This window comes from Phoca vitulina, unplaced genomic scaffold (genome assembly GCF_004348235.1).
Source record: "Phoca vitulina isolate PV1807 unplaced genomic scaffold, GSC_HSeal_1.0 scaffold2, whole genome shotgun sequence".
Classification (NCBI taxonomy): domain Eukaryota; kingdom Metazoa; phylum Chordata; class Mammalia; order Carnivora; family Phocidae; genus Phoca; species Phoca vitulina.
In genome coordinates this window covers 29,564,165-29,708,343 of record NW_022589705.1, presented here as the reverse complement: position 1 = coordinate 29,708,343, position 144,179 = coordinate 29,564,165, and the positions used below count along the sequence as shown (strand labels likewise).

General features: G+C 42.9%; 1 pseudogene; it reads right to left on the bottom strand.

Moving 5' to 3' along the window:
- Window positions 1-96,591: 96,591 nt before the first annotated feature.
- On the bottom strand, window positions 96,592-97,511 carry LOC116624032 (annotated as a pseudogene).
- Between the last annotated feature and the right edge of the window lie 46,668 nt (window positions 97,512-144,179).

Below are 144,179 nucleotides of genomic sequence, written 5' to 3'. Positions count from 1 at the left end.
CAGACCCTTTGTCTTTAACCCACAGGTGGTGACCGATGTGCCTGATAGATCGAATTTGTGTAACACGGCCATTCTCTATGCCCATTAGCCAGCCATGGAATGGCAAGTCAGGGAACGGAGTTAAGGATCTCTGCTTGCTTTTCTTTTCTGGACTTCTGTCAGTGGTGCAAACTGAACTCCAGACCTCTTAACTCCAGACCCTCGCCAAAGGGTCTCCTTTAGCTCCTCCACCTCAGAGACACCAGGCTGGGTGGCCACTGGCCACACCGTTCCTTTGGGTGTGCCAGCCAAGACGAGTGGCAGTTGGATGGCGGGTGTGTTTGTGTGTCAGCCTCCAACTCTTTCTGTGTCTCTGACTAGGGGTAACCGCAGCAGTGTTCCGGCCGTGGCCCTGACGACGCCCAGCAGAAGGGAACCCACAAGGAGTCTTCGAACTGCTAGCGAACGGCCCTGAGGCCCATACAGCTGAGCTGTAACAAATGAGGTGACAGAAGCACAAGGAGAGGAAAGCGTGGTTATACTGCTGCCCACTCCCCTCGGCCCGGGCTGGTCCTCAGCGAGCCGCCGCCCTGGACCGATGAGACCACGCCAGTGATAAACCACAACTGTGGGAAACACTGGGTGGGGGCATAAATATCATCTGTAAACAATTAGGCAGCCACTGTTCATTCAGTGCCGTTTTGAGAAGCTAAGGAAGTCTGCAATCAGTTATATCTCCAATTACCATAAAAATATATTAGCCATTCATTCATTTATTAATGATTCATCAGTTAACCACACATAATGAGCAAATAATTAGCAGTGCTGTACGGTTGCCAAAATTGAAGAAGTGTTGGCATTTTAAAGATGAAAGGTTGCATTTATGCAAAAGTCTGGTGATGATAAAGTTAATATGGAAGATAATTATAAAGGTGGCTGGTCCTATATTACAGACTGAGGTACCACAAAACTTGCCTAATTGAACTGAAATTAATATTCTTCCAAAGTCTGCGTGTTGCCACACACAAACTGCTGAATTTCTCCCGAAGATCTCCCTTCAGTAAGGTGCACTGCACAATACAAGTTAATAAAATGCCAGACAGCTAGACTGTGTTCTTTGTTTGCTTGGTTCAGGGCCTCGTGGAAAACAATAAATTGCATTCATGTCAGCTGAGGCCCATCCCTTTGCTAATTACCGTTTGGTGCTGAAATGACTTCTGTGAAATTGGGAGCATGAGGAAACATACAGCCATACAAGGGAGGCTTTTCAGAGTTTTGCAGTAAATGTGAGATAGGCCTCAGGCACACAGATGTTAAAACAGTGAATTCCCCCACAGATTACACTAATGGAAACCCTGTCAGGGTAAGTCAAATCCGGGTCTGTGGTCAAAATCTAATTAAGGTTTCTGTACTTAAAAAGAATATGAATGCCTGGGGGTGGCGATGAATGTATAAGAAACTCACTTGTTTGTAAAACTGTTAGCATGAATAGTAAGTACCGTGGGGCTGTTACCTGCCATGTAACACCTGTTTTCCGAGGCGCTCTCTGCGTCGCTGCCTGTTATCAGGGCCGGTTATTTCGGAGGTCAGCGAACTCGGCTCAGGCCGCCGCGGCCTCCAGTCTTCGGGGCCTGGTACGGGCCATGATTTGAGGTCACGGATGAAAATGGATCCTTAGAAGTCTCTCTGGAATCCCAGAGGATGCTTTGCTTTGCCACATGAAAACCACCCCAGATGATTCTGCCCAACTGCCTGGCGCCACGGAGGAAATAGTTCTTGCTGAGGGTGTGGGGCCGGCCAAATCGTCCCCTCGTGGGGAAACAAAGGGTCGCCTGCCTCCCCGGACAGCTGCAGCGTGCAGGCGCGGCCCGGCTTCTGAGAGAGGAAATGAATTTATAAGGCTGCAGTCTCTTCATTTTCACCACGCACAAATTTCCCCTTAAATACTTAAAAACAACACCCAGAGCTGGCTATAACTTAAATTTCGAATCAGTGAAATCTTAATCCAGTCTGTTGCTGAGTCTGAGTTGTTATTAAAGAAATAAATTTGAAACAGCAAGTGGTTTGAGAATTTTTGAATTTAATTATTTAAATCTACTTAGCGTAACTCTCACGCGCTATTTCAGTTTCCCATTGAGAACATGAATTCTGGGAAAGGTATCCCATGCAGGGCCCTGGAAATATTAGCTTGCATGTATGACTGTGGGCTCAGCCGTCGACAGACTGTGCCCCCCTCCTCCCCCCGGCGAGCAGAAGAAAGGAGCTCGGAGATTCTTTTTTTCTCTGTAAATTTCAGCCAAGCCGTACAGGACAGATTTTTTTCAAAGAACGAGGGAAGCAAGTCCTCTTCTTTCTGTCGACTTCTCTGGCCCTCTTCGGATGCGCTCTGTTTACGTGCAATCATCTGACCCGCTTTAGAGAGTAGCAGTGGGGTATATATAGTCATTCACTGAGCAGAGTCAGGAGGCTAAAGGTAAAGAGAAGTGATAACCTGGATCATTGAAACCACCAGTGACTTATTTCGGGTGTATTTTGGCCTAGGGTGTGTCTGGGGCCTGATTTTTGACATTCTCGAAAATGCATCTTTTGCCGTGACTGTGTCCGGAGCAAGAGCTTCAGGCTTGGGGTGGGACACCTGGACCTTTGGGTGCCACTTGGATCCTCAGGCTTGGAGAGATTCTGCTTCATGATTAGGCCCCGTGGCGCTGTTACCTTCGTTCTGAGAGCGAAGGCTACCTTCCTGCTCTGAGCAGTCCAGCTTTTTAAGGGCGTCCACGTTGAAATGTGGGAGCGGGGGGAAGGGCAAGATTTGGGCACAAACTTGTGACTTTACCTTTCTCTCCATTTCACCAAGATTTGGGTATGGCGCACCATAGGTTTGTTTTGGACCCTGTGAGCAGGGGTTAAGTTTACCAGACACCTTGTGAAGAATTGCTGGAGATTCAGACTTGAGTCAGAAGCCCAGTGTCCAAATTATTCCTGTTTTCTGCTGGCCATTTGATAGTTGTCGGGACTTCGTTATTAGTCAGAACTGCCAAATGGAACTTTCCCACACCCAACCTGAACTAAGAAGAGGATATTGACTTGGAGTGATTTCTAGATCCAGAGTTCTATTTTTCCACTCAGTATAAAAAATCTTCAGAGAAGCCAAAATCTTTCAGAAAAAAGCAAATCTCAGTGTGGGGCCGCCTTAGCCTCAACCTCTTCCCCAGTAAATGCAAAGGGTTACAGAAATTGCATGTTTCACAGCATTCAGAGGATGAGCGAGTGTTTTACCACGTGAAAGAGCAGAAGAGCACTAGACGAGGGGTTTCTACAGGAAGTAAGGTCCAGTGGCTAGTAATGGCTCAGAGGTCAAAAGTTTCTGGGTTTATGTTTTTAATAACAGTAGCATAGACTTATAGCTAATTTCGGGTATTTAATTTTTAAAAAATCTACCCACATTTATGAAATGACTCTCCTTTTCCAGGTGCAGTGCTGGGCCCTAGGACTGCAGAGAGGAAACGTCATGGTTCCTGCTCTTGGGAGGCTCTAATTTCTGCTCCAGGAGCAGGCACTCAAACTTCATGTAGCCAAATTTCTGCATCATTACAATGCCTAGCATGTAGGAGCCCAATAAATGTTTGTTGAATGAATCGATCTCTTAAAAGGGGAGTGTCATGTTTCCTGTCTTTCTAAGGAGTTATTGTGTGAGCTAGAGAGTTAACATTTATAACTCATTTTATGCCCCGACATGCTTTATAAGTACAAATTATTAAATATCATCATAATAAACTAGGATCCTAAACAGCCAGTTACATTTTCTTATGAAGTTAGTGACATTTAGATTCTTTGTTGGGCAGATGGTGTCATATTGCACCTGTTGGAAAAGTAGGCATTTTGGGAAGGGACATTAATTTAGGACTCTTTATAATATAGCCAAAACTCTGGGCCCCTTAATAAGTGTATTTGTATTGTTTCCGAAGGAAGTAACATGGCTGACCTAGCTCTAAATTTTTATTGTTATTATTTTTTTTTTTCTCAACACCAATTCTTTGTATTGGAGCTTCTGAAATTAAAAGACCATCATTTCTTAAAGCGCTAGTCCACATTTCTTCATTTCTGGTTTTTCTCTTTCCCTTTCTGGGTTGACTTTTAATCCCAATTTGTTCTCGGCCTTCTCTCTCCTTGGCATGTTTCTCTATTTTGTGTCTGTCTCTCCTCACCCTTTTCTCTTCCCTGTCTGCGTCCTCCTCCCTCTCCCTCTCCTGCCCAAGACATGTCATTCCTCAGGGATGGATGCCCCTCAACCCGCCTCTGAGCCCAACTGCACTATGGTCTGGTGGGGTCTCGGGAGCAGCTGCTTCTGCCTGGATTTCTAAGCTTCCATGACCCACCCCTGTCTCAGCCGGCGTCTGGCCAGGAAGCACTGTGGCACCCAGGACGACTTCCTCACCGCTCTGCAAAGGCCATGTTTGCTTCTTGGCCCTTTGCTCTTGTTAATATGTTGCCAGGAAGCTGCCCCCTTCTAAATTCCGCGTATCTGTTGACCGTGTCCTCTTTGAAAGTGTTCTTTGTTCCCCTGATCTTCACCTCTCCTAAGGTCCCACTGACCACTGTATAGCACCTCTTTCTCTTGTAGCCTATAGTTTGGTCTTCGCTTTCCCATATAAACCCTAAGCTTTTTATAGCTACAAAAAGACACAGTGCTGATTATGTACCAGGCTGTGTGTGAAGGTGCGTCACATTTCATTTCATCTTCATGATAACCCTATGATGTAGGCATTATAGTTATTTCTACTTTACACATCAGGAGACTAAGACCCAGAGGGCATGGCTAACTTACCCAAGGTCATATGGTTCATAAGAGATAGAACTGCTGTACCCCCACGTCTCCCTCCGCAGAGAAGGACTTACTCGTCCAGCTGCTAGGGGTGCTGCTGCCTGAGAGCCCTCAGCTGTCGGCTCTCTCTCTGCTAATTGCCTCTGCTTAAGTGAGCTCTTCACCCAAGTCATGCCTCTTCACTGGGGCAGCCTGTATCCATGGATCGGCTTTTGGGGGAACAAAGGTCTATCTATCTCACCCCAACTCGGGACAACTTCCACGTGCAAACCAGCTTCAGAGCACTCTATGAGGTTGGCTGAGGCCTTTGTTGTGACTGTATCATAGCCCAGCTTCTCCCTTGGCCCAACCCTCTTTCCTTCCCTTTGCTTTCCCTTCCACAATGGTGATCTCCTAGAGCGTGCACTAATACATTTCCTGTAAATAATTTTTTGATTCAAAGTCTAATTCTCAGAGAACCCAACCTAAACCGTTCATACCAGTAGTGGTCTGAGGAAGGAAATACTAAGATGGGATTCTGGAACTTGATCACCTGATAGCCACCGGTGATGAGGAGTCCCATCTCTAGGGGTAGGTGGAGCAGTGCTGGATCCTGGCACAAGGTAGCAGTGGTGGACTCAGATGGTGGAAGGGAATGTGCTAGTGGGTGAAGGTATCGAGCATTTGAGAAATATGGGGAACTAGTCATTATAAGAACAGTGGTACTAGATGGCTATATTGCTGGGGGCAATTGATGCTTCGGAATAAGAGAGTAATTAGCTAGCAATTAAAGGCTCAGTGTGAAAAACACAAGGCTTCACTGATTGGATATAAAGTGAGCCTCATCTCTTGTAGTTAGAGGGCAGAAAAAGTTGAAGATCGGGGCTAGAACTTAATCATAAGAGTAGAGGAGTTCCAGGGGAGGTTGAATGTTCAACCTAGGTAGGTGTGCTATGCCAGGCCAGGGTTCTGATGGGGAAAGAGGAGGACCTGAGATAAGAGTTGATACATTTGAACATCTGGAGTCTCCAGATTCCCCTAAACCCTCTGGGCCTAAGAAGTGGCCTACTTCTCTCTGTTAAAGACTAGGACTACACTCCTCTCTTGCTTGACAAAGATGCAGAGGCCTCAGTCTTGCAAAGCAAATGTGTCCCCTTCTCTTCAAGATCTGTCCCCATATCCCCTCTCCTGGCAGCCAGACCAATAAGTAGGATTAAATCACAACATTGCCCAGCTGGGGAAGTGCTGGTTCTGCTAGGGGAGGAAAGGTACTATGCCTTGAAGGAACTGTAGGATCTAGCCAACAAGTACGGGCAGATCTGGGATGTTATTTGAGGGACTAGATTCTGGGAGTACTGGATCTAGGTGGGTGGAATATAAAATTATATAAGGAAGAATTTATTGATATGGGAGCATTCTCCTAGGATATAGGATGTCTCGTAAGGATCCTAGCATGCTGCCAATATTCTGCTAGGTTGGCTCTCAGAAACTTGGAGAAAGTAGTAGTCCACATAAGATGAAGTAGAAATGAATTACCATGACAGTTGGTGGGAGAAAGGATGAAAAGGCTCAAAGAAATGGGCACAACAGGGTGGAAATCCCACCTAAGGTCAGAAATCCCACCAAATGACCAAGTTCAGTGGGAGAGCCCGGAGATCAGACTGGACACATTATGAAATGCAGCTCCTGGTCTGCTTTGGGATTCTGCCTATTAGTCATCAAAGGGTTATAAGGCTAGAATTGTCCATCATAAACTGTTTTTTGTCAGACCCAACAGGTCATAACGTTAAGTGGGTGAACCCAGAAGTAATCCATTGCAAGACAGAAGGGGTGCACTTGGGATTGGACGTAAGCAGGGCCAGAGGGCACAAGTAGATTGTGTGCTCAGACCGCATGTCATCATCCACCACCATTGCACTGCCTCTCCCTCAGTGCACACCAGTGGCCGCATAGGGGTCCCTTATGACTAGTTGATGGAGAATATAAAGGGCCTGGTTTGGTTTATGAATGTGTTGGCTTGGTATGTGGCTGCAAATCAAAAGTGGATTGCCATGCACTGAAGCCTACTCAAGGGTGACCTTGAAGTCACCAATTAGTGGAAATCCTCCCTATGAGCGTAGCTTCAAATGGTGTACCTGCTCATCTACATTGTGGGAAAAGAGAATATATATAAACTCATGGGCAATGGCAAATGACTTGACTGAACGGTCAGGAGCCAGAAGGAAGAAGATTGGAAGACAAGGAGGTCTGGGGGAGAGCCATGCTTGTGGGGATGGGCATGAAGTGTGAAGATCTTGGTATCACAGGTTAACATCCACCGGAGAGCATCCAACACCAGAAGAGGCATTAAACAAACAAGAAAATAGATTGACTAGGCCGGTTGACATCAACTAGCCACTGCCATTGATCAGCATAATGCTGGCCCAATGGGTGCATAGACTCAGTAGCCACGGTGGAGGTTGGAGGCTAGACCTGGGTCTCACTCACCAAACTAATATAGCTATTGCTGCTACCAAATGTCCAGTCTGTCAGCAACAGAAAACAACCCCGTATATGGTATTATCCTTTGAGATCGCCAACCATCCACTTGGTTGCAAGTTAGCTACTTTGTTAGGAGGGGCAAAAATTCATTTTAACTCTGAAAAAATTATATTCCAGGGTTTGCCTTTTCTGCCTACAGAGCCTCAGCTGGCGCCACCATTTGCATCTGAGGGCTTGGAGTATTTGATCTTCAACAGGGATGCTGCATCACATCATGTCACACAGGGGACCTACTTTATGGCAAGGGAGGTACACCAGAGGAGACATGGCAGTGGGATAGCACTACCTAGGTGAAGCTGGTCTGCCAGAGTGATGGAATGGCCTGTTGAAGGCGACACTGAGGTATAGGCTGGGGGATGGTACCTCTGCTTATCATGACCCCCAGTAACCCACTGGAGCACTTTGTACCTCCCTTCCCCACAGCTCTGGGCTCTGCAGGCTTAGAGGTCTTGATTTCCAAACGCAGAAAGCTTCCATCAGGGGACATAGCCAATGTCTCATTGAACTCTAAATTATGGTTACTGGCAGGACACTCGGGATTCCATGTGTTCAGGGATCACCATCTTAGCAGCAGGATTTGACCCTGACAAAGAAGAGGTAGGGCTCCTTTTCCACAGCAGAGGCAGGGAGGCCTATGTTTACCACTTAGGCATCTTTAGGTATTCTCTTACCCAGTGTTGATGGTAAATGGAAAACACATCAACCTAAGTGGCCTAAGAAGAGGCTCAGGGGCTCAGACCCCTCAAGGATGAGAATCTGGAACATTCCACAAGGTAAGCCACCCAGACCAGAACAGGAGCTAGCTGAGGACGAAGGGAGTCTAAAATGGTCATTAGAAGAGGGAGATAAGGGTATCAGTTGTAACTGAAACCAATTGCAGATGTAGTTGGCCTCAGATACAGCAGTACGGGCTGTGTCTGCAGGGCTGGCGCTGGTGGGAATAGATACTGCTGCTCCTATGGGCTCAGCTTCTTTGTCTTTCAGGCTGCCTGACCATTTGGCTCAAAGTTAGTGCTTCCATTTCTGATACACCAGGTTAGGCTTCTGCATGGCCTTTATCATCTCTCCATAGCCTTTTCCTCTTATCTGAAGCCTATTATTCATCCATTGAACATTTATTACCCTTCTACTATGTCTTAGGCTTTGTTCTTGGTACAGAGAATGAGAAAATGAATAAGAGAAATAAGACATGGCTCTTGCCTTTGAGAAAATCATAGTCAGATGGAGGAAAAAGATACTTAACTATTATTATAAGTACTATGGTAAGTGGAGTGGTAGAGATGAGTGTAGAGGAAGGATGCCTTATCCCATCTGCTGGTCAGAAAGAAAAGTCAGTAATGCAGTTTCCAGGAGGAGTTGATGCCTGAGCTTAGTCTTATCGAGTAAGGGGGGGAAAAAAAAAAAGACCAGGGTGCAGTGGAAAAATATTCCAGGCAGATCAAAGGTACAGGACAAGGTCAGGGAAAGCAGGGTCAAAAAATGAAGTCTCTCTCTTTTTTTTTTTTTTTTTAAAGATTTTATTTATTTGACAGAGAGAGAGACAGCAAGAGAGGGAACACAAGCAGGGGGAGTGGGAGAGGGAGAAGCAGGCTTCCCGCGGAGCAGGGAGCCTGATGTGGGGCTCGATCCCAGGACCCTGGGATCATGACCTGAGCTGAAGGCAGACGCTTAACCGACTGAGCCACCCAGGCGCCCCCCAAAAATGAAGTCTCTTATATTCTACGTGGAGGAGTATCAAGTTCATCCTGTGGATGATGTGGGGCCCACGGACAGGTTTCAGTGGGGAACGGGGTTCTAATGCATCTTTCTGTCTTCTCTCTTTGGTCTCCTGCTGGTAGCTGCCTCTCAGTTCCCTGGAATGCAGCTGCTGAGTGTCTTTGGGTCACCGTACATGACACCTTACAAAAGCATCTTACACCAACAGATGGTTCAGTTCTGGCAGATACTAGTGAAGTTGGCTGCTAAAAAGACATCTTTGAGGTCACTACCTGTTGGTAGGGTCTGTAGCACTGAAGTGGGTGGTGCCTTTTCAGCCTTTCCTTATTGCAGAAAATTGCCTCATTCCCCCCGCCCCCCCCCCCCCCCCACCGCGGCCTCCAGCTATTTAAGACAGCAATAGCCAAAGGCATGGCAGGGAAAGTCAGTGATTGATAATGGGCCAGAGTTCCAGGAGAACATTGGTTCTTTGAGATAGCCATCCAGAAGCTCCTGCATTTTATTGGTGCTTGGAGAGTCCACACTGGTGTGGGCTACTTTGCTGAGTCATTTAAACTCACTGGTGATCATTCTGAAGACAGAGAATCCACATGAGACTACCACTCAATTCGAGTTCCTGAACCCAAGATTTCAGCATCCCAAGGGAGCTTACAGAAGGGCAATGAACTTTCATGATCAGACAAGATTGTATCCAGTGATGAACTGATAGGCAAAGAAGGAAAAATGTCAAGACAGATCACCTTGTATTAGGAAACAAGAAGACATGTGAACTACTTTGCCAAAAAGCTCCTGACCAAGTTAAAAGTCAACACCGAACTCCAGGTAGAATTCATTGTTCTGTGTCCATGAACTCATTGTGGGGTAGAGGTCATCTTTGGCTTCTTGGTTGTTTTATTCACTAATAACTATACAGAACACAAAATGATGGATCGACAATGAGATTAAGAGCTAAGGCCAGTCTACCCAGCAGGAAAATGCTGCTTGTTTGCAGAAGTGTGGTATTATTGAAAAATTATGTCACCAAGATGTCCCACATGAGCCAGCGGTTCCAAATTAGGGATCCATAAAAACCTCTAAGAACTGAACAGTTTGTATCCTGGGTCAGCACTTGGTCTTTCCTGATTTCCCATCTAGTCTACATAAATCAAATGCCAAATGTATCCCAACATAGCCCAAGGTATCGCCTACACACTACACACACACACTCAGGGCCGAGTGGCTGAGATGGTCTGCTAGTGAAAATCAAGTTTGAAATCAAGCATCATAATTGAGAGACACAGGGCACCCTTGAGAAACTGGACAAACGCTTAATACAGCTAAGACTGTATATAAGACAAGAAAAAGCGAGTGCTATAATCAACAGTGTGAGACCATCTTTTTGTGAGCAGCTTTTTTGTAAGCAAAACACCTGGTAGAGATTGAATGTAGGAGAAGCTTTAGAAAATGGTCTCTTTTTAACCGATTCAAACTCCTATTAAATTTCCTTCAAATGTAGATCTGCATAGAAATGGTCAGATTTCCAAATGGCTGGAGGAACTGAGAGTCGAAAGTCCTCTGGTTTCCTAATCTCGTTTCTGTCCCCTCCTTCACCCAGTTGCTGCTCTCTTCCCTGCAAAAGCTTCTTTCAGTCCCTAGTAAATTGGACCTTTTAAGCCCAGAATAATTGCCATCCTGTTTCCATTAGAAGCTGGGTGGTTCCCACAGTGATTCACTGGCTCGCCCTGCCCAGAAGGGACTGAAGTACAGACATCAGCTGCCATTGACTCTTGTTGACCTGGGCTCAGAGATGGACCCAAGAGGGAACGGAGTGCTGCTTGGTTCCCAGAAGATGTTAGAAGGAAAGAAGCCCGCCTGCCTTCTTGGGGGCAAGAAGGGCACTTGAAACAAAGTGATCACATTGGACACACAGGAACTTTTAGGCCCCATATCTGATGGATCCGTTTTATCTATTTTGAGTTATGGAAAAAGGAGAGAGGTGGAGTTTCCAGACCCAGTTCTGCTACCAACTTTAGGACCTGAGTTTCCTTACCTCAAGTGTGGTGGGATGAGGTCATGATCTCTGAGTTTCTTTTTACCTTGAAAATTTCATGAAAAGGAATCACATATGGCCACTCTGGGTGGTAATATTGCTACTGTATGTTTTCTTTAAACTGAGTCTCAAATCCATTCAATATGAAGTAGATTAGTAACAGGAACTAGAAACTCTGAAGAGGCCACCCTCATATACAGGGAATTTACTGTCTTGCCCTGAGTATTTGTGTTTATTTCTGTTGACTTCCAGGTGGCGGTTGATTCTAGGGAAGTAACATTTATATGAGTCCAAGTGGAGGCAGAACTTTTCTCCCTCACCTCCCCTTCCCAAACAATCCAGCTTAGTTCATCGTCTTGTGTTGACATTACATATGAGTGCTAATGAGCTCATAAATGCTAATTAATAACTCCATGTGCTTCTATTTACTGGCAAATATAGGGATCCAGGTGCGGTGTAGACCTGGCCCCGAACACAGTACATCTCTCCATCTCTGAGCCGAGAACATGGGTGGGATGTCTCTTGTAGTCCTGCCAAAGTCGGGGGCCTTACACTCCTTTTAATATACACAGGAGCTATAATTAAACTCTTACAAAGCACCCTCTTCTGATTTCCCACTGAGAAGAGCAACCAGGGTCAAATCCGGCAAGTAGCAAGGTTAGGTTCAACAACTTGCAGTCTTTGGTGGGGGAGGGCAGTGATGGGCAGGGAAGAGTCCCCGGCCTGGCCTGGAGATGTCGTCCCCTTGGCCCAGAGTGGGGCATGCCTCTCAAAGAGGCAGCCTAGAGAACTCTGCAAGGCTGGATGGAAAGGTCAGTGGGGCCCGGGGAGCACGGCACCCCAGCGCCTCTATTCTCTGACAGGTGTAGCTGCCTCTGCCTCCTCCAGCTGGTGGTGAGCTCCAACCAGCCAGGAGCTCAGGCTGCCGGAAGCCAGGCCTCTCAAGAGGTGTGCTGCGTTGGCACTGTTAGGTTGTACTTGTGCTTGTCTTTGGGAGACCCTGAACTTTCCTCAGCAAACAAGATGAAGCCTGGCCTTGGTTCTCATGATACTATTGCTTGGAACCTTATCAAACACTATGCAGCAGGCTTTCACACCGAATTCCTCACAACAACGCTACTGTGTAGTTACTATTTTTTACTGCCCCCATTTGAGCAATTTGGTAAACCGAGGCAGAAGGGTTCTACCACTTGGCCACGGTCATACAGCTAGGAATGTAGCAAAGCTGGGATCTGCACGTGGCTGTCACCCCAAATGACACCCCTCTCTGGACTGCTGCCTTGGGTGCCCCTCCCAGGGCTCCCGCAGACCCCCGCCCGGGCGGTCCTGCTCACGTGGCTACATGATGTCAGCAGCTCCGCTCCCTAGGGCTCCTCCATCCCCTACCTTTTTAGGACCAGTTTTCCTCCCGGCCTAGAGAGCTGGGGCTTGGATCCAATTCCTCTTCCCAGCTGCAATTACCTCTGAGCCCCCAGAGTCCTTCCTGACTTGGAAATCCACCTTTCGCCCCATCAGGGCTCTCCATTCTTCTCCCGGGCTCCTCTCAGAGGCCCAACTCCATCCCTTAGAAGCACCAGCCTGGCCCTGTTTTGAAAGTCACTGTTAAATCAACTTAGGATTGCTCCCCTCGGCAAGAAAGCTGTGGTTCCTGGGGAGCGGAGATGAAGGTGAGCACTCACATCCTGTGTTAGACCCAGGCTGGGGAGCAGTGCAAGCTGGTGGTTTTGGACGAGCTTCCTGGGAGCGGAGGAAATTTTCTTTGTAAAGAAAGAGGAGCTTTATTAAGGCTGTGCTCTTTTCAAAGAGGCTTTAGGGGTGGCGAGGCGCAGGATAAAACTGGAGAGGCAGAAAAGTAGTTACTAACCCTCTGTCAGTGCAACATGCTTTGTAAGGGTGGGTGTGGGAGGCGGGAGGGGAGCTCCCCCTCAGTCCCCATCTCCTGGGGTGCGAGGAACACATGGGCCTTTGACACCTCTGCTGCTACTCTCTTGGGCAGCCTGACTCCCCCCGTCCCGCTCCTTGCGGGGGCGGGGGGGGGGGGGGGATGGGGGGCGCAAGGGTTGCTGGAGGGAGAAGGGGCCCAGGGCCGTGTTTGGCCGCCCCGTGCTAGCAGCCGCACAGTCCCGGGCTAATTGCTTCTATCCGTTTCTTCTCTTTTCCAGGCCTGGGAGAGTGTTCCAGGAATGGACTTTCCACAGTGTGATAACCTGCAAAGGCGGGCCTTCCATTTCCATTTCAGACTCCAAGTCAGCTGTGTCAAAGTTTGAACCAGGGCCGTGGAGGATAATGGGTCAAAGGCAATTAGCAGCCCAGAGAGCTGCACGTTGCAGTCTGATTTATTTTTTTGCCCATCAGATTCCAAGAATCCTAGTGCTTAAAAGCAACTAAACAATCGCTCTATTGTACTGAAATAAAGCTCAGTTAATTCAAAAATCAATTGCACCACCAGGTGGGGCACACTCTGGCCCCAAACAGATGGGGTTGAAAACTCCCCCAAAATGCAGTCTTGTTAAATTAAAAACTTGATCCAGGAGTGGAACAAATAGGGAGCCATGAATGGAATGGAGTCAGGTCCACTCAGACAAAGTCTTTCTTCTCCCACTCCTTTTCCTTCCTTTAAAAAGAAAAATTCACCATGCCACTTTCATCCGCGTTGGAGTCTACGCAGAGAGGCAGCCGTGCACCCTTCGAAGTTCAGTGTGTTACTTTAGTTAGTTTGAAAATTAAAGGGCAACTCCGGCCACTGTGAGTGATTTTGAAAATACATGTGCATCCCATGCAATCCTCTCATGTAATTAATAATCTTATAAACTATATGGCTCACTTTAAGGCGGTCTCAAGGTATAACAAGTCCATTTAAATATCCACTTAATACTTAACAGGATGTGAGGGACACACTGCAGCATACGGGCCCCTCTCAAGTTTCACTGTCTGAAATTTTTCAAAGCTGACCCAAGTCAACCCGAAAAATGTTTAACACCCTGGGCTTGAACACAAGAAACTCTGTGATGAACAGACATTCAATTACATTTTTTAAAAGTGAGAAGCATTTTTGTAAAATAGCGACTCTGGAAACTAATTGGCAGCCGCGAAACTTGTGAGCCAAGGCCAAATCTTGTGGGGAACTTTTACTACAGTAACACGACTCAAAGAGAATGTGAATAAAAGGCATCTTTGTTTCCCAGTCAAATTAGCTGATTAAGAAATAAAACATCTTAACGTGTTTTTAAATGTAGAATTAATTATTTATATGAAAAAAAAATTAAAGCCAGGCTGTGTGAATTCTGCTCTGTGTGTGAATCGAATGGGGCAGAAATAGGGATCCTTGTGGATCCATGGCTTAGGTCATTAAGCAAAACTAACTATTAAGAGCTCCAGTTATTGGGGGAAAAAAAATTGCATTCAGATCACATGTTATGCTTCCCGTTTTGATTTGCAAAGTCCAGATTAGTTATGGTACACATGAAAAATGTCATTCAGGACAAGAAAACTGCTTTGTCCAAGCCGAGTACTGACAGTTTAGGGGAAGAAGGAAACACGGCCCGTACAAAGAGCAAAGCCAACCCCTGGGAGAGCACAGGCCTTCTGCTCCTTAAGGGACCCAGGAAAGATTCACAGAAAGAATCTGAACAGACTGCTCTTGATTTTGCTAATGGGTTAGTCTGGAACTCAGGAAAACAAGAAAAGCGAAGTTACTCCTCAGACTCACCAGGGAAGTGGGCCAGTGACCTTTGACATCTCGGACCCCCTGTGTCAGCCCAGGCCCTTTGGCCCTGACCTCTTAACATTCCAGTGTCCCGGAGCCAGGCCCTGCCTGAGCCAAGGCTGTAAATTATCTTCGAGATGTGGATAAACATGCACCGGATCAGTGTTTTTCAAGGTGGGGCCCAGGGACCACCTGCATGAGGATTACTTGGAGAGCTTTCAAAAATACAGATTCCTGGGCTCAGGGATTACTGGGCTGGATAGGGACGGGGCCCGGGATTCTGTAAGGATCCTGAAATTCAAGGGTCACCTGTATGTACAGTGTCTGCGGAACGGACCGCTGGAGTAGATTTCCTAAACGTCTTTAATGGGTTCCCCTCAGCGAAAGGCATTTACTAAAATGTGGAAAGCCCGTCCACAAATCCTTCCTGAAACAAAAGAAATCCTCCAGTCATTTTCTTCATTTCTCATGGCACCTCTTCACAGAGGGAGTATAGGAATGTTTTGTCCTTTAAAATAAGTTCAGTGAGTACTTGAAAAGTCATTTGGCAAGCGATGAGGGATGAGACAAAGGGGGAAGATTAATGACGAACAGAATCAGAGTCCTTGCTAAAATAAAAATGGATTCACACCCAACTTCTTATGAAGGGTAAGACATATGGCAGCTCATGTGGGAAGCGAGCGTGTTTAGTAGAAAGAGGTCCTGCTGCAGAGCTGTGTGATATAGGGTACAGCTTTCTCCGCCAAAAACAGAACATCACATGCTCTGGGAGATGTACCATCTCTCCGAGGTGACGAGAGGCTGACTTTCCAAAACTTGAGCAAACTCTGCCTGAATGGCTTTCATCAGTTCAATAAGTTTCTCAGAGTTAAGATGATCAGGTTTGGGGGTTTAGATCTTGGCTTTGCTGTTATCTCTGGGTGTGGCCTGACAGCCCATCATTTTCTGTGACTGTTTATGGAAGCTACTGATAGTTTCAGGTTCCTCATTTGTGAGATGGAAGCCACAGCCCTCCATCATTTCTCAGAACCGAGGGGAGGACAGTGCCGGACGTGGGAAATTATGTCTGTGTGTTAGCTACAAACTACGAATGGATGCATTATTCTTCTAAGTCCTCTTTTGGGCTTTTTAGAATTTTCACCAGGAAAATGCCAAGACACACCTGGAAGCTGGTTTTGTCTTGTTTTGTTGAGGGAAGAAGGGCAATCAGTTTTACTTTGTCAAGTTGTGCATCAACCTTAAAGTAGCAAGTGCCCAGTAGACGTCAGGATTCCATTCTAGGACTCATTCAAAATTACAGATGCATAGATACGCAGAGGATATTTCCAAATGTGGCTCTTATTATGCTTACGGTAGCAGCGACAGGAGTTCAGTGCTAGTCCGCGGAAAATTGCTGCTTAATAAGAACTTTCCCAAACCCATGTCCCTTTGAGATAAAAATTTCCACCCGAAGTTTCATTGCCCTACTAGAATTTCCTTTGGAATGTTTGTGCTAAATTCCTTTCTCCCTGATTGAGGTATACAGCACAAAATCTAGCTTCAAAACTGAAAGAGTAATGCACTGAAATGCACAGATATGTAGGGTAACTTTGGGAGAGGAAGCAGGCAGGGGGAGGCAGAGGAGAGTTGGGGAAATGAATTAAACTCCCCAATAATTAAGAACTGATTTACTTGGCACATTCAGAATTTGGACTGCTTGAATAGTAGGGCAGTGTATAACTTCATTATATGCCATGGGCAACACCAGCAACTCAGTTTTGTTGCAAGAAGCCTTTGTCTTTCTTCCTTCCTCTCTCTCTTTCTTTCTCTTCTTCCTCTCTCTCTTTCTCTTTCTTTCTTTCTTTCTTTCTTTCTTTCTTTCTTTCTTTCTTTCTTCTTCTTTTCTTTCTTTCTTCTTTCTTCTTTTTCTTTCTTTCTTTCTTCTTTCTTTCTTCTCTCCTCTCTCCTCCTCCTCGTCCTCCTTTTCCTCCTTCTTCTTTGGGTATTTCCTGACTTGGTATGTATAGTTGTGAATTTAATTAACACACTAGTGATTCTGTACCCTCAGGAAAAAATGGTCAGTTTTATAAAATGTAAATAGAGGGAAAAAAATAAAGTTCCTTTCCTTCCTGTTCATAGCAGTCTTTATTTCCTCTCTTGTGTAATGTATCAGGAAGACATAAAAACCACATGAAGCTTTATAAAGCCCAACCCTCAGAACCCACTAAGGCACAATACACAGGGACTCCTCTAAATCACTCTTGTATCTTATAGACCATCCTAACTGATTTTATGTGAGAGAGAGCAAGGTTAATAGGTAGCAAAAGTTAGCCCTTTAGATGATAGCCTTACATCTTATGTGCCTTTTTAAAAATGATATTGCTCTCATTTGGAAGTAGCTTGAACAATTCCCTTTTGAATCAAGCCCTATAAATTTGATCAATATCATTATTTTCATGAGGCAAGTTTAAACCAATAAAGTTGTCTTGCTTCGTCCTTCTTCTCTCTCACCCACCCTCTTAAAAAAAACCAAGGAGAGTCACAACTTTGGCGTGTAGCTTGAGCGTGAAGCTCTGGTATGGAAAAGTCTATGAAAAGATGACATTTATAGATGGGTACATATATATTTAATTTCTTGTGTGTCAGTGTGCATGTATATATATTTCTGCTTCTGTTCGTCGAGGATACAACATCAGAACTAAGGACATTTTACTTTATCCAATGAAGAGTTTTTTCAGTTCTCTTTAATTGGTAATTTAATTACAGAGCTAATTAGGAACAGAGTGGGAGTTGGGATTACAATGATTGTCTTTAACTGGAAATTCTTACCACTTTCCAAGCAAGGAAGTTTTTAAATTATGGAACACTTAAATAATGGATTAATAAGTCAGTGACTACAACTATGTAAAGGTGGATCATTCACCCACATGCCTTTCCGTGGGCAGAATGGAGTCATCTGATCTGACCCACCAAGTAATTCTCACTCTGCATTTCTAGCCTCCTGGGGGGTCTCCGCCGTGGAATTCCTCGGGGAATTTATGTGGTCAACTCCGGGGCTGGAATTCCTGGGCCAGAGCTTCAGCAGACGGTGGAGCAGCTAAAAGCTGTCTGGGACGGAGTATGGTCCAATACTTAGAGCAAAGGAGAATTCTATTCCTAGCCTCAGCCGCTCACTGATACATGGAGGAGGCAGAGGTAGTTTCTGTCTCTGCCTCGTTTCTGTACACCCCTGCCCACTGCAGCTGACACCCGTGCTCCGGGGTGACAGAGTAGCCATCGCAGGTGGTGGAAGGATGGCCTTGGGTTCACTAGACAAGGACGGCTGCAGCTGTGCGAGCAAATCCATCCCCTGTGTGTCCACCCATGGAAAGAGGGCCCCCTGGGGCTAAGCTTGGTCTGGGTGCAGGGGGTGGAAAGTAATCACTGAACTGGAACCCAGCCCCGGTGTTTTGAGAAGCCTTGCAACTGACCTCTTTAGGGAGCCAGTTATTTTTTTTCATTCACCAAACATTGAGGAGGAGGTGTGTGTGTGTGTGTGTGTGGGGGGGACAACATGGGTAACACGCTCACAAAAGACCAAAAACACCCAATGAAAATATGCTGTCTCTTTGAATACAAACTACAGAGAATTCCCTAGAGATGGAGTTTCATAAGGGCCTGAGGAAGGCCTAGAGCAGAATCCCATCTCCTGGGCCTCTTTCTCAGGAAGGATCTGCCTGGAAAGGTGGGACCCCAGAAAGGCCAGCAGTCTGTAATGGGAAATGCTTAAGGCCATCCAGTCCCAAAGGATACATTTGGGGAAGTATAAATTCTCAGTTCTCCATGGTGACTGCAGGGGGAGGTGGGGGGGGGGCAGAATAAGTAACTGGGGTGAAATGAAATCCACAGGTAGTTCCTCAAGCCTAGTTTTAGCTAGAAGCCTTACTCAAGCCCATTCTCCCTCAAACTTAGCACCATAATCACCGTCCATGAACTGAACTGACTTAAGCTTCGCTGGTTTCCTTCGCTGCTCCTAGTATGGCCAAAAAAGGCCTCAGTGGGCTGGGCTGGGGAGAGGCACACACACCAAACTAAGGGTTCTGACCAGTTTACAAATGAGGGGTGAGCCCAGCTCTGTCCCCCAAAAAGAGCAGCTTAAAATGAAGGCAAAAAGGAATAGTTAGCCTTCTCTCTCAACAGAGAGTTACTCATTGAAGGAGTCCTTTTATAAGCCCAAGGGCTTAGAATCAGTTTCTCCTCACTCACCAAAAGAAAGAATTTTCTGGTTTTATTTTTATGTTCCCACCCTAAATAACTCATTTTTTCCCTAAATAACTCATTTTGTGGTAATGCTTCCACATCTTGAGAATGATAGATCCCTTATATATATATATTTTTTAAAGATTTTATTTATTTATTTGACAGAGAGAGACACAGCGAAAGAGGGAACACAAGCAGGGGGAGTGGGAGAGGGAGAAGCAGGCTTCCCGTGGAGCAGGGAGCCCGATGCGGGACTCGATCCCAGGATCCTGGGATCATGACCTGAGCTGAAGGCAGACACTTAACCATCTGAGCCACCCAGGCGCCCCGATCCCTTATATTTTATTTTATTTATTTGTTTGTTCTCTGCCTTGCTTCAAAAATGATTTGAGCTGAGATCCCTCATGCTATCCACATCAAAGGAAAGGAGACTGTGACCACCCCAATGGGTGGGGCTTGAAAGAAATCAATGAAAAAAAAAAGTTCTGCCCATAGATACTGTCTTTTCATTATAGAAGTCACAGTTCCATCAGAACATTCTTTCATTTATTTATAAATCCACAGATATCTGTTGAGGGCTTATGATGGATAAGGAGCATATAATTCGAATCTATACCCTGCCCTCTATGAGCTTCTAGTTAGATTGGAGAGATGGTGTGTGCGTAAATACTATGTCACCTGTGTGAATATGGAGTCAGGAGAGAGAAAGCCCTCTTGCCGCTGGGCTAATCAGGAAGGGCTTCATGGAAGGGGAGGATGGGGCTCCAGCTGGGGCTCTGGTTGGGGAGCTGTTTCTCAAGCACGCTAGGGCAGAGCTGTCCCCGGCGGGGGGGTGGGGGGGCTTACATTCACTGAATACTTTTTGCCAAGAACTGTTGCAAACACTTTATATGCATCCAACTCATTTAATTTTCACCAGGCCCCAACGAGGAGTGATTATTTTCCCCAAAGTACAAACCATAACAATATTTAACAATAATTAACCCTTATTAAGCATTTACTGTGTGCCAGGTACTGTCCTAAGTACCCGGCACACAGTAAATGGATTAAGTCTCTTTAATTGTCAAAGCAACTCTGAAGAAGGTACTATTATTATTGTTATCATTCCCGTTTTACAGATGAGGAAACCAAGGCATGGAGAAGCATGTAACTTTCTCAAGTTTACCCAGAAAGTCAGAGGCAGAGCTGGGATTAGACCCTAGAATTATTGCTCCAGAACACTCCTTCGCTTTTAAATCTGTTCTCCTGCCTCCCATGACAAAAGCTGCAGAAGCCGGAAGGGCCAGTGAACATGTCTACAAACACACTATTGACATTCCTTTGGAATGTATTTGCAAAAGTCACGCAAATTGGAACACTTTTAATAATGACCAACCTAAGAAAATGTGTAAATCTGATGTTTAATAAGCGGTGTTATGACAGAGGTGAAAAGATCCTTTTTAACTCATGCCTTCTCATCCCCTTTCAGAGCTGTGGAGAGGGATGGGGGGGTTCTGGGGGAGGTGAGAAGGGTTTCGTGTGGGGGAAGTGTTCGAGCAGCGCCTCCCTAGCAATGGCCCACGTAACTTTCCCCAGAGAACAAACCTCTTTCAGGCGAGGAGGGTGGGAGTGGATTATTTAAGGAAGTCATTTTGTTGAACTCAGTGATGCAGAAGGAGTGGAACTAGATATTCTGCTGAGTGTGTCTGGGCTTGGCTTCTCCGGCAGGCAGCCTGTGGTGTCTAAGGCCATTCGGGTGCAGGCGCCCAGGCAGTGGGCCTAAGGAGAAGTGCCAGGCTCCGGTAATGAGAAACTGTCCGTCTGCCGCTCAGTTTTCAGTCGTTTAAGAATGACCTTGATAGATGATTTGGTCTAAGAGTCACTTGAGCAGTGAAGGGTTCAAACAGCACCCGGAAAGGGTAAGTGTAATTTGGTCTTCAAATCCTCGTCTAGTTCTCCACGGTTTTTACGGTAGTTTTCCTGGTGTTCTGTCCCTGGATCCCAGAGATTCAGCAGGGAGAGCGGGGCGTTTTACAGATCAGGAAATGAGGCTGGAAGGGTTTAAGGCACGGGACTAAAGACACGAGTCTCAGGATTAGGCCTGGCGCTCTGCTTGCTGGGACGTGCTCCGTTAGCGACGCTGCACCGCGTTTACAGACGCCCTTCCCTTGCTTGCAACAAGCAGGGCCTGGGTGAGCGAGACGGGGGTGCGCGGGGAGTTTAAACTTCACAGGGTCTGAACCTCTAGAGGAGACAGATGACTCGCCTCCTCCAGGTGGAGCTGGAGAGGGCGAATAGAACGAGGGAGGAAAGAATTCACAACAATTTTATTTTATTATTTATTTGAGAGAGAGAGAGCACACAAGCAGGGGGAGGGGCAGAGGGAGAGAGAAGCAGGCTTCCTGCTGAGCAAGGAGCCTGATGCGGCGCTCAGTCAATCCCAGGACCCTGGGATCATGATCTGAGCAGAAGGCAGTCGCTTAACCGACTGAACCACCCAGGCGCCCCCAGGTTCATTTTTAAATTAGGAAATATCATACTCAAATCCTGGAAATAAAACCCCGAAGACAGAATCCCTGAAGAGAAGATCTAAACCACCCGTGAGGGAAGGATGCTAAGAGGGAAACAACAAATCTTTACCAAGCACATGTTCTGCCCCTGGCACTGGGGACACCAAGAGCAACTGAGGTCTCAGACTTTCTCGAATTGGTGGTAAGTGTGGGCGTGGGTAGAGAGACAAGTCAATGAGTGCTAACACAGGCTGAACTGGAGGAATGCTGTGAGTGTGCTCTGGGAGCCCAGAGGAAGGGCACCACATACTCAAGTGGACCAACTCTGTGCCAGAACTTTCTAGAGGCCTTCATGTATGATGCTTCAGAGTAATCTCACTTGACGCGATGTAGACATCATCGTCCAATTTTCAGAAGGGAAACTGAGGCTCCGTGGGGTCAAGAAACTTGCTCAGGTGACATGGTATTAGGAGGTAGGAGAAAGATTGGAACACACGTGTGCTGGGCTCCGAAGCTGATGCTGTTTGAGGGGTCCGAGTTCTGAGTGACCAAGGGCCATGTCGCTTTTCCTGTTCCACCTGTCAGGACCATACCCTGTTTTCTCCCTTGGATGGGGGAGAGCCAAAAGGGGAGAGAGTGGTGGGCTCTGGGTGAAAGATGAGCAGACGCCATGCAGAATGGGGTTTACCTTGCATTCTGACAACTAGTAAACTTGGCTGATCCTTGACCCCGCATTGCTGAGGGGCAAGCGAAGGGCCCCAGAGAGGAAAGCTTACCGGCTGGACCAGCTGCTGTGTGCTGACTTGTGGCGTTGATTGCACGATCTGAGGTTTTACATGCATTCCCCGTGACCTTAGGCTTAGGAAGAAACAGAGAATTGAAGGCACGGATTCCGAAGGTCATTAGGTCTGTCCCACCTGCCCCTATTTCACCTCTTAACAACTCCTTGAAGGGGGTCTGTTGGCCTGAATATATTAAGAAAAAAAAAGAGCTCGTTGATTCAGCAACCTTCATGGACAAGACGTGAGCGGTTGTAGCCCAGCTGTGTTCTGGGGAGGAGGCCTGTTTTGGACAAGCTGCACGTTTTCTTGACGTAGCCTTGCCCCCAGCATCTTGGGGCCCACGGCTGGGGTGGGAGTGTGCAGAGTCCCGGCTAACAGACACCTGGCCACCTGAGCAGGGGCACTCTGGGGGTTAACTCCAAAATAGTTTCCCACCCTTGGATCATTATTTTGTCGGAAATGAAACCTCTGGTGTTCCCTGGCCTCATTTTGATACCTGCCATCCTTCCTTTCCCTCTTTGGAGTCCTATAGTAATGTCATTAAAGTCCCTAGAAAATGTCAGCCGAAACCAAGGTTTCTGTCGGTTATAACCTATGAAAAATGTATTGGATTTAATATGTTTGGTTTGGGAAATCAGTTTTTGTCCACTATAACCAATTGTCCATAATAACCATGTCTGTTGTAAGTGGTGTGCACTGTAATAACCCTCATATAAAGGGTAAAATGAAAGACAAACCATTTCAGATGGTAGCTGGAGCCGTATCAATATAGATCACTGGCTACGTATATCAAATGATTGATGGCCATTTTTAAGGCTTTTTCAATTCAATGTCGTGCCGTCTAACGGCAGTAAAGCACACAGCATTTGCTGATACCCTTCCTGATAAACCGTCTGGTTGCAAGTGAGAACAGCTTAAGGAATGAAAAGGCACCAGGAGCCATTTCTTTCAAATGATCCATCCCCAGTGTCCTGGTGAGAGGACAGTCCTCGTTACAGGAGAGGGGAACACGCTAAAAGCAGGCCGTGGATCTACGGCAGGATAGGCCCCCTGGATGGGGAACGGGGGCGACTCGGCGCAGCTGCCGACCCCGCCGGGCTAACCACCACTGGCTGGTGGACTTGGAGAGAGAGATACTTCTGGTGTCCCTCTCATACTGACAGCAAATGCTCGTACTTGTTAATTCATGTAATCCTCAGAGAAACCCCGTGAGGTCTGTATTCCTCTTGGTCCCATTTTTCCATTTGGGGAAGTGGAGGCACACAGAGGCTAAGGAACTTGCACAAGATCACAGTTCATGAGGGCTCAGGCTAGGGATTGCACCAGATACTCTGGCTCTAGAGTCTGAGCCTCGAGCTTCTAGGTTTTCCTATCCCGCCGGTCAGGGAAGTGTGTTTGATCTCACTTATAGGTGGAATCTCCAATAGTCCAGCTCACAGAAGCAGGAAGTAGAATGGCAGTTACCAGGGGCTGCGTGGTGGTGAAAACCAGAAGCTGATGGTCAGAGGGTACTGAGTTTCAGTTATGCGAAATGAGTAAGTTCTGGACACCAACTTCATGGCATAGTGCCCACAGCGAACACCACCATACTGTACACTGAAGATTTGCTGGGAGGGGAGATCTTACATTAGGTGTTCTTGCCGCGCACACACAAAGTAATAATAATAATGATAATAATAAAAGGGAGGGGAAGAAGCTTTGGGAGCTAATGGGTGTGTCTGTGGTCTTGTTGGTGGTGATGGTTTCACAGGCGAAATCCTTTCCTGAAACTCATCGTGTTGTATTCATTAAATACGTATGGCTCTTTACATGTCAATAAAGTGTTCTTTATTTTTTAAGTATGTGGATATTTAACTGTGATTTCTGGCTGTTTCTTGCTGACATCCACACCCACAAGCACCTGCTAATAGCTTTGGCTTGGTGAGGATGCCTTCATTTTTCTTCCACGCCCTAACTCATCACCATGATGCTAACCAACCATCTCGCCCTTCCCCCAGGAACATACGCCAAAATGTGGCCATTCGGACCAGGTTGGTTCTCCTCACACGCGTTCACACAGGTACCTCTCCCTCTCCTGCACAGTGCATTCACCTTTTACTTTAAGCAATTATTTGCATAATTATTTTTGGATATAATTTCCTCAGAGTAGACTATAAGCTCCTAGGGGCAGAGGTCATTTGTCTTAGTCATTGCTGCTTACCCCTCCTCCTGTCCCCCACCCCATGACAGCCCAACAAGGAGGCTGGAACACAGTAGGGTCCAAGAACTGTTAAAGAATAAGTAAAATGAATGCAATTCTTCAATACTGAAAGGAAAGAAGGTGTTTTATCTGTCCTTCCTGGACTTTATCCAGGATGAGAAATGTGATAAATCCTTTTCAAAAGGATTACTTTCCTTAAAATATCCATGTCACTGTTAAGGAAATGAAATTTCGCAAAAGCCAGGACCCTCCAATACGAAACCAGTGTAACTTCCAAATTGCACTCGATTCCAGACACACTTGCACACACATGTACACACACACACACACACACCAGACCCCCAGTGTGCACCCCATTAAGCCCACACTGCTGTTCTCGCACCCTCTGAGAGGCTTCCTTCCGCCCGGGGAGCATGAATCAAAGGGGTGAGCTCACTGTCTCGGTGGAACCCTCCTGATGCTCACTTGCTCTGGGAACACATGCAGATACTCACAGTTTAGCACATGGGCCCTGCCTTTTCAGCTGTCTTTTAATCTTGGGTAAATTGAACAAGCGTGGAGAACTTGCAGGTGACAACCAGCTCGGCTGAGACGCAGGGATGAAAACCATGTCAGTGGAGTCCCTAAAAGTCCTCCAATGTGCTTGAAGCATATAAAGAAAACCCTTGATCCCGGCTATCAAAGGGTGCAGAAAGATCAAGAAGAATTAAAACTGATGGTGTGCCAGAAACCACCTGCAACAGAAGGTCATTACTTCCCCTCGTTAAAACAGCCTCAGTTCTGGGGCCTGATCTGAAGCTTAATTGAAATGTTTCAAACAGTGGATTATAACGAAGATGAGACATCCCCTGTCCATTTCATGACCTTTGTTAAGAAAGGCAGATTGGTAATAAGGTAAAAAAAAAAAAAAATCTGAGCGATTGCCTGAAGACGGTTGAGCCTCTTAATGATATGAGCCGGGACATTTTTCTTGGCCAGGAGGGGCTCTCCAGGCCGCCGCAGGGGTAGGAAGGCCAGAGGACCTGGATGCCAGCCACTCCCCTGGAACCTGCTTCTCCATCACCCTGTCTGTGACCTTTCCTTCTCTAAACAGGAGTGGAGGGACACCAGATGCAACACTCCCTCTGGGATAATAATTGTCCGTTGTTCCAGACGTTACTCTTGTGGTGCAAAGGGGCCCATCGCCCTGTCAGGCTTCTTTTTGCAATCTTTCCATCTAGCTTGTGTAATCACACATGCCCCCTTTGATAGATGAAGATGAGTAAGGCCCTCCAGGTCTGCAGCGGATGGGACAGCACCAGGAGGGGACACTGGCAGGAGATAGCTCAATTCTGATGTTATCAATTTCTCTGTATCCTGAAAAAAAATCACAATGTTGCTGCTACTTACGCTTTTCACATGATAATAAATTGCAAGTCATATTTGTCCAGAGATTTGAATGCCTTCTGGCTCTCTTCCCCTTTTTGGTATGATTATCTGCCCTGGCAATAAAGTCCATGTCTGAAGTCCTGTGATTATCTCAACCTCCAGCCGGCACATTGTGAAAGTCACTGTTTTGGGGATATTGTTGCAGGAGCTGATATGAAAGCTTTACAAAAGTTCTTATGTCTTATGGTCGTTTCTGCTCTGGACTCCCCTGATCTAACCTGATGCATATTTTAGGTTTCTTACGCGATTGCTCAGATGCTTGTCTTTAGGAACCCTCTATGACCTCCCTTTGCAAGGTCTGGTCTACAGCATCAAGATCTTGGGAAATGCAGAGGCTCAGGCTCTTCTCCAGACCCACTGATCAGCTCTGTAGTTTAAGAACATCCCCAGGTGATCCACATGCACGATAAAGTTTGGGAAGGATGTTAGGAGGAGGGAACTGTCTTGGCTGGGTGGGTTTGAGGAATCATACTGAGCATTTCTGGGTGCAGAACACCTTTCTAAGATTGGATTCAGTTGGCCCAGCACTGAGCAGGTGGTGCAAAGGGGCCCATCCATCTGGATGGACGCTCTGCTTCTCTTGCACTATTCTAAGGAGAAAGGGTTAATAAGTCCTTCAACAGCTGGAGCAGTTTTGCAATCAAGGACCAACATAAAAAGACAGCAGGCCCAGCATCGAGGCCAGCCTGCCAGAGCTGTTGGATTAGAGGTCCTAAGACAGCCTGAGAGAAAGTACTAGTCGTTCCTTCTGACTTTATTAAACCTTTGTGTGGTGGCAAAGTTTGTTTGAACTTCACTAAATCCCCCAAATAAAAGACTAGCTTGGACCATCTGGTTCTCTAGAATGAAATAATTTAATTCAGGACAAGCAATTATCAATAATTGTTTTGAGATAGTTAAGAATGGAAACTTAGTCCCACCTGCTGTTCTCTCCCCAATGTATTTTTTTTCACTAACCCTTTTGAGTGGAAAGTTGAACTAGGAAAATTGGTTTTATTTTTACATCTTGCTTTGGGTATCTCTGATCCTATCTCATTTAATGCTAGTATAACTTTTTCTTCAAAGTTCAATATTTGCTCCCCCTGAACAAATACACACACACCTACCTCCTTTTTTTTTTTTTAAACTTTGCTTTCATTATTATCTACATTTCTACTGTCTTTGTATTTGTTCTTCTTTCTTTCTGAGTTTCAGCCCCATGATATTTTGGGGTTCTCATATTTAATCCTTCTCCCAAAGCATCTCCCCGTTTTTCTTTCCCATTAGTCCTTTTAGCACAGATATAACTGAAGAAAAAAAAAACAACCCAACCATTTATTGAAACGTCCAAAAGGGCTCTTCTATTGAGATATGTCCTGATGTAGTTTTAAATAGTTCTGTACCTATACTCAAGAAACCCAATTTGGGGGTTGCTTTCTCAGGCATGTCCTCTTTTGAGGCTTCCTACGGCTGTGAGTGAAAACTGGTGGTGGTCACGGGACTCTGGGGCTCTGTGTCTGGAGTTCCCAGATCATCTCAGCAGCAAGTCCCATAGTTCTGTCAACTGCCTCATTTTTCTGACCTGAAAAGTGAGGCAAGTGCCATCTTCCTCATCCTCAGGAACGGGAGAGGGCCAAGGGGGCTACCAGGCCTGTGAGAGCCCAGGCCTGAGCCCAACACTCATCATATTGAATGCCATGCTGCCCTCGTGGTCTCTCTACTCCTGTCTCATTGCCTCATTCCCTCGTTGAACCAGGTGCGTCAGGATAAGGGACCCTTCATAACTCCAAACACACCAGACTGTTCCATCCTCTCTTGTTGGCGTGTACTCTTCCTTCTGTGGGATACACTTTCCCCTTGTCTGCACTAGTCATCCTTCAAGATTTCCTATCAGCATCACCTTCTTTGGGCAGCCTTCCTGGTTTCCGTAGGTCACACTCACTGCCCCTTCCTTTGAAACTCCAGTGTTCACAATACGTTCCTTTATCAGTGAATCTATACCCACATTGTATATTTGCCTACCTGGTGGTTTGTTTTTTTTCAAAGGTATTTCTCTGACTTCCCAGTGGAACATGAGATTTTTGGATGTGACTAATTCATGTCTGTGTTTTCAGGGTCTGGTTTAGAAATGATTGTGGAATCAATGAATGCATGGCCTTCTAGACCAAACTGCATTTAATTGTTTTAAAGAGTGTTTGGATAGAGCTCTTTGATTGCAAGTGACAAAAACAAACTTGAACTTGATTCTGCAAAAAAGGAGAGAATTTGTTGTAAGAGTCCGGGATGTCTCATGGAACCCAAGGGTGGGAATGTAACCAGTCTCTAGGACCAGAATGGAACTAGAGACTTAAAAGAAATCAGGAATCTCTTCATTTGTCATTTCTGCTGTTTATTCATCTGCTCCTCCTCCTCCTTCTCTCTCTCTCTTTCTTCCCCCTCTCTCCATCCACTCCTCCCTGTAAGTTTCTCTGTTTCTCAGATCACATGAAGAGACGCTATGTTTTTATGTCCAGGAACCTATGGAGTCTGATAAATGTTCCCTTGGTTTCAACTCCAAATCCTCAGTAGAGAATCTGGTTGGCTCAGCTGGGGTCAAATGGACCAATCATCTGGACCAATCATCTATAGTCAGGGAAAATAGCAGAAATTCCCAGACGATAGGACAAGAACAGACACCTCCAAATGTGGGATGATAATTACATACTCAGAGAGTATTTTAAATACCAAACTGGAAATGAGCTTAAATGGTCAAATTACACATATTAAACCCTATTTTTAAAAAAGATTATTTATTTATTTATTTGTGAGAGAAAGAGAGAGCATACATGGGGCAGGGCTGGGGGCGGGCAGAGGGAGAAGGAATAGCAGACATTTAACCTACTGGGCCACCCAGGCGCCCCTACTAAACACTATTTTTAAATGACTTTTTAACCACATGCCACAATAGATTTTAATGAAACATGTGCCTCTAAAATTAATTTTCATAGGCTTTTGGGGTCCTAATAATTTTAATGTGGTTCTTTGTGTTGCTATTTAAGTCCTTGATAATCACCTCTTAATATTTCTCTAGAAAAATATGAAGCAATATGCCACTTAAGGCATATGTTGCTTAGTTGTTCATATGAAGTGTGGTAACTGAGGTTATCTGATATTCCTAGAGCTTTTTCTTCTCTTAAAGATCCATGCAAAGCCCTCAATCAAGACAGGTCAGTGGGAGATATTAGTTGGGTTGGAAGAAAATGTAAAGGCTTTATTGACACACTGAATTTCAATGCTTGTTTCTAAAGGGGAACAGTATGTTTTTGTCAACAAATTATATTTTGATTTTCTTCCCAAATCTGTTATTCTATGGGCTTCCACAAAGTGCAATCTGTCTAAAAGGTGGCTGTCTTAATCTGTATGCTCTGGAGGTTGGGGGAATAAGGGTAGATTACCAATTGCAGATAGGATATCACAAAGCCTTCTGACTCTGGGACATCAGATCACAGTGTGCTTAGAACTGGGTGGGACAATCTCTCAACTAGTGACAATTACAGTTTCAACAAGAGAAGGGCTATAATTAAAAGAGAGATGGAGCCATCTATTGGGAGGTTTTCCTCTGGAATTTTGTCTCCTTATAACCTGCCAGAGGAGTAAATGAGGATTTATATACCTTTGATGTTTGTGTTATTTTAGATTACTATCAATGGATGTCCATTGTTCTTCAGAAACTGGATTTTCCCACAAAGAAATATTGTCTTACATGTAGATTCCCAATTATAACATAATCATCATTTACAACCTGTCAGAACCAGGACTGGGAATAGACTTACTGTCTAGTCAGTAGACATTGTGAGCTATAATAGTAGTAATATTATTAACATTAATAATAACAACAACACTTTTCTAATAGTGCCTTATGATTTGGAGATGTCCTAATGAAATAATGAATGTGAAAGCACTTGGTTTGTAATTCTAAAAATACAAGGCTTTTAACATTACAACCAATCTTTTTGTTTTTTTTTAAGTAGACTCCATGCCCAGTGTGGAGTCCAATGTGGGGCTTGAACTCACAGCCCTGAGATCAAGACCTCAGCCAAGATCAGTAGTCTGATGCTCAACTGCCTGAGTCACCCAGGCACCACCAACAAATATTTTTAAGTCATTTAAACATTAATGTTCTTTTAAACATTAAGCATTAATATTCTTAGTATGTTACAGGTGGTGGTGAGAGAATTTGGGAGGCAACTAAGATGCTGGTCTGTTCTTTCAAAGAGTAGGTTAATTTTATTTGAGGAGGCAAGATTAAGACTGAGACAAATAGAAAAAAATAAGACAATACCAACTTGTGAGATATGACCCATTTGTATGTGTTCAGAAGAGAGGGGGATCAAAGAAATCTAGAACACAAATTCTATGAGGTCAGGGATTTTTTTTTTTTTTTTTACTCATCCCTGTATTTCTACCACTTAAAACATGCCTGGAATATAGTAGGTGTTCAATAAACATTTGATGATTAACAATGAATGAGGAAAGATTTAAGCAGAACACTGAGAAGTGGATATTATTTGTATATATATGGAGAACAGAGAGGAGGGAATTGTAGGTAATAGGAAAGAAAAGCCATGTATAGAAAATGGATAATGGGTATTTCATAGAGGAAAAACAGTATGGAAGGATGGATTGTTTTGCAGTGGCACATGGGATGGCTCTAGAAAGTGTAGGTGTGGGAAGAACAGTTGGGAGCCTGTCAAAATAATCCCACATCTAATCCACCATTACATCCTGTTAGCTTAGCTTATCCTATGCCTTAAGGATATACTAATTTCTCTCCATCTCTACTACCACTCCAGCTCCGCTGGTCTTCTCTCACCTGGACCCTACATAGCTTCCTAACCAGTCCATTTGCATCCACTCTTGCCCTGCCCCATCTACCTTTCAGACACTGCAGCTGGAATGATCTTTGCAAAATTAAAATTGGATCATGTCACCCTTCTGTTTCTCATTGCTCTTAAGATAAAGACAAACAGGCTGGTTGGACAGGCTTTGGTCTATCTCTCTAGCAAAATTTTGAACCCCTTTGTCCCACCCTCTTGCAGTTTTTCCTGCAATGGTCTTCTTTGAATCCTTTGAATGGGCCATGCTGCCTTCTAACCCAGTGCCTTTGCATATGCTGTTCATTCTGTCTGGCAGACCCTTCTCAGCACCCTTCATCCTTTGGGACTCACTCAATAGTCACTTCCTCAGGGAAGCATTCACTGACTTCTCTAATTTAGGCCAAATCTTGTTATTATATGTTTTTCAGACTCCTAAATGCATCTTGTTTCCATGGTTTTAATCTAACATTTATTTCCATGATTATCTAATTCATGTCTGCCTCCCTTACTGGACTATGAACTCCACGAGGGAAGGAATATATATATTTTTGCTCACCTTCGTATTCTCAGTATATATCTCTGTACCTGGCATTCAATAAGTATTTGTTGAATGAGTAAAGAAACGATTAAATGAACCAGGGCTGTACAGTGATATGGATAAGGAATGGGAACCCCAGGATGATGCATGCAGCTTCAGGAAGAGAAACAGCACTGTGCATTGAAAAGAACATGGTTTTGGTGTCAGAAAACCAAGGTTTGAGTCCTGACTTTTCTACCAATTGGCATAAGTTATTTTGGGCCATTTTCTTCGTTGTTTTTAGTCTCTACTTCCTAACTTTAAAATGGGAAACAATGCCACCTGTCTCCAAAGCGTAGTGAAGAATGAATGAGAAATGCACGCAAAGGTGCTTTATTAAATAGAATGCACCTTATGACAATATCAATTTTACAGCCAGAAATGACCTTAGAGAGAATCCTGTCCTGACTCTGGCTGTAAGGATAAGGAAAAGAGACCAAAGAAGTTAAATGACTTTTTCAAAATCAGTTCTCCGCTTAGTAAAAATACTAATAATGGTAATGATTTTGATATTGACACTTTTAGGGCACATATTATGTACTAACCACTTCATCAGTATATTTCTTTTTTTACCTTATCTTTGCAACAACCTACCCAGCAGAGATTATTTCTATTTTAAATTAAAGAAACTTGTCAAAGAGTCAGAGAAGCATAGAGTTGCGATGAGAATTTAGTGGTCTTGGCTTCCCATGTAGCAATGGATTGTTTGATTATTTCATTGTGGGGAGGAGACAGACACATCTCCACATTTTTTTAGCTTGAGCTGGCCCCTGTTAGAATTGGATGAGGAGCTCAAAGTAGAAGGAATGAATTTTATTGTTGTGAAGAAAAGACTGTGATATTAGTAGGACCAATTTTTGATGAAATTACTGAGGTTCCCAGAGCAAGAAACAAAACCCTTGAGAGTTCTTTAACTGGCATTTCTAGTTCTTGTGAGGGTTTTGTTTCCACTTATGGAAGAGAAGAAGTGTTTATTATTGTGAAGTTCTTGTAACAAGACATTTTAAAATGTGAAATTTATAATTTTATTGCCATTTTCAGTATAAAATGCAAATAAGTTTTGATTGTGAGTTAAAGAATAGGATGTTACTTCAGCCCCCACTTTTTATCACAATACTACGATTATTGTTGCTAGCCCCCTCAAGGACAGGAGGGCGTGCTCCATCCCTCTCCTCTTTCCTCTCCCTTCTTCCCTATTTCTTCCGTATCTTCTTTCTGTATCTTATCCAGCAAGATTTCATTCACCAAAATATGTGCAAGGTCAGCGTTAGTAGTAGCCAAGAGCATTTCACTCATATGGTGGCTGCTTGGCAGCAGGCGTTCCTGAGAGTTAGCAGCCTAGAAGTTTATTCACCCGACAAATATTTATTGAGCTCATTTACTTTTTTTTTTTTTCTTTTTTGAAGTATAACTGACACACATTATCCTGTTAGTCTCAGGTGTATATCATAGTGAGCTGGTATTTTTATTTATTTATTTATTTTAAAAGATTTATTTATTTTTAGAGAGAGAGTGAGTGCATGGGCGAGGGGAGAGGCAAAGGGAGAGGGGAAGCCGACTTTCAACTGAGCCGGGAACCCAACACCAGGCTGGATCTCAGGACCCTGAGATCCCAACCTGAGCTGAGACCAAGAGTTGGATGCTTAACTGACTGAGCCACCCAGGTGTCCTGTGACTTATATTCTTATATATTACAAAATGATCCCCATGGTAACTCTAGTTATCATTTGTCACCATACAAAATTATTAAATATTATTGGCTATATTTCCTATGCTATATATTATATCCCCATGACTATTTCTTTTATAACTAGAAGTTTGTATTTCTCAATACCCTTTACCTATTTTATTCATTCATCTATTGATGGTCACTTGGGATCCTTCCATACCTGCTATTGTAAATAATGCTGCAGTGAACATAGGAGTACATATTCCCTTTGAACTGGAATTTTTGTTTCCTGTGAATAAATACCCAAAAGTGGAATTGCTAGATTATATAGTAGTTCTATTTTTAATTTTTTGAGGAAACTCCATATTGTTTTCCACCTTGGTTGCACTAGCTTGCATTCCCACCAACAGTGCACAAGTGTTCCTTTTTTTTTTTTTTACATCACTGCCAACACTTGTTTCTTGTGGGTTTTTTTTTTTCCTAATTAATCAATTGATTTATTTTTCTTGTGCTTTTGACTTTAGCTATTCTGACAGGTGTGAGGAGATATGTCATTGTAGTTTTGATTTGCATTTCCCTGATGATGAGTACTGTTGAGCATCTTTCCATGTGCCTATTGGCCATCTGTATGCCTTCTTTGGAAAAATGTCTTTTAAGTCATCTGCCCATTTTTAAATCAGGTTGTGTGTTTTTCTGATATTAAGTTGTGTAAGTTCCTTATATATTTTGGTTATCTACCCCTTATCAGATGTATGATTTGCAAATATCTTCTCTCATCCCATAGGTTGTCTTTTTGTTTTCTTGATGGTTTCCTTCATGATGTAAAAACTTTTTAGTTTCATGTAGTCCCATTTGTTTATTTTGGCTTTTGTAGCCCTTGTCTGGGGAGACTGGTCCCCCCAAAAGACTGCCAAGACCAATGCCAAAGAGCTTACTGCCTATGTTTTCTTTTAGGAGTTTTATATTTTCAGGTTTTCAAGTCGTTAATCCATTTTGAATTAATTTTTGTCTATGTGATGAGATAGTGGTCCAGTTTAATTTTTTTGTATGTGGCTGTCCAGTTTTCTCAAAACCTTTTATTGAAGACCATGTCTTTTCCCTATTATATATTCTTCCCTCCTTTGTCATAAAGTAGTTGACTATATAAGCATGGGTTTATTCCTGGGCTCTCTATTCTGTTCCATTGATCCATGTGTCTATTTTTGTGCCAGTACCATCCTGTTTTGATTACTAAAGTTTGATAGTACAGTTTGAAATCAGGAAGTGTGATGCCTCCAGCTTTGTTCTTTCTCAAGATTGCTTTGGTTATTCAGGGTCTTTTTTGGTTTTTTGCTAAAATTTGCTACAAATTTTAGGATTTTTTTCTCCTAGTTGTGTGAAAAATGCTAGTGGTATTTTGATAGGGATTGCATTGAATCTGTAGATTGCTTTGGGTTGTATGGACATTTTAATAATATTCTTTCAACCAATGAGCATGGAGTATCTTTTCATTTTTTTGTGTCATCTTCAATTTCTTTCATCAATGTCTTACAGTTTTCAGAGTTCAGGTCTTTCGCCTCCTTTGTTAAATTTATTCCTGGGTGTTTTCTTTTTTTCGATGCAATTGTAAATGGGATATTTTTCTTAATTCCTCTTTCTGATTGCTCGTTCTTAGTGTATAGCAACACAACTGATTTCTGTATGTTAGTTATGTATCCTGTGACTTTACTGAATTCATCTACTGGTTCTAACTGAATTCTCAAAATGACTTTAATCATGACTCCTATTATGACTCTACACTGACAACCGTGAAGACTTTCTCAGTCAGATGAGGAAACTGAGGTACGGAGAAATTAAGCAATTTACCTAAGATGGCTCAGCTAGCAAGTGGTGGAGGAGAGAGTTGAACGCAGGCAACATGACTCCTGAGCCCACGCTTGTAATAACGCTCCATGTTGCCCTGGGTACAAACCCCATCCCTAGGCATTGAGACTCTACTGCTTCATTTTCAGAGAAAATCCGAGGAACTCAGGAGAGATGGGGAGGCCAAACCCTGTTGGAATAAAGCTACTCCTAACCTAGCCCTAGTTTTTGAAGTGACTGTCATTCTAAGCAGCTCTGCCTACCCAGGCTTTGAGATGGTCTGTCACGAGCCACCTGTACTTTTGACCCAGAAATGGGCATGTTCATTATTCGCCCAGCCCGTGATTGGGGAGAATAACGTGCAGAGGTGGGTATTGGGTGGCTTCCACCTGCCAGATTCTCTGGCTGTATTTATAGTCATGTTTGTGCATTAATATTTTATACTTAGCTAAATTGCACGCATTGCATTTAAGGCCAGGTTTGCCTTGTTTAAAAACATCCAAATTGGGATTAAGTATTCAAACTGTAATCTCTTTAGTGGGCGTCTGTCCATTGGATTTGTATGACATAAAGAGGGTTATTGAAATACAGTAACTTTAATATTTTTTATCCTGTATACAGAAATCACTCTTAAATGAATTTAGAAACGAGGAGAGGCATTGGACAGATACCAAAGAACAAAGCAGCTCTCATTATTTTTCAGGCCAGTTATAGCACAGCCCGCATCTGTGGAAGCTTCCCCATCCAGTTTCTTCCTCATAAGCAGTAATATGCTATGCTCCTCGGTGCCGCAGAGTAAATTCCCTGGGGGCTTCTAATTTCTCCCCTCTCCCTGTTTGTAATGGTGTTGTTCTAAGTTGAGACAGTTTCCCTTACTGCTAGAGAATTCGGTTCGTTCAAATCTGGAGCTGCTAGAGAATTCGGTTGGTTCAAATCTGGAATATTTCTAGGAATGCGGCCACGGGTGGAGTGGGCTCGGGGGTTAGGACGGGTGACTTGAAATCTATGCATTTATATTAATTGAAGAGAGAGCAGCCCTAGTTAGTATTCCACAAATATTGAATATGAATAATCACATAAGACACTTACTAGTATAAAGAAACCAATAAATTTTATTTTTGTGGTACATTAAAATAAAATTCAGATAAAAATTTAAAATCATAGCATATCCAGAATAACCATTTGATAGCTATATATAAATCTATTTTAGAGATGTGCAAGCACAAATTATGGAATGCCAGAGCAAGTTGATTTAGGCTGCTTTTTCTCTAATATAAATAATGCAGAGTGCCGCAAATATTCAAGTACACTTAACTGAACATAATTAAAATATTGGAATATATTTTAAAAATAAATAATTAAGTAGTTAGAAGTATCTGCAATACTAATTCAAAGTGATAGTCATATGGTGATTATATTATGCAGTTTACCCAGTACTTGGGCTTTAAAGTGCAATAATAAAATTTGCATTTAATAAAAATTATGATTCTGTAATATTTGAGGATATGGGCATAGTCTATTTCCAGTACAAAACACAACCCTTGTCTCTCTGATCCATCAACAGATGGACTGAGAACAGACATTTTCAGCTCAGCTGAGCAGCTTGCCTTACACCCATCATGTTTCTAAATGCTATGTCACGGGTTTTGTTCGCCTGCCCCCCGTCTCACCCCCCGGAGTGTCAGCTCCTTGAGGGTAGTGACCTATGTATCTTTGTACACCCGGTGCTAAGTGAAATGCTGGTGAGCAGTAGGTGTTTAATAAATATGGTTAAATTAATGAATCAAAGAATGACTGTCTCTACCCTTGCTGCTTGTCCTCAACACAGTAGTAGGCAAGGCATGGCTCTCTCAGGGATTTGCCTCTTCCCCCTCCCGTCCCTCCTCCCCTGCTCCGCCCCCCTGTCTGGGATGCTCGTCTCTCAGATATAAGCAGAGCTCACTCCCTTACCTTCTTCCTCTCTTTGTTCAGATGTCACTTTCTCTGAGGCCTCTTCCGACTTCTCTGTTTTAAGTAAAATTGCTGCCTACCCCCACCTCAAGGCAGTTTCTAGCTCCATTTGTATCTCCATCTGAAATAGTACATGATTTACTTGTTTATTTTGTGCATGATCCTATCACTTTCACTAAAAATTGTAAGCTCCATGGAAGTCAGGATTTTCTCTTTTTGTTCACTGCTGTATCCCCAGCCCACAGAACAGTGTTTGACTCATAGTAGGTGATAATAATAATTTGTTGTGTGAATGAATAAGTGAGTGAGTTGAAGATGAAGCAAAGGATTGCCCTGAAGGAATAAGGTGAATGAGTGTGACTGTAGGATGTGTTCAGTGTTTCGGGGCCCACAGAATGGATCAGATACATTTGCATGTTTTTCTGCCTCGCCTGCCATTGATGGCTCCTCAGGTGGAGATGGAAACTGGACATTTTCATTTACTGAAAGTGCTTGCCCGATGTGCCGTTATTTCTACAATCTTCCCTGGAGATCTGAGTCTGCTCTGAAGGCTTGGCCCAGATGGCTAACGCTTTATTCATCAATTCCGGCCAGAATGGATTCTTAGCCTTACATCAGGGAGCTGTTCCTCTCCCAGCTGTTGACCATTGTCCTTGTCTGTGTCCTTGTCTGTGCCCACCTTCCAACTCCTTTATAGCCCTGAGTCCTCAGCATAGCACTAACCCCATCCCACACCCAACCGGTCCAGGAGCGCCAAGGCCGGTCAAATATTCTGGGTCTGCTGCCCCTGGGTGACCTTGCACAGCATGGTAGATTAAACATGGTTGCAAGTTCCCTGTCATCCTCTTTTTTGGAGACGCGATGTTGTGTCTAGGCTGGTTTTGTGACTGGCTTTGACCAATGGGAGGTGGTGGACATGACTCTGTGCCACTTCTGAGCCTGGCCTTTAAGAGACCTGGCAGCTTTTGTTTCCTCCTCTTTGAAGCCCTGTGCTGTCCTGTAAGAAGTTTGGCTTTCCTGCTGGAGAGATCATGCAAAGAGAGACAGGCCCTAAAATTACCTGGCAAGAGGGAGACCTGGTCTTCCCAGCATCTTAGCTGCCCCTGTCTGTGTGGCCATTCCCAGCAAGGCACAAGTCATGGAAGGGAGGCATTTTGGATGTTCCAGCCCTATCTGCCTTCTGAGACCCAAGTGAGACCATCAGAACAACTGTCTAGCTGAGCCCACAAAGTCAACCCACAAAACTGTGAGAAATAATAAGTTATTGCTTTAAGCCACTAACTTTTGGGGTCATTTGTTACACTGTAATAGATAATTGAAATAGGCAGGTTACAAAACCTCTTTGAGCCTTTATTTTCTTACCTGGGAAATGGAAACTGTAATCTCTGCTCATGGAGCAGCTGGGAGGCTGTATGGGGAAACTTCCTCACATGATGCCTGGGAGACATAATTATTCAGTAATGTCAGTCTCCTTCCACTTGCCTTCCCTGGGCAGGCCCTTAAGTTCCAGACATATCCCTCCAATTTCATCAGTCATCAAACTTTCCCTCTCCCTGTCCAGCCCATTTCCTTTTACAATTTATTTTGGAGAAGACAACCTGATAAACTCATTCCAGAGGCTATGGACACTAGTCTCATTTGTTAGGGCTTTCGGGCTATCTGTGTTTAGAAGGAGCTTCCAGTAAAGCACAGATCTCTTTCCTGAGGATTGAAATTTTAGGTTCAGTGATGGAGGAGGAGCACTGGGATGTGAGGAGAGCTCTGGGTGGGAAGAACATGCCTTCTTGGAGCCCCTTGACTTTCTTGTTTGTAAGCCCCTAGCCTTAGCAAAGCCCAGCTCAAGACTCGGCCATGTTCAAGCCAAAGGAAGCTTGCGCTTTCTTCCACCCCATACCCATGTCAGCTTTACCATTAGGCATCTCAGCTGCTTCTATTCTTTCCTTAGCTTTAAACCCTCCTAGTCTGTTCCGTTTTGCCAAGAGGTGCAGAACTGCAAAGGAAGGCAAAGTCCATTTTGCAGTGACCCCTCAAGAATTTCACTGTGAAGCCAACAATTCTCCCTCAGGCATAAGGGAGGTAGGAATGGCCGAGGCTAGGGTCAGAAAATGACCTACCAAGCTCTGGCTGATCTGTTTATTTTTAGTTTATTATTAGTATATCCATTTATTTTTTGATAAATCTTGTCTATTCAGCAACCGCAGACTTTTGGTTTGTTTGTTCAGAGAGACCAGTTCTGTTTTAGAGAATATATGTACTACCTTTCCATTTCTGCTACCATTTTTACTATAAAACCCTTATAATAATAATAATAATAAATAATAATAATAACTTCTAATAAAAATAATAAAGACCTGCCTGCTTTGGCCATCCGCGCTCTGCTAGGGGGAGCAGATATTGTCTGGAAGTGCCTCCTCATCTGCAAGATGGAGCTGGGTCCCTCTTCTAGTAGCTGGGTTGGGGGGTTAAATGAGTCTGGAGTTTTGGAGGAACTGGATGAGAACTTGGTAGACAAACTTGTAGTGAGCGATGGTCTAAAAAAAACAACAAACAAAACAAAAAAACTTTCTCACACTCTCAAAAGAGAAAAAAGTTCCCTTGGTAAGGATCAAGATTTATTTTCAAGTTAAGTTAATGCTATTCAAATTTGATATGAGTGTGAATAGAATAGAATAGACTATTTCCAACATTGATCCTTTCTTTTGCTGGTGTGGGGGGTTGCCTAATACAGGGAGATGAAATTCCCAGAAAATGCCACAAACTTAGTGAAATTTTTTCAATCAAAAAATTTAATGGGACAAATAGTAATGATGATCGTGGTAAGCAGGAATGGTGAAAGGGTAACAAACCAATTATACAATTAAACACATTAAATAAAGCAACAAATTGCAAAAGGTCTGGATAATGCACCAACTACATAATTCGTCAATGAATAATTATAAACTGGTTATGTCTAAAAACATGTTTTCATTTCAGTGCACAATAAAGGGGTGTCATAGATACTTTGTCTAAGGTCGCTTTAAATTACAGAAGAATGGTTTGGTTTTGGAAATCATTGTTGAGATCAAGCTATTAGGCTGAGAAAGGGGATGATTTTGTTGTTCCCTTCCAAATTTTAGTGAATTTAATTTGTAATGGTTTGGACATACATGAGTGGTGGAGGTTGATGGTTTTCTCATCAACTTCACTGTCATCCAGTAAATAGATGCTGTAGCCTTTTCATTTCCTTGCCTTGAGCATTGGAAAAATCCTTTCCTTCCCTCTGAGAGATGGCGAGGGAGTGTGATGGAGTAAGGGTACCGGGCTTTAAGTCTTGGACAAGTCCCTTAATTTCTCAGAATCCCCATCTGATCATCTGCAACGTGGGGATAATGATCTTGTCCCTATCTACCCCAGGGCGATAATGCCCTCACAACAAGAATGCAACACCCTTCAGATGGGGCAGTCTCACCAGGAGAACCATCCTGTGGCTGGTAATTGTCCTGGTCACTACATTAATATGGAAGGGTGGTGGACATCACTTGGCTATAGAAAGGGGTCTGGGCCATCTAAATGGTTTCATTCTGCCACACAGCCCACTGCGAGCAGGCGGCCCAGGCAGTGATGAGTTTTCCTTATAGCTCGAGTGAATAAATCCAATTTGATAGATGGGCTAATCTTTGTCAAAACAGTATTTCAAAAGAGATACTTTCTTTTGGTCTCTGTGGATTGTGAAGGGCACATATCCAGACCTTTTAAACTAGTTAATTTAAGTTAGAAAAGTAACACAAACACATGTAAAGAATAGTAAAAAGTGGAGTAATATAATACAAGTCACTCTTAGGTAATCACTGTTAAAAGTTTCTGTCTTTAACTCTTATCACAGCTACCATTATAACTTTAAATGGTGTACTTCTACCATTGATTGATCACTGTGGGTGCCATCTAGTGACTCTTCTGTATGGAACATGAAGTATTTAGGGCAATTGCAACATTACTCATCTCCTCTCCTCCACTTCATTCTCAGATTTTGTTAGTTGTATTTAGTTATTACAAAGAATATCTTTGTAATTTTAATTAATATATATTCACACCTCTACCTCTTGATTCACTGAAATTAGACTTCTATTTCTTGCTATGAAAAATTAGATTAGTTTACTTATACTCTTTCGAAGCTCTTCTTTTTTCTCCCAACTTGGATTAATTATGTCATTTTCACCTTGTTAAAATTTATATTTGCATTTTGTTTTGTGATTATAATGTGTTCTGCACTTAGTTCGTAATTTGATTAAAAAATTAAAAACCAACAAAAGCAGTCCTATGACTGTGCAAATATTATTCACTGCAAACCAAGAAGTCTGTGGTTAGACCTAAAGAGAAACAAACTAACCCTGGGTCCCCAACCTGTTTCTCTCAAAAGAGAATTTTCTGAGTGTCTTAAGGTCAAATGGATTCTTTGAGTGTCTTTTTAGCTTTATTCATCTCTTCTAGCTCAACTGCACTCCTTCTTTTATCTTTTGTAGCTTTCTATTTTGACTCTTTTTTGTTTGTTTTTCTTGAGTAGTTATTTTTCATGTAGAATTCATGGTGGCACACATTGTGGCCTCTGCATTTCTGCAAATCTTTATTTTGTCCTCATTCTACATTTGTAGTTTGCTTGGTGATAGAACTCCAGGCTCGAAATAATTTTTCTTAGAACTTGGAAGGTATTACTGCCTTTGAAAGCATTTACCTTCTTGCATCAAATGTCTTTGATGAGAAATCTCATGTCAATCCAATCTTTATTCTGTTGTGAGTAAGTCCATTTTTTCTCTCTGGAAATCTGAGATTTTCTCTTGATCCTTGGATTTCTGAAATTTCATTAAGATGTATCTTAAAATGGGTTTTTCTTTTTTTCATTCATACTGCTCATCATTTAGTGGGTCTTTTAAATCTAAGGACTCATGTCTTCTCTTCATTTCAGAAAACTTTTCTTGTATTATGTCTTCGGTTATTTCCTCCCTTCTGTGGTCTCTGTCTTATGCTTCTAGAATTCCCATTAGCCAGTTACTGATCTCTTAAATTTCTTCCCTTGCCTCATATTTGCTATCTTATCTTTTTGTGCCATATTTTGAGAGATTTCCTGGAGTTTGCCAGATCATTTGTCATCCATAACACATTCAGTTAGGCAGATTACCCACTGAATTTCTGATTTAGACATTATGTTTTTCTTTTTCAAGAATTCTTATTTTGTTCTCTGAGCACTTTAAGAAAAACAGCGCCTTGCTTTTGGTTATTGGATCCATTGTCCTTTTGAATTTTTTCTGAAACTAACTGAATTTTTATACAAAGTCATCTTTTATTTTCTGCATAATCGCTGTTCCCTATGAGGTAAATTGCTCCCTCTCTCTTTTTTTTCCATAATTTTCTTAAATATATAATAATCCTTAGAATGTCTCTCTCTCTCTCTCTCTCTCTCTCTCTCTCTATATATATATATATATATATTCTCAGAGTCCATGAGTCCTTTAAGACAATTTTCTAATTTGGTTTTCATTTTAATGATAATCTTTTAAAATATCAGTTGCTGACTCTGGAATATCTAGTGTGGCAAACAAGGTCAGAACCCACATTTGCATTTTTTTGAAGATTTTATTTATTTATTTGTCAGAGAGAGAGAGTACAAGCAAGGGGGGGCGGCAGGAAGAGGGAGAAGCAGGGTCCCCACTGAGCAAGGAGCCAGATGCGGGGCTCGATCCTAGGACCCTGGGATCATGACCTAAGCTGAAGGCAGATGCTTAACTGACTGAGCCACCCAGGCGTCCCTGCATTTGTGTTTATACGATGACATCCATGGCATTTGTGTTGCCCAAATGACATCAGAGCCCCCTGCACAGATGATGATTTGCACACACTGGCAGACCAGTCTGGGGAGGATTGACTTCATGCCTGGTTCCTGGGCTCTGATTTGAGAAACATGGCTTCAGTGTATTTTGCTCATGGATAAGATGACTCTATAATTTATTACTCAAACTGAGTAATGACTGAGACATTTGGCAAACCTGGCTGCCTGTCCCTAGCCACCGTGGGCAGTGGAGGGATGGCCGCCCCGCTACTGGATGATGAGGCCCTGGCACTGGTGACCCTCACAGACGTGGACTTCCCCAAGGAGGAGCAGCAGCAGCTGGACCAGGCTCTGAGGATGCGATGCTGCAGAACTTCTGGAACCTGGACTCTCTGGATCTCTCAGGACTGTGAGAGGACCCTGCACCCATCTGGTTTCTGATTTGTGGATCTCATCATACCTGAATAAGAATAAAATCTACATTTTAAAACAGCCGGAGCCTCCTGGACCAGGCTTCGCTTCAGCTGGGGTCTGCAGAAAATCCCAGACTGGTCGTCATATACTCTCAGCTTCTTCCCCTTGACCCCACCTCTGGCCACTCTCTCCCTCAAATCTGGGTCTTCTCCCACCCCACTTCCTCTGAGACTTGACATTCATGCTTCCTGCTCTCTTCCATGGGTCTAAAGTTCTATTTTTTTGCCTTCACCTCCCTCATCTTGTAAATAAAACAAAGCTTTTCCTGCAACCAACCAACCAACCAATAAACAAAAATTGACCAATGGCAAAAAACCGAAACTTTCTGAGCATAAAAGGAAAACTGCTGATTAATGACTGTGTGGGGATCACAACATAAACTGGAACATTCTGAGTAACCCAGGATGACTGGTCATCCTACTCAAGGCAGGGCAGCTTTGCTTTTCAGTTTTTTCCCTGGCAGCTTACAGAAGTCCGGAATTGTCTCTGGCTCTGCTGTGCTTTTACCTCAGTGCCCAACCCCAATAAAGGACCCTGCTCTAGGCAGATCCCTCCCCTTCTCTAGGGAATAATTCTCTAGGCTTCACCCAGAAGGCAAAAGCTATTAATTGTTAGCTGATCTGCAAGCATAGGGTGTGGGGAGTGCTTTGCCTCATTGGTTCAGCTGTTCCAAATGTAGTTCTTTTAATTAATTGCTCTTATGATTTCTCACTCCCAACCCACCACCTCACCCTCCCCCTCCAGCTCTGCATGTGTTGCCTCTGAACTTGGAACTTGTCCAGGACTTCCTTGCAGTTTTCTTCACTTTTCATTTCTCTGCCACCCTAGTCCCATGTGCTGTCTTCTGTGAATTCCTCCATCTCTAGCCCATTGATGTGGCATTCCACTCTTCCTGAGCAGGTTTGGTTTCATTATTTCAAAACGTTTATTTTCTGTAATTTCCCTCAGCTCTTTGGAGGAAGGGGAGGTAGGTACCGTGCTCAGGACACCATCATGAACCAGCACTCTCTGTTCAAAAGCTCTATGTTTTTGAATTTGAATCTGAAAATGGATGTATCTGCCTCATGGGTATAACACAACCTCAAAGTAAACCATGAAATAACGCTGAAAGACCCATTTAGGAGACTACTTCCTTTTCTATTCTGTTCTCTCCTTCCCTAAATAAACCCAGAACCCAACACTCTGTGAAGGAATCAATTCTCAGGAGAGAACTTTCTTAACTAAAACTCCATTCTAGTCCACTGTCTTCATAGTTTATACCTATCCTGAATTACACAGGGAATAGTGAAGTGGTTTAAAATAGAGGACTGTTTCTTCTAATGTTCTGTGGACATGTGAGAAAAGCAACAGAAATTGAACAAAAGTTAAATATATGTTCAAAAACTGCTACAGTCTTGGGCTAAGTGGTGTAGGGAATGCAAACAAATATAAGATTCCTTTCCTCAATATACTCATTACCCAGCAAAGTTGAAAAGATATTCAGAAAAAAGTTAGGGGCAATAGAGAGTAGGTTGTACTTCAGAACCTAAGTGCCAACGTTGAGGCCAGCCTGCCAGGGTCCTGATTTCATAGGGCAGGGACTCTCTGTAGGCCTGGGGGGCTCACGGAAGGCAGCTGAAGCCTGTAAAACATATGGTAGCCTCCCCTTATCTGCAAATTCACTTTCCACGGTTTCAGTTACCCGAGGCCAACCACTGTCCGCAAGCAGATGACCCTCCTTAGGTCAACAGTAGCCTAACGCTGTGTCACATGCCTACGTCCTTCACTTCACTTCATCTCATCATGTGGGCATTTAATCATCTCCCATCATTGCAAGAAGAGTGAGTACAATACAATAAGATACTTTGAGACCATATTCACATAATATTTGTACAGTATATTTTTATAACTGTTCTAGTTTATTCTTAGAGTTGTTCATCTCTTACTGTGCCTAAATTATAAATTAACTTCATCATAGGTATGTATGTATAGGAAAAAGCATAGTACATATTGGGTTTGGTAGCATCTGTGGTTTCAGGTGTCCACTGGGAGTCTTGGAATGTATCCCCCCACAGAAAAGGGGGCTACTGTACTCTGACTTTTGAAGAAAGAATAGGAGTTAGATTGATGGAGAAGAGAGGCTAAGAGGAGGGAGGCTGCTGTGTGCAATGTTTGGTGGGTGGGTAGGCGAGGTAAGCACAGAATGTCCATGTTGTATCAGGGAGGGGAAAAGGTCTGTTAGCAAGGGGGATGGAACCTTGTGAAAGTTCTGGAATGTCAGCTAAGGTATTTGAATTTTGCTCAGTCAGAAGATTTTGAGGAGAAGTACATGATTAAGGTTGTGCTTGAGAAGCCTACAATGTGTTTAAGATGTGTTTATGAATTACAGTTGTGAAGCACGGGAGAGAATAATGTGAAGACCAGACAGAAAGATAGCCGATAGCTAATTATATCAATGGTATTAATAAAAAAAGTTACCATTTTAGGGGTGCCTGGCTGGTTCAGTCGGTGGACCATGCGATTTTGTTCTCAAGGTTGTGAGTTTGAGCCCCATATTGGATGTAGAGATTACTTAAAGACAAACTCTCTTTAAAAGTTACCATTTCAGGTTATAATGTTAACAGAGGTTTGGGGAAGTAAAATAGATGACAATATCAGCAATTATTTAACAGCAAGCTTTACTTAGTGATAAATTAAAAGTTTTAATGAATTTAGGAATTAAATTTTAACGTTTATCCCAAAATTCCTTGTGAGCATTCTAAGACTAAGAATATGACTTTCTTTTATCATATCCAATAGGGATTCTAAAGGAATTTATTTCTCAAAGGGTGTGTGTGTGTGTGTGTGTGTGTGTGTGTGTGTGTGTGCTTGGCCAAAATTATTTAATGATGCACGATTGGGTATGATCACCACAATTGCTATATTATGGCATCTAATCTATTAGAAAAAGACTGCAGGCTTTTGGCAGATGACAGAAAAATGGGTAAGACCTACATTTTAAAATAGATGATAAAAGCATGTTTGTTTACCTTACCTTAATTACAGAACCTATAAAGAGATAAAAGAACTTTAGCATTATAAATGGAGTTCTTTTGGAAGCAATGAATCAATCAAGATGGTGGTTCTGTCTCTGAAAGTCAAGATCTCTTCAGATCTAGGTTTGTAAAATTAGGTTTGTAAAAACTCCAGATGGGTACTTTATTTTTTATTTATTTATTTATTTTAAGAGATTTTATTTATTTGAGAGAGCGAGAATGAGAGAGAGAGAGAGAGAGAGAGAGAGAGAGCACATGAGAGGGGGAAGGTCAGAGGGAGAACCAGACTCCCCGCTGAGCAGGGAGCCTGACGTAGGACTCGATCCCGGGACTCCAGGATCATGACCTGAGCTGAAGGCAGTCGCTTAACCGACTGAGCCACCCAGGCACCCCAGATGGGTACTTTAGTTCCAGCCTTCTCTTTGTGAGTGTTTTTTGTGCCAATCACTGTGGGGATTACATGGAGATAAAGATAAAGATTCTTCTCCTTGAAAAGTTTGCCATCTAGCAGGGATATATGACACTTATAATCTCTAAATGGAATTATTCTCACACGGTATGCATATACTTAACAAGATGGTCAAATAAAGCAATTCACTTACTAGCTTTCTTTACTTCCATCTGATGAGAAGTGAAGAAGTCTTGATTTCCCTGAAGCTTCTCCCCTGTGGTCCTCTTCCTTGATAACATGCTGCTCTGGATGTTTTTATGATCACAGTATTGAATGAACTCAGGTGTAAGAAGGTAGGTGGCTGACCTTCAGTTCATATCCTGCCAGATCTAAGCTAAGCTTTGGGTCCTTCTTTGGACACTTTATGAATTTGTTGAGCAGCCAACATAAATCCTCCAAGAACCCATTTGCAGCCACTATTGCATGGGCTGGGAAAGCAAAACAGCAGCCAATGGCCACCATCTGCAGATCTAAGCTTTTTGAACATGACACTGTGTTTCCTTATCCAGAACTCAAGGTATTTGGCACTCAGAACATTCGTTCATTCATACGTTTATTAAATACTATTGAGTATCTCCATGTGCCAGGTACCAAGGAGGGCTAGTGGCTAAGGCACAATAACATCCTAAGGTAGCTTTCAGTAGATAGAGGAGGCAGACAGATGCTATGTCGTGAACGTATATTGTTTTTGTCTATCCAGCATACCTCCCTTCCTTTTATCCTGGCAACACTCTTCTCCTTCCCATGGGGAAGTTCTCTTTTCCAATTCCAAGTGGTCTGTGGAGAGCACCAATCAGAGCAGTTCTCCTCCACCCTACAACACCATGGGAAGCCGGGTGGGGGGGGGGGGCAGGTGATATGCGCCTGTGGCCATAGTGATTATCCGGGGAATAAACACATAAACGAAGCCAGGCAAACAGGAGTAATTCCCTGCGGTTTAATATGTGGCTGCCAGGAGAAAGCAGCTCTGCTTCCTCTGAGGTCATTGGGATGATGTAAACCCAGTACCCTCCGCAGTCAGGCTCTCCCTCACCCCCACACTCACCCCCCTACTTTCTGCTGCATAGAGGATGAGGCCCACACAGGGTGAAGCAGAGCCAGTAGGTAGAGAAAAAGAGAAAGAGAATAAGGAGACACCCAGAGAGAATGTAAATGACCATATACTTTGAGTCTAGCTCTGGCAGGCCATTGCAATTACCCAGGATAATAAATTCCCTCTTCTCCCCACCCCTAGTTTGAGTTGGCTTTCCATTACATATACCCAGAGTCCCAAGTAACACACAGCATGACAACCTGATTGGAGTTAACACAGCTGTCGGGTGAACCAAGCCTCATCTGGTCTTGCAGGATGAGGATGACTTTCTAGAAGCAGAGACATTGGAGCTGAGGCCATGTACATTTCCAGGAAAACTGGAGCTGGAGGAAGGAACAGCATAGGTGGTTAAGAGCTCCAGGCAGAAGGAACATCTCATACAAGTACCTGGAAATAAGAGGAAGAATGGCTCATTTGGGGAATTACGAGGACTCTGGTATGCCTGGGATAGAGTTCATAGACAGCAAAAATGGCTAAATGGTGCTGGAACTGTCACTAAAACACTGACCGCCTAGGTCCTCATGGAGCAGTGGTAGAAGAGAAACATGGTTTCTGCCCTCAAGGAGCTTATATTTTCACCAGCGATGTTGGACGCAAATATCCACAAAGTTAAACCAAAACATATGGCCCCAGTAAGATGTCCCAAATCAGTGACTGTAAAGCAGACAGGAAGTGTGTGAGGTTCTGAGAAAGGTCATTGGTCACTGGGGATTCCAGACAGCAGGAAGTACTGGGACTGGGCCTTGAAGAAAAGGCAGGGTGTGAGTGGATGGACTGAAGGCCCAGCACAGGGACCTGTGAGGAGACAGCTGAGTGGTTCAGGCGGCTGAGTTAGGGAATAGTGGAAGACCAGTTGGTGAAGGGCTTGCATGTCTATTGACTTTAGACTTTATTCTGCAAGTCTATTTGTGGGAGCCGCAAATAGTTGTTGGGTGTCGGGAGGGGTGAGACAGTAAAAAAGCCACGTGGAGGCATAATTTGGTGGGGGCACGCAGAAAGACCTGGACCCATTGGAGCCAGAAGGCCAGAGGATACTTGATCAAGGCCTGGGCTAGGGCAACAGCAGGGACAACGAGAAAGGGTGGAAGGGAGACCCTTTATGACGACAAAGTGGACGGGCCCGAACTCCTGGATGTGGAGAAGGAAGGAGAAGGATGAGTAGGGCGGGCCGTCTGTCAGACGGAATGAACTCTCGTTCTCCCAGGGAGAGTGGGCTCTCTTGTCCCAGCCCCTGCAGCCCGAGTGTCCAGCCACACTCGCCTTCCAGGGAAATATGTGGCCGTGCCACAGTGAGGGTGGCAGCCCTGCTGAGGGACAGGGACAGCAGTGGGTGACACACATGACTATGCAGTGATGCATACCAACGGAATCCTTCTAAGTTACACCGCCCGTGTCAATACGCGCAACTGGTTTGACTGAATTCAGTGAAAAGAACACCTGAGTTCAAGAAGACAACACATTTTCTGGTGCGTTGGCATGACACCAAGGACCCTGCTTAACTGCTTCTACCTTTCTTTTTTTGGAAAACAAAACAAAACAAAAACCCAACTCTATTGTCACACGGGCAAATCAGAACCGTCAGCTGGCTGAGTGTGCTCTGGCTACCCCGGTCCGGGTCAGTGAGGTCTCCTATGCACCCACGGTGGTGTTTAGTTCAACAAGAGTGTGTCCCGTGCCCGTGTCTATACATGCTGGTAATGTACTAGTGCTGGGGACACTGCGGGATGGGCAGAGACAGAGTGCGGAAACCAGGGGGGACGAGCATGGGCTCGGGGGACAGGAATCAAATCCCAGCTCTGCCATTTGCTGGTTGTGAGACTTTAATCTCGTCGACCTCGGTTTTCCTAACTATAAAATGGGGATAATAGTACTTTGGATGATTGTAAGGATGAGAAGAGATAGTCATGTGTAAAGTACTTGGCACAGGGATTGGTATACAGTAAGCGTTCAATAAATGATGCCTGTTTATTATACCACAAGATTTGTGGAAGATGCTGTGGAAGAAGAGAAGGGAGACAGCTAGGTCAACTTTAGGGAATACGAGGAAGGCTGCTGGGGAAGAGGACACTTGAGCTGAATGTTGACCGGGGAAAAGGAGGGAGGAGGGAAGGAGGGGCGCAGAATTCCAGGTTTAGAGGCACCAGCACATGTAGGTAGCACGTGTATGACCAGCTCAGGGCCAGTTCACTGCACAGCTGGAAGGGCAACTCCAATCATGCATCTTGCTGACAGCGAGTCCGACTTTGACCCTGGATTCAAGAACCCACTGAGCACAGCCTGCTATGTTTTATATGATTGCTTGTACTTGGTAAAAGGAAGCAGCTCTGTGCTAGATCTCATTCTTCCCCAAACCACACACTAGCCCGTTCTGTCTTTCTTACTCATTCTCATCATACACGGTACTGACTCCTGAGGGCAGGAGGAAGCCGGCAAGAACTGTCCTAAGGAATGTCCCCCAGTCGCCTGACGTGGTTTTAGAAACCGGAAATAGGGCAATTAGTAAAATGTCCTGGTGCTCGGAGGGCAAGGCTTTCTCTAGGCCCTGAAAGCATTCCCCCTCTTTCATGTATTGCTATTGATGCCTGGTAGAAGGTTTCTTTGGGACTGCATTGTTATGCCGAGTTCCAGATGGGGCAATTAAATACGGACAGTCGGACTGTTATTTTAGTTGCCTTTGGAAATAGGATTTACAGTGCTCACTTGTCCTTTTCAATTTTCCCCCAGAGGAGCTGTTCCCCCTTCACCTTGGAGGAGACGGAGCCTTGGTGGTGGAGGGAGCCGCTCGCTGGGCCAGCTTCTGCAGGGGCCATGGCGTCCCTCCGGATGAAAGGCTCAGCGGAACTTGAAGTCATTATCGTGATCAAGGACGCAGGGAACCGTTTCGGCGTGTAAATGCAGATGCTCTCTTGGTTTCTGTGATAGATGTGTTCCCAGGGCCAATGCAGCAGTGTGTTGAATTCTTTTTAAAATCTGAAAGACCTGCAGGCTCTTCTCTCCTTTTCTTAAATCCATTTCCCTGTTGAGATGAAAAATGTAATACTTTTCAGCTTACTTTAGACTTTCTTCAAAAGTATTTCTGGAAAAGGATCCTTCATGTGGAGCATATGAAAACTGTCAGAGGATGGGAGAGAGCGAGGTTTTGAAAACACACTAATGGACAGCCATTATGCCGTAGGGAGTTCGCCCAGAGAGCAGAAAAATACAGGCTGGGGAAGTCGCGGGGAGACAGAGCACAGAAGCTGTGGATTAAGGGACGAACAGAGTCCAGAGATACTAAAAAAAAAAAACAAAACTGGATACATAATGAGATGGGAAAAGAATACTGGCTAAGATGAATAAGACTGCCGAGGTTTGCCTGAGGAGAGTGCTGGAAAATATAAGTTTTGGAGTTTGACAGACCGAGTTCCAATGTTGACTTTTTCACCCACTAACTGTGGCACTGGGCAGGTTAATTTTTACGTGACTCTGCTTTCTCGCCTATACAATGGCCCTAAAAATGGTTTCCACGAGGATTGTTGTGCTCATTAAATGAGATGATGGAGGTAGAGTGTCCGCCTTATTCTCTGGTACCAGTGTTACATAAATGCTGTCTCTTATTATTATTATTACCACTATTATTGTTATTACCACTGACAGGAGGGCATAGTCTAGCATATAGACCGCTTTGAGGTGGTGGCCAGCCCTATTTGCCACTTGAGTGTCTATGTGCATGCGTTTTGTCAGACGTGCTGGCACCCTTCTTTCTCCATGGCCGTGGATTAGCACATTTAATCCCATGGCTGGGACTTCTTGCACACATCCCAGGTTCCTCTGTGAAGTGTTTGCCATGGCACTGAGCCGCTCACAGAGTGTTCTTCTGTGCAAGGGGCCGTGTGCTGTTCGCAACACAGGCTCCACGAAGGAGGTCCCGTGATTCATTTTCATCTCTTCGCCAGTCACCTTGCCCCCATGCCAGGGCTGGGAAGCAATGAGCTGGAGGTTTGTGCCATGAGCAGATCTGAATCACGGGAGAGAATATGAAGGAAAACGAGCAGCTTAAAAATACTCCATAGGAAAGAAATGGTAAGCAACATGGTTTCTTTTGAACTTTCCCAATTCAACCTCTAGAAAAGGTGTCATAAACCTCTGCAGGAGTGACTAAGAGCTGGGACAGAGGCGAGTTTGTTACAGACGTCCCCGTAACTCCAGGAGCAAATCTCTTTTTTCCCCTCCTAAATAACTCCAGAACATTACATGGCATTAACAAGTTTCCCAGGACAGGAACTTCTAGTTTATTACTTGCTCACATTGTCATCAGAAATTAATTTTGTCCCTGAAAGACAAATTGGCTGGTAGCTTATGAAGTTAAATGGAAAGAACAAGTGCGCATCTGTTTCTTCTGCATTTTGTCTCCTTGGTGTCTTACATATAAATGAATCAGAGTGTTCAAACTTAAATTAAGATCTTTGGCTAGATAAACAGTTAAAACTGGTTCCCATAGCTACCTCTCACACATAGCTGTGATTGCATTATAATCCCCTAGTAATCAGCTCTAAATGAAAGAAAGATGATAAGGGTGCTCTTTTCAGTTTTCAGTACTGATTTTTATTAGCTCTCAATCAGTCTGGGACTGCTCTGTCTTTCATCACATTGTGGTAGTGTTTGTAGAATCATTAGAGTAATAAAGTGTAAATCTTACTGAGGTGCATTTTTCTTGAGGTGTTTTATATAAGGAAAACTCTGAAGATTACACTGGCTGGTACAAGAAAGATTTGTTTCTGAGACGAAAGTAAGAATGTAATGTATGCTATATTCATTTATTCCTTACCCGAGTCAAAACCTAATGAATTATCCAGCCTAGGTGAGCCAACCACCACAAAAACCTCTTGGACTTAGGTGGCCAAGTATTACCATAATATAGATTTGCATGCATTTACCCACTTCCTAATTTGCCTTGTTATCCTTCTCCAACACTCTTCCAGTGTAAAGCCCTCACATTACAAACGCATTACCCACAAAACCGCAAGCTTTGCTATTCCCAATGTGATTTCTTTAGCAAACCAGTGTAATCCAATAAAACATCATGTTTCACCAACATTGAAGTATTTATTGCGGAATAAATTTCAGCTTAAAAAAGTTCCCTCGCCCCCCTTTCTTCTCATATATCACAGACTGACTGGTCTTCTCAGCTTCATTTGGGTCAGAGACCGCTGAGCGGGGCAAAGTGGCAACTGGAGTCAAGGGTTCTCTGATGCCTCCCTGCATTTGTTCTAGATTTTTCTAGGCCCATCCCAGAGATGGTAGCATGGAAAGGAACTTACACTGACTTTCTCCAAGTGTTGTAGGATTTTTCACAGATTTTGCAGGTGTGCTACACATTTGCAATTAACAGAATACTTAATCCTGATGTGCCTTTTCTTTCCCATAGACTTTATTATAGCTGGAATATGTTACAATGCATCATACTCTACGATACCTATAAAAATGTCTGCTTGTTTTAAATGTTGGATTTTATGCATTTTATGTTTATATTAGGCCGAAAGTGTCCCTATATTTTAGTGATAGACATTTACGCTCATCCACAGGGTAAGAAACAATATAATGTAGCAGTATGTAGTCTCTGAAAGAGTTTATAGAAGTGTGGTGGTTTTATATTTAATTTTAAGTTACTAATTTTTAAGGAAAGGTTTTGCTTGAGATAAGTATTACGGTTTCCATGCCCACATGGTGATAATGTGCATCTTTGCAACCAGCAGAGTGTTTGTAAGATTCAGGTACCCAGAGTCAGGTGGTGGCATTGTGAAGATTTTTCTCTACCCATCTTTTTGGCTTATATCATTATATGTAAAGATGTGTGTAGGATTTGACCTGCAGATAGAATTTTTAGAGAACAAGAAGGAGAAATCCCTTGATTAAGGTGGTTCTAGATGATAAAAGAAATCTTGTTTTCTGAGCTCTTTTTTTACCCTTAGATAGTCCTGAGAGAGACCTCATACTTTATTTACTATTTATGTTTAAAAATATAAAAGCCCGAATTCAAGCACTGGTTCCCTCTCTCTTTTTTCTTTTTTAAAAGAAAGCAAATAAAATATTTTGCTGATGATGGCGTTTTTCGTATGTTTTCGCATGTTGGTACTTAAATGCGGTATGTCTGGGAGATGTTGCTATTTTACACCACACGCACAAGAAAGAGTAAATTGTAGGTCCTGATTATCAACAGATAACAAGACATACTGTATATAAATAAATGCTCGGCATCAAAACCCATTATTGGATTAGCTATATAATCATGTCTCAGGCTGTAAGTCTGTGCTGACAAATGAACACTTTTCATTTGGCTCAAGGTCCTCATCAGCAACGGAACTAATTTTACATTCTCACCCATTAAGTGAATAAGATGTGGAAAAAGCTGTCTGCTTTTTGAAGTGTAAATTTGCTGCTCCCGGCTGCGCAGACCAAAGCGCTTTTGAAGCAGGCAAATGAGATCATCTCTAGGGACATGCGAACCTCACAGAGTTTAGGTCATTTCTGTCGAAGGGACGGGGTGTGTGTATGCACATTCCCCAACGTTCTTATGATTTGGGTGGACGCGTACATTGGGCCAAGTGGGTGTTCTTTGGTGTGGATGATGAACGCTTTGTTTAAGCCTGAGAAAACTGGGAGCACAGTCTTCATCTTCTCCAGAAACCAAGGATCCATGGGATGTGCGTAGAGACTGAGGCGGAACAATCAGGGGTTGGCACGTGAGATAGGATTCTTAGCCCTCTGCCGCCCTCAAGACAGAGCAACAGAGCCTCTGAGTCTCTAGTTCAGAAGCCCCTGGTAGGCCTGGGCAACTCCACAGAGACATCAAGATAAAAGACTTTGGTAGTGCTGGGTTGCTGGCGATGAGATGTGCTGGAAGAGGGGAACTCCCTCCTTCAACCAGACCGAGTGATTTTAAATACTCTATATGCTGACGGCTCCACATTCCTATCTCAAGCCCGGATTTCTCCTTTGATTCTTATATACAGCTGCCTGTGTGGCCTATCTACTTGGATGGCTCACATACCTCAACTTAACGCATCCCAAATGAAACCAAAACACGTCTCTCCCCCAATTCCTCCTCCTCTCACAAATTGTAGCCCCATCTTCCTTCTTGCTCAAGCTGGAAACTTAAGAGTTGTCCTGAAAAAGAAAAAGAAAAAGAAAAAGAAAAAGAAAAAGAAAAAGAAAAAGAAAAAAAGAGTCACCCTTGATTCATCCCTTTCCCTCACCAATGAAATACAGTGAAGGGGGAGGAAATCGGAGGGAGAGATGAACCATGAGAGACTATGGACTCTGAGAAACAAACAGGGTTTTAGAGGGGATGGGGAGGGGGGATGGGTTAGCCCGGTGATGGGTACTAAGGAGGGCACGTACTGCATGGAGCACTGGGTGTTATACGAAAACAGTGGATCATGGATCACCACATTAAAAACTAATGATGTATTGTATGGTGACTAACATAACATAATAAAATTTAAAAAATTAAAAAAAAATAAAGGGAGGTCTGTGTAAATAAAAAAAATAAGGTTCGAGAAGCAAAAAGTAAATAAATAAATAAAGTTTGAGGAAAAAAAAAGAAATACAATCTATCAGCCGTCATGCTAGTTTTATCAACAAAATACATCCGAAATCTCCTTGGACCTCTGGACCAGGCAAACATCACCAGCGACAGTGACACCTGCCTGCCAGCTTGCTTCTCTACTTCTACCCTAACTCCATCTTCCCTCCACTCATAACAGGCAGAGCAGAGCATAAATCTTTAAAAGTTCCTGTTATGGGTTGAGTTCTGTCCCTCTCCCCATTCATATGCTGAAGTTTTAACACAGTACTTCAGATGTGTCCTTCTTTGGAAATGGAGGAATTGCAGACATAGTAGGTAAGATGAGGTCAGTCATATTGGAGTAGGGGGGACGCCTAGCCTCTACAATGGGAGTCCTTATAGAAAGAATGCCGCGTGGAGAGAAAAAGATGCACCTGGAGTGAAGATGATGTGAAGACACAAGGAGAGCGCCATCTGTAAGGAATGCCAAGATCGCCAGCAAACCACCAGAAGCTAGCAGAGAGGCCTTGAACAGATTGGCCCTCACAGCTCTCAGCAGGAACCAGCCCCACTGATATCTGATGTCAGACTTCCAGCCTCTGGAGCTTGGGAGACAACATGTTTTTGTTGTATGAGCCACGCAGTCTATGGTACTTTGTGACGGCAGCTGTAACGGGCTGACGTGGTGTGGAGTCATGTCCCTTTACTACTTAAAGCCTTAGATGGCTTCTTGTTTTATTCAGATTCCAATTCAAAGTCCACATCCAGACCTATAAAACTCTTCATGTGGGCCTTGCCCACTACCCCGGTCTCATCTCCTGCCAGTTCTTCCCTCATCATTTTCAGCCACGTCAGGCTCTTGCCCTTCCCACGGACTTTGCACATGCTGTGCCTTGTGCTTGGAGTGCTTGCCTCCTCTTCCTTCCCCTTTTGCATGGCTATACCTTATCCTCCAGGTCTTAACTTACCTGTCACCCCTCCCCTCTCTGCTGTTATTCTCTGCCTTTGCCCCAGTTTTTCTTTTATAATTACTTAATCATAGTATGTATTTCCTTCATATTTCTAGGTACTTTCTTCTTTTGATCTAGGCTATAGGGTCCAGGAGATCATGTCAGCCTGGCTCCTCATGGTATTTATTGCCAGTCCTAACATAATGCCTGATACATACCTGGGTGTTCAATAAATATTTGTTCAGTGAATGAGTGAATGAAAGATGCTCAGAGAGGCACCTCTCCCAAAGTCTTATGTCCGGTGAAATGTGTTTCACATAAGACTTTCTCCCCTTGTTACTGCTTGGAAAAGGATGATTCTCTCATGGGGAGCATCTGTTGGCTTGTACCTAAGTTGGAAATGTCTAGGTCACTTTATATTCTCAAGATTACATCTAGGATTGGTGAACCTGATTGAGAATTGAGATGGAGGGATACCACAGGCAAAATGGCCAGTGGGTCAGATCTCTGCCCATTAATTGCACTGTGAGATTTGTGAATCTTCTCCCAGAAAGATCATTGCCTTGGCAGACCAAAGAATATAATGCTGTATAGAAATACTCCATGAACTCAGCTTTTGCCAAGTTGAAAAATAAGAAGTTGTGTGGGTGAGTGTGGGAGAGATTGCTAGCTGTCCACCAAAATCTGTTCTCCTTTCTCCCTGGGCACATAACTGAATTACATTTCCCAGCCTCCCTTGCAATTAGGTGTGGTCATGCGACTGAGTTTGCTCCCATGGTATATGAGAAGAAGTGAAGGATGCTGTTTTCAGACCCAGCCTGCTGTAAATCTCCCTTGTGTATTGTCCATGATCTTTCTTCTCCGGTTTGGGGGGCTGTCAATGCCCGGGGCAAGCCTAGAAGCCATGGCTGAAAATGTAAAACCACTGTCAGCTTTAGTCTCTGATGACCATGTGGGGAAGACCCTCTGCAGAGACCTGAATTGAATAGGCAATCCCAGCAAGCAGTTTGTATGAAGCCACTGACATTCCCAGGTCTCTCTAACTGCAGACTTACCCACCCTAAGAATGTCATGGTACCTTCCTGAAGAAGCTGACACTCAGGAGAGGGGTGAAACCAGCAACAATAATGGTGGCTAAAGGAGGAGGGAAGTGAATGAACTGTTAGAACTGACTCAAGCAGGAGTCTCTTCTCTCTCATGAGGTCCCGAGCCACAGGTAAAGGGATTTGGAAAGAAACAAGGTAACAACTGGTTCTTCCAAAGCTGCAAGCTGAGGGGGATCAACGGAAAGATGGTAGTTTGGAGTTGCCTACAGTGTTGTCTCCATAACTTCTGTCCCGCATCCCTGGACACCGCCACTCCAGATTAGTCCCCTCGTCCTTTCTGATTGTGACTCCTCTTGAGGGCATTGCAAAGACTTTGAAACCAACAATAGGAAGACAAAATTAAAACCAATAATAGGAACACAAAATATGTGAGATGAGCACTGAAGACTTGGAAGGGGAAGAAAAGGGCAATTAAAAATTTTTTAAAAATATTTTCTTTATTCATTTGAGAGGAGGAGGAGAGAGAGACAGAGAGAGCACAAGCAGGGGGAGCAGCAGAGGGAGAGGGAGAAGCAGGCTCCCTGCAGAGCAGGGAGCCGGACGCGGGGCTCAATCCCAGGACCTGGAGATCATGATTTGCGCTGAAGGCAGATGCTTAACCATCTGAGCCACCCAGGCGCCCCTAAGGGCAAATAAGTTTTGATTGACATTCAAATTCAGATGTGTGATTACCTTCTCAATGGTTATATCTGTGAGGAGGGTGGTGATTATGTTTTATTGAGCTCTCCCAGCTTAGTACTTGGTAGGCCTTATGTATTTAACGAATGTTTGAGAAGTGGATAAATACATTGTCTCATTTGAACCTCCTAAAATCTTTTGAGGAGATATGGTTTTATTGCAGACAGTCTTGTTTGTCTATTGGGGTCAAAACCATTCCTGTTCCATTTTTCCCCCTTCCAGTACAAGGAAGATTAGACTTTCCAGCCCTCATGTAGTTAAGTGGGGTCATTGACTGGTTCTGGCCAAAAAAAACGTGAGTGAAAGTGACATAGGAGGAAAGTCCACTCCAGGTTTTCTACGCTCCTATAGCCAATCCCAGGCCTTGTGTTGAAGAGGTGGAGCCCCTGTCGGCCTGGCCCTGACTGGCTTGCATGGGGCATGTAGTATGAGCAAGAAATAAGATTTCATTGGGTTAAGCCATAATATATATATATATTATGTATATATATATATATATATATACATAATATATATATATTATACTCCAGCATAAGTTGGCCTATGTGAACTAACACATTTACCCAGCATTAACTTCCCCCTCTTCATTTTATGTGCATAGAAACTCAAATTCTGGGGGCGTCTGGGTGGCTCAGTTGGTTAAGCGTCTGCCTTTGGCTCAGGTCATGATCCTAGGGTCCAGGGACCGAGCTCCAAGTTGTGCTCTCTGCTCATCGGGGAGCCTGCTTCTCCCTCTGCCTGCCATTCCTCCTGCTCTCTCTCTCTGTCAAATAAATAAATAAATCTTAAAAAAAAAATGAAGAAGCTCAAATTCTGCTTCTGCTTTTCTTCTCTGGATGGCCATCTCCTTAGGGGCCAGTAGGCCTCTTCAAAGCTCAGGGGTGAAATGGGGATAGTCTAAGCTGATCACAGTTTCAGCCAGATCCCCTTAGCCTGTGATTACTTAGGGATAGGCATGTAAGCCAGGTCTGACCAATATGATGTCTGGGGAATTCTCCTGCGGATATTTTTGGAGAAAATGATTCTCACATATAGACCAGGAGACAAGAATGCTTCCTTTTCATGCCTAGGGGCATTCTTTTGGGAGGACATGAGGCTTGGAGCAGCTATAACCATCTTGTGGGGAGATGCCAACATGCTGAAGGTGGCCAGCTGGAAAGAAGACGAATCTTCCTCAGGCTATCTTCGTTTAGTATTGTGTTCCTTGTACCTCAGAGCACCCAGACAGATTACCTCCATTTTTTTTTTAAAGATTTTATTTATTTATTGGACAGAAAGAGAGAGAGAGAGAAAGCATGCACGTGCACAGCAGGGGGAGGGGCAGAGGGACAGGGAGAAGCAGGCTCCCCACTGAGCAAGGAGCCCAATGTGGGACTCGATCCCAGGAAGCTGGGATCATGACCCAAACCGAAGGCAGACGCCTAACTGACTGAGCCACCCAGGGTCCCCAGATTACCTCCATTTTATTGAAGAGGAAAATGAAACTCAGAGAGTATAAGTGATTATAGTGATTCACCCAAAGTCTCTTCTCTTATAAGTAGAATCAGGTCTTTTAACTCCAAGTCTTCTCTTTACACTGTTCAGGGGTCTGCAAATAGATTTTCTCTCATCTGCCAGACCAACTAATTGGCGATGGCCGCTTGGAGAGTTGTGTTGAGAAGGTTTTAAGATCACATCCAGCAAGATAAAGGGTTTCAGTTGATTAATAATTTCATGGGCAAAGGATAGAGAGGCAGAGTATTTTTTCTCCCATCCCTGTAGTATGTAGTGTTACTTCTGGATTAACTTTGCTGTAGGAAGAGTCATGTATTAGTTACCAACTGCTGAGTAACAAATTACCCCAAAATGTAGTGGCTTAAAAAAGCCAAACATCTACTATACACAGTTTCTGTGGGCTATGGAAATATGGGTGTGGATTAGCTGAGTGTTTCTGTCTCGAAATGTCTCATGTGGTTGTAATCAAGCTGTCTTCTGGGACTGCAGTCTAATCTGTAGCCTCAGTTGGGGGGAGGGTCTGCTTCCAAGCTGACTTGTGTGGTTATTGGTAGGGTTCTCTTCCTCATGGATCCTAGGACTGAGGGCCTCAGTTGTCACAGGATGTGTCTCAAGCCCTTGCCATCCAGGCCTCATCATAGGGCGGCTCACCCATTGGTGACTGGCAAGTGAGGGAAGGTATCTAAGAAAAAAGACTTCGTGTAACTCACTCTTGGAAGTGATGTCTCATCATTTATGGGGAATTCCATTCATTAGAAGTGGGTCAATAAGTCCAGCCCATGTTCACAGGGAGGAGATTACACAGAGAAGGGAATATTTGGAGGCAGTCATTTTAGATGCTGCCTACTACTACAAGTGGCTAATAATAATAATAATGATAATGATAAAACATGTGAAATTACTTTTTCTGTGTCTATGTCTATAATTCTTGGGGTTAACTACTTTGCCTCGAAAACTGTGGTTTCTCTTCTCAAAGTTCTAATGTCTCTCTGTGAGTCCAAGCAATAGCAGGAACCACACAATAATAATGCCTTATGTCCCCTTTTCATGTCAAGGGCTTAAGTATATAATCATAGCAGTATTATTGATATTATTTCAATAATCAGTAATTATAAATAATAATAACAACAGCAGCAGGAAAGAGTCTTACAGTGTGGTGAATGCCATTGGCATTTCTCTTCTTATTCTTTCCCCCAAATCCTGGGCACATCACATGTGTGCCTGTTTTGAAATCAAACATGACCAGTGCTCTCTCTCTGACTTTCTTGTCTCTCCCCAGGCAGGCTAAGACCCAGGCTGCCTTTAAATCTGGCCTACCTCTGAGAATTTGCCTTTTGGTGGAAGGCCCAAGAAAAGAGAGAAGGGAAACCATTCATTAGGGCAACGTCCTTTCTTTAGAGTTTGGTGCTTCCTTAGACACCAGACACACATTCTTGTGAGAGAAAGAGACTATTTCAGGGATTTGGGAAAATTTGAAAAGAACAGAAGTAGAATGGGTTAATGTTAATCAGAGAAGTTGAATGGTCGTGGGGTTTTTACTAGTCTAGCAGGGTGGATAAGACGAGAGAAGGAAAACTGGACTTTTAATAAAGGAAGGCAGATTAAATTAATCATGACAAGAAAATGAGCAAGAAATGCTTTGACATTGTTATTTAATAAGAAAAATGTGTAATTAACTGATAAAAATAGTTTTTGCAAGAAGCAGGCAGTTAAATAGTTTATGAAGCCAGCCAGGCCAAATCCTCAGCATCTCTGACTGTTAGCAATCAGAATGCTTTTTATACGGTGTCTTTCTTTGGAAACGCACAAGCCATCTTGCCACAGACATTACCTCATTTGCTTCCCAGCCTGACGAGTGCTTTATGGCTGAGCGCTGGTGGAGGAAGCAAGTGAGGTGGGAGAGATGAAGAAACTGAGGCATGGCGGGGGAGAGACTGGTTGCAGCATTTCCAGCAAGTTCCTGTGAATGGTACTTAGGTTTTCTCATTCCTAACCTCCTGCCCCTTCACTGGGTTTTGGGCATTAGCTAATGAATTTAAATGAAACAATTGCTGTCTCTTCCAAGAGCTGCGTAGAGGAACCCAGGGTATGTATTATGGCTGATATGATACTAGTCTTCCGAATGGGAGGTGGGGGTGGGAAGAGATCCTGGCATTTGCCATCTGGTAAGCCTGTCTTTAATCCTCAGTAAAGTAATGGAATGGAGACGAAGGAAAAAATGCATAAGAATCAAGAGCATAATGCCACCATGAGCAAGCAGCTGTCTGGATTTTTAAAGAGCAAATTCCATGAGACAAATTTAATTGCATTTTTTAATAGAATTAAAAAAAAAAAAAACCTCCACAACATTAGTGGGTGAAGGAAATGAAATGGATGCAGCCGGAAATCTCACTTGAAAGATGAATTCAGCCGAGCTGGTTCTGGGCTCTGTCTCACTGATCGAAACCTGGCTGGAAGGCCACGTGAGCAGCCGGTGGGCAGCCGTGGACTGCTCGGGAGATGGTGGCCAGTGGCATGCTTCTGGCAGGCTCTGAGATGGGCTGCTATCTACAGAGCATCATTATTAATGACTTGCAGGAGGTGATGAGCAGAACATTAATTAAATGTGCACATGTGGCCAAGTGGGAAATTGACGGCAAAAACACCAGAGAGGCAGGCGCATAATACCCAGGTACTTGTTTTTCAGCCTCTGCGATTTGGCCCGTGAGAAATGGCTTGACTGCTTCCCCCCCCCGTCTCCCTGCTGCCTTGGGTTTGAACTAGAGTCTTGCATGATGCCATGGAGGAAGTGGCAAGGGAGTCACCTTTGAGCAGGCTCACAAATCCCTTCCCAAACACCAGGGTCTGTACAAATTGCACCTCCAGCTCGATGCTCTGAAAAAAGGAAGCCTACAAAAATTAATATTGATATTAGCAGAGTCATGAAGCATCTGCCAAGCTGGTTCTCAGCCGTCTCGCCCCATTTTGTGGCATGTTTACGTCTGCAAAGGGGAGAACGAGTAGGAGATGCAGGGGTGGGGAGGCGGCTCTTCTGAAGCACCTTCAGGGGAGCCCTTTGGCCCATCCCATACTCCCTAAGAGAAACCCGGTGGTCTGACTCCTGAATATAGTCAGGCACTTGAAATTAGGTGACTCACCCCCAAATCATAAAGAAAACCATGCTTACAAGTGAAGTTCAAGCATTACGTAGTTTTCACATTTAGTTCTCTCCTTAAGAGATAATTCCTAATAACTCCATTGGCTTGGCTGGTGGTTTTGTCACAACTGGGTCTTGGCACTGCCCGTATTGGAATTTATATTTATTTGAAAATGCCTCTGTTGTCAAGGTGCAAGGAATGGCTCTGGGAGAATGCAAGCTCCCTGATCGGCAATATCAAGTACTGTGTGTTCTAAGATGGGAGATTATCTTCTGTGTTTTATTTAATTTGAGAACTATTAGCCAAACTCTTTGTAGACAGGGAAAGTTTTGTAATGGTGACAGTGACACTGATCAACCCCATGCCATTCTGAAACTGCACTGTGGCTGGGGAGGCAGCCAGGCAAGTATTTAGGAAGAAGGATGAAGATGCTACCTCCTGCCACCATGCCAATAACAATAACGTGATCTCCAGTATTCACTGACTGCCCGTGTGCATTATCTCGTCTAACTCATACACTAATGCTATGGAGAGAAGTATTATTATTGTCCCTATTTAAAAAAAAATGGATCCAGATTGGGGTGAAAGCTTCCAAAATGCAGAGTAAACCCCAGAGAACAAAGTCGGTGGAAGGCAGACCTGCTCTGAGTCTCAAACCCATTGCTCTAACATGGAGACCATCACCCAACCTTGACCCACGGTTCCTTTGGCAGGGAATTTGATGCCCAGAGTAATGGATCTGGAGTCCAAGGCCAAGACAGTGACATATCACCTTTCAATTACCTGTTTACTATTTTTCTAGAGAAGAGGCTGAAATTTACATGAGGGATGGGCAGACATGAAGGGCCTCTAATGGCAACATCTGCCTTTTTCTACTCACAAGTCAGATGTGCATAATTCACCCAGGAAAGCAAAAGTTCTGAGTTGGCTGGGCCCACCCTCCTGAGAAGGCACTTCAGTGGAAGGCACTCTGTTGTTACATAAGCATGCTCCCTTCTGAGTATCATTCCCCACCTCTGAGAACTTTCCTGAGTTATTTGTTCCAACGACATGCAGCATGCTTCCTTTGAGGACTTCTGATCTCTGAAATTTTCTTCCTATCTTACATTCCTAGAGACTTTTTTAGGTCCGAGTGTTATTTTAGAGCCTTCTTTAGGACCAATGCTCCAAATTGCTACCCTACTGGCTCTGCCAGAGTCATCTACCAACCTTTGACCCAGATGGCATTCCAGGATTGAACTGAGTGCACACACACTTTTAGATCAGAGCAAAGACTCTCTCAGTAGTGACCAATGTGCTTTTGGCCTCATGGCTATAATTGGATGATTTAGGTATCATACTGTGGGAAGATGAGCAGAGGTTTTTGTCCCAGGTGTCCAGCTGTAGATTGTATTTTGTGACCATACCCCATCCCACCTGTCTTCTAAAATGTGACTTTGCACTCTGACTTCAAGGAGGACTCCAACGCCCCTCCTTTGAAGCAGGGCTGTCCTTGTGACTTGTTTATAGCCGGTAGGACACAGTGGAAGCGCCACCACCTGACCTTCAACATTAGGCCAGAGAAGGCCTGAAGCTTCCCCAAGGCCTTCTTCTGAAACCTCTGGGGGTTAACATCCCCTAGCGGGGCTCTGAGCCCCCCTTGCTCTTCACCACAGTCTCTCCCTTTGTTATTCTTGGGGTCCCATAGCTAGGCCATTCCTTTTCCATTCCTTTTGCTTCCATCCCCTCCTGCTCATGATCTCCCTGAATTCCTGTTCTCCTGTCCACTCCCCTTCCATCGGGGTGGGTAGGGAAGATAAAAGGAAAGGGAATTCACATGTGTAGGGTCATTACCCTGTAGGCTGCTGTGCTGCCTGAGCGGTTACATATTATCTCCCAACAAGCCTCTGAGCCTAGTGGGATTGTTCCCATTTTTTTTCAGATGAGGAAACTGAGGCTCAAAGGAGTACAGTAACCTGCTGAAGTTCTCCTGGCAGGTAAGTGCTGGAGCTAGGTATGTTCCCAGAACTGTCTAATTCAAGAACCATTCTTTTGCCGTTGGTGGCATGACTTAGGGGAAAAAACAATTTATGGCCATAATCCTGATTCAGTTAACTGCCTAGCAAGCCATCCATCTGGTGTTCTTCTTCCACAATAAGGGTTTGATCATTCCCACAAATCCTCTGTTGTCTTTATAAAGTCCAGAGTTAAGCAAAGAAACAGCAGAGAGCAAAATCCTCAGGTTTTGTTATCAATGTAAACCCAAACCTCATGGTGTCTTGCAGTCAAGTTTCTCGTGAGCACAATGGATAAGTCTACATCTGGGAGGGCTGCATGTTACATTAGCGATGTAGGAACTTAAGGAAAAGAGTTTCCATCATAAGCTTAGAAACAGATCGTATCAGGATGGCAGTACCCAGCATATAGTAGGTGTCCAATAAATATTTCTTAAATAAATAATTATTAAAATGCCTACTTTTGCATTTGGGGGCATATCCAATGTTATGGTTTCTGCTGAATTTTGTGACTGTATATCCCACCTCATGTGTGTGCACGTGTGCATGTGTGTGTGTGTGTGTATGTGTGCATAGGGGGGTGAGGGTACGGAGGGTGGTCTAGCATAGTGTAAAAGTCCATATGACACCATGTGGACAAATCATGGGGCCATTCTGTAACTCAATGTGCTCCTTTACCAAGTAAAATTTGTAGTAAGAAGACCCCTCTGGCTCCCTCCTGCTCTAGGTATGACCATCGTGGTTCTCACGTTGAGAACTAGATATATGTTCATTAACTGGTAGCAGGAGTGTTGAGTATAATCATACAGTAGGGATTTTTAATCCAAACATTATTTATCCACTACTAATCAAAAATACAATGAAAGGATTTAAAAAATAAAAAGCAAACTGAGAAACTGCTAGACTATAAAATAAGCTTTTTTTCTCTCTACTCTCACAGACTCATTCTAACATCTGGGGAATTTACAGGTGTTAAAAATGCCCCTGAAAGGAGTCTTTTTATTTCCTGGGGTGATGGAAATATATTGATAATTACAGGGAGAAATTAAGTTTTTTTTTTAGTAAAACAATTAAAACGGCTTAGTGTTTAAGTGAAGGAGAATGTAATTTTCCTTTATTTTATCTATCATTAAATTGATGTTACAAGCTATTAGAAGAGTTTAGTTTAGTCAAGGCTGATTTTCAAATATAATCCATATTTATGTGGATCGTCAGAGAACAGGGTGGGAAAGCTCAGTGCCCGTGCACACATGTGTGTATGCATCCTATGGGGGTTTCTGTCTTTAAAAACCATGAAAACACATGCTGACAAAAGGGGCACAATGTGGAATTGGGAGAATATGGACATCTGAAGGGGCAATCCCTGCTTCCTGTTAAGAGGCAATTCTTGATTGAGTGGGAATATTCTACAAAATTTCTTCTTGTAAGTTGTAAGTGCATAACTGTAATGCATAACTGTAACATCTGAACACATCTGTGCAGATTTGCGCATTATAGTCAGGGATGTGCAGGATAGCCTTCATCTCTTCGCCGCGCCACGCTCAGTGACGTCACATTGGTCGTTTGAAATTGACTGTGATGGGAGTAGTGACACGATGGAAGTCAGCAAATGCTCAAATCAGGCTTCCCCTCCCCCAATCTGGTTGTAATTTAACTATAATCAGTGGTATGTATTTATCAACACACCACTGATCATAGTTCAGTAAAAGTTACAACAAAATTAATGGGACATTACGTTCATTATTGTTTGCAATGATAATTAAACATAAATTAAACATTCATATATGTAACCAGTTGCCCTTTACTGAGCACCACTCTATGTCAAGCCCTGTGCCTTTTATAGATTAGCTCTAGTCCTCACAGAACCCTGCAAGGTAGGTGTCACTGACTCTATCTGATAGGTGAAGAAATTGAGGCTCAAACTGAGACCCAGAAGAAATAGCCTGTGGTAATATAGCTAGTTAATTGTTCAATCAGGATTTCAACCCAACACATTCCTCGTCTACAATGAGTGAGCGCAAGTGTTGCTGAAGTCAGCTCATGAGGCTGCAGGGAGGGCATGATGCTGAGGGAAACAAAAGTACTCGGAAGCCTCTTGTAAGACTCCAGGGTCCCAAGGTCGGAGGCTGGGCTGTCAAATGTCTCATTTCTACAGCAGGGCCTACCCGTGGCTCAGGATGGTGTTCGGAGAGGCCCAGACTCCCACCTATACTGGGAGTGAGCCCTCAAGAGTCTCTACAGAGCTGAGGGGCAGGCTAGCTCCAGGGATTTTCCTTCTGCCCTTGCCTTAATGTCTTTGTCACCAAAGTTTTCCCACAGACCTCCAAACACTGATTTTTCTTCTCCTTGGATACCTCTTCTCTCCCTCTCTCTCTCTTTCCCCTTCCTTATTTGGTATCTTTGCAGTCCAAATCTTATTCTACCTGTTCAATCCCTGCTCACCTTTCCTCACTATTACCTAAAGTCATCTTTGCTCTCAACAGCATCTCAGCAGAACATGACTTCTTCCCATTTTCTGAACATCACCAGGATTTCCCAGAGGAATAGGGTGGAGAAAATTTTTATTATTCTAATAATGGTAACAGATTGTTTTTGAGGGAAGAAGTATCTTTGGTAAAAGAGATGTCTTGATGGGTGCTTGGGGAGAGGTGTCTGGACTGGCTCCGAGGGGAAGGGAAGCTGGAGAAAAGTTTGGAGCTGGGTGGGTGGAAATTCGGAAATGGGTGAGTAAGAGCAGACGTGGGAGGAAGGAAAGAGAGGGTAAACCTGCCTGGGACATTTTGGTAAAGTTTATAAGCCTGTGAAAGAGTTGGGTGGGGGAGTTTCACCTTTTGATTATCGAAAATGAAGAAGGCACCGGATGTGTGGGAAGGAGGCAGTTCAGAAGTTGCAGCCAAAGACCTTGAGGAGGGGCTCCTGGAAGGAGCAGAGACTTGGAGCAAAGCTTCGGGTTTCCAAAGGCCACAGAATGGGTAAGTTGGGTTCTGGACAATTTTCTTCATACCCACAAAGATCTGAGGGCCTCTGGCTGGCTTATGGGTTACCTTAGATTCCAACAGCTCATGGCTTTGCCAAACTAACCCAGCCTGCTCTGATCTTGACCAACATCAAACATTCTCTTCTCCCTTGTCCCCATTTTTCTCCTTGGGCCATGTATAGTCTTAGGATAGCCATCTGGTAGTAGGGGGGGAAATTGAGTTACTGGGGGGCAAGGATATTAGGAAAGACAGAAGCACCAGGAGGTGGGAGAGACGCAGAGTCCAAGAAAAGAGGGCAACCAGTAAAGAAAAAGGAAGTTCCGTTTCATAAACCTCCCTCTGCCAAATGAAATAAAGCAAAACACATACATATCCCAAGCCGAAACTGACACAGAAATAGAAACTTCATCCTCCCCCCTCAACAAAATCTATCACAATAAGAAAACGCCTCTTTCCAGATGGTGGTAAGGTGAGGTGGGAACAGACAAGGATATCAAAGTCTTGGTGACCTGGTTGCAAGGGGTACAATGGTAATTTACGACAGAGCCTCGGGCCAAGGCAACAGAAGGTGGCCATGGAGATATTTTATGCCTTACTCAGTTATTCTCATGTACATGCCAGTGAGAACTGATGTCTTAAATTCTGTCCCCAAGTGTGAAGGCGCATTAAAATGGGCCTTTCTGCGTGCTATGGAGAGTTGATAAAGCTGTGATCCTGTCTATGCTGACATCAAGAAAGAACTTGAGGATATACCTTTTCAAGTCCTGGCTGGTGGATTTTGAAGTGGATAGCTGGTTTTAAAAATCAACATTATGAGTGCTTGGGATGGAGGCAAAGCACCTCAAATTCTCCAACCAGCCAGTTGCAAAGAGAGAGGAACAACAGTCCCATTTTTATGATTTGCCTTAGTCACTGAAAGTGATCACCTAAACTCCAGAAAGTTGTTACCAACTGTCAGACTGTGGGTGCCATAGCCCTCAGTCAGAAAAATAACCCCCAAATAGTAGGAAATTCCAACCTCTACCAAAAAGAAAAAGAAAGGCATTCAGCTAAATTACTCAGACTTTAAAAACACAACACCATTTCTCACTCTGCTTTAGTATAGTAATAGAAATTTTAACCAAGGTCATTCTCAAGCACACAATTGTATAAACTTGCTTTCTGAATGGGAAGATTGGAATTTAGGCAGCTGACCCCTGGGAGACTGTTTATGAGCAAATCCACGAGAATGCTGTTCATCTGTTATGTTCTAGTTGACACCACCCTGCCTGGCATCTGTGTTTGCCAGGTGTATACAATCTGATGTGAATCAGTGAAAATATAGCCCATGCCTTTACCGTGTCTGTGAACCGGAAAGAAGAATATTCACAGTGACCAAGAATGAGGTCCAGAGAAATTCAAAGAGATTTATTGGGCTGCCACTTGCTAGCTGTAAACTTGGAGTTGTGATAGTCTCTCCCTCCTAGGGTTGTTGGGAGAATCAAAATATGATCAGGCTTGTAAAATGTTAGCCCAGATCCTGGCACAGAGTATACACTCAGGGAATGGAACCAGAACTTTTATTAATAAGTGATGGGAAGTTTCCATGGTGTGGGAAATTTAAAAATGAATAGAACACAGTCTTCCTTTAAGAGTCACACCGAGAAGGGAGTAGAGGAAGACAGGTCAGCAGATAATTATGATATATAGCACAGAGTAAATACAATGTACAATAAATGATAGGAGTATATATTAGGTACTACTTCAGGAGAAGCTTCAGTGCTCCGAAATGGGGAATCATTAAGGGTGAAAGGACCATCTACTTGCATTAAGCCCGTGAATGTGAAAGACTAGGTCCTAGGAAGGCCAGGGCTGTCATTCTGCTGTCCTAATGATGGATGGGGATTTGTGAGCAATTGAATTGAACCTCTGCCATTACTATTGATTGTTGGGATAGACTTCTCGATCGGAGCCAGTAGGCCACAGTCTGGGTCGGTGGTCACACTGACATAAGGTTTATGACCTTTCATAGGCTTCCCGTGCGCCTTGCCACACGCCCATCTGCCAGGGACCTAGGATCAACCTGGCAGCAAAGGACTTGGGGAAATGAGGATTGAATTAAGTGACCTCAGATCTAAGCCAGCTGTGGCAGAGCCACTTTCTTCTTTTGAGGAGGAATTTTTCTCGTTTCCAAAGCTGTGCAGGCAGTTTGGTGAAGGCACAGAGGTGGAAATGAGAAGCATGGAGGTTTAAAATCGAAGCCCCTGCTGCCTTGCTCTTTGACCCTGAGCAAGTTATTCACCCACTCTGAACTTCACTTCCCTTGTCTGCAAAATAGGGGAAATGAAACTGACCTCATTTGAATTTGGGAGTTTTGTTTTTAATAACAGATTTATTGGGATATAATTTACGTACAGTAAAATTTGCCCTTTTAAAGTGACTTCAGTGGTTTTTCATATACTTACAGTGTGCAACCATCAGCACTATCTAATTTTAGAACATTTTCATCACCCCCAAAAGAAACCTATACACAGTAGCAATCACTCCCCATTTCTCCTTTCCCCCAACTCTTGGCAACCACTAATCTACTTTCTGTCTCTATGGATTTGTCTATTCTAGACATTTCATATACATAAGATCATACAACGTGTGGTTTTTCATGACTGGCTCGTTTTACTTACATAATGTTTTCACGATTGATCCATGTTGTAGCATGCACCGGTACTTCATTCTTTTTTCTTGCTGAATAATCTTCCATTGTGTGAATATACCATGTTTTATCTATTCATCTGGTATGTTGATGGGCATTTGGGTTATTGTCACTTTTTTGACTGTTATGAATAATGCTATGAACATTAGTGTACAAAGTTGTGTATTGATATATGACTTCATTTCTCTGGGGTATAGGTCTATGATGGAATTGCTGGGTCCTATACAAACTCTGCTTAACTTTTGGAGGATTTGCCTAATTGTTTTCTGAAGCCATTGCACCATTTTATAATCCTGCCAGCAGAAAATGAGGCTTCCAATCTTTTCAGATCCTCAACTGTGCTTGTTACTGTATATCCTTTTGATCTTAGCCATCTTAGTGGGTATGAAATGGTATCACATTGTGATTTTGATTGGCATGTCCCTAATGACTAATGATGTTGAACATCTTTTCATGTACTTATTGGTCATCTATATATTTTCTTTGGACAAATATTTATTGAAATGCTTTGCTGATTTTTAATTGGGTTAATTGTCTTTTTATTGCTGAATTTTAAGAGTTCTTTATATATTCTGGATACAAGTCCCTTTGCATGATACATTATTTACAAACATTTTTACATATTGTGTGGGTTGTCTTTTCACTTTCTCGATGTGTCATTTGAAGCACAAAAGCTTTTAATTTTGGTGAAGTCCAATTTATTTTTCTCTTGAAACTTGTACTTCTGGTGTCATATCTAAGAACCATTGCTTAACTCTAGGTCTTGAAGATTTTCTCCTATGTTTTCTTTCAAGAGTTTGGTAGTTCAGCTCTTACATTTAGGTGTTTAATCCATTTTGAATTTTTGTATGTGATGTAAGGTAGGGTTCCACTTTTATTCTTGTGTACATAGATGGATATCCAGTTGCCCTGACATCATGTGTCAAGAAGACAATTCTTTCCCTACTTAACTACCTTGACACCCTTCATTAGGTTTTGAAAAATAAATGACATAACTTATGTAAAGTTCCTGGTATATGGTAAGTTTAAATACATGGTAGATACTACTATTATAATTATAGTTGTTAGGCTCATGGGTAAATTTCTTTTTTTTTTTTAAGATTTTATTTATTTATTTGACAGAGAGAGACACAGTGAGAGAGGGAACACAAGCAGGGGGAGTGGGAGAGGGAGAAGCGGGCTTCCCGTGGAGCAGAGAGCCCGATGTGGGGCTCGATCCCAGGACGCTGGGATTATGACCTGAGCCCAAGGCAGACGCTTAATGACTGAGCCACCCAGGCGCCCCTCATGGGTAAATTTCTAAGCGAAATATGATAGGTTATAGTTCTTCTTTACTAATTTTATTACTAGAAATTCCAGCAAATGGGAGAAAAGAGCAAGTGACAGCAATTAGCTTGAAATCTTCTATGTCAAGTTTCCAAATCATAATCATATTTGGGATAATATTTATTTAGCAGCTAACATTTGTTAGTACTTTCTATGCACCTGACACTTTATTTCAAGTAACTCAGTAAGTTCTTACAACAACACGAAGAGATAGGTACTATTTTAATCTCTTTTATTCGGATGAGGAAGATGGGAGTGGTCAAGGTACTTGTTCAAGGCTGCATAAGGCCTCATAAGTAGCAAGCCGCCGAGTGGGTATTTGAACTCAGTCCCTGATTGCAATGGGAATGGGTCTCAAGAGACGTGGGTGAGTGTGAGAATGAGAGAAACATGGAATGGCATGTGCATTGACTAACAAGGTGAGAAGGTGGTTAAAATCCCTCTCTGTGGGTTCAAATCCCTGCATGGCCACTTTCAAGCCGTATGACCTCAGCAGCTCAGATTCTTTAACAGAAAATGGGGATAATTAGACTTCTTTTGTTATGGCCTTATTGTGAGGAATAAAGGAGTTAATATATGTAAAGTACTTAGAACAGTTCCTGGCACATGGGAAATTCTCAAAATTAACAGCTCTGATACTGATGGAGACCTTTAAACCTGATCCCATGCTTCTTTTCCAGAATTATTCCTACTGTCAGGGCTAGCTTCATGGGTGAGCAACACGTGCAGCCTTTCAGGACTTTGTGCTCGAAAGGGCCCTGGATTTGGCTTAATGCTGTGTTGTCACTTCTTGAAATTTTAAATTATTTTTGAACATGGGGCACTTCCATTTTGCCCTGTGGCCCACAAATTATGTAGCCAATCCTGGGCAAGACATAGGCCTGGCTTTGGCTGGAAGAATTCTCTCCCCTCACCCGGTGATGTCCAACATGGCCCATGCAAGGGTATCTCTTCACGCACACACACGCGTACACACATGCACGCACACACACACACACACACACACACACCCCTCAGAACCTCCTCGGTTGCTATGAGCTCCAGTGGATCTCAGTGTGGAAGATAGTACTGTTCAGTTTAATTACCATGTCAGCAAGGCCAATGCACACCCACTTGACATTCCTGATTTATTACCTAAAAATGAATGCAATGCATAGTGGGCCCCAAATCCTGCCTCTCTTATTGGACTGAAAACCTCCATTGACTTCAGCTGGCAGCCTGCACCACTAATTGAGGACAGAGTTTGGCCCCATGGGTTTTATATAGAACGTTTTTCTTTCTTTCTTGTTTTCATGGGTGTGTGTTGTGGGCTGGGGATTATTTTTATGTTTTTCCACTTCCTGATTAGTTTTAGGACTTGTTTATTTGGAGACTGCTTTAATAAATTTGCACAGCAGGGTGAGTTAGTAACAGGGTTGGTGTATTTAACCAGGAACCACCTTCTTTTCAGTTTGGTTTTCGGTGTTTAACTTCAGGGCACAGTCACTCAGTCTCAGAACCAACTCTCGCCAAAGATCTCCTATCCCTGCTCTGGAGATGCCATGGTGGTTTAATCCGAAGGCAGGGCTCTGCTTCCATGCAGAACTCCACCATAGCGAATCAACCCCGCACTTTCAGTGTTCTTGACTTATATGGTATATTTCCTGACTGTTTCCTCCTCTAGATTGTGGATACCAGACATGGGTACTTGGTCATCGGTATAGTTTTAGTGTCTAGCATAGCTCCTGTCACAAACAACTTCATTTGAGAAATTTTCCCTGAGCATCTTCTGTGTGCCAGATAGAGTAGATATGACAAGATAAACGAGGTCCCTGCTTGAGAGGGGCTTCCATTGTATGAGTGCAACACAAGTACCAGTAAGCAAAGGATTGTAGTAATAATTATAGTGTAAGATTGTTATTAAAAAAATAAAATTGGAGGGACACCTGGGTGGCTCAGTTGGTTAAGCGTTTGCCTTTGACTCAGGTCATGATCCCAGGGCCCTGGGATCGAGTTTCCCACGTTGGGCTCCCTGCTCAGTGGGGAGCCTGCTTCTCCCTCTCCCCGCTGCTCATGCTCTCTCTCTCAAATAAATAAATAAAATCTTTAAAAAAAAATAAAATAAAATTGGAGGATGTGACGGAATGACTGGTCTTGTGTGTGTGTGTGTGTGCGTGTGTGTGTGCATGAGTGCATGTTTATGATTGGTGGTCAGGGAAGCACTCCAGGAAGAGATGACTTCTGAATTGAGATTTGAGGGCAGGAAGGAACAGGCCATATGCAGATGATCATTGCAGGCTGAGGGAGCTGCTGACACAAAGACCGGGAAGCAGAAAGGAGTTGGACTGTGAGGGGCAGAGGGGAGGTATGAGCAGAGCGAACGTGAGGACATTGGTAAGAGACGAGCCTGGTCAAGTAGGTATGTCCCAGGTAATGCTGGCTTGGTAAGGAATTTGATTCATTCTAAGGGCAATGGGAACCTTAGGGAGGGGCACACCTTACATTTTCAAAGAGCATTCTGGCTGCTTTGTGGAAAAGGAGGTGGGGGTAATGTGGGCAAATTTGGAAACAGAAAAACCACTCAGGAGGCTTTTGTGTAAATTTGTTGGACTGGATTATTTGCTGAAAGACATTGGTGTTGTCCTTGCCAAGGCTGGCAGTGGCAAGTGGAAGAGGAGGGACAGATTAGGGTGCGATAACCTCTTACTGTGAGACCCTATAGCAAGGTGACGTTCTCCTTGGCTGGGTCCTTGCAGCCACATTTCCAGGAAACAACGATAAGCCCAGGTCAGGTCCTGCGATGCGGGCAGGACCGCCATTTTGGGGAGTGCAGAGCCTGGCTGGAAGCAGTGAGGGAGGAATCACACACGGGGAACGCGGAGACAGGAGGGCATTTCCCAGCGGCAGGACAGCGCGGCTGCGAGCTGGGGGGACGAGGGCGTGAAGCGAGAGCCTGTTTAATGGCGGGTGCATTGCGGCGCTATCAGCGGTGCGGAGTCGGGACTGCCAGGGCCGCGCACTGGAACTTATTTAAAGAGGCTATTGTAAAAGTCTCCGAGCCAGTTAATTACCAGTTTTTGTTATGTCAGGAACTCCTTGAGTAAAAGCAGAAAGAAACCATTCATGAGTATGTTCCAGTTCTGTAGTTTAATGGGACAAGTGAAAAAAAAAAAACCTGATAAAATGATTTAGTTCATGGCAGGGTTGAAACTCCTCAAAAAAAAAAAAAAAAAAGCTGAAATTACATATTGTGCTCGCCCTCCTCTTATAGAAGCCCTTCAAATAGCTGCGGAGTTAATTGGACTAACAACCCATTGCTCTTATGCATAAAACTCGGGAGCTCACAGAGCACTGACAAGGCGGAGGACACGGCCTGTCGCCCTGGCACTGTGAGGCCAGCGCGCCTGACGACCCAGACGGGTTTGCCGACGCACGTGTCCAAAGGTGAAAGGGCAAAAGGCGTGTGAGCCGCGTGTGCACACAGCTGCCGTGGCTCCTGGGAGCGGGTTCCAGCCGATCATGCGGTCCAACAGCCCAGCTTGCTGAAAACAAATGGAAAGAACTCCACGTGCTCAGCTGAAGACAACTGCAGGAGGGGCGGGAAGTGCATTTGACACGGCATGACGGGGGTGGGGAGAAGAATTTTTTTTATTTTTTTATTTTTTTATTTTTTAAAGATTTTATTTATTTATTTGAGAGAGAGAGAGAATGAGAGAGAGCACATGAGAGGGGGGAGGGTCAGAGGGAGAAGCAGACTCCCCGCCGAGCAGGGAGCCCGATGCGGGACTCGATCCAGGGACCCCAGGATCATGACCTGAGCCGAAGGCAGTCGCTTAACCAACTGAGCCACCCAGGCGCCCGAGAAGAATGTTTTTTAAAAAGTGCTCTATCTGGTCCAAGATGGCGACGTAGGAAGACCCTGAACTCGCCTCTGCCAGGGGCGCGCCGACCCTAACCCTCTGTATAGAGCGGTTCCTCCCGAAGAGCTGAGGGCTGACTGGACACGGCAAGAGTCTGAGACGTGGCGCTGAAGGGAGCCCGCACCGGCGACCCCCCCGCCCCCCGCTCTGGGGACTGCGATGGGGGGACGCGACTGAGGGAGTTGAGCAGATTCGTCTGCGCTGGGGCACACAGCCTGCCGCCTCAGCCCCATGGCAGGGCGGAGCCAGGAGGCCCCCGGGAACAGAGAAAAAGTCGGGATGTAAAGGAGCAACTAGAAAAGAGAGGAACCAGCCCTAGGACCCTGCCAACAGCGAGGGAGCTGGTGGAACTATCTCGGGGTCAGAGGGGATGGCGAGCGCCATTGTTTATGGTCCCCCTCCACTTTGATAGTGGGTAGTGTGGCCGGGAACAGGATTCCGGGTGTCCCAGCCAGAAGGCTGCCTCAGTGAGCCCCAGTGAGGCACACATGGGGCCATCCCTGGTCAGTGCTCACAACTGCTCCAGCTGTCACACCCAAGGTGACACAGGCACAAGACACCCTGGAATACTTCTGCTCCAGACGGTTTGCTAGGGCACCCTTGGCACAGAGCACCTCCTGACTCATACCTGCTGCAGCTGCAGTTGGGTTGCCATGGTGCCCCCTGTGCAGAAAGCCCTCGGACAGAGCAGCTTGCACTCACTTCAGCCTCAGCTATCCTGCCAGGGTGTCCTCTGTGTGGAGACCCCCAGGAACCCCTGGCCCATGCCCACTTCAGCTCTGGCCATCGCACCAGGGCAGCCCAGCACAGAGTGCCCTTGGACCCCTGGCCATGCCAGCCACAGCTCCCAGACAGAATCACCAGGCACACATAGTCTACACAGGGGACAACCATACACAAGACCATTCCTTCAAACTTAGGAGAAGTAGCTGTTCCGCCTAATTCATTGAAACAAGCACAGAAAGTGAAACAGAATGGGGAGATGGGAGGAATATGCTCCAAATGAAAGAACAAGACAAAAACCTCAAAAGAACTAAGTGAAACAGAGATAAGCAATGCCCCTGATAAAGAGTTTAATGATTGTAAAGATGCCCACTGGGCTGGAGAGCAGAGTGGAAGAACTCAGTGAGAACTTCCACAGAGAGAAAATATAAAAAGGATGCAGAATTGCAGAGAAGAACTGAAATGAAAAATACACTAGGGGAAATCAACAGTAGGTTAGTGGATGCAGAGGAATGCATCAGCAATCTGGAAGACAGGCTATGGAAAGCACCCAAGCTGAACAGCAAAAAGAAAAAAGAATTTTAAAAATGAGGATAGGTTAAGAGATCTGTTGGACAACCTCAAGCAAACAAATATTCTCATTTTAAGGGTCCCAAAGGAGAAAAGAGAGAGAAAGGGGCAGAAAATTTATTTGAAGAAATAATAGCTGAAAACTTCCCTAACCTGGGGCAGGAAACGGACATCCAAGTTCAAGAAGCACAGAGTTCAAAATAAGATGAACCCAAGGATGTCCACACCATGACACATAATAGCTACAGTGTCAAAGGTTAGAGAGAAAAAAATCAGGTAACAAGTGTGGTTGTACAAACTGACCACATTTGAGAAAAAAAGACGCTGACTGAATGTTTAAGACATTCTGGACTAGAAGACAGTCCTATCTAGGGTTTTAGTTCTTCTTCACCTGCATTGGTCTCTGTTTGGGATGCATCACAACTCCAATGTGGATGTTTGCAGTGGTAGTTGGAGAGAGCTTGACACACGTGGAGTTTGCCTTCAGATTTTACCCACTACTAGCACTGGAGTCAAATAGACCTATGTTTGGATCCTGGTTCTGGCACTTACAGGTATGTGAAATTAGGCCGTTTACGTTACCTTCTCATCTATCAAATAGAGATAATGCAGAGCTCATCTAGGATGTCTGTCATCTGTTGAATTTCTTAGGGTTGCTTGCATACCCCAGACATAGGCCTATTATTAGTGATTGTGTTTCATATAATATACCACTTTGAGAATAATTCCATTGAACATTTTGAAGTCACCCTATTGTTATTTTTTTACAAATTTATTTATTTATTTTCATTTTTTAATTTAAATTCAATTATTAACATATATGTATTATTGGTTTCTGAGTTAGAGGTCAATGATTAATCAGTCTTATATAGTACCCAGTGCTCATTACATCACGGAAGTCACCCAATATACCTTTGTCAGTAACTTAGGTGAAATAGATGCTCCTTACTTATAGTTTAAACCTGGTCAATGCCCAAGAAGGTTTCAAAAGACCTAGAATAACTAAAATATCATTTATAATGCCTTACCTTTCCTTAGCATATTTTGTAGTTAGTAATAATATATTCTCCAACAACCCTATGAAATAGGTGGTTTATATTTTCATTCTGTTTCTTAAATAAGCAGGGAGTAGGCCCTTAAAGATAAAGATATATATATATATATATTTCTTCAGGCTATCTGTGGCCCAACTGGGACTGTCAGTGGGCTATCTGGCATGTTGGATGTTGGGTCATGGTCATCCCTGCATCTCCTACTTCAGGTCCTCTTCACTACCACTTCCTCAAATCGGCAGTTGTCCATTCCAAAAATAATAACGGTTTCACTGTGTCTGAAATGGGCAGGTTCTCATCTACATTAAGGTTATGTAACAGCATCAGAAAGAAGGCAGGCACCCAGGGGCATAGAACAAGGTGATAGATGAATGAAGTGAGAGATGGGCTTGTGAGGCTTTGTCAGTTGTCTTGACAACAGCGTTTTACAGATGTACGCATGCTAATCTGCATGATTTAAAGCAATGAAGTCATTTTGTATTTTCTCTTTTCATTTTGTATTTCCAGGGAAGGGCCTGTCAGTAGGTTCAGCTTATAGCCATAGGGGAGTAGCTATCAGATGTAGTCTAACAACTGGCTTGATTTGCTCCAGAGCTTCTTCAGAGATACTGGGGTCCACACTTGCTGCTCCATTTTTTTTTTTTTAACCTCTTCCTCACCCCACCAGCTGCTACTAAATTCACTGAGGAGGTGTTACTGCCAAGTCTGGTGGACAATGTTTGGTCCTTACTTATCTGACCTTTCTGAGGAATCTGACTGCTGGCAGACTTTCTCTTCTCCAGACTATTTGTCTGTTGGCTTCTAGGACATCACTTTTTCCTGCTTGCCCTCCTTCTGTCCAGTGTCTCACTCCTTGGGTCTCTGAGCTTAGCCCTGTTCTCTTGTCATTTGAATTCTCTCTGGGATTCTCAGTTTCAACATGGCTTCAAACACCCATGACCTATCTTTACCCCTAGCACTGGTAGCCCAGACATGATTTCTTTAACTACTTGACCCCTCCTCAGCTACTCACTCCTGTGCCATTGCCAAAATGACAGCTCTTCTATAATCCTATAGTAATGTGCTTGCTCTTGGCCCCCACCTCCTATCTTTCCAGCTCATTCTCTGTAGTATCCCAGCCTGAACAATCCCTTGGCCACCAGGACCATACTCTACTGATTCTTCCACATTTTCACTGTCCCTCACCCCTTTGATGTCCTCATTCTTATTCTTACTGGGCTTAAATTCCATGCTCAATCATCATAATTACATCCTGCCATATACTGTTGACCCCCTTGTCCCTTTCTCATTTCCTCAGACTCATTTGGCAAAACCACAATCTTGGTTAAAACCAACTCTCTTCCTCCTCCATCCGTGCGGCTGAATATGACTGGAGAAAAACACACAGCCACGCAGACAGGTCTCACTTTAAATTCATGACCATGAACCTTTAGTGGGCCCTTAATGCTTAGTTCCTGGTCCTTTCGTTCTCTCGGTTAACTAATTTCCTCCCCCAACACTCATTCTCAGCTAATGACTTTGCTTCCTACTTCACTGAGAAAATTGAAGCCATCCAAGGAGAAAGTCCACAGGTTCCCACCCACCTCCACCCACCTACTTCCATCTGCACCCACAGACTTGGCCTTGCATGCTGTTCCTGCAGATGAGCTACCTGTGCTCCCATCTCCAGCCAGTCCCTCTGCCTGTGCTCGTTGCCTTTTCCTCATCATCCACTCAAGGGTACTGCTACAGCACCTCTCCCTTCCCTCCCACATCTTCAATGTCTGACCCTCCACTGGGGTATTCCCATCAGCATGGCTCCCAACTCAGAGAAGCCCAAGTCCTTACAGTGGCCACAAAGCCCCACAGAATCTAGCTCCGCATCAGCTCTCTGACCTCCTCTCCTGTGTCTCTCCCCTTGCTCACTTTACACCACACTCCCTGACCTCCTTGCTGGTCCTCCAATGTCAGGAACTTTTTCCTTCCCTGCCTGGAAGCTCTTCTCCCATATCTTCTTGGATTCTCCCTTATCTGCTTCAAGCCTTTGCTTGAATCTCCCTTCTCAAGGGAGTCTTCCCTGACCACCCTAGTTGAACCACAAAATCTGTCTCCCCAACCTCTGTACTCCTGATCCTCCCTACTCCATCCTATGTCCTACTCTTTTTTTTTCTTTTTTTGCTTATCATCTATCTTCTTATATAGTTTTCTTGTTTATTAGGTTTATTGTTAATTGTCTGTCTCTGCATTATAATATAAGCTCCTTAAGGGCAGGCATCTTTGGTTTGTTCACTGATGTATTCTAAGCACCTGGAAGAGTACCTGGCACAGAGCAGGAGCTCAAGAATTTCAGCAGAGGCTGACTACCATGTTGGTGTTATCCATGTGGATGCTCTCTCTTATCTTTCTGGCTGAATTTCATACAATATTAGTTCATATAATTAAAAACTTGCCATTTCTCAAAAATATTCCAGTCCCTCCTCTCCACCACTCCATGGGATTAACTGATGTTCCTGTCACACAGACATTCTGACCATTGATTGCATATGCTAAGCTCTTCTGTACCTCTAGACTTCTGTTGTTCCCTTTCCCTGGAAAGCTTCCATTCCCTTGTCCAAATGTGGACTTCTGCTCAAGAGTCAGCCCAAATAAGTTCTCTTTTGTGAGGCTTTCCTAGGAATTTCAGGCTTTCCCGGGCTCCCAGAGCACCTGGTATGTCACTTTATTACAGGGGAAGAGATTGTCTTCCTCTTCTTTGTGGCCCCAGTGCCTCCTCAGTGCTTGGCACTGTGTGAATGAGTATACATTTAGTTCTCCCCCACCCCCAGCTTTATTGAGATATCAGTATATAACACTATATAAATTTAAGGTATACAAGATAATGATTTGATATCTGTACATATTGCAAAATGACGACCACAATAAGTTTATGAGCAACAGCTAGTTCCAGGAATGGTTGGATCCAGCACTTCAAATAATGTTTATCATTTCTCTTCTTTGCATGCCTATGCTTGGCTTAATTCTCAGGAAGCTTCTCTCCATGAATATCAAGATGGCTGCTGGTAGCCCCAAATAATTATATTTCTCACAAACTGTGGTAAAATACCAGGAAAGACTGATTGGTTTGACTGGGTCATACACACATATCTGAGGCTATGGAACTGGAGGATTCTATCAGCTAGGATTAGGTTGACACAAAGACCTTCCCATGTGTTGTAGGGAGGGCAATTTGTGGGTATGTTGGCCCAAACTAAGCTGCGTGGATTGAGCTATATTATTATAGAATGGGTGAAGGATAAAAGAATAAATAATGAAGGTCTACAACAGAAGCAATCAAAAAAAGTTATCTGACTATGTGGAATAGAGATCTTTTGCCCTTTTTACTCCACAAATATGTTCAATAGATGGCCACTCTGTCCCTTACTTGAAACTTCTCAACTGCTTGGCCTTTCTGTTTTCACCAATTTCTAGATTTCCAGTCACTGAACTCAAGAACTATATGTTCATTACCTTGATAACACTGATCATTGGTCTGATGGGTAAGTTAAATCCTACATCCTTGTTTTTCCTTCTCTGCCACATCCCATTGCTGATTCCTGGGTCAGTTTCAGTCATGTCCTGAATGTGACAGTGTTAACACCTCTGTTTTTGGTGTAATGCTTAGCATAATTTTTTGATATGTTAGCACATTGAAATAGTGTTTTGTCTGGTCAGATGATGCATGAGGATTATGGTTAGTTTTTTGTTCTTTAGGAAAATTATTTCTTTTGCTTCAAGTCATTTTTTGATTTAGAAATACTGATATTTTGTAAATTTTTTTCTGATAATATATGTTTATTAAAGAAAATCTAGAAAATACAAAGGAGTATGAAACATGAAAAAATACATATTTCCTTACCCTAATGAGAATAATTATTAAAATTGTTTTGTATTTCTTGCTAGATTTTCTTAATGCATGAGTATGTCTATATGTGTGTATAACTACAAAATTCAAATTCTCCGTATACATCATTTAAACCTACTCATCTGCTTCATATAAACATGTAATATTTCTTGTGTCATTAAATATTCTTCTAAAACATGATTTGTTAATGGTGCAGAGCCCAAATATATGGCTGTTGCTAAATTTATTTAATTTTCTCTATTTTAGGTATTTAGGTTGTTTACAATTTTACATCATAAATAATACCATAATATGTATCTTTGATTTTTCACGTCTTTGAGTGTGTTTTTAGATAAATTCCTGGACACTGACTCCTGAACTCTTTTAGGATTTTTTATACATACTTAAGTTCAAAAAAGTTATACTGCTTCACACACCTACCCAGTATGCATGACTATATACATTTCCCTGTATCTTCTTCAATATTGAGTAGTAACCTTTAAAAATTACTGATTTGATGGGGGGTGGGGAGAAAGCATCTCATTTTGTTTTAATTTATGTACCTTGATTACTGGTCAGTTCACCCATTTTCTTTGCATTTATTGGCCATTTGTGTTTCTTCTGTGGAATGTCTGCTCCTAGGCTTTGCCCATGTTTCTTTTGCTGTGTTTGTCTTTTCTATTTTGAACAAGGCTTTTGTGACAGCTCCTTTGGCGGAACACCGCGTACTGGCCAATAGACAGAACTACTGGGTTCTGCAGCTTCCTTATCTGTAAGATAGGGTAATATTAGATGGATCCACAGTCTTTTTTAATAGGTCACAATAGTCAAGTATCAGCCATTTCAGACAACTCAACCCATAGACTTTGCCTTGCCTCTCTCTCAGGGAGTTTAAGAGACTCAAATGAGTTGAGTATGCAAATGTTTTATGAGCAAAAACATGAACTAAAGTAAGGAATTCAATAGTACATCCATAGTAATCTAGGCACAATTCGATTTATCTATGATATCTCACTTATTTCTCACCACAATCCTGCTAAGTATATTCTTTTCCCCATTCAGCAGATGAGGAAAATAAGTCCTATAGCTCACAAGGAGCAGAGCCGAATGTTAGCCTGGGATGTTGGGCCCCCTGGCTGGTGATCTCTCTGCTATGAGATCCTGCTTCTCTCCAAGTCCTTTATAAAGGGCAGTAAACGAATTTCCTTCCAGTCATAATCTACTTCCATGGCATGCTAAGCAATGGATGTTAGGCAAAGCTGTGAGGACAGTCTGGATTAGTACGGTGACCAACCAACTCTCTCATTAACAACATAAAGAGCATTATTGAGTGTAATTATTTTCTTTGGAAGTGATTGTGTTTCAGAGACTTGCAATTTTGGGCACCTATGAATGTGTTTGGTTCATAGAGCTAACTGCTATAATGATTTGGAATCATGGCCATCTTGGGTAATTCCTTAGGTCATTCTCATTTACAGTTGCCTAGGTTAGACAAGGCAGATTCACATCCCTTATAATGCAGTTGGGAGAACAATGCTTTTAGAATTCTGAAATTTCCAAAGAGGTATCATGTGCTTCATAGTCCCTTACCTCTCCATCTGGGCATGTGAGAATAAACAAAATCCCTGGAAGAATAATATTTCTAGAAATATGAGGAAAAACTTAATTTCTTTCATTTTATATCCAGATGTTTTCCAGCAGGAAGGAAAATCTCCATAGAATGTAAGGTTCCCAAACAAATAAAACTTCCAAAAGAATTTTCCTTTTAGCAGATCTCATTGTATTACTTGCAAACTAGCTGGTGAATAAAAGATGCTTTGAAGTTTGCATAGTCACTTAAAAATGTTTCTTAGGGACAAGGAGACACATTCATAATCTATCAACGGGTATATTTTCTTGATCATCTCCTGTGCTTAGTTAATCTTTATACGTAGCACTTTAGCAACCAAAGCAGCAGTTAGAATTTATGAACAAGACCCTGGACCAGGTGGTGTGGAGATGCCAAAATGAATGTCTTGGTCATTGACCAAAGTGGCCTTGCAAATTAGGAAGGGTACTAAGTCTAAGGCAGAAACCTATAAATTTCATGAAGGAACAACATAGGAAATCCTGTGGGAGTTAAAGTGGGAAGGGATCACCTCTGCCTGTGGAGAGGGCAGACTCCGAGGAGGAAGGGGCATGCGGGATGGGAAGGCTTTGGGCAGGCTGAGAGTGGAGGTAGGGGATTCCAGGCAAAGGAGACAGCAGAAGCCAAGTTGAGGGGGTTACAGTGGCATGGGGCTAAGGTGAGGTGGGGTCAGGCTGGGCTGGTAGGTGGAGGGGGAGGGAAAGTGGGTGCTGAGGCAGGGGATGGAGCTCTGGCAAAATGAGCCTCCTGGGGGGTGTTGCCATCCACCTTGGTTCTTACCACATCCTAGTCCCTGGCACAGTGCCTGCCTTTCCCAGGAGGTGCTTCAGGATGTCAATAAACTCAGGAAATGAACAAGTGGAAGAACAAAGACCAGAGGAGCAATAAAGGAGGACAAAGCCTTCAGGTCTGTGGTAGCACATTCTTTTGTCTCATTCACTCTCTGGGCACTTTGTAAGTTGGTATACTTATCTCCTAATACAGTAGAATCTCCCTTTTCAGTAGTTGGTTACCTGAAAAAATCAGGTAAAAGGAGTATTATAGAAAACTATCCATTTATTTCTTAAATAGTTTTTATTTTATCTTAACATATATAAATGAACTTTCATTTACCCCAGCCTCCTTTCTCTCTTTCTTTCTCTCTTTCTCTCTCCCTCCCTCCCTTCCTTCCTTCCTTTCTTTTCTTTTCTTTCTTTCTTTCTTTCTTTCTTTCTCTCTCCCTCCCTCCCTTCCTTCCTTCCTTCCTTCCTTCTAAAATAGAGCCAAGGCTTTTTCTTTGAGTAAAAGGTCCACTGATTGGATCTCCCCCCAGTAGTTTTGCATAAGCCACACCCATAACTCAATACCTATGATTTCCAGCTTGCTTTCTTTTAATGTAGGAAGCAAACTGAAAGACACCTGTGAAGCAATCTGAATTCAGGGCCATTTTGAATTTTTACTATTTTGCCCAATTACTTACAGTTGTTTTGCCCACATCTCATTAGACAGCATTTTTTTTTTTTAAGCAACTGCCTTTACCAATTGTTTCCAGATTATTCTAGTTTAGTTTTCACGGAAACACCCTTTTTTGTCCCCAGAACTCATATTTCATCAGGTTACATAATATTGACCAAAATTATGTAATTGTAATAACAAGGAAATTTGGAAGAAAGAGTCTAAGCAACACACAACCGATTCTTGATAAGCACACACTTGAGATTGTAGGAATAGAAGCCTGTGGGTTCCTAGAATGTCCCATGCCATTGGGTGTCCACATGCTGAGGGCATCAGTCAGCGTGTCCTCCAGGGGGATGTGAGACACCTGCGACCTGAGCAGCTGGCTAGTCTCGAGTGAGAGAGCTTCTAGCATTCCACTAGCACCTCTTCCCACAGTGCACTGAAACCTCAGGCAAACCCCACGCGTGTCCTGCACACTCGACGTAAAGCTGATCTGCCTTAGAATGCAGCTGAGGTGCCTGACCTTAGAAATGCCAAAGAGATACTGCTCTAACACTTCTACTTATCGCAGGGTCCCATGAGGTGGCCTTCACAGCAAGCGTTTGAGTGAAGCTCCAGGGTGTGTAATTGTTTTAGCATAAATCAGTCCAAAGTGGGGAGGAAAGCTCTTGGGGATTATGGAACAGTGCTTGGCATGTTGCTAATATGTATTAAATAGCTCCAAATAAAAATGGACATGGCTTTCTGCTACACTAGGCAGATTGCTTGGCTCTCTGGGAGTTGAGTACTTGGAGGAGAAAAATGAAGGCTTCCAAGACTCTGGCTGGTGTCCTAGCAAAATTCATTTTCCCTTGTCAAGGTGACTGGTTCCCTGCAGGAAGGAAGGGAAGGCAGGCCCACCTGAGCATATCAGGCCAATGCCTTAAACTCTGATGATTCTTATTCTGCACAAAGCAGGCACAGTGACCTCCTGTGGAGAGAACCTGGGTGGGGGTCAGGAGCCAGCCATCTTATTCTTCCTTGTGCTGAACTGGCCACATAACCTAAAGAAAATCCTTTGATCCCCGAGTGCCTCCATTTTTTTTTTTTTCCTGTAAAATGACGATAAACTGAAAGCATTTGTGAAAGTCATTCACTGTTCATAACAAGTCATGCACTATTCAGGGGCAAGGACCATGCACTCATCTGCCTCCTCATCCTCTCTTCATTGTAGAATCTGACTGATGCTGGTCTCCCCAGTGGTCCACCCACAAGAATTAATTAATGCCTCTGCCCTTGAAAGTGATTCTGCCCCTCAGGATTATCCTTGCAGCATGAAGATCATTGCCTACAAGAATATGGGGGAGTCAAGGAGTTGAAATACTGCAGTTGTTTTGATTTGTTTTTCTAAATTCTGACTGTTCTGAGGAATTTTAAGATCCTTTGCACCTACACCATCCCCCTTCTCTGAAGACCCAGCAACTCCATCTTCCCAAACCTCCAGCATCGAGCACATGTTTAGAGCTTCCATCTCAGAGCAGCATGGCCTTTCTCTGCATCCCAATCACTAGGCGGCAGAGCAGGCAAAATAGCTCAGCCAGTGACTCCAGGAGCCCTGGGCTTTGTGATCCAATCTCTGGAAACTCTGTGCTCCCCCGTTATGGAGAGGGAGCTAACAGGGGAGTCAGCTGGTAAAACGTTCCATTACCATGGATGAAAGGCCACCACCATGAAAACAAGTGAAACCAAAGCAAAATAACGGCGAACAAAATGGAGGGTGGTTACATCTGATAAGGAACAAGGGAACCTGTAGTTCTTCCTGCTTAATAGTGGCTCAGGCCCAGAAAAAGGTTTAGAATGTGTTTCTGGAAGTTGTATAAAACAAGACTTTCTTTAGAGCCACCTTTGAGACCTGGGGTTGGGGTGAGGAGGATGAGGAAGTGAAGACCTAGGGAGGGAGCTCTGAGGACTGGCAAGGCTAGGAGGGCCCCAGGCAGCCTGGACCAGGTGACACTGCCATCTGGCTCCAGTTTCGTGGGCTTTGGAAAGTAAATCGGTGTTCTGAAGGCAAGGCAAGAAGGTTCCCAGTGCCAGGGATCTGTTACTCTGGTAAATGAGAATTTGTCTCTAGGCCACGGATTCTGGAATTTCCCATAATTAGCATTCCAGCTGAACATTCAAAAGGCCCAGGCTTTTGGTAGGCCTGTAAATTAAAGCAGGATAAACTATTTAGAGTCTAGTTATGAGGCTAATGGTCTAGGAAACCATTGCATTTGTTATCTGTGAATTGTGACTCAGTTTTTGCATCTGTAAAGTGGCAATAGATTCAGAAAATTAAAAAATGTTAATACTGGCAAGGATCTTAGAATTAATCTAGTCTAATTCCTTTATTTTAGAGAAAAAGATTCTAAAGCCAGACACATGAAGCTTGTTACTCTAATAATATTACCATTAATAGAATTTGTGTTGTGCTGAATGACCTAAGTATAGAAATTATTTAATCCTCAAAAATTCTTTCTATTATCCCTACTTCACAGATGAGTAAACTGAGACTTAAGAAGGTCGAGCATCTTGCCTAAGGTCATGCAGCAAGGAATGGGCACAACTGGGACTTGAGATCAAGTCTAGTGCATTGTGGATTCCAAGATCTTAGAGAAATAGGTCACAGCAGCACATGCAGAAAGTTTTTCTTTTTCATATCTCAAGAACCATAAAGGTGAGATGTAAGGAAGAAAAGGGTGCATTATAAAACAACCCCATGCTGCATCGTCTGACAATAATATTGACAATGATAATAATGAGAAAGAGTGCTATGTGTTAGATACTGTATTAATTTACATGCCTAGGGGTGCCTGGGTGGCTTAGTCAGTTAAGCATCTGCCTTCGGCTCGAGTCATGATCCCAGGGTCCTGGGATTGAGTCCCGCGTGGGCTCCCTGCTCAGCGGGGAGTCTGCTTCTCCCTCTATCCCTCCCCCCTGCTCATGATCTCTCTCTCTCTCTCTCTCTCAAATAAATAAATAAATAATAAAAATCTTTAATTTACATGCCTGGATTACATCAACCATTTAATCCTCACTTCAACACTATGAGAGAAGTGATCTTACTATTCCCATTTTATAGATTAGTAACCTGAGGTGCAGAGATGAGTCAAGGTCACACAGGTAATAAATGGTTGAGTCAAGATATGAACCCATGGTCCTAACCTTTCTGCTGTACATACATCTGGCATGACTGTTACTGAATATGTTTCCACACAACTGCCATATAATGACAATTTACATTTATTTATTTATGATGGCTTTGATCATTAATTACAGATTAAAATGTAATAACTAAGATGCATCTTATTGTTCTCAAGTATGTTGAAGATGAGCAGTCCTTCTAGTCTCCAGATAACACTTCTAGATTAATATCTCAATTCCTGACCATTCATCCATAAGAATCTATTTGCTTAGGGCAAAGGGACTGACCTGGCTGCAGCTCACCCTTCTTCTGCCCTTTCCTCTTCAGAACTGGGAAACCTGCCCTGCCTTTCGTCTCAGCTTTGCCCCCTTTGATTGGTGGTATTGAAGTAGTGTTGCAGATGGGACAAACATTAGGTTTTGTGAAATTGTGGCATGCATAGGTGTTGAAAAGTACAGAATGAAATTATTCAAAGTAGAAGATCTTTTCCAAATGATTTCATGTCTAAGATTTAAATTATTCACTTGAGAAATTAATCAGTTTGGATTTTAGAAGTTACTGTAGGGTGGGTTTTTTTTTTCTTTTTTTTTTTGCCTCTAATGGATAATTTGAGGGACTTGGCTTTTATATTAAGAAGATAAAACATGAGTTTGCAAAGTTAACATCTGATCTTATTGCCTGGTGGGATGCCTAGGAAAAGGATTCTCTGATGAGTCTTATATCCTGAGGTGCCTGAGGGCAGGAGCTACATATATGCTATTCTCTTTGTCTATTATTTAATGCAGAACCTTGCATAACTGGATACCATACACTTGCTTGTTAAATGATTTGATAGGAGCTGATTTGAAAAGTGAAGGTCCCAACTACAGAGTTGACCCCTTTCTGGGCTAACTATCCCTCCTTACTTGGCCTTCTTCGTCTCAGCTGCCTGCGTGCATCTGGCTCTGAGCTGGATGGTCATCCCCGTAAGACACAAGATATGGGTTAATAAAGCTGATAAAGTGTGCATTTTATTGAGCCTGTTCCTTTTTCGGAATAAGGCCCACTGAATCATGCCAGTCTTCTTAGCTTTAACTCTTACATGGTAATGTCTGTATCTGAGCATGAAACTAGCCCCAAGTGTGTCTATCCATGGTCCCTAAACGCATGAATGACTGCCACTCTTTTGCTTATCTACTTGTTTAATTTTTCTACTCATTTTCAACTCTTTAAAAAAGGATTACTCTTCCACTCACAATCCATGTCCCCTTCCTTTTCCTTCACTTTAGTTTTATGTTTTCTAAGGAGAGATCTAGTCTTAAAATTGTCATAGCTATGGTTTTTTGAATGCCACTGTGTATCTGGATCTATGCTTGGAACTTCATTACTAATTTGTAATAATTGTCATCACTGTACACTTACTATGTGCCAGGCACTGTGCTAAGTGCTTTACAGACATTGGTTCACTTAGTCCTTATCACAAGCTTATGAGGTGAGTATTATTATTAAATCCATTTCACAGTTGAGGAGACTGAGGATCAGTGAAGTTAATTAACTCTCCTGTGGCTATCCAGCTAGTAAGAGGCAGAACCTAGAATCAGGCAGTCCAACTCCCTACCTTATACTCGTAACCACTACAATATATAGTCTCCCCTTTAAATCTGCAGTCTTGCATATTCTTCATAACCATTCTGCAAAGTCATGTTATTACTGTACATAACTAGTAAGATCCATATTTTGATCTCACAGTTGTCTACTTCCTGAGCCCATGCCCTTTCCATTCTTCAAATTGCCTTTGAGAAAGATAGACTCTGAATTGCCCACCATCACCTGCTCAATTATTCCTTTCTCAGGCACAGAGAGATAGGCAGAATTATTTATCCCACACATGATGCCTAAGCAAATCTAGTGGTTTAGTCCATTGGTTTACCAATGACTTTAACCTCAGTATCCTTTCTTCAGATTTTATATGGTAAACCAATATGTTCAAGATATCAAGACAAAGCTCCTGGGCTTGAGTTAGGAGTAGGGGATCTGTGCCCTTCTTGTGCCTACCTCCCATAAGTCATGGTTTCTTCAGCAACTCCATCAAATTTTGAAGGACACCAGAAAGCACAGCTGGAATATCACTGATTTCAGCCTAAGTCAAGGACACATGGCAATCATCCCTAAGTGGAAAGTTATTTATCCCATTTCTATATTTATCAAGCATAATATTATTTCAAGGCATCAATGGTTTCAAAAAGAAAAGTGTCCTAATCTCAGTCAAAGGTACATATTATAGCCTGTGTTCATATGGTGACCATTAAAAGAAATTTATTGGTGAGATCAAATCAATAAGCACTCCTCTAGTGCCTACTAGTCTTGGGAATACAACATTCAGTAATGACCTGGTAGCTTCTACTCTAAGTTATCATATAATTATTATTTTCTCAGACTGATTTAACCCCAGTTAGGGCCACTCTGGGACTATAGTAAAAAAAAAAAATTAGCTGTCTTGGATTTTTCCTCCCATAGGAACATCAACATCCAAGCTATGGATACATCACAGACTTTGGTCACTCTATGATTTCACTAAGCAACTGGAATCAACCATAGCTCATTTTCTTCCTACAGACAACCCAGAGAACATGGACCTCAGCCGCTGGTTTCCTTTATATGAAACCAAAATTGATCATAGATAACTCATGATGAAATGTATCATGAAGCCAAATTTAAGTTTTCTGGCTGCGTCTATTATCTTTACCATTTTATTATCAGATTAATCTGAATTTTGACAGATATAATGATAGGTAAATCTGACTCTTCTGGAGTGAGGAAAGTGGGAAAGATGCCACATTCATCTTTCAGGTTATGGGTATATGGGGTGTGGCAAAGAATAGTATGTGTCCACCAAATATCATTCCTTTGTCTTTTAGGCACACACCTAGACTACATTTCCAAGCCATCTTTGCAATTAGGTGACATCATGTCACTGAGTTCTGGCCTATAGATTTTGGCAGAAGTGATGTGTACCATTTCTAGGCTGGCCCATAAAATTACCCTACACAACTCTCCATGCTCTCTTCTCCTGTATTTTCTGGCTGAGTGGAGAGGACTCTGAGGATTTAGAGGAGAATGGAAGCAGAGGGTGGAAAGAGTACGGGTTTCTCAATGACTATGTAAAGCAACCCCCACTCCATCAACCTGCACTGGACTGTAACAGTGAGAATCAAAATTTCATTGTGCAAAGCCACTGAGATTTGGGGAATGCTTGTTACAGGAGTTAGCCTACTCTGACTAATACAGAGGTACAGTGAATAGAGCATAAGAATTAGAATCAGACAATTCCAGGTTCTACACAAACTTTTCCACTTACCAGGTGTGTGGCCTTGTACCAATTACTTAACCTCTCAGAGTTTCAGCTTCATTTGTGAAATGGGAATATAATAACACCTTATAGGATTGTGGGAAAACTCTATGAAAACATATGTGTATAGTGTCTGTTACATAGCAGGTGTAGCAAGATTACAGATTTACTCACAAAATCCAATTGTGCAAAGAAAATGTAATTTCTTTATTTCTCCATAACTGACTGAATTTTCTTCAAGATCCTTCAGCCCTGAGGTAGCAGGAAAACAAATGTGAACTTTAAATGAGCCAATTAACAATATGTCAGTCTCCTTTTGGTTTAAAACCACCTCTTTCAGGTAAATGCTTAGGCTTTTGGAATCCTTCCCCTCAAGGTGGTAGATGGGGGAGTTTATTCTGTCGCCATGGCAAAGAGGAGTGGTCCCAGACATCTTCATGCAGGCTCTTGGGGACTCTCTGAGTCCACACTGGCCCTGCTGGATCTCGTCCCTTCCCTATATTGTCAGTGCTTGCCCAGCTGGAATCTGCTGCTGGAAACTTGAGACCTCTTTTCTCTCCATTTGGTGATGGCCTGGTGGGCCTCTCTTTTGACCCAGCTGGTACTGTGTAGCCTTCTGAGATCTGGCTGTGACCCCCACATGCTTACTGGCCTGGACTGCCCTTGGCTGCAGGGTCATTTTGCTCCACCCTGATGACCCCTCTGGTAAGCTGACTATCCAGCAAGTCAGTTACTTTCCAGTTCCTTCTCGAGTGAGTGCATCCAGGAACTTCTGAATACTTTCCATATAGGAAGGAGATTTCAGGAGACCAGCTCAGGCCTGCTTTCAGCCTAACCATGATTTTGCTATGATATGGCTGCTGTGTGCTCGGCATGGGGTAGGGGCAGTACTCTGCAAGACAGTCTTTCCTCAGAGACTCAGACAAGGACGGAGGTTTGCTTTTGGTATTTGGGACTGACAGACTCAAGGGTGACCCCTTGTGTTCCCCACTTCCTCCTCCCCTTGAGTTTGGGTGGGACCTGTGATTGCTTCTACCAAACAGAATATGGCAAAGGCATGCAGTATCAGTCCTGTGATTACATTATATTATAGAAGACTCCATCTTGCTAGTAGACTCACTCTATGGACTTCCTTGCTGACTTGATGAAGTCGCCATGTTGGTAAAGCTCATATGGCAAGAACTGTGGATGTACTCTAGGAACTGTGGGTGACCTCTAGGGTCTGTGGGGCCAGCAGATATCAGCCAATAAGAAGCAAGGGCCACGAATTTTACAACCACAAGACAATAAAAACTGCCAACAATCTGAGTTTGGAAGTGTGTTCTTTCCTGCCAAGCCTGCACATGAGAACTCAGGCTGGTTGACATCTTGATTGCTGCCTTGCAAGGCGCTAAGCAGAGTACCTGTGAGATAATACATGCATGCTATTCTAAGCTACTAAGTTTATGGAAACTCATTTTGCACCAATTATTAACTCTCAAGAACTGGCTGAGAAGAATTGTTCACAGCATTCATGTCCCATAATTTCTCTCCTACCTCTGTTCCCTTATGCTTCACACAGTCCACTGGGGGCTAGAAGGACAGATTTTAACTTTCTTCTTTAGTCAAGTGGGAGGACTCCTCCCTCTGTACCCACCTACACACACATCATTACTTCCTCCTGCCTGAAGTTCACTCTCTCTAGGTGTAGAGTGGCTGCTAGGAAACATAAGTTAGAAGAAGAGGTAAAAGGTATAAAGAGCATATTGTATTAAAAATAGTATCCTCATGACATAGATAATAATACATAGTTTCCTTCCCTTTAGTTGGTATGAACGTCATTGTTTTCCCAGGTCAGAAGTTATACTAATTTTCTCTTGAGATTTGCCCTATCTTAAACTTCACCTGGCATGAGGAAGGCCATCAAAGCCAGGTGGCCTGCATACTCAGATGTAAATATGACTTACTACAAATGCTCAGAGAGTCTGGTTTCCCGTGGGAATGCTTCTGTTGGAAAGATGATCAGGATAAGTAACTAAGGAAAGGGTTCATGGAATATAATCACAGATTACTGGAGCTGGGAGGAGAAGTATAAAGTCCAAATACTCTCATTTTATTGAAAAGGAAACTGAGGCCCAGGGAAGTAAAATGACTTGCAAAAACTGACCCTCTTATTTATTCCAAAGTTGGAACCAGAATCTGAACATTCCAACAAGGAGTCCATACGCTAGCTTTCTTAAGATATCATGTACAGACGGCAAATAAGTGTGTAGCAGAAAATTCTTTATAAAGCAAGTTTTGCCAGAGTGGATTATTTTTTAAATCCACCTTCTTGAGACCTCTTCTTTTTGCAAGAATTAAGTTTTATCCTTTTCTGCTGGTAAAAGAAAATGTTCCCAGGAAAAGTCAAAGAATATCTGCTTTTCTCTGACCCACCAAATGGTAATAACAGCTGTAGAAATATGTCCCATCACATCCCAGGGAATGAGATATGGGGCATTTACAAACTTTGGGTTCCAGTTGGGGTTGTCTGGATCTGGGCAGTCTGCTGACCTTGGCCGGAGACAGAATTTTTTTAACTGTGCTTTTATGTATAGTCTCCTCTGTCTCTATCTCTCTTTTTTTTTCCTCTTAAGAAGGGGAGCTAGTCTTTATATCATTTTTTTCTTTTTAGTCTTGAGTTTCTGACAAAGCCATGGAAATATGAATAACAGCCTTTGTGAAAATGAGTGAGAATCTTTTTTAAAAAACAATTCTTTTATCACTTTTATTCATTTTGCAGAGATTCTTTTCACTCTTAGAATTAGAAAATAGTCTAGGTCACAGAGAATGACCTTTTTAAAGCATGTTGTTATCTTATTCCTAATTCTCATAAGAGAGCTCCCTGCAGATGAGTAGCTCGAGACACTGTTAACATTGCTTCATTTTATTCTTTCCCAGTCCTGACAACAGCCAGTTTATGATGTCAAGCATGGTGCCGTCTTTCCAATTTGTGTGAGACAGTGTAGTGTGGTGGATAAGAACTCTGGCTATGGAGTCAGACAGCCCTGAGTTCAGAGCTCTGTGATTTTCGGTGAGTTTGTCTTAGTTTCCTTATATGTAAACTGGGGAGAGTAATAGTGCTGAGCTCATAGGGTGTTATGAACGCCTAGCCCAGTGCTTGGTGCATAGAGAGTGCTATCACAACACACAAGACACTTCATTAGAATTACTGTGCCTGGGACACCTGGATGGCTCAGTTGGTTAAGTACCTGCCTTCGGCTCAGGTCATGATCCCAGGCTCCTGGGATCAAGTCCTACATCGGGCTCCTTGCTCAGCGGGGAGCCTGCTTCTCCCTCTCCCTCTGCCTGCTCTGCTTACAGCTCCCCCTGCTTGTGCTCTTTCTCTCTGAAAAATAAATAAATAAATAAATAAATAAATAAATAAATAAATAAATCTTAAGGAAAAGAAGAACTACTGAGCATATTGGATTATCAATATTCCTAGCTGGACTGAAAATTCCATTAAAGCAGGCACTAATGTCTGTCTTGTTCACTGTTAAAATCCCAACATCCAGCTTAGTGCCTACTACATAGTAGGTGTTCAGAATATATTTATGTGAATAAATAAATAGATAAATGATGGTCAAAAACTGGTAATTATTATTACCTTGGACTTGGGCTGCACACCAGCACATCACACAGGCCAGCTGAGTCATCTCTGCAACATCTTGTCCCATATACACATCCAAGCTTCCCCATGGGAGATGTGGGTATTAACTGCTTCTAGGCCTCCTACCTTGGATATATTTAATTCAAGTTTAGCAATTTGGATATTATCCTTCATAATCTGACATTGATGGAAGCCTATAGAAAATCCTAGCAGTTAGGCGTTTAAAAAACAGTATCTAAAGAGCTAGAAAGGGCAAGTGTTAAAATAATCTGGTTAGAAAAGCAAAGTTTCTTATAACTTAGTTCTCCGAATTCTCAGAATTCAAAACCCAATGTGAACCCCTCATGAGTTCAATAATTTCTAAGGAAACTGAGGCTTTTAATGTTCGTGTTCCATTATAGATAATTTCCTTCTCATAGGAGGCCTCTAACAGCAGTTGAGATGGAAATAAAAATAGTCTGAGGAGAGAGAGTGGGAGAAATAAAAAAGGAACATAATATGGAAGTGAGAGAGATCCCTAGGAGATGGAGAGTTTTGTAAACAAGCTCTCTCTAGACAGTGATTGGATTCATTTTTATGTCTCTAGAGCCTAGTGCAGAGCATGGGCATGTTTGCTGATCAGCACACATTCTTGGGGGAAGGGGAACCTATAGGGTGAGATGGTGGTGGAGGGGATGGGGTTGGAGCGCAAAAAGTTAGAGCAGGGGGCACCAAAACAGAACAGAAAGAGGAAGACAAGCACTTGGAAGGATAAAGGGGGGAAAGACAAGAAGCTGGAGTGAGAGGCTCTTCTACTTTCACTTGTACTCTTTTGATTTCTTTACTTAAGAAAAGCAACAAGGGAGAAATATGAAGAGCAGAGAGTTCTAGAAGGAATTGAAGGCAGAGGTGGGAGTAAGACTAAATTACTTGTTCCTGTTTTCACTCTGATAATGTTAGGCCTCTAGTCTGATTCTCCACTGCCTCTTCCTATTTGTCTCTCCCACTAGACCATAAGCGGCTTGAGGGCAGACAATGTTTTATTCCTCTTTGTGTTCACTGGACCTAGCTGGGCACCTGGTTCATTTGATATTTAATGAATTGAATTGGCAAGAATAGTTGATGGTTATCTGTGAGCAGATGTATTCATACACAGAAACTGCACTTCTCCATTGTAATCGGGCAACCAATTCATCCTCTGCCCTCTGTCCCATTTGGAACAGGAAACTGTAAATAAAAAGGGAAAATTTGTGCACTTCCACCCATGATGTTATTGAAAATCACTAGAATAATTTAATCAGAATAGTATACAACATAAGTCAACTCTATTCTTGGGGATTGTTAAAAGGAAAGCCTATCTCCGACTGAGACAAAAAGCACTCAGAAGCGTGCATCAGTGTTTCCTTATAATCTACTAGTTCTCATCTCAATTAAACTTATTCCATGGGTATAAGGTAACACAATTTCTTCCCGCTATAAGGTCCTGTCTATTACAGGCCATTCAGTGTCAGAAACAGGTAAAGTCATGACCAGGGATATGGCTTGAAAAAAAAAAAAAAATATATATATATATATATATATATATAATGATTATGTGTTTATTATATAATATATAATATAATAATTATATATTTATTATGAATATAATAAATATTTATTTATTTTTTGGCTCTGAACCTCTAATGAGAAAAAGAAATATATCGAGCTCAAGAACACTGTGTTTCGTGTGTCACTGGGTCAAGGGTGGGGATACACGACAGACCTAGGAAACAGGATATACATAAACAAAAACATTCATGGTTACAGACTGAAAAACTAGTGCCTGCCACGATTAAGTCTCGGTTTTCTCATCACTCAGCAGCATGTTGGGTATCCCGCGACTGATGGGGAACAGACGTCCAGACTCTGGGCACTACGAGGTGCCCTCCAACACATCCACCTCCAGCAGCACGTGGGGCATCTGCCTCAGGAATTTCTCACCATGCTCATACCCTTCAATTGGCCCTTTGGGCACCTCGACCAGATATACCCGCGGTCTCCAGAAGCGCCGCGCACTCCATCTTGGGTATGGTATGCACTACGAAGTTGGGGTTGAACTCCACCGGGTTGACCTCTGTGGCCTGGAGATGCAGAGGGAAGCCACGGGGCCTCACCCCCCTGCACATGTGAGCTCAGCAGGTTGTGGATGAGTGGCTTCCTGTTGCCACAACACGTGCTCTCAGCAGGCCGGAACCGGAAGAAGGCAGAAACTTGCTTGGCTGGAATATGTTTAAAGTATTCAGGAGATGAGCTGAAATGGAAGGATATAGAGGGGGAAAGAAAGTAAGGACAAGAGGAAGACAGAAAGGAGGAGCATAATGATCATGCAGTGGAGAATAATAAAGCTGCATTGTTCTTATCTTTGATATGTATAATTGATCAAGCCTATATGTCTGCATACTGAGATGGGAAGTTGTGGTTTAAGAGGAGTTGCAAGTTGGCCCTTGAGTGATGGAAAAAGTGTGTCATATATTTCTACGTGAGATCAGGTTCTCAGCCTTTTCTGGGTCAGAGAGTCCCTTTTAGTAATCTGATGAAAGCTAATGGGTCTTTTCCCCAGAAAAAACACACAAAACCATCCAAAATTTTGCATGTGATTTTGAGAGTACATAGACTCCTGCAGCCCATCTATGGAGTCTGTGGCAAGACACCTTCTGATAAATTCTCAGTGTTTGTTACCTCTTACCCCAGATTTAAGCTTTCAGTTGCCATTTAACCCCAGAGCAGATGAGACACGAGGGCTCTCCATCTGTGGGTAGGGGTTATCTGGTATCTCCTCTGTATTTTTGGTGCAAACAGTTGGCCTTCCCGAAATGGGATCCACTGTTAATAACTAATGTTTGGCTGAGGCAATTTGAAACAGTTTCCTCCAAAATGCTCTATGGGTGACATGAGTGAAGGAGACAAACCGAACACTAATGGTTTACATGAGTCTGTCAAGGGATATGTGGGGATTAGTAGTAAAGGAAGGGGAAGAAGAGGCCATGCATCAGTGTGAGATGCCTCAGAGCCAGCATGTGGCAATGTTACTATGTGATGTCACACATCTGTTTTCAAGCTGTGATAAGCTTTAGACTAGAACAAATAGATCTAGCAAAAGGTCAGGAATGGCAAACAGAATTCATCTTCCTTGGCAGTTCCAGTAGATTGTGTGGTAGTGGGTTATATCCCCCCCTCCAGTAAATCGCTCCTCCTGGTATTCTCATCGTTGTGTAACCACCTTTCCTCAAATCAAGGCCACTTCTCTGACTTGCTTTAACCAGTAAAATGTGGCAGAAGTGTGGTTGTACCAGTTTTGGCTGAAGTCTTAAGAAGATATGGCAGTGTCTGCTTTTTGCTCTTGGGAGCCCTAAGCTGTCATGTAAGAAGTCTGTTTGCCCTGCTAGAGAGACCATGTGGAGAGGCCATGTGGAGAGAGAGGAGGGACCCTGAGACTCCATGAAGGAGAACCAGGGAACCCAGCCAGCAACCGAGGCTCTAGTCATATGAACCCAGGAAAGTCATTCCAGCTACCCCCAGCCCTTTGAACCATCCTAACTGAAGCATCAGACACATACGTGAAGAAGCCTCTTTGGATGTTCTTGCCCCAGCAGGAGATATGAGAAGCAGAGATAAGCTATTTCTGTTGTGCCCTGTCCAAGTTCCTGACCCACAGAATTCTGAGAAACAATAACAATGGTTGTTTGAAGCTACGAAGTTTTGGAGTAAGGTTTTTGTTTTTGTTTTTTTCAACAACTAATACACTACAAAAACAATCATTTTTACCTAGAAGTGGGGCATTGTTATTATAAAAACATAAACCTGTGGCATTGGTTTTGGGATTGGGCAGTGAGTAAACTCTAGAAGAATCTTGAGAGGAATGTTAACACAATGCTAATAACAATAAGAAAATTTTATTGGAGGCCAGAGAAAAGGTGACCTGAACTATGTAATGGCAGTAAGTGGCACTATAATAACATGGAAGATAGAAAATATATATCTAATGAACTTGTGGATTTTCCCGAGAAGATTTCCTGAGAAGAAGGCTTTCCTGAGAAGAAGTAATTGCTTTTCGTGGTGCCTGATAAGGTACAGATGGAGAGAGAAAAATTAGAGAAGGACCCATTTCATTTTCCAGCAGAATCACGAGGGGACATTCCCAGCCCAGGACCTGCTGAGCTGGAAAATAAAACAGTTTCTCATTCCCAACGTCTCCAGCCTATAAAAAAATTCTTAAAGTAAATTAAAATCTGGAAGTAGAGATTAATTCCATGACACTGCCAGTAAATCATGACCTTCGAGGTCAAAATTGGATCAAGGATGTGGTTGTAAGACCCTTTGTGAAAACCTCAGAAAGATTTAAGTTTGTGTCTTGTAGATCTTCTAAGCTGGACAATAGGGCTTTAAGAATTGTAAGGCCCTATTTCCTATACTGTCTCAGCTTAACAAAGAGTTTGCAAGAGTCTTCATGGCATTTTCCCATAGTACCTTGACTCTCAGCCCAAGGCAGAGAGGAACTTATTTTGGAGAGATTTATGAGTGTGGGTTGTTTCTAATGGATTAAATTATAATTTAAAAATTTTTTTTTAAGATTTTATTTATTTGCGAGAGAGAGAATGAGAGACAGAGAGCATGAGAGGGAGGAGGGTCAGAGGGAGAAGCAGACTCCCTGCTGAGCAGGGAGCCTGATGTGGGACTCGATCCCGGGACTCCAGGATCAGGACCTGAGCCGAAGGCAGTCGCTTAACCAACTGAGCCACCCAGGCGCCCCTAAATTATAATTTAATATAGCAGGCCCACAAAAACTTAAAATAATTATATCAGCATGGACTAAAAGGGACAAACATACCTAAAAATCAAAAGTAGTCTCTAAGGCCCTAACCTCTAATGGTCAGGAAGCAGATTAAGAAAGCTATTCTGCAGCAAACATAATGCATTTCCAACAGCGAAGAAGGAATGACTCAGCGGGCAGAACTAAGTCATGGAAAACTACTTTAGGGGGCAGAACTGAGCCCTGTGCCAGGAACATTGGAGGATTTCAGAATTGCTATGGACCAGTGACTTCCATGTGCCTCCAACACCCCTCCGCCATTTATGAATGGGAGTGTTTGTTGTGGTTATCCTGTCCCTTTCTCACTGCTGTATTCTGGGTGTGTGGGGAGTAGAAAACTTACCTTTACTTTACTTGAACTTAAGGAACCATACCTGAGTATCTGTGCAGAGGGGACCACGCATCTGCAGCTGTACCTGATTTAGATAATGAAATTTCAGACTTTAAGCTGATGCTGTAGCCATGATAGGATGAGACTTTTGGAGATCTAAGGAGAGAGGGAATATATCCTGCACATGAGGGGAACAAGAATTTCTATGATATTTCTATGGTAGCTCTCAAAATTTGGCTCCCAACAATTCCTCCCTGCCAGTATGTACAAGCTGCTCTTCACATTAAGAGGTGGAGATTACTTCTCCTTCTCATTCTCTTGAATGTGGGCTGATATTGTGACTGGCTTTCACCAGTAGAATGTGGTAGAATGTGGTGGAAATGATCTTTTATTGTTTATTTATTTTTTATGTTCAGTTAGCCAACATATAGTACATCATTAGTTTTTGATGTAGTATTCAGCGATTCATTAGTTGTGTATAACACCCAGTGCTCATCACATCACAAAGGAAGTGATGTTTTAGAATGGGCAGCTTCCACTCGTGGAGCCTATCTGCCATATTTTGATAAGTCCAAATGATACAGAGATGTCAGGTAGAGAAGAACTGAGCTTCTTCAGTTGATGGCCCCATCTCAGCTCCCAGCTGAAAGCAAGCACCAACTGTCAGCCTTATGCAGAAGCCCATTTGGACATTTTATCCTTTCCAATAACAGCAGCCCAGGCATAATTACACAGGGTAGAAGAACCATCTAGCCAGGCCCAGACAACCCACAAAACTGTGGGAGATAATAAAATGGTTATTATTTTAAACCATGAGTTTTAGGGTGATTTGTTTTACAGCAATAAATAAGTGAAACAGGTTGGTAGTGGTTTCTTGGAGTACCATGTTGAGAGGATTTTTAGGCTATATCCAGGCTTGGTAGGAAATATATTGTGACTGACTGCCAGTCTCTCATAGGGGCAGGAAGGGAGACTGGAATCCTGTGTAAAGCGGGACTGGAATTACCAGATCACGACTTACGCTATCTCGGTAGTCCTCAGAAAGAGCCACTGGCAGCTTTTTGTGAGAAAGTTGTGACTTAAAAGTAATTAAAAACCTTGGCTTTTGATTAGCTCTGAGTTTTTCTGTGTTTTGAGTTTGAATTTATCAGTTTCTGAAGAACTGTAACTCAGGAGAACTGACAGTAACTCAGTGATTGGGTCAGGCCAAGTGAAACCCTAAGGGATTACCACTAGGCTTCAGCCATCTTTGTTTTCTCCCTTCTCTTCTTCACACTCCGGGTTGTGAATAGCTGTGAAGGGTCCCTGGAACTGTTAGCATTCTTGCATGTTGGTCTCTATTTTCCTGAAAATGTCTAAGCTCAAGCCCAGTATAATATAGAGGTGCTGAACATGTCCGTGAAAACTTCACTTGCTCATTCATTTTAATTTATCTATAGTTATCTTATGTGATGTGATGTGATGTGATGTGGTATTATATACAGTTTTGTCTATGCCAAACATCTTTCCAGGGACTGGGGAGAGAGAAATAAAAAAGGCATAGGTTCTAAGCAAGTCATGGCCCCTATCTTCAAGGGACTCATGTTTTAGTGTCCAGAAATCAATCTGGACATTACAGCAAGATAAAAACAATGCAGCAACAGAGGTGAACATTATAATAGTAACTAGCATTTATTGTACATTTACCATGTGCCAAGTATCTCATATAATCTTTAAAAATTTTAATTTAAATTATTTTTTATAATAGTTTTATTAAGATGTATTTCACATATCACAAAATCCACCTCTTTAAAATATATAATGCAGTGTTTTTGGTATACTTACAGAGTAGTGCAAACCACCACCACTATCTAATTCCAGAACATTTGATCACCCCAAACAGAAATACCTACTCATCAGCGGCACTTTCTATTCCCCTCATCTCCCTAGCCCCTGGTGATTACTAATCTACTTTCTGTCTCTGTGGATTTGCTTATTTGGAACTTTTCATATAATTGGAATAATTCAATATATGACCTTTTGTGTCTGGCTTATTTCATTTAGCACAGTTTTCAAGGCTCATCCATGTTGTAGCATGTATCATCTATTTCTTCTTATCACAAATAAAATTCCATTGTATGGAAATGTCATATTTTGTCTCTTCATCAGTTGATAGACATATGAGTTACTCCTATTTTTTGACTGTTATGAATAACGGTATGATGAATATTGGTGTACAAGTTTATGTGGACATATATTTTTGATATTCCTAGGTATGTACATAAGAATGTAATTGCTGGGTCATATGGCAACTCTCTGTTTAACTTTTTGAGAAACTGACAAATTTTTATTGTCCATATTTTTATGTTAGCCACTCTAGTGGGTGTAAAGTGGTATCTCATTGTGGTTTTGATTTACATTTCCCTAAAAACTAATGATGTTGAGCATCTTTTCATGTGCTTGTTGCCCATCTGTATATTTTCTTTGGAGAAATGTCTATTCAAATCTTTTGCCTATTTTTTAATTGGGTTGTTATCGTCTTTTTATTTTTGAGTTTTAAGTTTTTTATATATTCTGGATATAAATTCCTTATCATATCTATGAATTACAAATATTTTCTCCTATTCTGGGTGGCATTTTCACTTCAATAGTGTCCTTTGAAGCCTCTAATTCTTTAATTTTGATGAAGTCCACTTTATTTATTATTTCATCTCTTGTGTTTTTGATGTCATATCAAAAAACTATTTTCTAATCCAAGCTCATGAAGACTTATTCCTATGTTTTCTTCTAAGAGTTTTATAGTTTAGCTCTTATATTTAGGTCTAGGATCGATTTTGAGTTAATTTTTATATATGTTGTGAGGTAGGGGTTCAACTTAATTTTTTTGCATGTGGATGTTCAGTTGTCTCAGTCTCATTTGTTGAAAGATTATTCTTTCCTGTCGAATTGTCTTGGCATCCTTGTAGAAAATCAATTGACTACAAAAAATGTAAGGGTTTATTTCCAGACTCTCAATTCCATTGACCTATATGTCCATTTTTATGCTAGTTATTTAATCTTTATAACAGTTACATGAGGAAGGTATTACTAAGGCTCAGGGACTTTGGGGATTTTGCTGAAGATCATACAATTAATATGCAGTGAAGCTAAGACTGGAAACTTGGATCCTCTGATACCAAAGTCCAGGCTAGAAAGTTAATACTCTGCTTTCCCAGGAGGGATGGCTGTGGTATGGATTTATATAGGCAGGGAATGCCAGGATGCAAGACATTTGAATTCAGGGTTTATACAACCTGTAGGGATGTGAAACTATATAAAGCAATGTCAAAACCCAGGGGACAGTTGGAATGGAAAGAGGACAAGACATCACAATTAATTAGGGCCTTTGAAAGCTCAGAGGGAGCAACCTAACTAGCCTATGTGGTTCAGGGATGGTTTTCACAAGAAACTCACATTTAATCAGTGTCAGGAAATGTCTGTTAAAGTTTACCAGGTTGTGTGTGTGTTGGATGGATGAATTAGGAGAGAGTCTAGAGGGAATAGCATGCATGAAGACCTAATGGTTCTAAAGAAAATGGCATAGTCAAGGAATGGCAAGAACCCAGATAAAACTTAGGGGGAACTTTGGGAATTAGCTGGAGAAAAGACTGGAAAAGTAAGTTGGGAATATAGGGGCCATGAATGTACTGCCAAGGAGTTTGGTTTTTCTCCTGGAAGTAACTGTGAACAAATGTGGATTTTATGTAGAGGAGTTAGGTGTTCATGTAATTGATAGCACAGAGCAGGATAGATTAGAGAAGAAGGAAACAGCAGCAGAAGATGTGGATTGGGAGCTGTTGCAGGTGAGATATTGAGGAGAATAGGGATGGAGAGAAGAGGGCAGTTACCCAGGATGCATAATCAATAGGGTTTGATGATTGATTTGTTATGGGGGAGGGAGAGGCAGAGAGAGACAGAGGGAGATGGAGTGGGACAGAAGAGAAAAAGGAAGAAAGTGAAGGAAATAAACATTTTTTAAGGTCTAATATGTGATAGCCTTGTTAATATGTTTCTATTTTCAGGTGAGAAAATATATTCAGACAAGTTTATCCAAAGTCACAAAGCTGTTAGTCAATGGTTAAAGCAGATTTCAAATTCAGTCCTGTTAGGCCCCAATGCCCCTACTCTTTCCTCCATACCATACTGTCAAAGATAAAGCTCAGATTTTGGGTACAGGTGAGAGGATGAGTACTGATACCATTTACAAGAAAAGAAAACAAGAAAGAGGAAAAAGAGCTGGTTTTAACAGGAAAAGGGTACAGAGATTCATTTGGGGGGCACATGATGTTTGAAATAGTTGTATGACACCAATGAAGATGACCTTCGCATGGTTAGAAATATGGGATCAAACCTCAGGAGAGGCACAGGGGCCTAACATACCACCCCAGAGCTCTCTTCTTTCCTACTCCTGAGCTGAGATGTTGGGTGATGCCATGGGAAACAGCTGAGATTGTCCATGGAAACATATGGAGTGTGAAGAGAAGGAGGACAAAAAATGAACTGCTCACATGGATCAAAGATGAGGGATGGGAGAGTCTAGGGCATCTTCTCTGATGGCATCAGTTCATGGACACACCTGGGTTGTACCCACAGAAATTTTCCTCCCAGGCCTCAGACAGGCTTGAGTGGCAGCAGTGAGGGGCCCTTTTCTTCCTGTAGTGAACACTCAATAAATGATCACTATTATTATTACTGTGGTTACGATTCTGCATGGAGTAAAAATCAGCAACTATTTTTCAAGAGTATATTTAGTATAGTCCTCTTAAGAGGCAGGAATATGGGATAAAATGATTTCCTGTGGTCCTTCCCAGTCCCATGGCTCCATAATCCTCCACTTTAATATGTGACTAGTGAGTAAGAACTACCTTGAAATTTTGATTTCTGGTACAGAGTCTATCATTATACTTCCACATTTTCTTGGGAAATATTTGAAGCCAAAAGAGACTTTCATTTTGTTCACTTTAAAGAAAGCTTCATTCATATTCATCTAACAAACATTCGTTTAACGCTTACTCAAATAAATAGTCCTGTGCTAGGTGCTATGGTGAAGCCAGGTTAAGTACAAAATCTCTGTCCTCAAGTTGTTTGTAATGTAGTTAAGAGGGGAAGATGAGCATAGCTGTAAATGGAGTGGGTAACTAACCACAGTCAGAGAAGAGGCCTGAGGCTGGCCTTGAGATTGGGCGTAGTTTGGACAGTCAGGGATGAGGCAAGTCCAGGAGAGAAAAGGGAGATCTGAGTAGAAAAGAGGAAGGACAGATAGCCCAGGTGTGTTGTAAAAGCAGGAGTCGATTAGCCTGAGGGAAGCAGGGTACTGGTGAGGTATAGCTTTGGAGTCTGAGTTACAAAAGGGAAAGCAGGGTTCTAGGTGATGAGGCGCGCAGGTGTATCCTCATGCATCTACTCAGACTGGGCTCATCCTAGTCTTCTCATAGGTATGCCATCTTCTGTTCCATATAAAGTGGTATCTATAGGCAATTTGCTCCCATTCCAACCTTCTGAGATGCTTGGAAGAAATGAGGTTATCATGATCTCCCAGCTATGGGAGAAACCCATTCACTACCACATACATTGGTCACTATTGCAGTTCTGTACATTATCCAGACCTTTTTTTACATTCGTGGAATATCTCCCCTATACTCTCTTTCCCAAAGCCATGAAGCCAGCCCTAGATGCTGCCATGTTAGGAAGCAGAGGGAATTCGTTCTGAGGACAATTGATGATTGAAATGCTGTCTGATTTCTCCTCCCCATAGCTCCTAATCCCTCTCCTCAGTAATTTGTATGTATTCTATTTGGGATAAAACCCCCCATAGAGGGACCTGGGGCACACTCTGTTTTGTGTAGCTCCTGGATGGCCAAGGAAGGGACCTTGGGAGAGGTTTCTTAGATACGAAATAGCACATAGATGATTTATACATAAATGAGTCAGAAATATGGAGATTAAGTTTTCGCTGAGATGCACATGAATTAAGGAGAAAAAGTGTTTGAAGCAATTTAAAAAGAAATGCCATGAAACTTAAAGCATATGGAAAATAATACAAGATGTTGAAGAAATCTCAAAACGGATGGGGTTTGGCCTAACGAGTCCTTGGAGCCCTTCCCCATTTCACAAAAATCTCATCATTTGAAGAAATTAACATGACTTTAGAGACCGGCTGAAAAGGGTCCATCTCTCCAGGTTTGACTGGCTCATCCCTAGTCTAATTGTTTGGATTTTAATTTTTTTTTTTTACCTTGTTCTGCGGTTCATGTCTAAATACTCGAAGATGTTTATATTGCATACATTCAGCTTTAATTGGCCCTTAAAAGAAGGTGTTGATTAGAATCTGCTCAACATCAACAGCTAGCTCACACAACATTCTGTAATTACTGTTTATTAATTTAGTTCAAGTGGCATAGTTGAAAGCCCTGTTCAGATGGGAGAAGTAAATTGTCACTGGTATTGAATATGTAAATTATGTGCATTGTAAATTTCCATGAAGAAGTGTTTAAAGTTAAATGCTGTGCACATAAACCCTTCCGGTTTTATCTAACCCAACCCTTGGAGTCGAATCAGGTCTTTACTTAGAGAGCACATGGTGGAAGAACCCTATGGGGGTGCTGGGCCATTGCCCCAGGGAGGTGCATCTTACCTTGAGTTTGTAAAATGAGATTTTGTAATCAAGTTTTGTTGTGTGTGTTCCTTTTTTCATAAAACAAGGCAACGCTAATGTGCTCTCTTTATCTTTGTTCACAAAGCTCTTCGATGGAATGTCCCAGCAGATTTTCTAAGGCTGTTTGGCAATCCAGCAAATTCCCCTGCTTCCCTGAGGAAGCTTCTAGATGCTGTTGGGTGGCATGCTGCAAACAACAGAAATTGAAGACAGCTTTTCTTCAGCAAATAGCTGAAATAAGTTACTGTGTGTGTGTGTGTGTGTGTGTGTGTGTGTGTCTATGTGTTTTCTTCCCCTAGAATATCAAAGAAGATGGCAGAAACAGAGGCAAATTCTCAAGTTGGGATTGTTTCTTAGAGCCCAAACCATCTGATCTCTGGGAGCTGTATTATAGGGATAGAGTCTGGTTTAATCAATCTGGTTGGGGAAAATTTATTATATCAAAGGTTGTCTTAGATTCTTGCTGTATTTAGGTAGAAGTAAGCAAAATTTTCTTTCAGACCTCAAGAAGTAACTAAAACACTTTGCTTTTTTCTATACTAATGGTGCTTTGGGCAAGTTACTTAATCTACCTGTTCCTTGGGTTTTTACCTGTGAAATTGGGAAGATGATAGTACCTACTTCATGGAGTGGATGCAAAGATTAAATGAGATAATGCTTGCTCAGTGCTTAGAACAGGGCCTGGCCATAATGTAGGGACAATAAATGTTAACTGTTATTTGTCCCTGTAAAAGTTTACATGTTAAAACTGGATCCCCAAATGGTTTTATACATTCATTAAAATATTCCTTTTCTAGAGATTTCTGATTATTTGGGGAGAGTCTGAAATTCGTGGCTAATCAGAGAAGATACTTTAAAAAAATAGAGAAGAAAACCAAGGGTTTTGTAAGTGTGAAAATTTAGTTATAATTTTTCCCCTAAAGGTTGAAAAGAGTAGTTGAGGCAAAAAGTACATCTGGCTCTTATGTCGCCGAAGCCCACACATGCCCATTTGGGGGGCTTTCTGGCTTTGTACAAGTTTTTCAGCCCAGATGTTGGATGTTTTCAATTTTGTAGAATCTGACTATAAATGAACTGAAAAAAAATGGCCCAACTGTTACTGGGACTAATTATGATAGTTCCAAGGAGAATGTGCATGCTTTCACTTTTCCTTTATGAAATGTTCCTCAAGAAAGCCTTTTGATTGAATAAGCCTTTCAGATGATAGCTGACATTTTCAGTAATAATAATCCTTCTTCAGATTCATAGAGAGGAAGTAATGGAAATGCAAAGTGCTTTACAGATGCTGCCTTGTTTATTTGCATCACCCTCCTGGGTGGCAGGTGGCAAGAATTATTCTCCCTGTTTTACAGATGCAGAAACTGAGGTACTGAGAAATAAAAGCATGAAGCATAAAAGTTCTAGAGCAGGTCAGTGATAGAACAAGGAAGTCTTATAAACTGATAGAACTAAATTCAATCTAGTTAGGAGCCATATTCTAAGGACACTCATGTTAATGAGAGCTCCTGTCAACCAGGTGAACCCGCCTTCATGGATCAGATGTGTTTCAGCTAAGTTGTCTATTCATTGCTGTAAAGCAAATCCCATTTTCCTGTTAGTGTCTTTTGAAAAGACGTGGGCCCCCAAATTACTCCCATAGTTAGAGATCAACATTTTTGACATGGGAGAGAGCTGAAAGTGGTTGCTCAGGCTGTGGCTATTTTTAATCCCTCCACCTCCCACCTCATTAGTGTTTTGAGAAGTTGGGAAGAAAGATGGTATGGACCTGAGAGGAGAGTGCAGTATTCTGTACCCCACCCCCCCACTTGGTGTTCACTCTGAGCAATCTTTCTCTAAGCCATGAGGAGTTCTGTCCAGCCAGAGGCCCCCAGAGGGCGGATACTTAATACCCATGGAATCTGGCTTTGCATCTTCCTTGGGTGGTACTAAGCTGTATTTTCACGGATCACAAGTAAGCAACATCATCTTATGCTTGGTTTAGTTATTTAAAATATTTTGTTTGTTTATTGATCTTTGCCCATCAATGCCCTCCTTGCATGTCAGGTATAGACTAGTGGTGGGAAGAGGTGAGTAGAGAGATGAGCAGGGAGTCTCTGCCTTTGAGGAGGTTGGAGCTCACACCAGGTGGGGGGACAGAAGCAAATCAACACCTCACCCTGTCCTATGGAGGCTTCCAGGGGACCTGTGGAAGAATGGATAGGAATTAGCCAGGTGAAAAGGCAGTGGGATGTCATTTCAGGCAGAGGGTGTGGCATATGCAAGGTATAGAAACTTGAGAGAGCTTGACCTCCAGGGAGCAGTGAGGAGTGAACAGCGTTGTATGGCTCTCATGTATGGTGCACATCCAAGTTGACTGGACATAGAAGTGGAGATAGGTGGAACCCAGGTCCAGAAATTACTTTCATGTTGAGAAACATTTCCCTGAAGACCATAAGGCATCACTGAAAGCTCTGATATGACAATGATTTGAGCACAACCAGCTGAAGTCTTCCAGTTCTACAGAACCATCTGGTTTCCTACCTTGCCAATGGAGTAAATCTGTATATTTATGTGTTTATTAGTCAGAGAAGCAGAACCAATAGGATGAGTGTGTGTGTGTGTGTGTGTATGTGTATTTTAAGGAAGTGGCTTGCATGGTTCATGATTATGGAGGCTGGCAAGTCCAAAATCTGCAGGATGGGCCATCAGGCTGGAGACCAGGGAAGAGTTGATACAGCAGTTCAAGTCTAAAGGCCATCGGCAGGCAGAATTCCTTCTTGCTCAAGAGAGGTTATTCTTTTGTTCTCTTCAGTTCTTCAACTGATTGAATAAGGTCTGCTCCATTATGGAGGGCAATTTGCTTCCCTCAGAGTCCACTGATTTAAATGTTAATTTCATCCCAAAACACTCTCACAGAATCATTCAGAATAATGTTGATTATATTTCTGGGCACTATGGCTCAGCCAAGTTGATATTTAAAATTAACCATCACAAAGGGAGTATATATATATTCACATGGGTGTAGTATTCCTACAATCCTGTTTTCCATAGAACTCCATTCATTCATGCACTCTTTAAAAATTACTTATTGAGTGCCTTCTATGTGCCAAGCTCTGGAAATCCACGAGTAAGCCAGATAAACTGTTGCTGACTTCTTGGAACTTTCTAGTAAGGCAAGGATTGGCAAATTATGACCCATGGGCAAATCTGGCCCATAGACTATTTTTGGAAGTTAAAATTTATTGGGACACAACCATGTTCATTTATTTATGAGTTGTTTATGACTGCTTGCATGCTACAATGGCAGCATTGAATCGTTGCTACAGAGACAATATGCCCTGAAAATTCTAAAATATTTAGTATCTAACACTTTATAGAAACTTTGACAATCCCTACATTGGAGTATAGAGATAGTAAGGGCATAGACAAATAGACATATAATATGATGTCAGGTAGTCAGTAGTGCTTTGAGGAAAAAATAAAGCAGGGCAAAGGGGTAGAGTGATGGGGTGCTGTTTTGACATGGCAGTTCGGAAAGCACTCTCCGTAAAGATGATATTTGAGCGGGACCTTAATGACGGAAGGGAAAGCCATGAGAATGCCCAGGGTTAAGTGAATCCCAGGCAGAGGACACAGCAAGCACCTGGTATGCTTGAGGATCTGGAGATGAACGGGGCTGATCCCCTGCAGTCTAATTCTCTCATTGCATGCATCCAGGATGGTCTGTGTTTCACTAAAATTGGCTGAGAGATTAGGTTCTTGCAAAGCGTGTTTTGAGTTTTTGATTCTGCAGCATTGGAGACCAAGTCTTCATAGCTTCCTCATTGGTCTACTGAAGCCCACATGGGACCAGTTGCCTCCATGTCACCCTCTCTTCCCTCAATTTGCCACCATTGCAGAGAGCAAACTGCAAATTGCTCAGCCTGGCAATCCAAACCCTCAGTGGTCAGTCCTATTCCAGCCCCACTTTCTGACATGGCATCCAAGTTTCTTACCCGTGCAGTTCACACTGCCCCCAAACTCCCTCCTCTCAGAGTTCCTGTATTTCTCCTTCCTTCATGCTGTTCATCTTCCCCTCAGCTCATGCCGTCCTACTTCTGTAATGCCTCACTCCATCTTTCTCCTTGCTCTCTCCACTTCCCTCTCCCTCTCTTTCCTCCTTCTTTTCCTCATACCTCCAAGTCCCCTCCCACCTACTGCTTGTTCTTGACTCTCCATCAGCACTGACTGAGTTAATCTAATCCTGTTTATGCATTTATATCTCTTTTCCCAGGAGCCTCTGAGGCCTGGACAGCAGAAATGCAGTGAGAGCAACACTGCTTTTTTCTCTGCAGAGGGAATGCAGTCAGCATTTACTAGAGACTTGTTTGTACCTGGTACTCTGCAAGAGTCCTATAGAGACAGCCATGAATCAGGCATAATTTTGATCTTTACAGAGCTCACAAGTGTAATAGGGGGAAAACATACACACAAATGCATATGGTACAAATAGATGCTTGTAGAATGTGCTCCAGAAGCAGAGATGGTGTGTGGCTAGCTCTGCCTGGATGAATGAGGGAAATTTCTTTGAGGAGGTGACATTGTAGTAAGGTGAGATGGAAGAAAGGAGGGAGGATTCTGATCAGAAGAAGCTGTATGTGCAAAGGTACAAAGCTGAGAAAGGAGCTACACTTATCTGAAACTGAGGGAGAAGTTGTAAGTGGTGAAGACAAGATAGCGCGGGGGGTGGTAGGACATGGGGCTAGTAACATAAAATCCTGATGTAGCTGAGCAAGCATGATCGCATGCTTTATCTTTGTATCTCCCTCACTTAGCCTAGCACCTTTGACAAAGTTGTGAACACTTCGTGGTGTCTTGATTTGAGCTAATAAGCAAGTTAAATTTCACTCTGTATCCTTAAGACCCATTTGAACATGGTACGCCACTAATTTTTGTATGTGATATACATTGCATATAAAGATTGTGTCATATGGATGCATTACACTGCGACTTATATCACAGAGCTTTATTGAGCCCATGACCTCAGCAGGTATCTCAATGATTTTCTTTGTGGTTTCCTTGGTGGGCCGATTTATTTAATATGCCTAAAAAACTTACTCTCCATTAAATAAGAATTATGCTCTGTGTTTCAGTAATGAAATAGGATGAAGTTAGGGGACCCACCTGGATTTTTAGTTTTATAGCTCACTGGATAGTAATAAAGTCAGAACAAGTGGATGTGACAAGGTTTCCTTCAGGAGGGACTATAGAAACAATGGCCAGTAATGACTTAGTGTCAATATTAAATTACTCAATGAGGTGAGTGTGATCTAACAGCAATGTGATTTCCTGCCCAAATAGCCCAAGCCAGACCTTTTTTACAAGGTTATCCATGTGTTCTTGGCAAGAAGCTAACACCATCTTAAAGATGAGTTTGTTCTCTATTAGGTCAATGAGGAGTGAACTAAATATTTTCTACTTGGGTCTTCACATGATAAAAGCTTAACAGCTTTGAAGGAGCTATTACAGGCAAATGCCTAAAAGAAATACCTATTTGAAAAGTCTATAATTATGTACTTCTATAACAGTGTGTAAAGGGATCACAGTTCCCATCAAGGGTTATTGAGCAAATAGTGAGTTCTTAAGTCAGTAACTACTTATTTACATGATGGTCAGTAATGGCAATAAAGGAATCATTGCAAGCTGCTGAGTAGATCTTATTCATCCATGTAGTTGGGGCTCATAAGGTGCTGAAGTCTGTTCTCCACTCAGGCAAAAACAAAACAAAACAATAAACACTGCAGTAACTTGGAGCAAGGTGAGGTGCTATTTTCCCATTGAGCCAGGGGATACTAATGAGTTCCAAAGGTTCCAGCAAGTGATTTAGGTTCAAAGTGACTGGAAGAGAACTGCTTGAAGGACTTTGACTACCCAGCCTCCATTCTCCTTTCTTCTGATAAAAGCCATTTTTCCTTGAGATCTACCTCTCCCACATTCCTCTGGTAAGGCTGTCAATCAAATGGTCATGCTTCTCCATCAGCAAGTGATCCAAGTAGCACTTTTAAGAGTCCTTTGGGAATTTGATATAATTTCTGGGAAAGAGAAAGACATACTTTTTTCTAGGATGTCCTGGTAAAGGTCAGTGTAAGCTTGGAGCTGCTGATGGTTTTCTTTACCACCAGGTAGAAAAATCTTGCCTGAAACTAAAACTAACACAGAATAAGGTAGAGGTAAGAGATGATGAAAAAAGAAATAGATTTCTGACCACACTGAGCACCTGCGTGAGCCACATCTGAGGCTAGCACTCACCTTGGACTTCCCAGTTACATGGGCAAGATATTTCCATTTTATGGTTATGTGGTTTGAATTGAGTTTTATGTCATCATCACTGTTGGACCCCCCAGTGTGGGGTGTCCTATTTGTGATTTTTCTTTTTCTCTACTGTCCACCCCATTCTGTGAGAATTCCTTAGTGTGTTTATCACATGACATACATTTGTGTATTGGGACAAATGATCTCTCACTGGTTGACTTCTGCTGTCAATAGTCCCAGAAGTGTTTGTATAGGAAGTGGAAACTAAAGGTTTGGCTTTCTCTGGCTAATGCCCCCTCCATGAGCAGGAATCAGCAAGAGTTGCCTGCCTGCCTGCACCTGAATGACAGTTCCAGGAGAGAATGTCCCTTCCCATATTTTTCATTTCATTTCTTCTTTTAATCTTTGTCACATATATGCGGTTTCTACCTTTTTAACTTTAAATCAGATGATTAGCACAAGGAGATGCTCTATTGCAGAACATTTTACTTTAATATTCTCACACTTGTAAAAAAAAATGTGGTGCTGGGAATGATGTGCTCCAGAGGCTGTGATTATGGCTGAGAGATCACTCACCATGGCAGATGGAGTCACACAGTCCGTTGTCAATGTGAAGCCTCCAAGAAGATGAAAAAATGTAATTTTAATTGACATAAGTCTTTATAGCCAAAAAGAAGCCTTTACAATGGAGTGAATAAAAATGCAGGATTTTGGCAAAGCCCCGAAGAAGTGTTTAAAAGGGTGACTGCGAAGTGACTAGGGAATGAGATTGCCCCAAATTAGGCTTTAGTCTAATTTTTCAGTAGCCAGAGGTATAGAGTTAAGAATCAAGAACCAGACTGAGGCCTTTTGGGAAACTTGGATGCACTGGGTGCTCCTGGGGTCTCAGGGTTGGGGTTCAAGAATCAGGGATTGGATGACATTCTTCCCAAGTATTGGTTCTGGTCTTTGCTGGGAATGTCATACTATCATTTGGTTGGTGTTTGTTTCAGGGTTTCTCAGCAACCACTACCATTTCTGCACCAGCAACGGGCCAGCAATGGATACACATTTCTTAATCTTGCTCCAGATGTGGGAAGTCTCAATTGGTGGAGTGAGAAAGGCTGAGAAGAGCTGAAAGCTGGGGAGAGTGGCTGTCTCTATAATAGGAATCAATGTCATTAGTTGGAGGACTTCTTTAGTGTTGTGCGTGTGGTCTAGAGGAATGCAATGCTTATCATGGGATAATAAAAATAAAGAAGTGTGACAGAAATGTACAATAGAAAAAAAATAAAGCTGAATAACAGATGGTAAAAATCTAGAGGAAAGGATAGCAGATGACATACATTAAAAAGAAAAGAAGAGGAAAAAAGATGCCCAGGAGAAGGGCAGTGGTGGAGGAGAGCCCGCAAAGGATGAACAAGGGCAAGTTTGAGAAGTCTGTTGATGTTGCTCATGTCTACAATCCCAGATTCCCCTGGGATGCAGACACCAATCACTTCAAAAGCTTTCGAGGACTAGCCCATGAGCGTAAGAGAGCTATACAGTTTTATTCTCTGTCTACTTTACAGTGTTCTTTCAGTAGGAGACTTAAGCTGAAATTGTACAAGGAAGTCTCAAACTTAATTTTTTTCACTTGCATTTGGGAATCTTAAATCATTTGGGCAAGAATGCTGGAGAATAAAGGATAAAGGAGTAGTGCTTTCACACAGAGTTGGTTCTGTTCTATTATTGATTTATAAGTTTAATTTCCATCAAAATAGCAGAATGAGAACCTGAGACATTTCCAGTGGCTTCTGAGAGGCCCAGGATCTGACTTGGCTGACAAAACAACTAAAATTACCGAGGGCTCTTCATGTGTGACTAAAATTTGGGAAATGAATGCTTTCTCAGTGGCTGCCTTTTTTCCCCTTTATCAGGCTTCCTAATGGTTTCATAAAACCTCTCTACCAACTAATACCCCCTCTTCTGCCCTACCCTTTCTCCTGTCCCTCCCTCAGTGCTTCCCAGAGTGTTACTCCCATTCTTTTTCTCTTTTCCTGCCCTTGGCTCATCTCTGTTTGGGTCACAGTAGCACTAGAAAGGGGGGAAATTTCTACCAGGGGATATTGTGTCATGGTCCCAACCATCATGATGGTAATGACCATGGTACGCAGAATACCTTCTGTTCCTTAGCATGGATTTATGATGCTATGGTCCAGACTATTCAGAACTCTAAAGGCCCCATCATAAATCTGAGGACTTGATGTATACATCTTCTAGAAGAGCAAGTGGGACAGTGGTTAACCTAAACTGATTCCTTGATCGTTTAGTCCTGTACATCCTAAATCCCTTTTACATTTTAGTGAAGGTTTATTTTCCACTTGGCACCTTAATAAATGGTACTGTAGCCTGTACAATGATCATTACAATTCAGTGGCTGGGGAAATGAAAGCATCCAACCAGTAAGCTTATTTTGAATGTTAGTTTTATTGAGGGGAAAGTATAGAAATGTTATCTGTTCAAGTCCTAATGGAGCTGCTCCCATTCCTCAAGGGGTTATCACATAGTATCAGAGAGATCTCAATCTTTAAGACTATGGAATATAGAATAATTAGGCTTCAATGTCTTCAGGAGTGGTTTTTTTTTCTTTGTTAAAAAATGCCTCTTTCCAGATGTAGAACTGAAGTATCTGTTGCTTCTGATGTTGCTGTCAGAGGCCAATTGGGAAGCAAAGTATCAAACACAATGGCTCCTTTGAATTCCCTTGCAAGAGGCAGAACATTCCCAGCCTCGAGATTCCGGTCCTTCTTGCCTTAGTGTGTGGAAAAAAGCAAATCCCCTCCAACTTGAAGAAAGAGTCTTCCTCCTCCCCACCCTTGACCCGACCTCTGAACCCAACCAAGTTCTGCTATTTCTTAGGAAATGGTTTGGTTTAGAAGCATGGCATTTGAAGGTGAAAGAGAGGGAGATTAGAGGAATTTGAGCCTGTTTTCACAATTCCAGTTGGGATGTTGGAGAAAATTTCTGTGACATTTAAACTGCCAGTTACTTTATTAGATTTTTGTTTCTAAAGCAGAACTAAGTAAGTGCAGTCAGTCAATGACTCTGGCCAAAATAATGTGAGTGATTAGGCTCATTAAGAGTCTTTCTTCCCTTAACTGAAAAGTTTTAAATTCTGGCCTTGAGTAGAAGCACCGTGGAGAATCAAGTGTAGCAAAGTTTCTCATTTCAGTATCAAATGCTCTCAAGCATTTTTTTGTATGGGAATAAAAAATTTGGGACTAAAAAAATAATAAAGTGCTGAGTCACTGCTGTTCCTCTTTTGAATGCTGGGTTTCCTAAAAAAAAGAAAATGGGTGAGAGAGAGAGAAAAGAAAAAAGAAAAAAAGGGAGAGAGAGAGAGAAGTGATCAATTTCAGTAGTTTTAGGTCATATAGTTTTGAAAGCAATCCTTGCTATCAGTACCTGACGACAGAGCTAGACAGAACACAAATAAGAAGTGTCTTCTGTGCTTCCTTCTCCTCCTCCTTGCCCTGACCCTCTTTAGAATATAATTTAACTAAGATCATGTGTAGATTAAATCAGGGAAAATGTGGATGGGGACAGTAGGTTCAAATTTTTCTTGCGGTTTTTTGTTTACTTATTTGTTTTCCTACTGGCTGTTTTGGGGTTAGGGGGAAGGGGTTGTGCGTTTTCAAGATGGAATTGCTCTCTGGGCCTTCTTTTATTATCTTTGAAATTAGATTCTTCTCAATTATTCAGGAGCAGATTATCTAGTTTGCAGACTATCTGGGTATTTTGTTTCTTCCCTTTCCTCTCTCCTTGTTGCCAGTGTTTTGACAATTTCCTCATGCTGCTGATATCCACAAAATTGACCATAAAAGGAGAAAGGAAACATCCAATCAGTTTTGTTTGTTAATTGCTCTGGTACAATTTGTTCAGAAAGAAACTAAAATATAGACCAAACTGGAGTTTGAAGATTATCTGTGAATCGAATCTTTCCATACTTTCTCTAAGCCTCATTTGTACAGATAATCGAGGGTTGGCAGAACTTCAGAGAAGTATCTCTTAAGAGAGATCAAACACTTCTCAAAGCCCAGCTCCCTCTGAAATGGCAAATTTTTTCATTCCCATGGGAAAGTCATTGCTTAGAGAAGCAAATAGAGAGAGGTGCGAGAGAGAGAGGGAGAGAATTCCTCTGGTCTGATCTACCTTTGATGGAACAGGCTCAGTAGTGACTGGCTAGGTTGGTGATTTGTTCTGGGGCCAGACTTGTGTATAAATATGTGTGCATGTGTGTGCATGCGCATGCTTGTATAATACTTAAAATCCACCTCAAGGCAAGATGCCAGGAGAGAGATATGGAGGTCAATGCCTGTGAGCCGCATGTTTCTTCTCGATAATGAGAGCTCTCTCCAACCCCCAGCCCCTCACTCTCCACTCTTTTGGGTTCAGGGGCTGCTCTTCTAACTCTGACCACCCAGTGGTGTGAAACTAATGATTAACCCTTTGGCACCAGTGCTGGAGAATTCGCTCCACTAATTGGTAATGCAAAACCCATTAGTGATTAGAGTGGGGATACTCTGTGTCCAGATGTCAGAAGGTTAATGAAAAATTGAATATTGTATTTTGCTGGGGGATTAAAATTTTTCGGGTGGGTGATGTCTTTTTCTCCTTTCTGCCAGCAGCTGAGTTTGAGCATCAAGCTACTGGCCTCCGTGGGCTGGCCTGCTTGATAACAGGCTGGTTGGATTTTATCTGGGAGATCAGAAAACTTTTGTCATTAAATCCAAACAAACACCATCTAGAACTATCCTTCACAATTCAGAAATGGAGATGACTCCCAAGGGCCACATTAAGAAGTAAATTTAATTGCCCGATAATTGCAAGAGTTTTGCCTGCAAATATATTTGTTAATTGAAAAATTTTTTTTGCCATATTTGGGCTTCTGGAAATGGATAAGAGGGAAATTTATTGGAGAACTTTATTTGGACTGGAGGACCCATTTGTGCAAGTACATTCCTTATTAATAGGTCTTTGTTCTTGCTGTAACCCTCAGCCAGGTATTTTGAGAGACATACTCATTTTCTTCTAAGTCATATCAGCATAGTAATCACGTTTGGCTGAAAACCAGCTGCCATTTGCATGTTTAATAAAAATATAACATCAATACCATATTCAAAACTATTTTTCCTTTTAGTGGAAGTCTTCAAAATAATCTGCTTCCCTATATCTACCATAAATGCTGTTTACCCTGGGTTGAAGTCTTTAAAATAGGGAGAAATGCTAAAACAGTTTGATTACTCTTTCTTTCCCTTATCAGTCACCAACCATCTCTCTTAATTATGGTGTAAGGACATTTACATAACCAGGGGGAGTGTCCTATAACTACATTTCTATTATGCTTGGCACTTGTGTGAAAGGATATTATATTCATGTGCATTAGAGATTGCTTATAAAAGATCAAGACAATAATAGCCGATCAGACAATAAAGGTCTCTTTTCTCCTCCCAGACAGGCTGTCTCTGACAGAAGAATACAGTTCATCAAAAGTGTCTGCAGGTTGTCAAACTCAGGGAGGTTTGGGGACCCTCTGAGGCTGTCATGGTCAACAAGAAGATTTTCTGTCGGGCTTCGCCATCACTCACCCTGAGGAAATAATCACTCACTACATTCTGCATGTTCTCATGATAGAGCTCTCCATTTGAGAGAAAAGAGCCATTTTATCAAAGGACAATATAGCCCTTCTCTGGGTCCACGTAGCTTCCATTATCAGACCATAATAAATCATATTTATGTTCTCAGTTAATAAGACTGATTACAATGCAGGTTTCAGACGTGGGAAAAGCAAAGCAGGTGAAAAGACATTTTAATGAAAATATGATAAGAAAACAGCTTCTTGTGAACATTTCGCACTATTATTTGTAATGATTACAGACAATTTTCGATACATCTTCTTTAGCAGTGGTTTAAGCTGCATAAATTGGCTCACTGGTAGATAAGTAAAAATGATAAGAAAAAAATCATGAAATTGTCTTATGTTGTCTAGAATCATTATGTACATAACAAGTGCAAAATGGGTCTAATGTATGTGCTGGGGATGGAGGGAAAACAGATTTCTCAGGGAAACATGGTTTGGGTATTATTCAAAATGATTTAGAAATTTTCTCATCTCACTTATTAAAAGTGCGTGTTCCCTGAAATTTGGGGATGCCAGGCATTAATTTCATCTTTGTAAATGAATCAGCAACTCTACCTCTTTTATTCAATCTCAAAGTTGTTTTTCCTTTTCTTCCCCCCTGCCTCCCTTGGAGCTCAGTACAAAGAGACAAAGAGATATATATTTCCTACTCAATGTTTGTGTACAACTGCCATTAGTGCTAATGGGAGTTAAGTGCTTGCTTGGGAGGAGAACAGACCCCAAAGTTTAATATTGAAGGGTACCTTATTAAAAAGGTCTGGACATTTTTAGCTTCAGTGAGTTCAATTACATTAAAGTACCAACTTTCTAAATTAGTACAAAAAAGAAAAAAAAATCAGAGAAAGCAATGAAATAGCTTTAGCCTTTAACTGTGTAATGCAGAAGAGTGGCCGAGGGCTGAGGACTTGGGGGGTGCAGTCTGTCTTGTTCATTCATACTAACTTACGGATTTGATAGTGTAACAAATAACAATTCCGGGTTAGCACCCACAATGCTTAGAGCACTACTTTCTACTGTCCATTTGCAGCTCTGATGAGAATTTTATTAGCTTTGGCTTTCAGGTTTCTAAAAGACAATGAGACTTCTTGCGTCCCATGTTATTCTGGAGAGTGGTATTCTGAAACATTGGTTTAACACAATTTACCACAGATTTAGCCAGTGGTTGGGACATTTTCTTTATTTGGGGGGAGAGGGGATTGGCAGGCCTCACTTTGTGCACCTGGGAGAGAACATTTTAAAATTTGCTTGTAGAATCACCATTGTTATGCCCTGAAAAAGCAAACATTCCCCATAATGAAGTTATCTTGGCTAGACTGCTGGAGAAGGCACAATATTGATGGCACCGCAAACTCTTTTTACCAAAAGGAAACTTAACATCAACCAGAGTGTCTATTTTACTCAGAGGTTCTTGGATTGTATTTTTTCTGAGCCAGTTGGCACTAATGTTAGATATTGGGAGAGTTGGTAATGTTGGGGAAGCCTGACAGATTAACTTCACAAGTCAAAAGAAAAATTCATATGGAAAACGTATGATTTAAATTGATAAGGGTAGGCATGTACTTATGGATGTATGTGGGTGCCTATGCAGGGGTCCCAAGTTTTTTTGCAATACTGCTCTTTTTCCTGAAATTAAAAACCTATTGAGATTCAGTCCCCTCCCCCTAGATCATTGCTTTCTTTGTTGGCAATTTCTCTTTGTTCTATTCTAACTTGAATGGAGGAGGGGAGAGTGATTGGCCCCATGTCAGTCACATTGTCTGACTTCCACAGAAATAACTGCCAAGACTTTTGCTGCATCTTCCTTTGATTTTAGCCCTCATTCCATTTTTCTTTTCATAGGTTGACCAAAAAATATTGCCTGCAAGAGAATTCTGTAATGCCACCATATATCTAATATCTATGAGGCATTTTGTTTTAGCATTACTGGACTTAACCACAAAAGACACTTGACATTGATAAAGAATCTGTCAAGTCCACCCTGATCAGTGCACTGAAATCGCTCATGACAGGGAAGACACCAACCCCCTAAAGCAGTGGTAGATTAGGAGAAAAATGATTAGGAACCTCATCGTTGTGAAGCCATTTCATGTTGGACCATAGACTGAGCCAAATATGTTTTACTTGTCACACTCCATTAGCATGTGTGAAACAGTTGGGAAAATGGCCATATGATTAGACAGAAGGAAACCTGGATTCTCCATTATTGGAACTTGTTACTACTGAATAATGTCTATGCAAGAGGGATTGGTTTAGATTTTGTTAATTTCTTGTATGATGGAAAATAAGTGGCATTCATGAATAGAATCGACATAGTTCAATCACAAGCAGTGCCTTTAAATCTCCCCCCAGTTTTCAACATTTCTTAAAAAAGTCTTGGGGAAATCCACATTTTTACTGGCAAGAGCTTTCATGGATGTTTGACTCCTAAAATTTCCTCCCTCAATCTCTCTGCTGAAACCAGTAGATTACATTTTCCCAGGGCCTAAGCAATCTTTCTGTGGCTAAGAACAAAACAGAGGACCAGCTTGAGATGAAGACTCATGTCTGGTGTAGTTCTTATAGTTTACATTAAATTTTTTGAAAGAGAGAATGTCATTGAAAAGATGACTTTAAGGATGAGAAGGTAAGAAAGACTCAGAAACAAAGGAAATTCCCAGCGATGCTTAAAACACCATGACCACAGCACTGTAAGGAAAAGAGAGAGTAGACAGGATTTTCCTCTTGGGGGTAATCTGTTGAAAACCCACATAGAATGAAAGAAAATCTATTGTGGGAAAGAAAGCTAGTTTTCTTGAATGTTGCCTGCACAATCACATATCTATGAGTGTTAAAGTTCTTTAGAACAAAATCTTGTCCCACATATGACTGGGGAATTATTAAGCGTTGACTATTAAATCTTTTAGTTAGTTTCATACTGTGTTTATTTCCCCAGAATGATGAATATGCAGATTTAAAATTGCATGCTTTTGTTCCCAAGAAAACGGTAAAACCAAGTCCTTGCTGAAGTCTAGCATTTACAGATGGGTTCTCTGAAGGGATGACTCACCCCAGCTGGTGGCTGCCAATGTCAAGTAAAACTTTGCCACCTCCCACCTCCATGGAGAGGGACCATTTGGATTGGGAAACTGCAGAGACTTTGATGATGGTCCCTGGGCACTTGTGCAAAACTTTGGCCTGATTTAGTCATTGTGGATAGCTTTGCCCAGCCCCAAATCCAAGCATAGGCAGCAAATAGACATTATTTGCAATAGCAGGAAAGGGCAAGGACAAACCAAAGGGCAAAGCAAAGAGGTGTATGCCCCTGGACAGACTAGCAAGGCAGGCAATAATTAGTGCAAAACACCCACCTGTGTCATTTTCTTGTACTCTCTCAGCTTGTCAGGCCCCCAAAGGTTCGTTAGTTGGTCCAAGAATTCAGTGCAATCCTCCCTTGTGGCCACACAGAATGTTTGCTGTATTGAAGGCCAGCCCAGGACTAATTTTGAAAAGCAAATCTGGGAAAGAGCTTAATTTCATTTCCCTTGAGATTTTTCTGGGACAAAGTTAGAAGTTATGACAAGTTGAACAAAATAGCAGTTAGAAGCAGAGGCTACTTTGAGCCAAAGTCTCCTACATTATCCCATTATCCTTGTTCCTAAAATTCTATACTATGAAGGAAGTTTAATGGATTTTCAGTAAATGGTGGTAGTTTTTCATGCTACACTACAATGTTTTGCAACCCCTGGGATGCTAGCGTGAACTGTGGGATCTTACATTAGAGTGCCCTCTTGAACACCCAGAAGAAAGGCATAATCAAATGTACATAGTGACTTGTGGGTCTCAATTTCACAAGTGTTTACTGAACACCTACTATGTGTCAGGTACTGTGACTCCCAGACCAGTTCTCCTAGACCAATGCTCTTCCTACTACCCGACACACTCTTCCTTGATATGATTGAATGAGTGAGGGACCCAAAGCCTGTGCTTCTCATTTCGGAGGTCTCAAGTCAAAAATAGCCATTTTGGCAGAAACTCTAAAATACGAGTGTAAGTGAAACATGCTTACCTTTTCTAGAGGAGTCAGTAGACAATGATGTATGTAAGAACCCAGGCTTTGAAGTTCTGGTCTAACCATGGCTCCTTTGCTTTCCAGTTAGTTTGTCCTTAGGCAAGCTATTTATGTCTCCAAATCTCCATTTCTTCATCTATAAAATGGGTATAATAATATGACTTATTTTCTTAGCATTTTTGTGAGGATTAAATACATGTGAACAGTTGGAGCAGCCAAAGTCAGATGGAGAGCTGGGCCATCAAGGCAGCTGCCTGTGGGGACGGGGGTTGTGTGTCAGTGTTTAAGTGACACCAGACACCTCTGGAATAAATGATAAATGTGGTGCCAGTAACTCCGCTTTCTGGACATGATCCTGATATATACAACTAGATAGGATTGATCCTATCCTGCCAGAAGAGACAATATTCTTCAGAGGAAAAAAAAAATCCCTATTTCCAGTTTTGCTGGGTTTCAGGCGACTACCACCCACCCTGAGACAGAAAATCAGCCAAATAGTGCCTGGTCTGTGGCTGTCTTCTGGAGAATTATGCTATTGTCTAAATCCAAATCCTGATACCAGCCTTCCCAAGCAGTTGTTTGATTTAGAGAATCTTAAGAGAATACAAAAACAAAAACATGGGAAACATTCTGTCAACATGAAAGTCAGAGAAATTAGATTTTTAAGCAAAATTCGAACAAGATTTTATAACTCTATCAATACAAGTTATCTCTGTGCTTTGAAAGAAACACTATTCGGTTATAAGGCTAAAAGAAGTGAAATGGAAGGCAATTCTAATCAAGTTAAAATGTTTCAGTGCATGAGATAATTCTCTTGTTTTTAACATCAAGAAAGACATATATGAATTATATTAGTAGCAAATGGTTTTTCCCATTCTCAGTAAATGACAGTCGGTCAATAGGATATTGGCTTGTAGGGACACCAAGCAAGTCTCCTTGGGCTCCCCAAGTCCTGCCCGGCCCCTGAGCTCAGCGCCTAGCACACAGTCACTCTCACTGTGCCTTTGCAGTTAGGTGAACCTACGTTCAAGCACCTGATTATGAATTCTGGAGTAAATGAGCCAGTGACTTCAGGCCTTCAGTTTGTGGCACAAACACAAGAGAAGACACTGAGCTGTTGGAAGGGCAGTTCTTGGCACTCCTGGGCTGCTCTGGCCTCTGTGTCTCCCCTCTTTCCTCTACTCCCTTCTCCTCTGCAATCCTTCCTTCTCTTCTCCTGGCCCACTTCTTGCCCCACTCCTTGGCACATCGTGCGCCTGGCCCCATTCTTGATGTGCCATCCCATAAGTTCTTGCTCTCTTCTCCCTTCCTCTCACCCTCTCATCTGCCTCTCCCTCAGTCTGTATGAGGTGCTCGTCAATACGCTGCTATAGAACAATTCAAGAGAATGCTCTCTCTTCTCTGAATTTCCACATGTGGACTCTTGGCTATGGTTTTATCTGGCTGTTTCACACCCATGAAGTGAGGGTTGGTGGCAGAACAGTGGCTGGGGAGTGGGGTCAGAAGGGGCTCCACATTCATTTTTGCCTCCACCAGCCAGATCTTGGCATGGTTGTGAGGATTAAATGCTTATAATAGGCAGGTCTCCTGGACATCAGAATCTCCAGGAGCAAAACCAGGGAGCTGGAATATAATATACTCACACATTTTTAAAGATGTAAAAACCTTTTTCACAAACATGATTCTACAGGAGATCCAATATATAGAACTCATGAAGCAGGTGATGCTCTAGAAGCAGGAGACCAGGAGCTCAGCCTCTTAGGGCTCATCTTCCACCACTGCTCCAGCCTCCTCCCCTGCTCTCAGGTGGCTTCCCAGATCCACTTCAGATCCAAGGTAACTCCAATAGTGGTGAGGTCCTTGGGGCAGGTGCTGAACCTTATCCCTTCTAATCCCTAGTGCCACCCCATCCCCTCAGTGCTTCTTTAGCAAAATGCTAGTTAGGTATAAACAGTTCATATCTATTTACTCCAGCCAGCTTTCTGGCAACTAGCAAATAGAAGAGTATGCTTATAATTACAGAGATTTCATCTATTTGAGGTGACTCTCGAGGGGCCCTCACTCCTCACTCAACCTTGGCTTTAGTTTTATGGGTCTGGTCTGAACACTGACCCAAACCAGGCCAAGCAGAATCTTCCCTTGGGGTTTTCCAAATTGGAATCAAGAGATGATTGTGCCCCTCTTTCTGATGGAAGCAGCCCCTGGATGCTGAACCCAGGAGCTTTCAGAACTGTGGTCTCCAGCTCATAAAGGCAGTCAATCTGTGGAAGAAAATGAAGCCTCTCCCAGAGAGAAATAGAGCCATGTGGTGATCAAGTTCTAATTTCAGGTTTTTCCTGGGCCCCTGCCCTTATTCCTGATTATGGTCCTGTATCTTTCTAATTCTCTGTTAGGCCCAACTCAGTTGGACTCAACTTCTGTCACTTTCAACCAAGAGAGTCCAGACTAATACAAGAATCTCTCCTTTTTCTTATTTTCATCTGATGTCATATTAAGTTATTTTTCATAATATTAGTACTGAGGAGATCCCACAGTTTATCCTTTTGTCCTCTACTTGAAACCCAGAGCTCAGTGTGATCATCTCCCAGGCCCAGAGGGCCATCTCCACAGAGACACCCTCTCAGACCTAGAGTAGTTGTGGGTGACTGCTTTCTGAAAGACTGGTTGGGGTCCCTCCTTTGTGTTAGCATGATACCCTCTAGTAAATAGTTCCTTGGGATACTTATGAACTGCACGGTAATCATCTGTCTGTTTCTTCTCCTAGGCTCTAACTTTCTTGAGTCAGGAACACTGATCAATTTCTTGATTCCCAATGTCCCAATGCTTGGGACATTGTAGGTACTGAATTTTATTTTATTTATTTTTTTAAAAATTTTATTTATTTATTTGTCAGAGAGAGAGAGAGAGAGCAAGCAAGCACAAGCAGAGAGAGCGGCAGGCAGAGGGAGAAGCAGGCTTCCTGCTGAGCAAGGAGCCTGATGCAGGACTCGATCCCAGGACTCTGGGATCATGACCTGATCCGAAGGCAGACGCTTAACCGACTGAGTCACCCAGGCATCCCCTGAATTTTATTTTTATTTTTTGTTTGTTTATAGTAAAATGGCTTGTCAGATAATATAATTTTTTTTTGTCTCTCCTTTCTTCTTCATCGAGGGTTTCATACTTTTAATCACGGATGCTAAAAATTCTCCTTGCCCTCAGTGAGAGTAGCACCACATCACCCAAAGAGTAGAGGAGAAATTATTTAGGAGTCTCCCTTACACTGCTGAAATGTCTTTGAGTTCTGATGATGGTTTTCCTCCAAAGGCTGGGTGTAAGGTACCCTTGAGGTACCCAGCTCAGTTTTATTATAGAAGAGAGTGAATGAGTATCTCCAACAATCTAGGAAACATTTTGAGTGTTTAAGATAAAAACCAAAGCAATTGGACTCCAAAGGTGGAGCCCTGGAAGGAAAGAAAAGTGGGATTCTGAACCTCTGAGGTAGTAGACACTGGAACCAAGACCAGCTCAGTGCCTCTGAGGTTAACGAGTGCTGAAGAATGTGACTGGAAAGAGCTGGGCATGAGTCGCTGCATGGTAGGAGCCCAAATGTGGGAGATTCTCGCTGTGGTCAGCACTGAGGAAATGGCGCTGTCCTCCTTTGGAGAAGCCCCGCAGGCCTGTGCAGAGATCTGGATCTGTGAGGCAGTGTTCCCCAGGGAATCAGTACCATCTGCCAGACCCCGCAGGACTGTCACTGTGTTGCTAGGAGAAACGGGTGGTTGTGGGGGGGCTGGTGGCCTGAGCAGCCCCCTGTATTCTTCTGGTGGGGCTGTGCAGGAATCCAAGCTTCCTGGATGGCCGGTCAGGGAGCAAGGAGGTGTGAGAGACACTGGAACAGCCTGTTAACAGCGAGCCTCCAGCAATTAATCAGAAAAAAGGAAAGTACCGACCGTGACCAGATTTTGTATCCTGATTTTGAAAGACAGGCAATACTGCCTACATGTTGAATAAATAAATGTGATGTTTGGGTCAATTCTGTTGGGCTGTGTCACAAATTTCAGTATGTCAAAAGGTCCCTACTGGGCTATTACAACAGAGAATTCCAGATGTTTATATGGGTTTCACTTCTCACAACAGTCCTGTTAAGATAACAGGGCAGTTAGCACTATCTCCATTTTCAAGGTGAGGAAACCATTGCTCAGAAAGATGGAGTGACTTGCCATTGTTACAAGGACAGTTAATGGCAGAGCTCTTCCCACTAGGCCAAGCTATCTCCTTCACCAGGGTGGAAAAGTGGAGCGAGCACTTGGTACTTTGTCAAGAGTTCTGGCTTCTGGTTCTAGCTCTTCCACCAGCTGGCTGGGTAATAGCAGGCCAACCCTCTTTGGGGGTTTCTTTTGGTTTCTTTCCCTCATTATGGGGGATAAGCCATGGCCTCAAAGGCCCTTTCTAGTGTGAACATCTCTTGGATTTGGGGGTGTAAAGAGAAGAGATGGCTCATATATGGGGTTTGGGGAAAAATTGCTATGTCCAATGTCCAGCTTCCCTTTTTTTTTTTTTTTAAAAAAAACTTTCATTTAAAAATTTTTCTTTTTTTGAGAGAGAGAAAGTGTGAGTGGGGGGGAGAGGCAGAGGGAGAGAGAGAGAACAAATCTCAAGCAGGCTCCATGCTCAATGCAGAGCCTGATGAGGGGCTTGATTTCAGGATCCTAAGATCAAGACCTGAACCAAAATCAAGAGTTGGATGCTTAAGTGACTGAGCCACCCAGGTGCCCCAAATAAACTTTCATTTTAGAACAGTTTTCAACTTACAGAATTTTGCAAAGACAGTAGAGATCCCATATATCCCATTCCTAGTTTCCTCTATTATTACACCTTATTTTAATACAGTATATTTGTCACAATTAATAAACCAATATTGATGCATTATTACTGATTAAAGTCCGTATTTTTTTCAGATTTTTTTTTTTACAAATATCTTTTTTTTTTTTTTTTATTTCAGGATCCCATCCAAGATCTCACATTATACTTCTTAGTCATGTATCCTTTGACTCTTCGTGGTTATGACAGTTTCTGAGACTTTCCTTGTTTTTGATGACCTCGACAGTTTTAGCAGTACCAGTCAGGTATTTTGTTTTGTTTTATTTTGTTTTTTAAGATTTTATTTATTTATTTGAGAGAGAGCGAGAGTGAGAGAGGGCATGAGCAGGGGGAGAGGCAGATGGAGAGGGAGAGGCAGACTCTGGGATCATGACCTGAGCCGAAGGCAGCTGCTTAACCAACTGAGCCACCCAGGCATCCCCAGTCAGGTATTTTGTAGAATGTCCCTCAACTGTGATTTGTCTGATGTTTCTCTCGTGATTAGATTGAAGGATATATGCTTTTGGGAAGACCACAGAGGTAAAGTGCCATTCTTATCACGGCACATCAAGGGTAGATACTATCAACATGATTGATCACTATCGATGTTAACCTTGATTATCTGGCTTGAGGTAATATTTGTTCGGTTTATCCACTGAAGAGTTACTTTTTTTTTTCCCCCTCTTCTTCCATACTGTAATCTTTGGAAGAAATTCACTTTTAAGAGCAGCCCACACTTAAGGAGTGGAGAATTATGCTTGACCTCTTTAAGAGTAGAGTATCAGATTTGTTTGTTCTCTCCTATTTATTTAGTCAGCCATTTATTTATATTAGTATGGACATATGTTTTTTTTTTTACTTTGCATTATAATTCGATACTACTTTATTTTGTCATTCCCTTCTTTTATAGTAGTAAACTAAGTAAGTGTTTAGCTGCATAAACGGCTATCATGAGAAGACTACATTCCCCAAAGTGCCTTGCAGCTAGGTGTGACCATATGATTAAATTCTAGCCAATGGTATGTGAGCAGGAGCGATGGGTACCATTTATTTCTTTTCTTGAATGCATTTGCTGAAATGTGGCATTAAAGCTAGAGCTAGAGTAGCCATCTTGGACAAGAAGATGACCTTGGGAATGGAGACCACAAATGGTGGTGCAATAAGATAAGAGCCTTGTTCCCTGACTGTGGAGTTCCATAAAAACCCTGGACTGACATGCCTGCCTGTATGTTACCTGAAATAGAGAAAAAATTTCTATCTTGTTTAAGCCTTATAATTTTGAGTTTTCTCCAACTCCCAGAAGAATTTAATCCTAACTAATACAGTGTTGCAGGTGTATGTGTTCTTTTTTTTTTTTTTAAGAGAAGGAGGGGGTGAGGGGCAAAGGGAGAGGGAGAGAGAGAATCTCAAGCAGGCTCCATGCCCCATCGTGGAGCCCAACATCGTGGAGCCCAACATGGGATCTCACAACCCTGAGATCATGACCTGAGCCAAATCAAGACTTGGACGCTTAACCCACTGAGCCACCCAAGCACTCCAGGTGTGTGTATTCTTGTAAGTATGTGTATATAGGGAAGGGATGGCTCCAGGAAATAAAACTGATTTTTTAAAAAATACACCAGAATCTTCTAGTTAGTTTTCCAGAGAAGAGGAATTTTGTTATATTATTATTTTTAGTAAAGATACAGCTATGGGTAGTAAGGTGCTGTCTGTTTCTCTGACTTCCTTTGTTTTGGGAAACTCACTAAGATTGGTTCTTGAGTCACAAATATAAGGCAAGTTCCACCCATTATCCTTGGAGTAAACTGTGAAGGCACCCGAAATCTCTCTGCAGAGGATGCAGAGTGTTCTATTTAGTAACTGAAACTGGATGAGTCTTGTGCTGCTATGTTTTTGGGGGGAAAAAAAAAGGAAAGAAGATTTTCTGAAAAAGATTTAGTTAGAGAAATGCGTTGGTGTTCCCTGACATGGGTTTAAGATTGAAAGACCTATACTTTGAGAAATAGACTGTGGATTATTGCTTCTGCTTGTCTGGCTATGGAATTTTCTCCCAGCTACAGGTTGGGGGAGTGAGGGGAACAGACAGCTTGGATAGAATTGGTGGAGAAGGTTGGATGGGCTACAGGGGGCTAAGTGGAAGACACAACTTGGGACGTGGGGAAGAATTTAGGCAGGATTAACTTTGAGAATGAGGACCAAGGATTTTAGGGAGGAGAGAGTGACACAGCCATGAATTAACATGAAGTTTGGAAGGTGATTATGAGGTTGCACAATCCAAAGCCAAGAAATGATGACTATACATCTCAGCTACAAATGAGATATTACTCTTAAGAAGTTGAGGCCCACATGACTCAGTATCAGAGCAGTGTCACAACCCATGTAACCAAAGGAATTTCTTTTTTTTTTTTTTTTAAAGATTTTATTTATTTATTTGAGAGAGAGAGAGAGAGTGAGCACGAAAGGGGGGAGCGGGAGAGGGAGAAGCAGACTCCCCACTGAGCAGGGAGCCCGATGCGGGACTCGATCCCGGGACTCCAGGATCATGACCTGAGCTGAAGGCAGTCGCCCAACCAACTGAGCCACCCAGGCGCCCCAAAGGAATTTCTGAATAGCCCAATCTCTTCACTCAGCTTTCTCAAAAATCATGACTAAGACTAAAAGAAGAACACAATTCCTTTTCTTCTCTTACTCATTTCCATTCCCATGGCTATTCCAGAACCTGCTCTCCACAGTTTCTGGAAGAGTCTCTTCTTCTTAGACCCTCACTTATTTTTCTCTTCCTCTCCTCCCTCCTCTCATCTATATCTTCGTTAAGTTGACCTAGCCCATCTCAAGCAAGATTTTGAGGAGAATGCAGGTGGAAAATTAGGATGGAAGTTACAGGGTTCTGTTTTTGCAGGCTAGAGGATGTGACAGCTATATTTCCACTCAATTTTATTAAGGAAGTGACAACGTGAGCACCAGGATGTAAGCTTCCTCTAGAATATAAGCTCCACGAGGCAGGGATTTTTGTTTTCTAGTCACTGCTGTATCCAGGTACCTAGAACAGTATCTGACACATATTAGGCACACAATAAATATTTGTTGAATTCATGAATAAATGCACCCAGTCAAATACTTGCCTTCCCAGATTCCTTAGGAGTGGTCAAATGGCAGTTCTGACCAATGACATAAGTAAAAATCTGCTGAGAGTGTCTAAGGATATTTTTATTTCCCTGGTAAAGATTCTCATATACGGCATGACCCCTCCATCTTTCTTCTTACCTTGAATGAGAGCATGATGTTTGGATCTACAGCAGCCATCTGTGGCCATGAAGTCACAAGCATGAAAGAATGTCCGTGAAAAGCACAGAGGCATTGATGTCAGCATGCACAAGTTGCAGAGCTCACACAGAAGCAGCCTGTCTCCAGACTTCTTGTTACATGAGAAAATGAGCCTTTTTATATAAGCTACCGTTAGTCAGGTCTTCTGTAACTTGTGACCTGTCAGAACCAATGCAAGAGGGGGAATGACTGCAAATATTCTCATGACAATAATTTGTATTTCAATTTATATATATGCTATTCATGGGCCACTTTCTTCTGCCTCATGTGGGACTCTCGCAGCAGATATTGACAAGATAGTTGTCATATTATTTCCAACTCAGGACAAGCTTATGCACATAGGATTTCTATTGACTTTGGGCAAGGAAGACTTGAATTTGTCCTTAAAGTAGGTGTTATGGGCTGGATTGTGTCTCCCCAGCCCCCTCCCCAAAATTTGTATGTTGAAGTCCTATAACCCTCACTACTTCAGAAACTGTATTAGTAGATAGGATCTTTAAAGAGGTAATTAAGTTAAATGAGGTCATTAGAGTAGATCCTAACCCAATATGAGTGGTATCCCTATAAGAAGAGGAAATTAGGACACAGACATGGACAGAGGGGAGACCATGTGAAGACACAGGGAGAAGATGGCCGTCTACAATCCAAGGAGGGAGGCACCAGAAGAAACCAACCCTGTTGACATGTTGTCTTGAATTTCTAGCCTCCAGAACTGCCAGAAAATAAGTAAATGCCTGTTGTTTAAGTCACTCAGTCTGTGGTACTTTCTATGGCAGCCCTAGCAGACTAATACAGGTGGGTATCATACTTAACCCATTGATAAGCTGTTGGTTCCAGAGTTCTCTCTCCATGTGATGCTGTAGCCAGGGACTCATGGTAATATCTTTTCAGCACTTCATACTGTTCTCTGGCCCAGGTTTCTATTTCCTTATCCTCCAGGCTGAAGATTCTCATGCTTTGGGCATAACACAACCAACTGTGGAGCTTTCTCAAATACAAATGCCCAGCCCCCAACCCCCAAAGATGCTGGCTCAGCAGGCCTGGCAGAGCCCAGGAATCCTTATTTTTCAAAAAATTCCCCCAGGTGATTCTGATGCCCCCAGAGTTGAAAGCCACTGCTCTTATCTTCTATCCTAAATGGTCAGATACCCTCCACCATGACTGACTGTGCTTTAAGATGGATGGTCAATATTCCTCTGCAATTTATCCTCAAAGAGACTGCTTCCCCTCTTTTAGGACTTTTAGACTTTTGGGGATTTGTATAACCCACTTTTAATAGAGGGGTGTCCTAAGAATGTCTAGGGCAGACGCAGGACAGCCCTGTTTCAGGGGATCTCTTCTCCCTCACACAGTCCCCCTCTGTTTGTAGTGGTTGATCTTGCTATCCTTCTACAATTGCCTATATTCCAGACACGGGAGACAGAGGTGAGGGTTTTTTGCCAAAGGTCAGAAGTTGAAGAAAGGCTAGTTGGCTGGAAAGCGGGGATGAAGCTAGGCAGTGAAGGATTGTCAGGGCTGAAGTCAGTGGGGATGGGCAAATGACCTGGCTAATGGGCAGAACAGGGGTCGGCAGGGTTGCTGGAAGAGGGATGGATTGTGAGCTTTATAGCAAGAACTGGATTTGTCTTGGCATCTTCACTGCCTAGCAAGGAGTTGTGCAAATGAATGAATGAATGCATGAAAGAATACCAGAGTGAAAGGAGTTACCATGATACCTCATACCCCTAGGGTAACTCCCTAGCCCCTGGTAACTACCATACTATTTTCTTTCTCTATAAATTTAACTATTCTATATACCTCGTGTGAGTAATTTCATACAATATTTCCTTTTAGGCCTGCTTATTTCATTTAGCATAATGTTTTTAAAGTTCATCCATGTCGCAGCATGCATCAGAATTTTATTCCTTTTTAAGGCTGAATAATATTCCATTGTATGTACCTACCACATTTTATTTATCTATTCATCCGTCCATGGATACTTGGGTTGTTTCCACCTTTTGACTATTGTGAACAATACAGCAAGGAACATGGGTGTACAAATAACTGAGACTCTGCTTTCAACTCTTTGGGACACCCAGAAGTGGGATTTCTGGGTCATATGGTAATTCTATATTTAATTTTTTTGAGGAACTATCATTCTGCCTTCCACAGCAGCTGCATCATTTTATATTCCCACCAAAAGCGCACAAGGGTTCCAATTTCTCCACTTGTTATTTTCTGGTTTTGGATAATGGTCCTCCTAACATTGGAAGATTTTAAAGGGAAGGTTTGTGTATGTCCAGAATCTATTTCCCCTCTTCCGGTAAGAGCCTTTGGTTTCTTTTAGGGAACCCTGCCCCCATCCTCTCATTTCATGTGGATCAGGTGACGTACAGGGGAGGCAGGCATGTGAGGCGCACGAGAGCAAGCAGCATTTCATCCTCCAGGCCACAGTGACTGGCTCAGAGATTAGCATGTGGCCAGAGATGGGCCATATCAGAATCAATCCAGAATTACACCAGAACTCTTGGGAACAAGGTTCTCTCTGATGAGGTTGCAAAGTTGCTAGAATATACATCTGGAGCTGCTGGGTCATCTTGTCACCACAAAGGGAGCCTTCCTAAGAATGAACTGACACTAACCCACAGGTAGCAGAACTGAGAGGTAGAGACAGATGGGCCCCTGTCTTCATCTTCGGAACACCTGGGTGCACTTTTCAAGTTATAAGAACCAATAAATTCTTTCTTTTGCATGAGCCAGTTTGGAATTGGTTTCTGACACTGGCAATCCAGAGAGTCTTGAGAAAATACAGACTGGATACAGGAAGGTTTGCATTTTAGAAGGATCTCTTTGATGATTCTGTGAAGGGGAGACCCGATAAGGCAAATCTGATGGCAGAGGTCTAGTCAGGAAGTTATGGCACTAGACAAAGAGAAGGCTATGGTAGAAAGTGGGACAGGAGAAGCAGGGGCAGCAAGAAGGACATGGGATCCAAGATATATGGAAGTGTGTGACTGATTGGGCTGGGCTCAGGAAGCAGCAGGATGACTTCAACATTCTGGCTCAGGAGACTGGAAATGGGCATGCCATTGACTGAAATGAGCAGCATGTAGTGAGGTGTAATTTGGTGGAAAGGCAAACTATTCTGAACATGTTGAGTCGGAAGTGCTTGTAGAATGCCCAAATAGAGAGGATTAGCAGGAGTTTGGGTAAATGAATTAGGTCAGGTGAAAGGTCCTTGCTAGAGCTGCAGGTCTGGAAGGTGCTGCCTGGCTTTTAGAGCCAAGGTGGTGGGTGAGGTGGCTCAGGGGGGATGTGTAGAGTAGAGGAGCAGAGACTGAGATTGGAACTCTGGGACATTCGTGTTCCTGGACCATTTGAGGGAAGAGCTAGAGCTAGAGCAGGCAGAGAGATAGGAGAAGGGAAGAAAGCATTATTAGGAGGAAGTATTCAGCCATGCCAAAGGGGTCTCCTGGGCCACTGAGCAGGTTCTGTGTTGCATAGGGAGCAGGTCTTGCTGCCGAGCCTTGCTTTGAGGAGGCAACGCGGTGTCACAAAAACAGTGAGGGCTTTGAAATTGGATCCCATCTCTGCCCCACAAGGCTGGTATGATGTTGGGCAAGTGTCTCAACCTCTCTGATCCTCAGTCTCCAAACCTATAAAACACAGATAATATCCCACTTATATAGAATTGTTGTAAAGCTTCAGTGAAATACTGAATGCTGATACTGATAAAGCCCTAAATCCAGAGCCTAGCACATCCCAGGTATTCTGTGCATGTCAGCCTCTTACCTTCTTTCTCATTTCTGCCATATCAATGCTATCCACTGACCTCACACCTGTCTACTCCTTCCAGTCTGAGACTAGGCAGGGCTAGTCTCAGTGCATGCGCAGCAGATTAATGGTGGTATGAGGTATGAGGGGTCAGTAACCAGAAAGGGACCTAAGGAAGAGAGAAAAAGGGTGTGGGGATCTTGTTGTTTGAGAATGGGAGGCTCTTCAGTGCTTGCAGGGCTGTGAATAATATGTGATTCCAAAGGGTGAACTAAGAAAAGCAAAGAGAGGGGCACCTGGATGGCTCAGTTAGTTAAGCATCTGCCTTCGGCTCAGGTCATGATCCCAGGATCCTGGGATAGAGCCCCACATAGGGCTCTCCGCTCAGCAGGGAGCCTGCTTCTCTCTCTCCCTCTACGGTATCTCTCACTCTTGCTCTCTCTCAAATAAATAAATAAAATCTTAAAAAAAAAAAAAAAGGAAAAGAAAAGCAAAGAGACATGAGGACCAGAGCCAAACAGTGGGCCACAGACTATCCATCGATATAGATCCTTATCTAAGGCAGAAGGCCTTAGGGAAACTAATATGATGTATGTCAATTATACCTCAGTAAAAAAATAAAAATAAAATGGACTATTTGTCTATAATAAGGAATATTTCAGGGGTAGGTGATTCTCCCTAGCAGGAAGCTTTCCTAGGCTGTCTTCTATTTGCACAGAAGATTTAAGTCCCAAAGAAGATGGATGTGGGGAAATTCACACCCCTCCATCGTTCCACACTATGTGGGTGACCCACGCTATAATCTGGCAACCCAGAGTTAGGCTCTTCTTACTCACAGAAGTCCCATGGGAAGAGCCCAAATTTTGTTAATAACATTTTTGTTTGCAATAACCTCTAAATGATATCCCATAAAAATGTAAATTATTTTCTCTGGAATCTGTTACTTAGGAGCAATATTATAACAACAATAAAGGAATCTAGAAATGATCTAATTTCACATTTTACTCCAAAATGTGGCCAGGGATAATGGTCCCAGTGACAGTGGTGTCTGGAATTGTAGATTTTCAATTTGCAAGTATTGATGGCCTCTGAAGGACTAATTTAGTTCATCAGACTTAAAAAGAGGGAGACTCTTTGTAAATGTTGGGATCATGGATAGTTTTTCTCTTTTTGAGGATTTGAATTTTAAAAGATATATTCAAAGGTTTTCCACACATATTTTTTTTGTTCAATGATTTATATAAACTGGTTTAGTTAATCAATATAGCTCATTTATATTAAAATGATGTTATTTCATTGGTTTCAGACCAGCCCCTGGGAGGTCTGAAGAGTGAGGAATTTCATATTCATGCAGGGAGACACAAACAGGGAAGAGCAGGGGTTGGAATGGAAACAAAGAAACAAACATTCCAGAGAATGACCTGTGGATGATGGAGATGATATCTCAGTATGTGCAAGAGAGAGCCTGGGGTACCATTCTGGAATTCTGTGGGGCTCCCTTGTCTAGTAATTGAGAAACTCAGGGTTCAAAGGCATCAGGCAGTATCAGCCTTTCAACTGAGTGTGTGCTTTGCAGTTTGTTTTTTTTGTCATACCCTTTTGCCTTTTGAGGATCTGGCTGTGATCCTTCTGTGTACACCTCAAAGAGACCTCAACTCATATTGAGTCTTAGGAGACCAAAAAGGATAGCAATCTTTCCCCAAACATCATCTTGCTCTGAAGCCTCTGGATGAGACTTTTAGAGTTAAGTTCAAACTTTGTCTTTCTTATAGAGTTATACCTTGTCTAACCATATGGAAGTATCAGTAGGCACGGCGTCTGATCATACCTTTTTTTTCTTTTTTTTCTTTTGACTACCTGGGAACTGATGGCTCTGACAACTGGGCTGTGAATTAAGTGTTTAACCTGTGGGCCAGCAGATGGCGCCATTTGTCACTCATTGACACCCGCGCATAAAAGCGTGTGGCATGGCTTCTTGCCTCTTTAATTTGGATAGTATTATAAGTGAAGTGTTTTCGACTGTTTATTATGCATGAGCCAAAATTCCATGAATGTGTAACATTTTCTCCTGTATTTCCCTTTTTTATAACATCATTTAAATTCCTTATTAATAATTTAAAAATGTTCTGGATTTTAATCACTTTTCTCATCACTAAAATATCTGATGAAGGGATGTTTTTCTCCCCCGGCTGAAGGTGAGATAGAGGAAACCATGAGCAAGGAAGGAAGATGAGAATCTCACTCTTAACGCAAGCCCATGGCCTCCTCGCGCATCACCTCATCTTTTCAGTTTAATTGAAGAGTATTTATTTAATTAATAAAAATATCTGTCTAGTGCAGGTTTCAGAAATCCAAGGCTCGAATAGGCTGCCATTAATAAAACAAGTTTTTTTTATATCCAAGTTTAATTATGGTGGTGTTTGTTTGATAGCTTGTTACTGTAAATAAAAGAGATAAAGGCAGCCCTTCACTGGAGTAGCTTGAGAGCTGTGAAATATGTACCTAATTAAAACTATTGGTGTAAGAGGCTAATAAAGTACATGTGCCTACTAGATGTCTTATTCTAATGAATCTCGGCTAATTTGCTTTGACTGATGAATTTCGGTGTTAGTGGTAGGGGCTGAATAATTATGAAATTTATCACAAGATACAAGGACTCATTAAGGATTACTCAGGTTGAGTTAGAGGAATGTTTTCTTTGTCAAGAACACAGGCCTTGACCAACATAATTACAGCGATGCCAAAAAGTAGCCAGATTCCAATCCCAGCCCAAGGGAATGCTGAAGGCCAGGAGGGGCACATGCTTCGGGGTGGGGGGTGGGGGCGGACAGGAGACTGTCAACTCTGGAAGAAACACCTGTGTGGTATTCAGGCCCGAATTTTAAATAGAAGTATTCGGTGCACACAGACCTCCTTGTGGATGGTTCCAGTGACAACGACTTCGTTCTCAGTCTTTTATTGAAAACATTTTCCCCCTCTTCATGAGGAAGAAGAGATGAGGAAGCAAATCTATTTAGCAAAGACACTGCTGCAGGAAGCCCATTCAGCCCCAAATGTTTTTTTTTTTTTTCTTTTCTATTTGTAAGTTTTAGCTTTCTGAGTCTCCCAGCTTATTAATTAATCTGATTTCATTGACTCCTGGGTGGTAGATCCCCAAACTGAGGCCATGACTGGAGCCCATTTGGGCTGGTCTCATGTAACCACTTGCAGAACACCCAAGGAGTAAAAAATATCTGTTTCTCTTGGAATGAAAGTTCTAACTATTACAACGTGTGCTACTGGCAATGCAGAGAAGGGCTGTCTTCCCAACGAATGAACTGGATGGTCCACTCCTCACCACCCGGGAACCAGAGCAGAAGGTGAGGGCGGGACACCTTCCGGAGGAAAACACGAAGCAGAGGCAGGGACCCAATTGCCCTCCTGCAGGCAGGCAGGACCTCAGATCAGAGCAGGAGAGAAGGGAACGGAAGACCGTGGTGAGCTGGGGCTGGTTTCCACCTCTTCTTCTGGGGACTAGGGGGAGGGGTGGGAGAGGCGGGGGAGGAGAGACAGCAACGCTCCAGTGAGTGACAGGTGATGACACCCCAGCTAGAAGCCTTGTCAAACAAATGGAGACCTATTTATCCACCTACCACTAGAGATGGTTGTTCCCAGGGCTGAAATCAAGGGAAACAACACAAGGTCTCATGGGGGCCTCATGCCCCTGGCCCTAGGGCAGTCCCAGTGTGAGAGGGTTTCTCTTCTTGTTCACATATGAACAAAGGATTTTAAACTCCATGATATCAGCCCAGATATATAAATATATCTAAAATGTATATGTATATACATAAATATTTGCTTCTAAATGTGATTTAAAATGGAAACAACTAGAAATTCAACTTATAGGTGTTTTACTACCAAAGCTTTCCAATCAATTAGCCCCTTTCTTTGTTTTTCTTTTCAAAATAGCTTTGACACAAACTGTCCCAATTTACTTAACTTTGAAGAGAAGTGCCAGGCACGACATTAAGCAAAATTTCAACCTTCATGCCAAAGAGCAAAGCTTATTAGATAACTCCCTGAATTTTTAAATTATTGTTTTCTAACTCAGGAAGGCATCTCTTTTTTAGGAAAGGAAATATCTCTGTGATTCAGAATAAGAGTGATGCAGGTTTTAGGATTTCCCCTTCTCCATCCGCCCTTTCTCCTGACCCTTTTGCCTAAATGAAGTAATAATAATAATAATAATAATAATAATAAGAGCCTACTGGGGCGCCTGGGTGGCTCATTCGGTTAAGTGCCTGAGTCTTGATTTCAGCTCAGGTCATGATCTCAGGGCCGTGAGATTGAGCCCCACATCAGGCTCTACACTAAACGGGGAGTTTGCTTGAGGTTCTCTCTCTCTCCCCCTGCCATTGCCCCTACTCGTGCTCATGCTCTGTCTAAAATAAATAAATCTTTTCAAAATATTAAGTGCTTACTGTGTGCCAGGCATGGTGCTTTATAGTATCCCCAAAACAATCCTGAGAGATGGGAACTATGAGTATTTTCATTTTACAAAAGAAGCAACTTGGGCACACTCCCTCTGAGAGCAGAGGGGATTTGCTCCAGGTCCCAGCGGGCAGTGGATTAGCCTCCATCCCCGGTCTGTGTGTCTACCTAACTAGGACACAATGTTGTCTTCAGATTGAAATCTGCTCTGTGTTACCCTAAGAATCTTCTAGAAGTTCACCACGGTTTTTCCTTTCTTACCACATAAGCAAAAAGAACCCATAGCTCTAATACAAATTAATGTCAGTTCCACAGATTCAAATGAAGTCATGCGGGGTTAGCATCCGTTTTGAAGGCTTTGCTCAAGGGACTGTGGATAGGAAAGCAGGAGGTTGGGCACCAAACTGGAAACTGAGCCAGGGTGTCAACATTGGTGGGGCCACTATTTTATGTTTATTTTCCCTTTGCCTTGGATCCATCCATCATCTGTAAAATGGGGCGGGCCGAACAGCCAAAATGTCAAAGGGTTGAGAACCTATATCGAGGGTCCTGATATGAGTCCCCAAATAGATCTGCCTGCCCCCTAAAACCTTGCCTCTTCCCAAGCCATGATTTATATACACTGCTTTGTCATTTATGGTTTCCTGAGTTCGTTGTTTCAGACTAAAATTTGTGGGTTGTAAGCCTCAGTGTGCATGATTTCTTAGGTTTTTAATTACAAAATGTAGTTTTGACCTATTAAATCATGTGTGAGGTAAATTTACCATAATAAAGCCTTATTAATCCCCCACAATTAAGACTTTACAGTTCTTTTGCTGAACTTTTTATTGACTTTCCCATGAGGACGCTTGCACAACTATTGCGAAGAAACTTTGTAGCCTCTAACCAGCAAGCCTGCAGTGTAGGAGTAAGAATATGATTTAGGAAATAACTTCATACGTGGAGCCAGACTTCCTGTTTTCGCAAATGGCGTCGCCCCAAGGCCTTATAATGACCGCGTGAGGTAGGCAACGTCCTCCCTATTTTATAGATGAGCAAACCGAGGCACAGAAATGTGATACGACTTGACCACGGTTACACAGCCACTAAGTGGCAGAGCTGGGGCTTTGAAACAGTCCATCTGGCTCCAAGATGCATGCTCTAAGCCAAAATCTACACAGTCTCTCTCTCTTTTTTTTTAAAAGATTTATTTGTTTATTTTAGAGAGAGGGAGAGAGAGCACAAGTGAGCAGGGGGAGGGGCAGAGGGAGAGGAAGAGAGCATCTCAAGCAGACTCCCCACTGAGCGCAGAGCCTGACGCGGGGCTTGATCCCAGGACCCTGAGATGATGACCTGAACCCAAATCAAGAGTCAGATGCTCGACCGACTGAGCCACCCAGGTGCCCCTGCACTGCCTCCTTTAATAATAATGATAGTGACAACAATAGCTGCAGCCCCAGGTGCATACAGCCCTTAATAGGCTCCCAGAACGTTCCTGTGATATGGGTGTTAGTTCATTTATTCTCTTACCCACTTGGTCGGAGGGCTGCTACTTATCATATCCCCCTTTTATCCATGAGGAAACTGATGTATAGGGAGGGTAAGCAACTTACTTGAGCCTCCATGGCTGGAAGGGAGTTGGAAGCGCCAGCAGGCGGGCTGCAGAGTCCCTGCTGTTCCATCCCACCCCGGCAACTTCAGCCCCAGCAGACTCTCTTTTCTCCAGCTGTTCTCGGTGGCCCGTGAGGGTCTCGGGCTCCGGGGGCAGATAGACTTGGGTTTGGTTCCTGCCTGTGTTGCTCCTTAGCTCAGCTGCTCACACTCGGAGGCTCACCTTCCTCGAGTGTAAGGGTGGGGGTCCCTCCCTCTTCACAGCACTGTGATGATTTTCTGGGGTGATGCAGTTCAAAAATATGGGTACGTATGAAGTGTTCAAAGAGTGACAAGGCTTTTGTACTGTTATGCTCAAAGCCCGGTCCAGGTCCTTTCGTCGGCAGATCCCTTCGGTGGATGGGATAATCAGCCGGCCTCGGAGCCTCCCAGCCCTCTGTGGATGTATCTCTGTTTAGCACTAATCACTGCTCGCTTGGTATTGCCGTTACTTCTGTGTGTGTCTGACTCTCCCACTAGACTCTGAGGTTCTTAGGGTCAGAGACTATGTGTTATTCATCTCTCTGTCTCCAGATGCCAGACCAGGACTTCATGCATACAAATTCTTAAACATTTTTTGGTGAATTGAATTCAAAAACAATGTGGCAGAACTGTGGGCCCCATTAACTATGTGGTGCACGCCCAGGCGGTTCTCCCCGGAAGGCTGGGGGTCCCTCCCACCATGGCAATTTAGAAATGGAGCCAGGCCACCTCCCACTTCATCTGTTCCCACTCTCTACTCTCCACTGCTTGAACCACCAACAGCTCTCCTGAATGGGGGCTTCCTTCCTCGGTGTGTCTCCTTCACTGCAGTGTGCTTGGGCTGGGCAGTGAGAGTCCTGGGGGTGATGGGAGTAGTCCTTTGTCTTTGACTTGGAGGCTGGCAGACGTACCAGACTTGCGTCTCTCCCAGGACTCCTTCAGATGACCTTCCCTGAGGCCCAGAACTTCTGATCTACAATTTTAGATTCAAAGCATCATCTTCCAAAGCTGTAAATTGATGGAAGCATGGGATACACCGCCAAAGGCTCTATACATTAACCTCGTTCCCCGTGGCACGCCTTGTTTGGCAGCCTCGTGGCAGAGAGGAGGCCCAGAGGCTTGGGACCTGAAGGAGCAGCTTTTGACCAGAGGTGGGCATGTGGGTGGTATGTGGGGAGGGGACCGTGTCAGCACAGAGGGCCAGGATATGGATGACTGGAATGAAGCTGAGTCTTAAGCATAAGAGAATGGACGATGGAGAAGGTGGGGGTGGGGAGACGTGTCCCTGGGGGCCCTCTGCTTCCCGATTGTGCCTGAAGTAAACTCGGAGAAGTCCCCTATTGGATTTCTGGCTAGTGGTTGAAGGCCACCCTGCGAAAGAAGAGACTTCATCCCCATGGTGTTGCTTCTGTTAAAGGGCAAGGAGAGAGGCAGCGTACTCTGGCTGCTGAAAGATCTGACTTGGGGGCCACACAGGACCAGGTTTCGATGTGGGCTCTGCTAGGGACTAGCTCAGTGATCCTGCACACAGTTAACTCCTTTGTACCTCACTTGCCTTATCTATAAAATGGGCACATAAATAATAATGGCCCATGAAGTTCTTAGGAGGATGATAGAGGATCCTGGATGGTAAAAGACAGCTAGTCTTATTAAAGAGGCAGCCCCAGGTGTTTTCAACATCTGTGCCTGGGATCCACTGAGGAAAGTGCCAGAGCAGTCAGAGGGACAGTGATCAGGAGCAGGCAGGCCATGACCCTGGTCTGCAGAACTCACCAATGTTATTAGTCGGGGGAAGGTCGGATCCCAAGTGTTGATGGATGAGGCCTAAAGACTTAGCCATATGGCTACGGACACAGAGCTGAGAAGGTATCAGAGTTGGGCTTCCACCTGGTGCCTCGTGGCTCATGACCAGCGCCCTATAAGCCAGAAGCAGAGGGAGCAGCAGGCTTTGTGAGGAAGGGTTGAGCCGCTTCCCAGCCCATAGCCATCACCATCCTCAGACCAAAAGGTGGACAATTCCATGCTCCATAGAAGGAGGAGAAGGCCTGCAGATCCCAGGTTGTTGGCAGGTCGGCTCTCTTTGGGTGGAGGACAATTCCTAGGCACTTAGCGAATTTAGCCCATTTTTCTTCTTTCTGACCCTCATCTTCTTATGTAGGTAATTTTTCCTGCTTTCTTCGCAGGCTGGGCTTAGCTCCCTGCTCTGGGCTTGTGGATTTTCCCTTCCGCCCATGCTCCTCTGCCCTCCCTGGTGCCTATCAGGGATAGGCAGTGATTGAAATTATTGATTCAATCTGTGTATCCTCCTGCCGTGATGCGTCTTGGCTGGATCACTGATTCCAGGGCCGAGCCTGTGCACAGTCCGCTGCTTTCCCCCGCTTGGCGCCAGGGGCAATTGGAGCTAAAGAAACTCCTGGGGAGTCATCAATGAAGACCAGGGACTGGACCGGTAATGGACTCTGGTTCTCAAGCCAGCTGCAGCTACTGAATGCAGGGAACGGGTCACACGGCCGGCTTCTCCGAAGGCAGGGCCCGTCAGCCTGGTCCGTCGCAAAAGAGGCAGACTCGACTCTCAAGCGCCAAGTGTGAAGTTCCCCCAGACCCGCATCGTGAACTCTTTCAAGAAATCTCTCTGGCAATACTCCTCCCTATAGTATGGAATAATTTGGAACCGCAAGAATGAAGACATGGCTGTCTCCTAAGTGATAATAAAATCATCGTCTTGGGGGCAGTTGTGACTGGACTTATTGTAAATGCCTTCCTCTTTTACTAGATCTCTTAAGTTCTCCTGCCCGCCCTCATTTATTTCCCAAGAATTCTGTGTAGCCGAAGTAATGTGCATGAACATTGCGTAACATTCTGTGGATGGATACAATATCATAGAAATAATTTAATTGACGACTTGTAATGAAAAGAGCGCTGGGTAAGTCGCTGGGGTTGCAATTTCTCTATATATTTTTACGTTGCCAGGGATAGTGCTGTTGACGTGAATAGGCCAGTATTGATTTCATTTAAAATTTTCAACATCTGAATGATGTGAGCAGTGATCTGTGGGAAGATACTGCGGAGCTGTCGGCACATCCCCTGCTAACAAAATGCCATTTTAAAAAGGATTTTTCTATTAGCATTCACGATGAGAAGAGAGAGTGAAAAGGGTTATGAGAATGTTAAAATTTTCACTGACCAATGAAATATGAAGTCACCGTCTTCATTTTACTCTTAATTAATTGAGTTATTGGAGCTTATATAATCCTCTGTGAAATACCTAAAAGAAAGCAGGCAGGGACCTTGAGGTGTTGTATAAAAGACTTTGTTTTCTAAAGGTAGTGACTTCAATGACCCCAGGAGAAAGTCCCTGATGGCACTCAGACTCCCCCCTAGAAACGGATTTCAAATGCGGCAGCAACTCCTTAATGCTGCCCTTTTAATGAGTTCCAATTCAGTGGTTATAAGTTACCACCATTTAACAACAGGAGCACAAATTAGATTTTCTAACTTCAGAGATGTGGTTTCTCATGGGGCCTGAGTCTACCAGTTGGATAATAAAAGGTGGAGGGGAGATAGACACTGGGCAGGTAGCCCCAGA